Consider the following 144179-nt stretch of genomic DNA (forward strand, 5'->3'; position numbering starts at 1 on the left):
TGAGCCCTCTGTAGGCTGAAAACTTTTATTTCCATTAAAAGACTTGGCATCCTTTTGTTCCTAAGACATTGCCCTGTCGTTATTTGTATAGATATCCTTCATATTGAGATCTGATGTATCTAATGTGGTTGTTTAAAGTGCTCCTTTAATTTTTGTGAGCAGTGTAGTTATCCATTTTACACGCTTAGAAAAGCGCAACGTTTTGTTTTGTTTCACCGCCCTAGGTCGAGTTACACTACGCGAGTAACTGTATTTAAATAGGGAGAACGTGGAGGTGTTTGGTAGCTTCTCTGCTTGGCCCATATTGAATGAACTGGGCTAAGCTAAGTGCTATCAAAGTGTCGCCGGCGCCAGAGCGATTGAGTGCACGCACTGAGACGAGAGAGGTATGTATCAACTCGTCTTAGTTAAGGGAATAACATAGTTTAATATGAAAAAACGGTGGAGTATCCCTTTAAATGCAATACATTTGAATATGTATTTTCTCGTTATTTCATCTGACTCCATAAATGAAAAGGTTTTTAATGATATTTGTGCATCATTAAATGTGAGCGAATGTTTGACTATTCTTTTTAACTCTTTAATGAAAATAATGTCAAAGTCAGTTAGAATAATATTTATTATGTCAGGTAAATGTATCATGCCAATTTCATAATCAATTTAAAGATAATCGATACAAAACATCAAATGCTGTGGAATAGAGAGAAGATGCAAACCCAACATTAAGATAATATACATTATAATATACAAGGAGACCATTTGCCAGGAGACCCCCTTCCTTTGTGTGTCAGTTATCCCTAAACTCTTAAAAACCTTATTACCTTTTGTTTTACTTATTCGGAAATGAGACATTTGTACCAGTCGCACTGAGACATTTCAAATGATACCAAACCTGTATAATACTCGATGATAATTATTCACATTAAACTATACATTTTCTTGGGTGAATTCAGGTGATCTGAGCATGAGAGCATGGGTGAGGTTAGAGGGAATGAAATGTAGATTAGAATGACTCAGAGGTGAGACTTTCGTCTCGACAGTGCACGAGGGCTAGTTCAAATGTTAATTTCCAGAGAGGTCCTTTGTCCTCTCAGGGTCTGGTCGCTCTTCAACCAGACTGTCCGGCATTTTGTAATTTCTCAATTCTTACATGTTTGTTGTCAAGCAATCATATATGCTTTTGTAGAAGCCACAAGTCATTCTGATTTCATGACAAATCAACTTTAATGACAGAAGTCACTGTGAAAATCAGCAAAAAATGATGGATGACGTACGAGTGTTCATACACTCAAAATGCTTACAAGTCCTGGCCTATATCTTGATATTTGCAATAAACCTAAATTATTTTGCACAACAGTTTGTTCTTGTCCCTTTAATCTGATATTGGTCAAGTGGCATTACAAGAATTCTGATATTTTGTATAGCCTAATACCTCTTGAACATTTGTCCGTTTGTACAGTATCTCTGTCTGCCTATTTGTCTAGCGTGAAGAACAGATTACATGTATGTAATGCATTACATGTAATTAAATTAGCATGTAAATACATATATAGAGGTAGTATTGACCGAAACATTTTCAGCATTGACGAATTTTCTTTTAGCAGTGATGGAAAAATCTGAAAGCCGTCCGTCATTTGTAATGCATTGTAACTTGTAACTGTAATTCTCACCCTGTCCACTTGGTGGCGAGTGCGCTCTTGCTGACTATCAAGTTACTGGAATGGCTTTTCTGAGTTAGGGCTATGCGACATTGTTTACAAGCTGTTTTATTGACGTCTTTCTGTTGAAACACTGATTACATGACAGACATGATACGGATCTCGGTAAGTTGGATTGTGTCTTTCAACTTATTTTCTGATGCTCATTCATGTTTATTTCGTTCTGTAACGTAGTAAAGAGAAAGAGATGATCGCGTTCCTGCTTCGCTTGAACTGAGGCGCTACAGTGATCTCTCATGCCACATTAAAAAGCACCAAAACATATTTTGAGATAAAATGTAAAAAAAAAAAAATTGAAAGCTGAGACTTTGTTTCATATTAAAAGTAACAAAGCACAAAGCTTATTGCGATTTATTGGACAAACATTTACGATGAAACCTGAAAAGTGACCCACAGTCTCTGTTCAACTTTCTCTTCATACGTATTGTTCCGAATATAAGACGACCCCCCTCACCCCCTTTTTCCAAGACGTACCTTTTGGAAAAAAGGCTTTTTGAAGACCACATCTTGTCTTTGAAAGAAAAAATATTTCATATTGCATATTTTTCATATTTGAAATTTGTATATAAAGCATGGTAAATACTGGTAAAATGTACCAACAACAATCACATTCAGAAATAAACAATGTATGGCATAGCTACCCTAAAAATAACCTGAAGTGCTTATTTAGTAGATTTCACTATGACTGATGACTCACTTTTTTTATGTACAGTGACAGATGCTGGCATGTCAAAAAAAACACAAGTGTTTGATTCGCATTAAGTATATCTCATCCAGGGGATATTCATGTTTTTTGTTCCTTAGGCCGATCACATACCGCTGAAAACACTGCAGTTTCTCGCTGAAGTCTGAGAGCAAGCACTAATCCATTACACCGCATAAAAGCGGCTCTTCGAGGGTATTGACAGCCAAGTGTGTCAGTTAGTAGCCGAAATAAGAAATGATGGGCCTCGATGGCGGGTAAGTTCAGGTCTTTGGCGATATCCAGTGCCTTCAGCTGGATGATGGCTCTGGTTATGGGCAGCCCCTCATTTCTTTTTTCGGCTACATACTGACACACATGCTTGTCAGTTTCTTCGAAGCGGACGCTTTAAGGACCGCGGTAAGCTTTTCTTCGACTGTTAGCATTTTTAAGACGTTGTTTTTGGGCCCGCCATCTTCTAGCATTACAGAACACTCGTTTTACATGTATTTGGCACTCCCTATTGGTGTATTATTGATGTAAAAGTCTAGAATATAAGACAACCCCATCTTTTCAGATGTATTTCCATGAAAAAAAAAAAACGTCTTATATTCGTAACAATACGATAAATGAATAATCTAGCATATATGTCCTGTAAGTTCATGAATAAAAATGAAAATGTGAACAAAAACCAAGCCTAATAAATGGCCTATTATCATTAAAGTGACGGGTAATAATAGGTTATGAGATTTTTTTACGACCCTGTCCATCAAAATGACAAACAATGTGGAAGTCACTAACACTACCTCTGATATATATATATATATATATATATATATATATATTCTTCATTCACATTGAGATTTCATATTTAAAAGTGTGCACTATATGACACTGACTCACACCTTGCCCATTTCCATTATAAAATCAGCTCTTTGATCACTTCTCATTGAAAGTATTTAATAGCTCACTCTCCACCATCTCTATTGAATTTGGCAGGAGTGTTGTACGGTTCTCCCAACTCTTGAAGTGCCCAGAGGTAGGAGAAAAGGAGAAGGGTTCATTAACAGTCGTTCCCTTTCGTTGTCACTCCGAGTTACGTCGGATGACGACGAATGGGGTTTCGCTTAGAAATCCTATCATCTTCGAGTATTAAAACACGAGCCAATGGCAAAGAAATGCCATGGGTCTGCGGAATTTGCATAGCGTAACTCCGCCCCACCCTGGGGGTATATAAGGAAGTCGCTGGCAAGATGCAGATATGTTTTCGCTTCGGAGCCAAGTTGATCTACTTCACTCCACAGCCAAATCCTGAGTTCATCTCTTTATCTCTTCGAGACGAGCCTCTCTCCAGGTGTTGGTGTGACAGCGAGTTCCAGCGAGTGCACATTCCCTGCTGATCTGTGCAGTGATTTGCCAGAGTTTGTGTGTTCTCTCCCTGGTCGCTTCAACACTCTGCGGAGAAATCTCCTTTCACAAAAGAGCATTGCACGCGGCACGTCTTTTTAAAGATGCCTCGCCCGTGCACTTCTGGTTGCGGTCTATTTGTATCTGACTCTGATGGGCACAATCGCTGTCTTGTGTGTCTGGGTGTCGATCACGCCAAGGCAGCGTTTGTGGATGAGTCATGTTCCCACTGCGGGAACATGCCCATCGCACGGTTGAGATCGAGACTCAATGATCTTAATGTGAGAGTCCCCTCATCCGCACCCCGATCTACTGGTCCCGAGAGGGCTGGTACTTCGGCTGGCGGCCAGGGTGATCTGAGGGTTACAGTGTGGAACAAAGCGCCGACTATTCCACGCTCCACACTTCCCTCTGTTCCCGTGCAACCCGCGAGTGTCCGCGTGGAAACCGCTGTACAGTCCTCTGACTTGCCGCGAGTTTCATTCGGCGCTCCAGAGGAAGACTCAATGTCGATCGCTGCATCACAAGGTGGGCAGGAGTCCTCGGGAAGTGAGGATTCGGCTGTGCTGCCACCCTCGGGTGTCCCAGCATTGTCCGAGTCTGATCCCGAGATGACGGCCATGCTTTCCCGGGCAGCCGCGGCGATCGGTCTTGAGTGGTCCCCGCCACCTGGGCCGGTTCGTTCGCGGCTGGACGATTGGTTTTTGGGTGCGGCTGCTGATCCGCGTCGGCGGCCAACCCCAATGCCTTTTTTCCCGGATGTGCATGAGGAGGTCACGAGGTCCTGGAAGGCACCATTGTCTTCCCGTGATCGCTCGGCGACCGCCTCCGCCTTGCCTCCCCTTGATCAGGCGGCCGCCAAAGGGTACACTGGGGTTCCCCAGGTTGAACGCTCTGTTGCGATGCAGTTGTGTCCTCAGAGTGCTTCTTCCCGCGGGGACCCAAAGCACCCCTCCAAGGCCTGTAGGTTCTCTTCCACCCTTGTGGCGAAGGCCTACAGAGCTGCGGGGCTGGCGGCCTCCTCACTGCATGCCATGGCGACTCTGCAGGTCTACCAGGCCCAGATGTTGCGTGACATGCACGAGGGGAGGTCTGACCCAGCACTCTTTGATGAGTTGCGTGCCGCCACCGACCTTGCTCTCCGAGCGACGAAGGTGACCGCACGCTCGCTGGGTCAGGTGATGGCCACTTCGGTGGTCCAGGAGCGACACCTATGGCTAAACCTGGCTGATATGCGGGAGGCCGAGCGGACCCGGTTCCTCGACACCCCCATATCCCAGGCTGGCCTGTTCGGCGGTGCAGTCGAGGACTTCGCCCAGCAGTTCTCGACTGCCCAGAAGCAGACTGAGGCTCTAAAACACGTCCTGCCCCGGCGGCCCGCTGCTCCGGCAGCGCAGTCGTCGGCACAGGTGCCTCAGCCCGCTCGCCGCCGAGGGCGCCCTCCTACGGTTCCCCCCCCTCCCGATCGGCCCCAGCAGTCCGCTGCTTCCGGGTCGCGTCGGAGAGGAAGCCGTAGGAAGGCGCCACAGCCCTCTCCCGCCCCGTGCCCCGCTAAACGCCAGGCTAAGCGGCGCTCCTGAGACGGGCTGCTCAGAGATGGCGTTGAGTTCTGTTCAGGAGCCGGTTGCAGGGCCGCTCCTTCCCCCGGTGGAGGGCCGGGGGAGAATCCTTGGTTTTCCCATCCCCGCTGCTCGTCCCACGACGGGCAGCACCCTAAAATGGTTAAAGAAAGAACTCACTACCCCATCTCTGAGCACACGGAGTGTGCGGATGAGAGCACGCGCCACCCACGGCCCACGCTCCTCTCATCCCCCTCTGTCGCCAGACCCCTGCCAGAGCACGCCCCCGTGGGACGCTGGTCCTCCCCTGGCCTCCTCTGGCAGGACGCGGCTAATGACCGTGCCCCCGCACCGGGCCGCTATGCCACCCACGCCTGGGCCGGTCATTCCGCCTCGCTGCACCCCCGACGGAACATCTGTGGTTCGTATGACCCCGCTGGTGCACTTTCTGGAAGCCTGGTTAGAGCTTCCCAGATTGTCCCGCTGGGTCGCGAGAACCATCAGGCTCGGCTACGCGATTCAGTTCGCGCGATCTCCTCCCCGCTACAGCGGAGTCCGCTTTACTATGGTCGGTGGCAATGCCCCTGTCATGAGAGCGGAGGTCGCCACCCTACTGGCGAAGGGTGCGATCGAGATTGTCCCTCCAGCCGAAATGAGGTCCGGCTTCTACAGCCCTTACTTCATTGTTCCGAAGAAATCGGGTGGGTTACGACCGATCCTGGACCTGCGCGTCCTGAACCGCTCCCTCCACAGGCTGCCGTTCAAGATGCTCACGGCCAAACGCATTTTCGAGTGTGTGCGGCCACAGGATTGGTTTGCAGCGATCGACCTGAAGGACGCCTACTTCCATGTCTCCATTTTACCTCGACACAGACCGTTTCTACGGTTTGCTTTCGAGGGGCGGGCATACCAGTACGCGGTTCTCCCTTTCGGGCTAGCCCTGTCTCCTCGCGTCTTTACGAAGGTCGTCGAGGCAGCCCTTGTTCCCCTCCGGGAACACGGGGTTCGCATCCTGAACTATCTCGACGACTGGCTGATCCTAGCTCACTCTCAAGACCAGGTTTGCGAACACAGGGATCTTGTGCTCCGGCACCTAGCTCGTCTGGGCCTTCGGGTCAACTGGGAGAAGAGCAAACTCTGCCCAGTGCAGAGGATCTCTTTTCTCGGTATGGAAATCGACTCGGTCGCCATGTGCGCGCAGCTTACGAGCGAGCGCGCGCAGTCACTGCTGACTTGTCTTCGCCAGTTCGAGGGCAAGAGTGCGGTCCCACTGAAACTTTTTCAGAGGCTCCTGGGGCATATGGCATCCGCAGCCGCAGTAACGCCGCTCGGATTGCTTCATATGAGACCGCTTCAGCTTTGGCTTCGCGATCGAGTCCCGAGGTGGGCATGGCAACACGGCAAGCTCCGGGTCCCAGTGACTCCGGCCTGCCGTCAGACCTTCACCCCGTGGTCGAACCTCAGCTTTCTACGGGCCGGAGTGCCCCTGGAACGAGTTTCCCGGCATGTTGTTGTCACAACAGATGCCTCCACCACGGGCTGGGGCGCCATGTGCAATGGTCATGCTGCCGCGGGCTCCTGGACAGGACCCCAGCGCCTTTGGCATGTCAATTGCCTCGAGTTGCTGGCTGTACGTCTCGCCCTGCACCGTTTCCATGCGTTGCTCAGGGGTCAGCACGTACTAGTCCGATCAGACAATACCGCAACAGTAGCGTACATCAACCATCAAGGTGGTCTACGCTCCCGCCGTATGTCGCAACTCGCCCGCCACCTCCTTATATGGAGTCAGAAGCATCTGAGGTCGCTTCGAGCCATTTATATCCCGGGACACCTGAACCAGGCGGCCGACGAGCTGTCTCGAGTTCAGCCTCTCGCTGGAGAATGGCGACTCCATCCCCGGACGGTTCAGCTGATTTGGGATCAGTTCGGCGACGCACAGGTAGACCTGTTTGCCTCCCACGACTCGTCCCATTGCGACCTGTTTTATTCCCTGACCGAGGGCACGCTCGGCACGGATGCACTGGCGCACAGCTGGCCGAGGGGCCTACGCAAGTATGCGTTTCCCCCAGTGAGCCTTCTTGCGCGGACCCTGCGCAAGATCAGGGAGGACAAGGAGCAGGTTATATTGGTTGCCCCATACTGGCCCAGCCACACCTGGTTCTCAGAACTCATACTCCTTGCGACAGCACCTCCCTGGCCAATTCCTCTGAGGAAGGACCTCCTTTCTCAGGGACGGGGCACCTTATGGCACCCTCGTCCCGATCTATGGAACCTCCACGTGTGGCTCCTGGACGGGACAAGGTAGGTTTGAGTACCCTACCACCAGCGGTGGTGGCTACCATCACTTCCGCTAGAGCATCGTCCACGAGACATGTCTATGCGTTGAAGTGGAACCTCTTCGTCAACTGGTGTTCTTCTAAAAATCTAGAACCCACGAAATGCCCGATCAGTGTCGTGCTTTCCTTCCTGCAAGAAGGGTTGGAGCGAAGGCTGTCTCCCTCCACCCTGAAAGTGTATGTTGCCGCCATTGCCGCACATCACGACGCAGTTGATGGTAAGTCCTTGGGAAAGCACGACCTGATCGTCAGGTTCCTGAGGGGAGCCAGGAGACTAAATCCTCCTCGCCCTCCCCTCGTACCCTCTTGGGACCTCTCAGTGGTTTTAACTGCCCTGCAGAGTGCTCCCTTTGAGCCTCTGCAATCAGTGGAGCTTAAGTTCCTGTCAATGAAGACAGCGCTCCTGGTTGCATTGGCCTCCATCAAGAGGGTAGGGGACCTGCAGGCATTTTCGGTTGACGAAGCGTGCCTGGAATTCGGGCCGGCTAACTCTCACGTGATCCTGAGACCCCGGCTTGGATATGTGCCCAAGGTTCCTACCACACCCTTTCGAGACCAGGTAGTGAACCTGCAAGCGCTGCCCTTGGAGGAGGCAGACCCAGCCTTGGCACTGCTCTGTCCAGTACGCGCCCTTCGTGCTTACGTAGACAGAACGCAGTGTTTCAGGACCTCAGACCAGCTCTTTGTCTGTCATGGTGGGAAGCTGAAGGGAAAGGCTCTCTCCAAACAAAGGTTGTCTCACTGGATAGTGGACGCCATTGCTTTGGCATACCAGCAGCAAGGTCGGCCGTGCCCCCTTGGTGTGACGGCCCACTCCACTCGGAGTGTGGCATCCTCTTGGGCTCTAGCGCATGGCGCCTCGCTAACAGACATCTGCAGAGCTGCAGGCTGGGCGACACCTAACACATTTGCGAGATTCTACAATCTCCGGGTAGAGCCAGTTTCTTCTCATGTACTCGCTTCAACTAGCCGGTACTAGATTCTGCTCAGGTGTCTTCGCTTGCTCGCCATTCCTCTCCACGGACGGGATACGTGCGATATTCCTCAGGTGAGCCTCATAAGCCCTGAGTCTCCTCCAGCACTGACGACGTCAACGCCAGAGTTATGCCACGGGCAGCTTTCGCGCTTGGCTAGGTGCCTCCATGTGCATGGTTCCCTTCGGGCGACCCCCACATGTGTATTTCCACTGTAAGCCTCTTCGAGCATGTGTCTTTCCCTTGGCAAGCCACCTTGCCACCCCTGGGGTTGAAATATTCCACCTGCGGCTGGACACCCCAGTGTTACTCCGTATGCAGCCCTTCGGGGTCATATGTGTATTCCAAGTCCCCCCCTTCGGGTTGGGCATGATTGCATATTTCCACTGGATATGCTTCCCAGTGTACCTTGGTATTCCTGTGTTAAGTAGGACTCCTTCGTCCGTGCTAGTTTCACGACAGGGAGCTCAGACTTACGCAGGGCACTGGTAGACAGTCGAGAGGTGGCGTGATTATACGGGAACCCCATTCGTCGTCATCCGACGTAACTCGGAGTGACAACGAAAGGGAACGTCTCGGTTACGTATGTAACCCTCGTTCCCTGAGTAGGGAACGGAGACGTTACGTCTCCCTGCCACTTCCGCTGTACCGCTGGAACGCCTGAGTTCAGTCTCGGCTCCTCAGCGAAGACATATCTGCATCTTGCCAGCGACTTCCTTATATACCCCCAGGGTGGGGCGGAGTTACGCTATGCAAATTCCGCAGACCCATGGCATTTCTTTGCCATTGGCTCGTGTTTTAATACTCGAAGATGATAGGATTTCTAAGCGAAACCCCATTCGTCGTCATCCGACGTAACGTCTCCGTTCCCTACTCAGGGAACGAGGGTTACATACGTAACCGAGACGTTTTAATTGCTAATTGACTTTGCTGATTAATGAGAGTGGAGCAGGACTATGAAGAGCGGACACAAAGACAACTGCTGCAGTTCAGACACTAAGATGAACCGGTGTCTCAGAATAGATTCAGTGTAAAGAGCTGTACTGGTGATTGTTCTCCCACTAGATTTGGTTTAATAGCTCCTATGCTCTGATGAAGCAATAGAGATTGGAAAAGTACAAAGTCTACTGAGCTGCATTGGTGTCTGCTGTCTACATGAGCCACTTTCACACATCAAACATACTAAATTTCAATAATATGCACTTTTCTGGTAAATGTATCACATCGGCTATTCACATATGCAGTGGCTTTCTGTTCTTGAACAATAAAGTCACAAAGTTTCTCACAACTTGTGTGCTTTTTCTGGGCATGTCAGGTTTAACTGCGGCGCTGATGGAGACTCATGAATGTGCAGTCGTTTAATACAATTATACAGTTTAATCATATGGTCACCCGTAGGTTCTGAAGAGCATTGTTTAAGCCCAAAGTGGGCGGAGCCGGCCGTCACTTTCATGTCCGCGCGTCACTACTGGATTAGCTATATAGACCAAAACCACTTTTTGCACCATGCTGTAATATATATATTTTTTCTGCTGTAAAGTTGGCCATTTTAACATGGGGGTCTATGGGATTGACTCTCTTTTGGAGCCTATCTCTAGCGGCCAATTGATGAATTGCAGTTTAAGTCACTTCCGAGTCGGAAGAGAGAGGTTGCCGCTTGAGTTTAATATAAATCTTTAATTTCATCAAATACACACTCATGCTTTTGTCAGAGCTCCACAAGTCTGCCTTCCATTTCACGTGTCCAAACACACAGAGAACTGGCAGTATTCTTCCTTGAAGACATTGTACGTTGAACTTGATCGGCTTTATAGTTTACTTTATAGTAAACGTCCTTGGTTTAATCAGGCCTTTAGACTGCTTAGAAACTACATGGGATATTTTTTAATAATGCAGTTCTTTTCTTTAGCCTTATTAAACAACCAAACCTTAAAATATTTTACATTTGTTACACTGCCCCTTTTCAAAAGAACTCAATTCAGACTTCAGGCCATAAAAACAACCCATTTTAAAAAAGAAAGCATAAGTATATATCCTCTGATTCTGAATAATGCATGCATGAAAACTTAATGATAGTCCCAAATGCTACCGGTGAATACAATGCCTATGGGGAAGAAGGCGGACAGACAAGCAATTAAACATCCCTGGAAAAGTAGGGCATGCCGAAATTACACACAAGCCATGAGTGTGCCCTGCTGGGATCCCTAAAGGCAAAACAGGGAACCAAGAATTACTCAAAAGGTGGGAGGAACCAGGCACATTCGAAAATCCTGTCAAGGACAAGTACTGTGAGATAGATCTAGCTAGTGTGTTAACCAAACATTTGTACAGTTTAGAAAGCTTTATTAGTGTGTATAATTAGCAGACCTTAATTCATAATTGACCCTATTTAATAAACATTCCTGGCCTTGGTCCAAAACACACTATTCACCAGTATTTGACCGTAAAGCAAAATTATTTGTGAAAAGTGCATTTCATAATGTGTTGTAGTATGCATTCTCATAATTGCCACAAGGGGTGCTATAGTGGACATTAGCAAACAGATTTTCTCTTTTCTGTCTTCTTTTACAGTTTTCTCTTTCTCTTTCAGGCCAATGATGTGATGGTAGAGCACCTTGCTGAGTACTTTTAAGTTTTATTGTAAAGTTGTTAGAAAGTTAAAGTTGACTTGCAAATGGCTGTACATGAGTTATACCATATTCGGTTTAATGGCACAGACATATGAACACTATCACTACAAACGCTGGTATGAAATGCCCACTTTTCATGATTCAATCAGTTACAGAGTCCTTGTTAAAAAGAAGAAAACTTTAGCATACTTTTAAAAGAGTATTGAAAAAGTCTGAACTGAATGTAATGATTTTGGAACTATTTTAGACTATGATTAAACTGTATAATTGTATTAAACGACTGCACATTCATGAGTCTCCATCAGCGCCGCAGTTAAACCTGACATGCCCAAAAAAAGCACACAAGTTGTGAGAAACTTTGTGACTTTATTGTTCACGAACAGAAAGCCACTGCATATGTGAATAGCAGATGTGATACATTTACCAGAAAAGTGCATATTATTGAAATTTTGTAGGTTTAATGTGTGAAAGTGGCTCATGTAGACAGCAGACACAAATGCAGCTCAGTAGACTTAGTACTTTTCCAATCTCTATTGCTTCATCAGAGCATAAGAGCTATTAAACCAAATCTAGTGGGAGAACAATCACCAGTACAGCTCTTTACACTGAATCTATTCTGAGACACCGGTTCATCTTAGTGTCTGAACTGCAGCAGTTGTCTTTGTGTCCGCTCTTCATAGTCCTGCTCCACTCTCATTAATCAGCAAAGTCAATTAGCAATTAAAACGACTGTTAATGAACCCTTCTCATTTTCTCCTACCTCTGGGCACTTCAAGTTGGGAGAACCGTACAACACTCCTGCCAAATTCAATAGAGATGGTGGAGAGTGAGCTATTAAATACTTTCAATGAGATGTGATCAAAGAGCTGATTTTATAATGGAAATGGGCAAGGTGTGAGTCAGTAGCTGCGTTTCCATTACCCTTCAAATTGCACAAATTGAAATTGCGAATTGAAAATATGCTTAATCGAAACACGTAATTTTCGCAAAAACTCCCATTTATCGCAAAAAAGTTTTTACGCTCGCATGAGGTGGTTTTTCAGGCAATTCGAAAAAGAAATATTTCGCAAAACTGCAATGGAAACCAGAGTTCTTTATTAAATTCATATAAGACAAAATAATTACAGGAATAATGGATTCTAAACCTCAAATAAATGCCACAATCAAGACCTCGAAGCAGATATGAGGGAGAAACACCCAGAAACTCCTCATATGTGCCGCTCACAAGTATAATAAGGGTCGTTGTTTACCATTAATGCTTGGAAAACACACATACATCTCCTTCGATTAATAATAATGGCTAATGCAGTGGCTGGGATATAGTACATAAACCTACCAACGTCCGTTACCATGGTTTTTGGAATGACTTTACTTTTACTTAAGTTTTAGTCGCATAACATCGATTAATGGAAACGCCGTCATTTGGCAATCGTTTTTTGTCGACATTTAGAAAAAAATCACCTTCTGTTATATAGTGCACACTTTTAGATATTCGTTTTTTGCATTAGTTTGAAAGGCTTGTTTGAGCTGCGCTCTCTACTGTACAGGTGTGAATTTGAGACTTTCCCCAGCACTGTTTGTAAAAATGTTGTAATTTAGTACCTTTAAAGTATATTAACTTTAAATGGATCAAATGACACACTACGCTTAAAATTATAATCATGTACTTTACATGTGATTTAACATGTTATGAAACACACCAAAAGAAGTGTACTTCTTTAAAGCATGAGAAGAGATTATAAAAAAATATGATAAAAAAAATAATAATTTGACAGTATTACAAAGTACAATTTTTAAAGTGACTATGTTAAGAAACAGTCATGAAAGTGTACTCTCTATAAGTACACTTAAATGGCCTTTTATTTTATCATTATTATATTATTGAGTGCAGTTTAAAAAAACACACACACACACACACACACACACACACACACACACACACATATATATATATATATATATATATACACACAATACTTTTAAGGTTTAAGTACACTACAAGTGCACTCAATTCAATTAAGCACATTTCTTTTTCACAAGAGAAGTCTCCCACATTTTTTCCTCATTAATTGTAATATCTGTGTGTCATCTCATGTAGACTTAAATGTCTGTAGCATTTGTCAAGTTTTGGCTATATAAAATGAAACATCTCGTGCTACATCTAAAACAGCTAACTACAGTCTCGCCTAAAATGAGGTGACAGATGTCACAATCAGAAATCTGTTGGGACCCTGTTGGGAGGGGTTTGCATCAGCACAGTGCGAGCGCTTCCTGTTGAGATGAGTCATGTGTGTAAAAACCAAAAGTGGCATTCTGGAGCTTCGCTTTCAGTAAGTTTGTGGTGTTCTGTGATTTTGTTTTAACCTTGCTTACTTTAGTTAGTCGTGACGGGTGACCTGCCTTCCACCTTGTGGCCAAGCAACAGCTTTTGGGTGACAGGAGCACAGCAGGACACATACGCACAGACACACACACACACACACATTTGCTGTAACCTCTTGAGTGCCAATCCGTTTCTTAAGCCATAGGTTCCGCCATCATAGAAAGTCAGATTCATCTTCTTATGCAGATGAAAAAGACGTTTATCATGACATGCATGTTTGTAAGGCTCAGTCTGACTAGAAGATTGAATAAGTCCAACTGGATTTGTCACAGTGCTTAAGTATGCATGAAAACGAGAGAGACAGCATTACTCCTATTTCTTGACACTACAAATGACAAGCACCACTATGAAATATTTAACATACAGTTGTTATTATTATTATTATTATTCTATAGAGTAGTGAAAGCCAGATAATCTATCAGTGATAAAGATCAAATTACATCATTTAATTCCATTAGACTGATTTACACTGAGGTACTTTGATTACATTTTTGTTTGTCACTTAGTGTTCAAACAAACACAAATACTGATGTGTTGTTTTCCACTGTGCTTTTCAGCACATGCGTCACGAGTGCATTGCCACAGGTTGTGGTGAGACACGAATGCTTGATGCTTCAGCTGCCACCATAGCAACAGTAAAACATCACAATTTGCTAAACCTTAATTTAACAAGACCTGCTTCTCCCAGGCAAATCCATGCTCTTGTGTTTACTCTGCATGTTATTATTGTGTTCTGATGAAGGGTTTTGAATGGCTGTAGTGTGCATATTTTTTTACACTTCATATTTCTCCAACACAAAATATGTATTTTGAACCTTTTGAAAATGTACAAATTGTTTCATACAATACAATACAAATATGCATATATTTTATGATTTATTGTTGTTTAAAGTTTATTTCTACTGTGTATATAAACCATCTAACATGGCATATGAAGACCTATGTGTTAGTAAATCTGTGTTGTTGTTTTTTTATGAAAATTATGCTTATACGGAAAGCCAGCTTCAACCAGCCAAGCTAAACTAGCCAACCACCTCAGGCTGTTTATAGACAGGGTGTGTGATCCCATAATCCCACTGCTCTTTGTGGGGTTTTTGTCTCTTAAACTGATTTTTTCCCACTAGCCCAGAGATGGCTTGATCTACCTTATACTCAGAGAAAATCCTCTTAAATCTAAAACCTCATAAGGATTTGCAAATATCCTTAAGTGTCATTTGTAAAGGTTGAGCTGAATAGATGATCCAACAGACGATGCATGGAGCTGGGCATAGCCAATAGCAACAAAGTGACTTGGAGCTGGTCAGAGCCAATGGCGACGAAGGCGACTTGAAGCTGGGCTTATCCAGCGGCAACAAAGACGACTTGGAACTGGGCTTAACCAGTGATGACGAAGATGATTTAGAACTGATCTAATCCAGTGGTGTTGAAGACGACTTGGAACTGTGCTTAACTAGCATTGAGGAAGATGACTTGGAACTGGGCTTATCCAGCAGAGATGAAGAATTGGTACTGGACGGGACTAGTGGAGACAGTAGATCAGGAAGCATCATATCATAATCCAGCTCATCATATAATAATTCAACAGGGAGTGTGGGCAGGTTCCAATCAATTCCGACGAACTCCACCAATATGCCCTCGATGACAGACACTGATGCCGGCTCACACTCCTGGACACACTCTGCATTGGGCTCAGGCTGCAGGATGAAAGTAGCCTCTGGCAATCACTCTGGCTCATCTTTTATGGCGGGCTCAGGCTCTTCTGCTGCAGGTATGGCTGAAAGTTGACTGGGCTCTGGGTCCGGAGTGGGGCTGGATGGCAAAATGGTCGCACTGCACCAGCACTCACTTCAAATACTTGTTAGTTTCTTTGGGGACTCATGAGTTAATGAGTATACTCACCTGTCTCCCATTTAGTTCCTTTGTCAGTTTTCATCATTATGTTATGGGGTAATAATTCTCTTCTGGAGCGGGATCGACGATACCCTCGGTCAGATGCTCCTGGGGAGGATCACCGCCCTTTCGCTGAGTTTGAGGATTACACCTTGTGGGTATACGGATGCTCCCTCACTGTGATGAAGTCATCGAAAACGACGCCATCACCAACTCCCATGACCCAGCACATATTCCATCAGCAGCAGTCATCTCTCTGCCCGCACCAAATAGAATTCATCATCCTAGCCCGGAGAGTCCCGGACAACATGAGGGATCTTCCACTGTAGACCTGAGTTTGATGCTTGAGCCCGCAACAAATCTAGAGCCCGTGCCAATGCCCGCCACAGACCATGTGTGAGAGCTGCCTCCCACCACGGAGCCAGAACCAGCCAACGCATCTGTCCCAGAGCTAGAGCCGGATGCCACTTCCGTCCCGAGGCCACATCCTGCCACCAGGTCCTTTCTGGAGTCCACACCGTGGGGGTATTCCACTCTCGAGACAGTAGAGGAGCGCTTCCCACCCCTGAACTCGCTCCAAGTCACCTGTTTGACGATCCAGTCCCACTCTATTACCTTCTCTCCTTGTTGTCTCCATCATCTCCACTGGCTCCATCAAGTCACAGTCACTCACCTGCTCCATTGTCTCGAAGCTCTTCGGCTCTGCCATCACCACTGACTCCCGCCAGCTCTTTGGTGCCGCCTCGGGCCACTTCACCACCAGCTTAGTTTTGTGCAGTGGATCTCCTGGCTGGACCTCGGCCTGTCAGTCCCTCTGCTCTGCACTCCTTTAGCTGCACTGTTGTCGCCATTACTAAGGATCCACCAGGCTCCCTCCATGTCCACCTGCCATGTCACCCCGGGCTATTGTCGCTGTGGCTTTCCCTGAAATCTCTGCCTCGCCCAGCTCCGCCTCTGGCGATTGGCCCCAAGGCTCCATCAAATAGAATTATCAGGACTACGACTTGGCTCCTCCCTCCGTTAGCTCCGCCATGGCACCAGCTGGCTCCTTCCGTTCCTTATCCTTCGCCTGCTCCACATCTTCCTTGTCCTCCACCAAAGATAGTTCACTGAAAAATTAAAATTAGCCCATGATTTACTCACCCTCAAGCCATCCTAGGTGTATATGACATTCTGCTTTCAGATGAATACAATCGGAGTTCTATAAAAAAATGTCATGGCTCTTCAAAGCTATAATAGCAGTGAATGGCCGTTTCTATTTTGAAGTCCATAAAAGTGCAAAAGTGCAATATATCCATATTTAAAACTTTATAAAGTAAAATAACTAGCTTCTATCCAAACTACCGGATTCCACTTAAGTCTAAGCGCAAATTTTGTTCATGTGTTGTGGTTTCTTGTATGTCGTTTCTGTGTAGTATTCTCGTTACCCTTCTTATTTTCCTTGGTTACTCATGAGTTAATTATTATGTTCACCTGTCTCCCATTTAGTTTCCTTGTTATCAATGTGTATGTATCATCCCTGTTCTGTTCAGTCCTTTGTCAGTTCTCGTTCTTACGTTAAATGGTAAATTAATAATTCTCTGTGTATTCTCCAAGTGTTTATTAAAGTATATTTGTTTGTTAATTCCACATCAGGCATCTCCTTGAGTGCATGATACACGCGACAGTAAGGATAATTCAAGAAAATATCATTGCTCATATATTGCTCTTTCATAGCTCAGGAGACTTCAATGAAAAGTTCTCAATCAGTATTTAATCCTCAACTTCATCTGAAATGTTTCTCTTATATCTGCTTAAACAAAATTCCATTTAAAATTGATCTAAAGGTGATGATACACAAGGATGCTTTAGCTCGGTCATGGGCCCTGTGTCTCACCTGGTTGCCTGTTGATGCCAACATTTCCCAGCAACATTGCTCAAAAGTTGAGTGCAAGGGGAAAAATGTTTGTCTTGTAACATTTCATCAATAATTTGCTAATTTGCATCTAAAATGACTTTCCTTTTTAACTGACATGACCTATAAATAATAACCAATAGCCAGCTTTTTAATGGTCTCATAGATTCCTGTTTTTTCTTTTCTCTTTGATTGTTTAATAATTCAAAACTACATCTTGTAAAGATTTTTTTTTTTTAAATGCTGCTTCATGTTGAATTTAAGGACTATTAATAATTTTCTCCATTTAACATAATTGTAGGATAAATAGTTGATGGTAGTTTAAAGAATTAAAATAATCATGTTCTGTTTCTTAATAATATTTAATTCAAATGCTCAGTATTTAGTTATCTTTTTACACTCATTTCGCATCTATAGCCAATTGATTAAATCACTATATCCATGGCAGTTGTTTTTCGATCTGTATCTTGACATTCAGGGTGTGGCTCAGTCTTCTCAGCATGAGAGAATATGAGGTGGAGAAGAGTTTGAGCAGACAAGATGAACAGGGCTGCTAATTAGCCAAGCAGAAATAACCCAGCTGTCAGTCTAATGTGCGACTGCTGTGCTTCACTCATATGAGACTCCCACCCACTCAGAAGAGAGGAACTGTGAGCATATTGAGTCAGCGGAATGATTTCAAGTCAGTCAGATTCATCAAGTCATTGGACGTGGTTTTAAGCAGTTAAGTATTGTATTTTTGAAATGTAGTTTAAGAGGCTATTGGTGAGTTGCTATTACACAAATATTAATTACCCAGGTATCAGTTATGATAGAGGAAAATTCTATTGCAATTTTAAAGCTCAGAAGACTACGAATGGATAGGCCACACAAAAAGGAAAATTCTGTCATCAACTTGCAATCTCATTTGAATCCTTAATGATCTGTGGAAGACAAACGGAGATATTTAGCTAAATGTGTATGTTGTTCCTTTCCATATGAAGAAAGTGAACATAAACATTACTATCTGGGTTCGATATGTACAAAAAATGACCATGAAACTATCCTAATAGTAGTGCATAGGACTACTGTAGTATGCACTATTTTCCAAGATTTCTGAAGTCAGATGATGTGTAAGAAAGAACAGACCAAACTTAAGGCAGTGATGATGTAATAGTACATGATATCACCCTTTTATTTATGTATTTATTTCGTTTTAATTTATAGTATCCCCTGAGTTTTCAGTTGTTTCATTTATTAGCAGTTTTTCCTGAATTATTTTGGTGAGATTACTTCCCTTTATGAAAAAAACAAGTACACTTTAGCTAACTTTTAAAAATGACTTAAAAAGTACTTATTATGGAAGTAATATGCTTTAAAAGATTATAGCTGTTATATAGCTGAACTTTAGGTGTTTTTTTTAATAAATTTTGGTAAAAATGTACTGCATTTAAGGTAAATGAAAATACACTTTAATGATATTTCTGTTAAAACTTGGGTCAAAATGTCATGTATTGAAATACATTTGCAATTGCATTGTTAATGAAGTTGCAATTTAGTATATGTAAAATATATTAAGTTTAAATATTGAATAACGCACTATTTAAATCTATAATCATGTTATTTACATGTGCAATGTTAGTCAACACATCAAAATAAGTGTACTTCTTCAAAGAACGACAACTATTGTTAAAAAAAAATATTTGACATTATTACAAAGTTACTTATAAAAGTGTACTTATAGTTAAAGTGCGCTTACTTTAAGTGCCCTTAAGTGACCTTTTAATTCATTAATGGAATATTATTTGCAGTTTTATTAATATACTTTGAAGATTTGAAGTACACTACAAGTGCAAATCCATTACCCAGCAAGAACCAAAAGACACAAACAAGAGCAAAAAGACACAATTGAACACCTTGTATATCTTTATTATTTTCAACCTAAAGGATACACAATCAAAAATACTCAAGGCTTGCTACATCTCAACTAACAACAGCACAAGATTTCAAAAATCCCTTTTTTTTCTGACAACGAATATAAAAATGGAAAAAAGAGCAGACTTGTGACCAAACATAGCAGAAAATCAAGCTTTGGCAGGAATTCAGATGAGACATTTCACCATATCATCTCAGAATCCAAGGTTTCGCCCCTGGTTAAACGCAAGCATAGACACCAGCTAAAGCAAGTCGCAAAGCTCTAGACACCTCCATCCATTGAGAAACAGTGAGAATATTACAATGTATCATATGGAGATACACACCATGGTAATTGCTCTCATGAGTTATTTACACTGAGGTTCAAAGTAGGAACCATAACATTCTGTACATTTGCAATATGTATTTTTTGCCATTTTATTTTTGGCCTATATCAATGTTTCATTAATATGCAGTAATGGGTCGTACTCGTACATAAAAATGAGTCTAGCGAGTTGGTTTTGTGTTTTCATATTCTAATGTGAGAGCATGTATGTGTATTTTCTGCTGTTTCAGAAATAAAAGCACAAAACTCCCTGTTTTATCATGCCGTTCAAGATTTTTGTTACCTAACTACATACTGTAAGGGGCTTATGGATATTCTGCTTCCATAATGGGTCATTGACACTCACAGACATTGTGGGGAAAACCGCTTGACAAGATTCAGAGTCATGCCTTTGTACAAACAATATTTGAATATTAAATACAAAAATAAAATAAGAAATACAACAAAAATAAATATTAATAAATAATAATAAAAAAACAAGCATATGATTTAAACTAAGAAAAAATGAAACAATGGACATATGAGAAACAAATGGGTCTGTGGAAATATTAGGGAAATAGGGAATGGTGTTGATGCAGGTGGACGTGATGAAAACCCTTTAAAAAGCAGTGTGTGAGATCTCATTGGCTGTCTGTGTTGGGAGGCTTGGCATCATGTTGGGCACTGCCAGCAGGGAGCCATGGAGAGACCGAGCGGGAGGTGGTCTGCTTGGCCATGCTGTAGTGGCTGATGACGGTGTAGAAGCGCCCGCGGCTGTTGGCGTCCTGGGCCGTGTAGTAGGCCTCCAGAGAGGCAGGGATGCAGCGATTGTGCTTTTGAGAAAGTGTAAATGTGTAACGTTACAACTGTGAATTTAGACTCCTGCATTTGTTGAACAAGCAGTATTATCATTTTCAATTCCTCAACATGACAAATGTGCAACACACACATCACAAATATTCTGTCACTGCCATAGATTAATGTACTCATTGTTTAAGATGCCTTTTTTTAAGGTCTTGATTTAATTTTTTGGGTCTACTCATGGTTGAATGTTCAAAAAACACCGTTTCTCCCCATATTTTACATTGTTGCAGCAGCTCTTTTACAGGTCTGTCTGCAACGCTCTGTTTAGTTCTTGTCTCTATGAAGCCCCTCCTTCGAAAAGCACACTGTGCTCTGATTGGTTGGCTGGACCAGTGTGTTGTGATTGGTCAACCGCTTCAATTTTGTTTGGGAAATTTCACGCCCCTAACCATAACCACGAGTTTCAACACACTACCAATGCAACACAACCAGGCCCCGCCCCTTCATGTTGCATATGTCTTGGGCGGGAATTATTTAAATGAGTAATAGAGTGCAACATTTGGGTTCCGGAAGAAACAACTCCATTCATTTTCTTTATAGGGAAATGGATTTTTAACGATAAATTAAAACCTTTAAAGCCTTACTGTTATCTACGTGGTTGTTAATCGGTATTCACTTCTGCTGAAACCGTCAGCCAGCATTATTTCAACTTATAAAAAAAATAAAAAATAAAAAAAATCATGTTTAACAACAGAATTCGTGGTGAAGAAATGTATTACCCATGTATCACCGTTATGTTCTGTTTTCATGGACTTCTTGTTAGTTTTCATTTGCCACATGTTCCTTTGTTTAGATTCGCGCCACTCTTTAGTTTCTATGCTCACTGTTATTAGTTAGTTTGGTTCAGCTGTGTTCAACTCTTTTGTATATGTTCCTGTGTTCCCTTTGTGTTGGAACTTTAATTTACTGTGTCTTCGTCTGTCTGCCTGCACACACGTGTTACACCATGATGCTGTACAGAAAATTCCACCAATCAAATTGTCTAAATTACCAAAGCGCGCCAAAATAGCTATTTAGCTCCGCCCACTCCCATGAAGCACGTAATCGAGTTAGCCTTTCAAAATATTTAAGTGTGCGTGTGTACACTCACTTAAAGGATTATTAGGAACACCATACTAATACTGTGTTTGACCCATTTTCGCCTTCAGAACTTCCTTAATTCTACGTGGCATTGATTCAACAAGGTGCTGAAAGCATTCTTTAGAAATGTTGGCCCATATTGATAGGATAGCATCTTGCAGTTGATGGAGATTTGTGGGATGCACATCCAGGGCACGAAGCTCCCGTTCCACCACATCCCAAAGATGCTCTATTGGGTTGAGATCTGGTGACTGTGGGGGCCATTTTAGTACAGTGAACTCATTGTCATGTTCAAGAAACCAATTTGAAATGATTCGAGCTTTGTGACATGGTGCATTATCCTGCTGGAAGTAGCCATCAGAGGATGGGTACATGGTGGTCATAAAGGGATGGACATGGTCAGAAACAATGCTCAGGTAGGCCGTGGCATTTAAACGATGCTCAATTGGCATTAAGGGGCCTAAAGTGTGCCAAGAAAACATCCCCCACACCATTACACCACCACCAGCAGCCTGCACAGTGGTAACAAGGCATGATGGATCCATGTTCTCATTCTGTTTACGCCAAATTCTGACTCTACCATCTGAATGTCTCAACAGAAATCGAGACTCATCAGACCAGGCAACATTTTTCCAGTCTTCAACTGTCCAATTTTGGTGAGCTCGTGCAAATTGTAGCCTCTTTTTCCTATTTGTAGTGGAGATGAGTGGTACCCGGTGGGGTCTTCTGCTGTTGTAGCCCACCCGCCTCAAGGTTGTGCGTGTTGTGGCTTCACAAATGCTTTGCTGCATACCTCGGTTGTAACGAGTGGTTATTTCAGTCAAAGTTGCTCTTCTATCAGCTTGAATCAGTCGGCCCATTCTCCTCTGACCTCTAGCATCAACAAGGCATTTTCGTCCACAGGACTGCCGCATACTGGATGTTTTTCCCTTTTCACACCATTCTTTGTAAACCCTAGAAATGGTTGTGCGTGAAAATCCCAGTAACTGAGCAGATTGTGAAATACTCAGACCAGCCCGTCTGGCACCAACAACCATGCCACGCTCAAAATTGCTTAAAATCACCTTTCTTTCCCATTCTGACATTCAGTTTGGAGTTCAGGAGATTGTCTTGACCAGGACCACACCCCTAAATGCATTGAAGCAACTGTCATGTGATTGGTTGATTAGATAATTGCATTAATGAGAAATTGAACAGGTGTTCCTAATAACCCTTTAGGTGAGTGTATATTGCAATAAACTTAATATATTGTTTACACACACACACACATATACATATACATATACATATACATATACATATATATATATATAGTCAACATTTTTAATGAGTAGTCCTATATATTTCCACTCATTAAAGCTGTTAAAGCTAAGATTCACTTTGCATTTGGTTAGCTTTGTTTCATAGTGTAACACTTGGTATAACACTTAAAGACTTTTTTAAAATCCCTATGGGAGAAATGAATGGAAAAAAATACTTTTGGAACCAACGGGCAGAATTATTGTTGCACTCTATATTGTGACGTGTTTGTTCCTGAAAAACTCAAGACTACAATGGAGGCGTTTCAAGGAGTTCAGAAACACTGACACTGATATAGAGAATAACTCCCGCTGGAGGTACTTTGTGTTTTGTAACTTAGCAGAACTTTTTCATGATCAAACAGCAACATTACATGCTAAAGAAAGCTGAAAAATGTGAAAAAGGCATAACAGGATCCCTTTGAAGAAACATATTGTGGAATTTTTGTCCACAAACAACAACGTGGGCTTGAGTATCACTTTTAACAACTATTTGCAGCGACGTATGTGCGACATTTGAAATTAATATTCATCACTAAGTAACTGGATTTATTCGTAACATTTTGACAGTTATAAATTATATTAGAATGGACATACAAAATGTTTTCCAAAGGTTTTGAGATATTTGTTGCACAGAAGTGTTTTATTTAGCGCTGGCGTGTTGTGTTTAATGAAAGAACATGGGTTTCGTGTTTATCCTCTTACCTTATACACAAAGCCATCGGGGCAGGTGTGGTCATAGGTGAAGGCTTTATACACCACCAGGAACACTATGCAGGCCAGAAAAGCCAAGGCCAGTACGATAAGGATGGTCACCTGTGTGTGAAAAAGACACAATTTATCACAGTTCTTTACTGCGCTCCTCCAGCAGTTCTAGAAGTCTTTAAAGGATTAGTTCACTTTCAAAAAATTTTTTGCTGATAATTTACTCACCCCGATGTCATCCAAGATATCCATGTCTTTCTTTCTTCAGTCAAAAAGAAATTAAGGTTATTGAGGAAAACATTCCAGGATTTTTCTACACAGAATGGACTTCAATGGCAAACAACTATTCCAATGTTCAAAGAAGGTTCAAATGTCCGTCTCAATCCAGCTTCAAAGTCTCTACACGATCCCAGTCGAGAAATAAGGGTCTTATCTCGCAAAACGATCGGTCATGTTCTAAAAAAAAAAAAAAAAAATATATATATATATATATATACAATTCACAAATGCCTGTCTTGTACCATCTCTGAGATGCGCCACGTATTACGTTATCACGTTGGAAAGGTCACGAAAAAAAAAAAAAACAATAATAATAATAAATTAAAACAAAGATGTCAGACGATTTTGAAGTTGGAGGAGAAAATGAGATGAAATTTTTCGCCTTTCCCTACCTAGAGTACACAGACAAATAACTTAGATGATGTGACGCGTAACCTTTCCAACGTGATGGCGTAATACGTGGCACATCTCAGAGATGGTACATGACGAGCATTTGTGGTTAAAAAGTATATATATATATATATATATATATATATATATATATATATATATATATATATATATATATATATATATATATATAATTTTGTGAGATAAGACCCTTATTTCTTAACTGGGATCATGTAGAGACTTTGAAGCTGTATTGAGACGGACATTTGAACCTTCTTTGAACATTGGTATAGTTGGTTGCCATTGAAGTCAATTCTGTGTAGAAAAATCCTGGAATGTTTTCCTCAAAAACCTTAATTTCTTTTCGACTGAGGAAAGAAAGACATGGACATCTTGGATGACATCGGGGTGAGTAAATTATCAGCAAATATTTTTTGAAAGTAAACTAACCCTTTAAGGTCTAGCTGAATTGCAAAAAGGTCATCACACTTATACACTTCCAAATTGTGTATTTGTTTAAAAGTGATTTATTTCTAGAGTTTCAAGCTGGATGCATGATACAAATTTATGAAAGATATACATTTATGTTGTTCTCACATATTATAATAAATGGATTCAAGTGTGCACCTTACATGATCAGTGTATGAATGGCAACAATCAAACAAATGCAAAACAACACCCAATATCAAGCTCTTCAAGCTGTGTGTTTTCTCTAAACCTCTGCAAAGACAGAACTGGGGCTAAAAGGTCCGGTGGAGACAATAGTGTGATCAAATCTCTGCTGTCTTTTTTTCCCAGCAGCGCTAATTTTTTCACATCACTGTCATCTTCAAGTACATTTACCTCACAAGATGCAGTTCAATCTGTCACACTACATTTGTCTCAACAAAGCAGCTTATACAATAAATCTATGTGGCCCAAACAAAAAATCTGAGGCAATTCTCGACCAGACCAGATTAATTTGTCAGGGGTGATTAGTTCTGTAAAAAGGGAGGCCACTTTTAGCATTTTAGTTCTAGACACAGAAAATGAAAGATAAATGAGAGAAAGCCAGTTGACATCTGAATATTTCAGAGCTCTTGCAGATATTGAGAAACGTCTGCTGTCAAAGTGCTGCAAACCTTCCGCTGAGAGTCCGTTCACACGACACCGTTTTCAACTAAAAACTTTTAATGCATTTTGGCTGATTTGGGGTCAGTACCGTTATCGTCTCCGTGTAAATTACAAAAACTATGTCATGTGAACCATGCATATTACGTGTCTATAGGCGTATAGTTTTTTTTTACAAAGTGACATCGCCAACTACTGGCACCTAAAAATACAGCACTTTTAGTCGTTTTCGCGGAACCATGCGACCACGTTTTAACAATATTGTCGTCTGCACGTGAAAACATCATTGCTGTGTAAATGTACCCTAAATCAATCAAAAACTACAAACCTTGTATCAAAATTACCACAAGAGCAACTGATTTTACAGAATGCAGAGGTCATATAACTGAAATAGAAGTTTGTGAGTAAATATCAGATGATTGGAAATGTTTCTAGTTATTTTGGTTATGCTGCAAAAACCAGTGAACTGCCTACCTAGACAGCATCATTGTAAGTGTGCACCAGGTACAAAGATGGTTCAAATTAGGCAGTATTATGCAGCCTCCTAGATACCTTGTTTTAGCCAAAATCTAAGGCAGTGCATGTACACACACAAAACTGCTTGAAAAGCAAAACTGCCAAGAGTATTTGTCTTCTGACACTGGCCGATTTGTTCTTCACTATTTTTAAGCATATAAATAAATGAAAAACATGTGGGAAAAAAAATCTACCATTGCTACAAGACAAAATACATATTCGAGAATTTGGGAAATGGGATCCAAGCCAAAGATAATAGGTTAGTGTTTATAAGCAGGGTGATCCATCTGGATAAACATTGGAAGAAATGTATTTCGTTCAGTACATAAAACCATAGATAAAAATAGTTATAATCTAATTAAAATTGACTATTTTACCCAACAGAGTTCTGCAGGGACGATGTATTTTTGTAGGCTAAAATGCGGAAACGACTTGCCATTTTTGCACTTCTGGTTCCATTGTCCAGAAGTCAATATTTTAAGGGGTTTTAAGTTAAATATCTGAAATAAGGTCTGTCATAAACACAAGCTCAAGATATTTTCACGTTTTATTCTATGACATAAAATATGTAATACCCCCTTGTGATTGTTTTAACAGTAGTGAAAAATAAATATACCAAAATGTATTTCAAATACATTTATTTATGCTAAGTATACTACAAACACATTTGCATGTGCTTAATATAAATACCCTGCAACTGTACTGTTGGTATACTAAATTGATATACTTACAGTCTGCTACATTGTAACAACAAATTTTGTACTAAATGTATATCTTTAATTGGACCTCAGCACTATTTCTGAATAACTTAAGTATATTTGATTGTGCTGAAGTGGAATGATTACAAGTATACTTCAGATACACTTTAAATATCCTGCATTGAAAGACTGATATTATACAGAGATCATACTATCCATACTAATAGTGCTATTAAAACACATTTTAGGCTTAATATTAAGAAATATGCATTGTGCAATAAAGAAGCACTCCAAAGAAAGATAATTATAATATTTATATCAGTAAGTCATACAAATTTGTAGTATGAAATAAATGTATTTTAAATACATTTTGGTATAGTTTTTTTTTTTTTTTTTTTAACTAGGGAAAACATTTACTTATCTTGAAAAAGGTGACTAAATGAGACTCTGCAGCACTCTATATTTGTGTTTTGTCTCATTATTGTTAGCTTAGCAACATGCTAATGTCAAACCTTGCAAATCAACTGTGTGTGCACTTCACGCAAGCACTATTTGTCTGGCCTATTTAGAGCATATCAGGCTTGTTACTTAGGGTCCATTCCAGTTTTGGATATGTCAGCACACGGTTAAGCAGACCACCGGGGTTTGGAACATGGCCATTTTGTTGTCTTCCTTGTGGTTGGGCAGCTTTGTAGTAAAAAATGACATTACTAGAGATGCCTGATGGGAACAAATAGTGATGAGGAGGCAAAATGCAAAATATCAACTGGATTGATTTTAGTATTACATGACCATTATCTGTTTCTCTCTCTCTCTCTCCTCTCTCTCTCTCTCTCTCTCTCCAATTATCCATTCTCTCAGCACAGATTAAACAAGTGTACAGCCTGATGTCCTTGGCCAAAATTGGCCTCATTTGTTCCATGTTGCTAAGCGGTGGGACTAGCGCCAAAATGGCTGGGTGCCTTTCACGCTCTAGATTTGAACCACTTTAGTGTTTTAAATCACCCCCTGATGAGACATTTTCAGTTATGTTTTTTTGTGGGGAATCCTGCATGAAATTTGGCTATGGTTTGCAGGAGAATGTCTATTAATGCTTAATTGTCTTCAGATACATTCAAATACTTTTTTTCCCATTACCGTCCCCAACAAAAGAAAGATAGGGAGTCTCAAAAGATTCATTCTGGCAAATCAAATCCAGACTGAGGACAGAATCGGCATAAAATGAGGTCATTCCGCCTCAAATGTCAACGTGTTTGTGGCACACAAGACATGCCACCATCTGCTTGTTTTTTCATCACCCCCACAAAGTGTATTATTGTGCCCTGCTGATGAGCCTCAAGGTTGCAGAGCATTTTGTTGTTGTTTTTCTTGGTCAACAACAAACAGTGTTGTTGTTTTTTTTTGTTTTTTTGTTTTTTTGGAGGGGGGTAGATTAATTTATGTTCAGAAAACCATAATCCCCAGGGTGGATTTATTTATCTTCTCTGGAGTGCTAGGAGTATTAATGCTTTATGCGGATTCTGCATGTACTAGTGTCTATAGACCTCTATAAGACAAAAATAAATAAATAAATATATAAATAAATAATTTAAAAAGTTATATACTTTCCCCTATTTCAACTTGCCTCACTCCAAATGAACGTCTCATGCATACTGCACACAACTTAAAAGTACTTTCTCTGTCTTGAAAGCCCTAATCTGATTGGTTGACTACAATTTATGGTATGCACTAGGGTTTTAAATGAGTCTGCCTGAAAGCAAGGTTGTGTGCGTGCTTTAAAAATGTATTCCACTACAGATTACATGCTGTAAATTGAAATCTGTAAAGCATTTCATTATTTTGCTCAAGGTGAATAATCTAATTTAAATATTTTAATGCTTCTCCAAAACTGGCAATTGTTTGTTTAAGCATAAACAATAAAGAGAAAAAGGCCAGTGTTGCTTTTCAAGCAAGTTTACTGAATAACTAGCCATTTTTTGTACAAAACTATTTGTTTTATAAAAATCCTTTTAAGAACAGCTCAAGCAAAACTGCTTAGGTGCATTGTGGTAAAGAATGATGCGCTTCAATAATCTGAGCACTCAAACTTATTTATCAGTTAGATTGGGAATGATGGCTACTGTACATTTATACATGTTTAACGACAGCTACAGATAAACCCACACTCTTGACAATAAAAGTAAAGCTAATCAAACTGCAACATTGTAACAATTTAAGTCCCCATTTCAGTAAAAGGCTAATTGATCTACAGGTCTGCAAATGCACTTAGTAAACAGCAATCAGATGAACAGTGACATTTGTTTAACCAATGCCGTGAGTTTGGGGGTGGGTGGGACTATCTGTTTGACAATTAATAGCAAATGGCGAGTTTTGGGGAGAAACAAAATAATGCAATTTTGCTAGTGACTAATGATATAAATTACACACCACAATTGGTAAAAATACCGCGTTGCTATCCTATAGTACACATTGTTCTCCAATGAACTTCAGTGAATGATGTGATAGCACATTATATGTTAAGATTAGCAATGTGCAAGATAGCACATTATTACATGCCCAAAAAACTTGATATCATGCATATCCAAAAAACGTAAACTCATAAACTAAAACATAAATCAGGTTATGACTGTAGCCATGGTCATGGTAACCATCGTCAGTCCGTGGCGTCATTAGCAGAGTGTTCGGCGCCGACGTCACAATTACCTCACGGCGTTAGCTGGAGGCAAACATGATAAGGAGCTTAAAATATTATTATTATAATTAAATGTCATCTTGTTGTGTTGTTGGGTGCAAGAATCGACGGAGTACAGGCTCCAATTTGAAATTTTATCGAATAATGTTTTCTAAACTATTGGGATTATTTGTGAATCATCTATGATTGTATAGCTTACATTGTTGTGTTTAATTGTGACTAGACATTTTGAAGAACCTGGTAAGAAAGAATAATCAAATACATAGTAAAAAAAAATAATTTGCTGTATCTGGAATTTTTATTTCTAGAAAACATTTGCATCATTAAAATTGCACTGTAATGTCACTACATGGTCGTCTTCTGGCCTTGCCGCTGACTAGGCAGAGCTTCGGATCGTGTAGATGTCAGGCCACTTAACCGAGGTAGTGTAACGTTAATCCTGTCAGATCGTCCATCCATTGAGTGAGCATGTACGGGTCGGCCAATTTGGTTCTTTCCGTTAAAATTAACTTTTGCAAATAACAAATCGCGGTCCTGGACCTTCCAAGCAGGCCCAAGAAATGGCAACAAGACGCAGTGTCTCATTCCCCTTCTCATGCAAACCATAGTTACAGACGTAACTGTAAGACATTCCCTTTTGAAGTGGAACTGAACACTGCATTTTGGATTGACGCTATGGGGAACAAATACCCACTCCGCCATGCTGAAGGAATGCCTGCCTCACTAGGGGTAAATATGCACAATCATAGTGGGCATAGCTGACTCAACGGATTATTTAACCAGTCAGACCGTCAACCCAGGGCACGTTTATTCAAAAACTCACACAGGCCGCCTAGTGGTAGCACTCCCTAAGCTTCCATCAGCCAATAATAGAAGATGTCCTTGCTTCTATGCTCTTGCAGCAAGCGAAGTTACAACCTTCCTTCTTTGCGGGCCATTTTAGCCCCAAGAACAGAGCTCTAAGGAATAAATAAATGGCTTACCTTTGACAGCCTCTTGCTCGACACAGCCCTCAGAGAGTATTCGCCAAAGGGAGAATATTTTAAACTACAACCTTGGATGATACCACTACTTTCAAGGGGGAGATATTGAAACTTCTCCTCAGTGATCCAGTCTTCCTAGCTGAACCGCTTTCTATTGATCACCTCCCTCAGGTCTTGTCTCTTCCTCCTAACATCGTGCCTCCTCTGAGCTCTATTTCTTGAGGGAGGAGGAGCATGAGAGGCTACACTCTGCCCCTGGCCTACCTCCACAGGCCAGGACCCCCAGAGGCTTAAAGCGGAGACTTGGATCGGCACAGGACGTCCTACTTTAAATGCGGCCGACTGTGGCCTCACCTCTAAACTTTCTGACCACTGTCTCTACAGACGTGCCAAAACGTTCAGAGGGAGAGAATGGGGGATAATTATTATGTCCACCAGGTTCAACCACAAGTGCCTCTTCATTACCCCCATTGCTTCCATTTAACGACCAATGGCAGCGGCTGTTTGATTGGTGGCCTGCAGGGCTAAGCCCGTGGTACGGAGCAGTTCAGCGACTGCTTCAGGAGACAACCCCTGATCCAGATCTCTCATAAAAAATCCCCGGCATCCTGTCCAAATTTGCCCATTGGCCCCTGTCCATCATGGCCTCCTAATCACCCCATATTTACTGATTGGCTTCATCATTCTCGTCTCCTCTCCACCAGTAAGTTAGTGTGTTCTGCCACAATATGGCTGCCGTCGCATCATCCAGGTGGATGCAGCACATTGGTGGTGGTTGAGGAGATTCCCACCTTCCATACAGTATGTAAAGTGCTTTGAGTACCTAGAAAAGCGCTATATAAAATTATTATTATTATTAGATCTGCCTGGTAGGCCTGCAACACAGCCATAGTGTTTAAGGCCCCACAGGCCTGACCTGCTGCCATATACGCCATGCCATTCAAACACAAAGTGGTCTGTAGCGGCTTAGATGACAGGACAGGAGCCTTTAAAGAGGAAGACTTACCCTGTGAGAGATAGCTCACAAGCGCTTCTTCAACAGGTGGCATCCTCACACATCCCCGCTCGCTAAATCCTTCCATGATTTCTCCACTTCCGTGCGAGATGGGGAAGAAAGGGGAGGCTCATGGGGGAAGGACGATTATGGCCCGACAGGAAACGCTCATCAAGTCTACCATGAGCCGTTTCCTGTCTCCCACACCCCACGCTAGATCCAATCTGGTTGTGGTGTGGGGCATAACATCCGACAGCTCCCCATATGCAGGGTTGAGAGGGCTCAGTACACACGCTATCTTCACCCACTTCAACCACATCCGCCTCCTCCTGGCTGGATGGTGTCAGCAACATGCTATCTGTTGGATCAGATTATGCAAGAGACTGAGGAATGTGAAAGAGCAATTCCTTTTTCAGCAAACCTAACCTGTGATCCCAATGACTTCAGCATACAGTGGGGCCCTAGCCGCAAGATGCAGACGCTTGTCCTCAATTCTTTGAGAATAAGGCTAAACGTGAGCAGAGCATCCCGCACTCAAGCACAAAACGCACAGGTTGTGTGTGTCCTCAAGTGTCAAAAACCTGAGACAAGGAGGCACACACTTCCTGAATCGCTTGCTCAGTTTCTTCATAATTCCACGTTCACCACACGCTATTTACACAAACGGCTCTTGAAGACAAAAAAAAGTAAGCCAATGAAAAAAAATGGTGTGTTCACAGTTCAGACACTGGTTACACTGATGGTCAATCCAAGACGCAGTGTTGAGTTCGACTTCGAAAGGGAAGAGATTTTCTTCTTTCTTCTATCTAGACATCAAGGACACTACAAAGTAGTGCAGTTTGATTCTATTATTTTTGCATTGAGTCTGTCCTCTTTTATTCTCTTGTTTTTCTCCTCTATTGTCTTTCCATCATGCTCGGTCTATAATATTCACCGCCTCTCCACTGCCTTTTAATAAATGCTGCAGTCCTTCTCCCACCTGAATGTTCTGCAGTTCAGGTCACCATTTGCTAACCTCTGTGACTCCATGTTTAGTCCTATTCAGACGGTAATTGTTTCTCATGGGGACGTAAGGTATTTTCAACATTTACAGTTGATTTTTATTTCCGTTCAAATCCAGAATGTCAGTGTTTTTCTCCCACCACCAGTGTAAAAATACCCAGCCAGATTACCTACTGTTTTTTGACAAACAACAAGGTCGTGTGGTAATTTAATTGCCACCCGAATCCATATCTCCAAGTTGACAAGAAGAGATCTATTAAAGAAAAATCACTGTTCAAATCATTTTTGACCACTGTCGAGCACTGTACGCTAACTGTTGCACTTCACTTTGATTTGCATGCATTTTAAAGATACACTTTTTATTACTGAAATGTTGGAAAGTATTTACAAGAACAACATTTCATCACTGCTCCACCTCAGCGAGTGGGAGCTGTTATGAACAAAAAGGGGAAAGAAGAAAAGCGGAAAAGCAGGTATGCAATACAATTTTAAAATATAAAAAATATAAACCAAGCCGCTTTATGTTTACCTCTTGTAAATAAGAGTCTGCATTAACTAATTTCTGCTAATTTCCACATTTTTTTTTTTTTAGATAAAATGCAAGACAGAAAACCATTCCAAGTATAGCGCGTCTATTTTCCTATTTTTTAAACCGGAGATTTAAATAATCAAATAATAAATCGGATACTTTTATTAAATAAAATATGAATTTGTTCTATTATTCCAAGCATATTACATTTTATTTACAGCAGACAATGACTATGTAAACAGCGTATTCATAGGATCACAAAACTCGCTCCTTCACCAATCACCATCTGAATGCATGAGTTTTATCACTGAGGTGCCATTCACTTTTTTTTTAATGATTATTATACATGAGAAACAATTACTGTCCAAATGGGGCTTTTGAAAGAGTTTTTTGCTTGATAGAACTTTGCTGATGGTTTTGATTGTTCCTCCAAGATGCATTTGTATAATTACCATAATCATAGCACAATTTAATTTAGGCACTGTATCCTGATACGCAAGGCTAGGATTGTGTTTTAGTTTTTTCCCCCTCAGTTTATAATATGTCTGGCATTTAACTGAACCAGTGTTTCAAGGACATTCTAAATAACTTCATAAAGGACACATGTTTCTTGTGTAGCTGAAAAATACTTGGATACTTAATACTTACGTTATACTTTTTACATAAAGTTACACTTTTTTTTATTAATGAAACTCATTGTTCACCAGCATGTTACATTTCTCACTGATCTCAGTGCTGCTGCTGCTACTCAACTTTCATAAAGTCACCTTGAAAACAAAACTTAAATTCATTTTCTTAATGGAATATCACAGTACTAACAATAAATTATTTATCCGTGAGCATCATTATTTCCATTTAAATGAATGTGCCCTCGTAATCTTTATGAGTCAAAATCTGCTAAGGGGTAGTAATGGAACAACAGTTGTAACAACAGGAACTGCATTGTCATGGGTTTAATTAAAAGTTTTTTTCTATAAGAGACAATAAAAACAACTTTGATCAACGAATTTTGCTGAATGTAACATGTTTGACAATCCAAACATGTCAGTCTCTCGGTAACGTGATTTATTTATAAGGGCACCTATTATGCCCCTTTTCACAAGATGTAAAATAAGTCTCTGATGTCCCCAGAGTGTGTATGTGAAGTTTTAGCTCAAAATACCCAACAGATCATTTTTTTACAGCATGTTTAAATAGTCACTTTTTGGGGCTCAGAAAAAGTGTGTATCCCTTTAAATGCAAATGAGCTGCTGCTCTCGGCACAGAGGGCGGAGCCTCACGAGCTTGCACTCAGTGGAAAGACAATCTCATCTCACGGAAACAGAAACTCTCAATAGCGTGTTCATTTTGACCTGGCGACGGACAATAATGCCTACAGAGTCAGAGAATATATGCTGTATGGAGATAGACAGGTATAGTTTAGTTTAATTAGGGTTATAACGTATTTGTCATCTGCTTTTATCCACTACAAGCCTGCTGTAGTGGACCCCGTCCGAATAATGGGCAAAAATATACTGATGAGTTCAATGAAGATTATTGTACATCACACAAATGATGAAGCGTCAATTTTACTCCAGAAAAAGAATAAACACAGTATAAGAAGTGTGCATTAAAGTCTTATCCATAAACTCTCTCCCTTTCATTATCATCAACATACACAGCGAATTACACAAAACACTCGTTACAACTAACAGTAAACAAATACACACCTTTTCAGGGGGTGCTTAATAAACTGGTAAACTTTATATCCGTAAAACGACTCAGATGAACTGTAATAAAGTGCTCGCTCTCCCTTTCATTACTGCCGTGACCAGTATCGCTTCGGAGACTATAAGCTGGATCATGAACAGTTGGTACAGATCCATCCTCGAGAAACAACGAGAGTAAATGAAGACTGCTATGTTCATTCTTACATCCGACAACAAAACACCTCAGTCGCTTAGAAGACACTCTTGTCTACAGCTGCTCTGGCGTCGAAACAATGTTGAACTGTGTATAGTTCACTCAGGGCGGGTCTAAGCTAAAACTGCAGTATCAGTCAACAGTCTTGGGAGGGGCCTGTGCAAAAGTACGTCACATTGCCCAGAATCTGAGAACGGCTTGTTCTGAGACAGTGCTTATGATTTATGGGGATTTTTAAAAAAAAAGCACTGGGTGGATTTTGATCATTATAGGGTGGTTGTGTACACACACTACCAACACACATTTATGTTCAAACGCCATGTAAAAGTGAATTTTTCATAATAGGTGCCCTTTAAGCCAAGAAATTAACTTAATAATAAACTACGCAAAAAGCATTTAGAACGTCTCCAGCATGTTTTATAGTTACCCAAAAATTAAACATAGTTCATCTCTCATTGTCAAAAACTTGGCTGTCAGTTGGAATATTGGACAATTATTAAAAACTTAGACATCGATATAACACAATCATGGGTATCAATCAGTTCACTGAATACTTCTTCCACATCATTTGAATATCACGACATTGATGACTGTCAAAAAATAACGAGCATAATTTACAGTAATATACGAGAAGCAGCGGTCCAGTGAGTTCACGCATTTCCTTGAAACCCAATGTTTTATCATCGCTTTCTGAGAAGAGGGAGAAAATGGCGGTCTGAGCGGCCTCAACTGTCCTCAAACGTCTGTCAGAGACGATAACGTGCATAATACATAACGCGCGTCAGTATCAATTTATTCTTCACATGCTGAAATTGAATAGGAATGATCTGGGAACTGAGTGAAATACTTCACACTGCATGCTAAAGAGAATAAACGCCAATCCAATTGACAAATTTCGCCAGGTTAGTGAACATCGTTCAACGAGTTGATTTTTAATGGACATTTTTTTATGCATGAACTATGCATTATGATTATGACATTCCTGATTTTAATATTTTCAATCATTTTCTAATCTAGACTGAGTTTTTTTTCAGAATTTTGGCAATAGATGAACTGTTAAATGAGTGATCTTGAGATGAGTCCCTGTAGTCGTCCAATCTGACTCTCATATGCTGATGTAATATATATTATAAACTTGACAAGTGATTTATTTTTATAAAATGTAGTTGTCAGACCCTGCATCTCAATGTCCATACTATCCATCCTAAACAGAATGTGAGATTAAAATAAGTGTGTCCCAAAGCATAGTATGTTGAAAAGAGTATGCCAGAAGTACCCGGATGGCTGATTTTCGAAGTGTGGATAAGTGCTCACTCTAAAGGCTAATATTGCCCACAACCCAGTGTGCTTTGGAGGAGGAACTACAGACACGAGTAAAAAGCATGGCGGATATGCGCGACCGATGGTGAGAGGTTCAGATAAAGCTTTGAGTGACTAGTCAAAGTTTAACCTGATAAAAAAAAAAAAACATTTATTTAATGTTATCCGTGTTATATTCCATCTGCAATAACAATGTGGACTTTTATAAAGATCCGTTTGGCCATTAACTTTTAAATGCATCATTATGCATTAATATGAGGAGAGTCTCCGCATGAAAGACCCGCGACTGCAGTTCAGCGTGCTTCTGCACTTCACTCCGAGACGTTAGTAAATGAAATGAAATGTGGAGGATTTTAACTGTGACAAGATGATTGACAGGCCAGTTTACTGTGACAGGATGCGACAGAGAGCAACCGTCAAAGACGCAATTGAATGACGTGATAGTATGTCCCAAAGATAGTCTTACTTTTTGCTACACACTCAAAAGTATCTACTTTTTCTTCACAAAAGAAAGAGTACATACTTTTAGGGCGTAGTACAAGTAGGCGAATTGAGACGCAGCAATATTCACTACTAGTATAATTGATTATCTTGAACTTACTGTTTAAAATAATCTGTAAAAAAATGACTGCACAACAAATCAAATTTAAGTTATTAAGTAAAATTAAGTAAACTAAATCCACCCAGTCTTGGGCACTGCACACATTAGGCTACTTTTTTCTAAAGTCTCACTTACTACCAGGTACTTCTGTTCATCAAGATCCACCATCTCTCTACACAAGTTGCTTGTTTGTCCAGGTTCATAAATATGGAACCAACTCCAAATCATTTCCAGAATGAATGACTAATGGCTGACACCTCCTCTGATGCTGAATAAATGAATGTTTTGGATATTTTGAGCCGAACACTCCAATTATTTCTCATTTACTAGAATACAAGCAAATGGCTTTCACCACAAAAAACATCTGAAGTGGGAACAGTGGATATAACATAGCTCAGACACAAAAATATATGCATCTTATTTGACAACTATACATCCACTTACATTGTATATACACAATCAAACACAGATATGAACAACATGTAAAACAGATATAATACCTTAGTTAAGAATTTGTATATCTTTTATACAGTATGTTACTTTTAGTCAAGGGTATACGCAGTCTGCGCCCGAAGTGACGGCATCAGAGCAGAAATGGAGGGGATGAAATGGTTTGGTCTGAATACACTGCAAATGCCCTTTTTTCCATGAAATATGAAAAAATAATCCTGCAATGCATTTTGCTTCTGAACATGTTTGCTTCCTTAACTCTTTCCCCGCCATTGACATAATTTTCCGGCTTTCTGTGTTTTCACTGTTATGCAGTGGGGGGGCGCTATTACAAATCTTCTGAAAGAGTACTGAATGATCAAAACTGGCGAAGAAGCAGAAACAAGCGATATCATATGTAAGCAGATGCATATGTAAAATAACGCGATCATCAACATTAAAAGGCATTTAAATCCAAACTGCCTGAATGAAAGTTACTGAGTGAAATGTCGACCAGGACAAGCTACAGGACTGTGAAGCTTTAGAGGTGTTGATGGACTCGATCTACTCCATTTATGTTTTGATCATTGTTCTGAATCTTATCTGGATCAAATATTTGACAAAAACGTGATTTTCTCAGCTTTTTGCACAAAATGTTTTTTTTTTTGTTTTTTTTTAATGAAACTTACCCAGATTCAGGTGTTGATAAAAATATGACAAAATATTCTGGGGGCCATGAAACTTGTGAATATTATCAAAATTGATGGAACTGGCAGGCAAGTTTTTTCAAAAACGCTGGTGGGGAAGAGTGAATTACTTGTGTTCATTTATTTTTCTGTTTCACTGTTAAATTGCCATACCACAAAACTATATTAAAATGCTTTGAATCATTGATCTATAAAATCATGGTCAGTGTCCACCTGTCAGTATTAAAACTCCATAATTTCTTGCGTAGACCAAAGCCCTATTCGGACGGGACTAGTTAAACATGGAGAGGAGGGGTAAAGTAATAATTACCAGAGCTTCTCGTGATTTTAGTCCCGTCCGAATGTGCATCTCAGTTATCATTACGGACAATGCCAGTGAAGATTACAGTGACTTTTACCTTCTGGAAAAAGGTCTGGAAAAATTACCTCAGGTAATGCTAATCCTGTGCAAATAGACAAGCTGTAAATATGTACGTAAATATTCCATCATTTCCTGTTTAAAAGTAGTTTTCCGCGTTTTTTCCAAGTATGGAGACGCTTGAAAAGGCATTCAGTTGTGTTCTAGACGCTGGGACAATTCTGTGGCAAAACTCAAGTGTTTCCACATACCATTCAGATCAGAAAGAAGATCGAAAGCACTTGTTAGAGGCACGAAACATCTTTTAGCATTAGGTAAGTGGCAATTACCAACACAATCCAATCTGAAATGAATTAATTCATCGTTCGAATGGACATAACTGTTTTATATATAAAAATATAGGTTTTTGTGTTTGCGCACGTGATATCAGGAAGCAACGTAATACACATGACGACATGAGGGTGACGGCGATGCGCAAATCGAGTTACTCCTCCCACTTCTGCTAGTTTTACTGAGATATTTTATCCTGTGCGAATTGGCCATTAATATTACAGACGTCCTGTGGTAAAATTACATTACTCCATCAACCCTTGTAAAGTTAATCCTGTCCGAATAGGGCTTTAGAAGTTGTTTTGCCTTCTTATGTACTGTAGGTGTTCCACATTATCCTGCAATGTGAATTTGTCGTCATCCATTCCTGTCCGTTTTTGATTCCCACAACATAATTCCTTTGTCTTTTCAATGTTCAATTGTAGATGAGTATTGTCGAACCACTGAACAAGGTTTTCAATGTGCTCAAAATAACTGTCCAGCCCCAGTGTTTCCTATGTTCTTGGTCGAGTTTCCTGTAACGTTGGCTGAACTCGGAAACTAGGGATATTAGGATCCATATGCAGAGAGTTTATTAACAAGATAAAAATACAACTACAGACTAGGAAAAACAAACCAAAAAAAACAGGGGACAGAACTGAGTACACCGGCGATACAACCATCCCAGGACAAGACTCAAAAAATAACACAGGAAACACTGGGGTTTAAATACACAACAGGTAAATGGCAAACAAGACACACCTGTAAACTAATCAACAAGAAAACTACAAACTGACTATGAAAAGGAGACCAGACAGGAAGTAACTTACAAGTCCACAGGAATCATATAACAATAGCCCAGTTGTTCTGAACACTCTTTTAAAACAATGCCCTTTAGAGCATCTGGACCGGTTATTTGGTTTCAGATGGTATCAAGGTCAGTGTTTCATTATTCAAATCACCTGCAATATTATCAGATTGTGAATATTTTTAAAACTATGTGGGTCATCATCATACTGTTGAACCTGTGTCCGTCGTCTGCCATCATTGTGTTTATGGTCTCTAGCATTACCGGTTTTTAATTTCTTCTCAACTTCCTCTTTAACATCTTACATCAGGGGTCATCAACATTATTCAGGACAAGGACCCTTTAGGTGATAGAGACACAGAGCAGGAACCCCTGATTCAAAATGTGTCAAACAGAGACACATATTAAGCATATAGCCTTTGATATTAATAGAAACTAACCATATTATGATAGTGTGTCTCAATATACCAGTATTGACGATAATCGTGATATGGAAAGCATGAAATATCGACATTGTGTTCATTTAGAGTGAGACAATATACCGGTATTGGCGATAACCACAATGTTTAAAACTAATAGGACTCTTATGATAACATGACACGTAAATACTGATGGCTCATGCTACCGCTAACCCGCACGTCGAGGTCACTTCAATGATTTGGGATAAGCACGTAAAAGTCTTGACAGAAAGCTATGCATAAGGAAGTAGTGTAACGACGCCCAGTTCTAGGTATGCACTAATATTTTGTTGGTAGTACCAGTTTGCAATAATTATTAGTTAACACTAAGTTGTCAACACTTCTGAAAAACATTAATTTGTCGTTACACTACATCCTTATGCATCGCTTTCTGCCAGGACTTTTACGTGCTTTTCCCTAATCACTGTAGTGACGTCGACGTCCGGGTTAGTGGTAGCATTAGCCGTCAGGCAAGTGTTATTTCAATAAACTCCTGATGTACTTACAAACTTTCCAATGCCTCGTTTTATGAGTACAGAACCTATTTGTACTACTGTAGAAGTTTGGTTCCATTCTGGACATTATTAGTGGGGTAATTTACAAGATACATCATAGGATCTGTTAGCGCCTGCACTAAGCCATCCGGCTGATATCTCTAAATAAGCTCTAACTTTAATAATGTTCAACCAAGGGAAAAAAGGCTTCTGGGGGGGTGTTTGGCTCGAGGTCACGGTGCAAAGGACCCTAGGTTGATTTTACTCCGAACCATCCCTTTAAAGCATAATAAAACACCACATAGACATATACTGTAAACAACATTAAAAGCTTGATTTTCACCACAGGGTGGCTTTTTGTTTCTTTAACAAAATATTATTTGTGATCAAACATTAATTGGCAGACTTCGTTATCATGCCATTCAATAATTCATGATTACTGCAACAATTACAATCATTAAAAAACAGATCCCAGCCAATACTCTCAAAACAGTCTCTTATAGGTCTTCAGCTGAGTCTTTGGTCCATATACTGTACCTGAACTGCTGGTTTATAGCATCTGTCTATATTTTGTAAGGAGATGGATGACGTTGTAATCCGAAAATCTTAATGAAGAATGTAACCTTGGTACACAGGATTCTGGGATCCTGTAGATTTGGCTTCCTTGTTCCTGGCCTTGTCCTGCTGCCTCTGCAACTGCAACAATCGCCTACAAACACAGCCAAGCCACTTTCCACTCCATATGTGTGAGCAGCCCATCTGTCACAATTTCCTCAGGGGTTCTGAGATTCTCAGTTTCATCTACTCTTGCCACATAACAGCGGTTCCCACAAAGCAGTGATGCCAGTCAATAAATAAATCAATGCATCCCTGAGCTTGAGATGTCGGAGGACTCATTTTCCCCAGAGTAACTCTGTTATGAGATGTGAACCAAGGCTAACCACAGAGAGCATTAAAAAAGAAATCCAGATTTTAGTTTTATTAGATAAATAATACCTTAGATATCTGCTTTCAAAATTACCTCATCTCCAGCCTAGTACAGAGGGAAACAGCAGAGACATTTTGAGAAAAAAAATAAAAAAAATAACAGTTGTGGGATTAGTCATCTTAAGCTTCATCTGTTCCTAAGCGTTTGCTACAGACACACAGCGGTGAAACAGGGTGAGGAGAGGCTTGGGAAAATCACAGTGATGCATTAGATGTCAAGGGAACAGAAAAGACTAGGGTGTTTATTCAATATCTGTGAAGAGTCAATGCCAGTCTGTTTCCTCGGACGTAAATACGGCCTCGCTCGGTTCACTGCCTGAGGCAGCAACTTAAGGAATCATAGGCACGTAAAAAAATGTTGATGCGTGATGCCAAAGTTGTCCAGCAGTTAGACAGCATAAGATATTTTGTTTTGGAAATTTCAAGACAGAATTGCATGTCCTTTCCAGAGAAGGCAATCCCAGAATGTAGGGAAAAAAATTAAATCTAGGATGGTAAAGCAAGGCAAGTTTATTTATATAGCACATTTCATACACTATGATAATTCAAAGTGCTTTACACAGAAAGGAATGAAAATAATCACGAAATAAAAGCAAGGAAAATTAAAACAGTAATAAAAGGAATTAAAAGAGTAATGTCAGTTACAAATAAACACAATTTAATTCTGAGAAGCATCAATAAAACTGATCTGTGTAATTAAATATTGATTATTGTTAGCAATATTTTCGTGTGCAATTTTTGTTTTGCTTTATTACAGTATCACGCCAATAGCTTAGCGACATGCTAACAGGAAACTCTATTAGTATTGAGTTAAGGTTTCGGTTTATGTAGAATGTCTGTAATCCATGAGGTAACGTTGGTGTCATACAGACAATTCACACAGAACATGTTTTGGCATGCCATTGCGCTACTTTATAACATTATCCTTATAACATTATCCTATGTAAACATACTTTATGGATGGAAATGTGTTTTTGACCGTTGCGATGCATCTTGAATGAACGCCATGTTTTTAGGACGCCATGTGAAGTTAAAAGAAGTTTTGATGTAGCGCACCTCATCCCTTTCAAAACAGTGGACCAATCAGAGGCAAGGGGGTGTGTTTACCCATTAATTACTGATTATTTTAATAGTTGCAAAACATTCTCATGATTAATTCATTATTATATATTGATAATTTTCGAATAAAGGTCAGCACTATTTGACATTAAATGGAAAGTTCATATTATGTAATTAATTGATAATCGGCCATATTTTCCCATTTTAGAAAACAGCATCTGAAAAATCCACTATCGGTCGTCCTCTGGTGTTTCCTGCAGAAACTTAGCCTGGATGGCAAATGGTCTGGCATCAACTAATGAAAATCGGCACCAGGCATGCATTTGAAAATCTCACTGCACGCAATTGGATAACATATCTGGCCCGCCTATATCAGATAACCCGATGTGATTGGTGCAGCTCGGATACAAGGGCATATTTAATGAGCATCGTTACTCGACGCCAGAGTAACTCGCTGAGCAAATTCAATTTGTGCTCTCACGAGAACTCTGGATTTCCAGGGTAGCAGAAACTGTGTGTTTCAGCATTTTCTTTAAGATGCAATAAATCCTACGCATATTAAAACATAGGCTTTGGGCTGCTAATTTTTCAATCTGAATATGGCCTAATTACCATGAACATTCCATATTCATAATAAATGTTTTGAATCAGCCAAAACCAATCAACTATTAACACAGAAATGCTGTTTGGTAGTGTGGCTCTCAACACAAATAGAAATCCCTTTCCATTTCATAAAAATTGAGAAGGAGAAGTGACACGAATGAGAAAATTCTCCTCAGGGATAGGACAGACATGTCAAGTTCAGCTCCAATTACTGTCTTAATATGAGTCAATTAGGATAGGTGTGTTTGGAGATACCCGAACTGAACAAAAGAACAATCTAAAAGACAAAACTATTCATCGGAGAATCCTTCAAAGTGTTTAAGCCCAAAAGAAAAGAGAGCTGCTAAAAAACATGTAACCCAGAGCCTTCTGAACTCGTCTTTTATCGCCAAGATCTAAAGACATTTCACGTTTTAACAGCTCTAAGAAACAAGAAAATGCATCGTATGGGACAAATATCTCATAGTATTTGATCTTTCACAGTATCAACATTTGGCTACCTGCTCTCTTTTTTTATCAGAGTTATATTAAAGGGGTCATGAACTGGATTGTTTTATTATTTTATAATGTTGCCTGGGGTGCCCTTATAATGTTAGTATGATTTTTACATAAAAAATTGTCATAATTTATAAATAAAAGCCATTTTTCCAAGCCTGATTTCTGCCTCAGATTTGAAAGCTCCGTTTTAAGGGGCGTGTCTGCTGTGAGACTGCAGTGTAAACGCCCACTGCTGTGATTGGCTGACATGCTTGCAATGAAATAGCTAGTATTACATGAACTCTCTCGAAAACTTTTACTACGTTTTTACTATTACAGCTATCGAGATTAACAAATCGTGAAAAGTATCGTTTAAAGCATTATATTTAAATCTATTCCATCACATGAAAGGTTGCAGCATGATGAGCACTGAGCAGATGACAGACAGTCTGTTGATCGCGTGAATAAAGATCTTATCATTGCAACGCAATTTCTGCACTCTCACAAATGCTTACACCAAATCACAATGCAAACACGATGTGAATACACAGTAAGAGCTTCGTTGTGTAGTGTAACAGTGTCATTATTTCATCACGAGTTTGGTAAGTGTCCAGATAAGCTCTCGCGGCTCGCGCTGTGCTGTTTGATTGACAGCTTGGGCGAAAGGGATCGTTCTTTGATCGCTTTCTGTAGGCTATATAATTTAATAACAGTTTTAAAAAAGATTATTTTCATAATACTACGAGAAATGATGTGAAGTTGATCGTTTAGTCACTGATGCATAAACAGTATTGAACGATTTTAAGAGAAATATCTGAACTTGAATAATTACACCGAAATCACTGATCGCAGATCAGGCATTAGAATACACATGGTTACTTACATGTTGCTGGCAGATCCGTCGGGAAATTGTGATTGACTGATTTAATAAAGTTTAACCATGCTGGAATCCGAAGGAAGTTTATGCAGACTGTCTTCTTCCACAAACAGGCATTGCACAATATTTAGTAAACAGCATGTTTATTGCTTGGAAGTAGCTCGATCCGGTTTAGCAATTATCATGTCGTCCTATGTTATTTAGCATGTTTGGGCGAATCGGTGGGCGGGGCTAAACAGGCCGTGTTGAAGTAGGCGTTGATCTTCTTTTGTGGAGGCGGTGTTTTATCCTCTTTGACGTCATAGTTCCCCACTTTGAAAAACGAGTCGTTTGCTGAGCCTGATGTCTATAAAAGCTTTTATTGGACTAACAAGGTAGTTTTCAGTTCTGAAACTTACAGGATATTATTATAGTATGATGATCTCTTATATGTCAAAAGCTCAAGGAAAATTTGATTTCTCAGTTCATCACCCCTTTAAAAAATATCCTGGCTCTTCCAAGCTTTATAAATGGAGTGAATAGTAAGATTTTGAAGCCAAAAAAGTGCATCCATCCATCATAAAAGTAATCCATACGGCTCCAGGGGTTAATAAAGGCCTTCTGAAGTGAAGCCATGTGTTTCTGTAAGAAAAATATCCATATTTACAACTTCATAAACTATAATCACTGGCTTCCAGTAACGTCCGTGCACGAGTCTAGTTCCGACAGAAGAGTGACCTCAAAATCTCAGGTACCATTCACTCCCATTATAAAGCTGGGAAGAGCCAGGGATAAATATTTTTAATATAACTCTGATTGTGTTTGGCTGAAAGAAGAAAGCCATATACACCTACAGTGCTATGCATAAGTTTAGACACCCATGCTAAAGTTGACTAAAAAGAGGACTAAAAAATCATCTTTTGGAAATTGAACTTAATGCCTTAATTTAAAAAATTAGGAAAAAGCCAACCTTTAAGGACACCAATTTTCTTTGTGAATGAATAATGTATCGTAAATAAATAAATGTTCTTCCTTAAAATACAGGGTGCATAAGTTTGGACACCCCTATGTTAAATTCCCATAGAGGCAGGCAGATTTTTATTTTTAAGTATTTTTTTTTTTTTTTTTTTTTTTTTTTTTAGGATACTATGCATCCTGATAAAGTTCCCTTGGCCTTTGGAATTAAAATAGCCCCACATCATCACATAGCCTTCACCATACCTAGAGATTGGCATGGGGTACTTTCCATAAGATCATCTCTCAATGCAAATCAAACTAGCTATTAGGCTAACTGAAATAAAACCATGCCAATCTCTAGGTATGGTGAAGGCTATGTGATGATGTGGGGCTATTTTAATTCCAAAGGCCAAGGGAACTTTATCAGGATGCATAGTATCCTGGATCCATGAAGTAACTGGCCTTTAAAAATAAAAATCTGCCTGGCTCTATGGGAATTTAACATAGGGGTGTCCAAACTTATGCACCCTGTATTTTAAGGAAGAACATTTATTTATTTACGATACATTATTCATTCACAAAGAAAATTGGTGTCCTTAAAGGTTGGATTTTTCCAAATTTTTTAAATTAAGGCATTAAGTTCAGTTTCCAAAAGATGATTTTTTATTCCTCTTTTTAGTCAACTTTAGCATGGGTGTCTAAACTTATGCATAGCACTGTAACTAACCCTTTAAGATATAAATTAAGCATGTTTAATGCAATAATTGTTAACACATTTACCCAATATGATATTATTATCATGTATGCTTTCTGATTGGAAATCATGAGATTAAATGTGGGTTTTTTTTGACAGCCGTATTTCTTTTACAGCAAGATAAAAAAAAAAATGGTACACAAAACTGATGGTTTGGTGCGTATCTTGGTTTTGAAGTCACAGTTTGATATGTTTTTTATAGAGCAGAGGGGGAAACATGACATAAAATTGTTTCTTTTTTTTCTGTCTTTTTAATAACAATAAAAAGCAAATTAATTAGTACAAATATTTTGCCTTAATAATATCACAATTAATATGTTTCCACATTGTATAAATGGATCTTCACACACATAAAAAAAAAAAAAAATCTGGAAGCCTTTTTATTTTAGGGAAAATGTTATCATTTAGAAAAAGCTTTTATCCAAGTAAGGAGAGCAATAGAAGCAGTCAAACCAACAATAGATCAGCAATATGCAAGTGACCAGTCCCAGTTAGTAGCACAATCATAATATTTTGGGTGCCCTGTGTATCAAAAAGTTCAAAAAATGCTCTAGTCTAGACTTTTTATTTCTCTCAAATGAAAAGTTGTACCTGTTAGTAATCCTGCAGTATTCAACTAGCGATGTGCAAACCGCTTCTCAGATCCACCACAGAGCTAGAAGGCTTCTGTGGGGGGTAATCAACAATACAGCAGAATAACAAGCCTGCCTCTCCAGGGCCGTGTCTCTCACACCAGTGAGCCTGTGGGCATTCTGGCCATTAGCCCTGCTAACAGACCGAGAGAGAGAGAGAGAGCAGGGCAGGAGGGAGAACTGCTCCATGAAACTAATTGCTCCCCATGCACCCCATAGGTGCACAGGTAAGAGACTTCTGCTCAAGAGAGGCAACAGTGTCGTAGAATAACCTGAACTCATTTTGCTGTGTAGTCAGATACAGTGAAATGCGTGTTTTGCCACTTTGCAGGGAATTGTTTTTACCAGCATTGGCAAATTTTTCTGACATGTCCTGTAAAGTTGTATCAAAACGGGAAAAAAACAAAGCTCTCAAAATGTATGATGTCATATGGCTTGAAAGAATATGTCATACTGAAACACATTGAACCCTCTAGAAAAGTAGCTTACATGAATAGTGATTTAATGTTTCTATATTTCATAACAAAATCAAATGAAAAATACTTATCAAAATAAAAAAATGCTATTTTTGGACCTTGTTTTTTTTTTCTTCTTCTTCCCAGCATTCCAATTGGTATTATATTATTTTATTATTTTCAATGTTTTACCGTAATACAGTGATTTTATTTGCATCAGAATAAAGACATTGGATAAACATGATGTGTAAATACTTTGCAACTACTTTAAATTATGCTAATACTATATGTATATGAATGTTTTGAAAAAAATAACATCTTAAAAGAAAAATAATTTTGTTAAAATGTTTTATCACAAATTTCTTTGGATTTAAAAAAGTGAAATATGACATGTCCTTGACTGTTAAGAAAGACAGAATCACTGCACCGTTTTTTAGGTGCGTAGATCCGTAAAAATACCAATGCTTTCAAATAGAAAAAAAGATCCGCACTTGCTTTTCTTCCTTTATAAATTATTGAAAAATTATATTTTTTAAAAATGATTATGCAAGGTTTATAAGTAATAATGTCTGGTATTAAAATGCATCTTTTATCTGGGTATAGCCTGAAATCCATCAGGACACAACATATAGGAAATGTGTGACTCGAGAGAAAGATATTTGCATTGTGGATTAAACAAAATCCAGATTCATTTCTATTGGGCCGGGAACCTGGCCACCCTTAACCTCACCCCTGACACCAGTCACTTATGGGCCAAAGAAACACATTTTTCCTACAGCTCGTATGCACAATACACTGATGACTGTCAAAAATCAGAGGCCGGATACACAAAAATCTCTTTTTAAAGTTGCAGGAAGCGATTTCTGAGAAACGCTGTTGATGTTTGAAATCACCAAAACAAACACGTTCCTATCCAAAAGGACCACACCCCTATCTTGATAGCTCTGCCCCCAATTTGCTCTCAAAAGAAAACCCATCAGCATGCCAATAAATATGGTCAATGAAATCAGGACAGAAAATCTAGGCGTATCAAATATTTGTGTGGTGTAGACATGACCTCATAGCATGATAAAAGAAAAGCCTTCAAACGTGATCTTCCACGGTGTTGAGATATTAGGCCGAGCGTGTAAACGTGCTAGCTGTCTACGTCAATAAGCGGGTGATATTTCTATCTACAAAGCTAGACAAAAGAGATGAGTGTGATTCTCTAGCAGCGGTGGAAGGTGAGATTAATCAGGGTTCAAACAAAAAGCCATCTGGTGTCATAAATCATATCTGTCGCTGTGAACAGAGAACAGGACGTCCCGCTGCAGATCAAATACACTGTCGCATTTAACGTGACAAATGACTCTAGGCTATTGCCTAAGCTTTTCATTCACCTCTAATGACGTCTCTGACTTCACAGAATACGACAACTGCAGCTGAGATACAAGACTGTGATGTAATACTGACCAGTTTTATGACAGTGAATTACGGGCAAAGTAAAAAAAGCTTGCAATTTTGTTAGGAAAGTACAGTACACTGCAAAATGATTTTTCGAAGTTGTAAATAGAGATTATTGGAGTATGTTTAATTCAGCTTTTCTCCTTCAAAAACTCTCTTTTACTTGAATGTGTCACTTGATGTTTCTTTAATCAATACAGATTTTGATCAACAAGAAGTCTAAAATGGATAGTTGACCTAGAAATGAAAATTCGGTCATCACTTCCTCACCCTCATGTTGTTCCAAACCTGCATGACGTTCTTTCTTCTGCATAACACACAATAAAACATTTGAAGAATCTTTCAGTTGCTTTCAGCAGCTTGAAACGTTTTGACCCGACTGTCTAATACGGACAAAACAGCTGAGAGATTTTTCAAATGTCTTCTTTTGTGTTTCTCAGAAGAAAGAGAATAGGAACGACATGAAGGTGAGTAAATGACGACAGAACCTCGACTACATGTAGCATTGTACATATTTCTGGTTGGTAGTGGAGAGAACATGTAAAACCTGGGGCTGAGTGTTTTCCAGCTTGTCTTTGGAGAATATAATCACCATCACTCAACACGATCAATCGCTCTGACAGTGACCGCCCCCCTACATTACCCGGGGTCACCGCTTGACAACATATGCTTTTGCCCAAGCAAACGATTTGTCAAATCCAATGAATGGCCATCATCTGTAGGGGGATGCTAGGAGCAATTCAGCATAGCATGGTCTCCTGACTTCAGGGTGGGAGACAATCGTCTCTGTTTCCTGGCACTCCCACATGATTGGGTACTTTATTTTGTCATCGAGCGAACGCCCAGTGACAATTTACTGCATGACTAGGGAGAATGTATTGGCAGCGTTATACAAAAATGGATTGTGTGCCCTCAAATGCATCTCTGTGCACGGCGGTCTCCTTTCTGTCAATGACAGTATGAGTTACGTTGCCCCAACAAAGGCATTTCAGCTTGAACGCTTGCAGACTTTCAAATAAAGATTTGTCCTTTAAAGGGACAGAATACATTTGCTCAATGCTCTTCAAGGGAAGCATTGATTTCAATAAATGTTCCAATAAACATCACCTTTTACACATGTGTGGTACATTAATATGGTAATCAACAGGCCTCACACTAACCAAACGTAATACAAAATACCATGGTATTACCGTTGACTTCTTTAAAAAATGTAAATATCATATGAATATGGCAATCAAATGGCCCCACACTAGGGGTGTGACAATATATCCTGTCACAATTTATCCCAATACAAAAATGCAACATTATATATTGTGGATAGTTCACCCAAAATAAAAATTAAGAAAAAAAAAAAATAATCAGTTTTCAGAGTTTTAGTGTCAGTACTACATTAAACTACTAATGTTGAATATAATGTATAATGCTGCAATCTGGGAATATGTGTGGGACCTGATAGTGCCAAATATCTTATGTACCAGTAAAATGTGGCCTACATTAGTTTAAATAAATCTAGTCAGTGAAAGAGTGCGAGCATATTCGTCTAAAATAATTTCAGCTTCAGAATCATGAATATTTTTATGCTGGTGTCACCATTGTCCCGTACACTGCATGTATACATTTAAGAAAAATGTGTTATTTATTTAAATAAAATAGCCTATTTATATATATTTATATGAAAATATTTCTTAATATTTATATATACAAAATAACTATACACAGTTAACACCAAATATTATGTAAAGACAAACCTTTATTTTAGATGCGATTTATCGCGATTAATCGTTTCATGGCTCTAATACGCACTTAGTGTTTTTTGTTTTAGTTTTTTTGCACGTCACCATGGTACATGGTAACATTTTGGTTATGTACCATAGCATTCTTTAAAGTATCTTGGAAACATGGAATACCATGTAAATAAATACGGTAATCAATTGGCCAAATTGGTCAAACAGTAACAAAATTACCACTGACTTTTGGACATATACCACAGTAATAGCATTGCATTGTTTGAAGTTTCTTGGAGTGCCATGCAAATATCATGAATATGAATATGCCAATCAACTGGCCTCACACTAACAAAAAGTACCAAAAAAGTGCCATTGTATTACATATTTTGGTTATGTGCCATGGCAGTACACTGGTATCCTTTAAAGTAATTTGGAAATACACTGAATGGTAGTCAACTGGCCTCACACAAGAACACAGCTGATGTTAAAACTGCAAAAAAGATGACATACAGCTTTGATTAAAATGTGTAGTCTGTCTACAGTTCACAGTGGAAACTGCACAATTTCAAATACGCCATCTCTATTTCTGGTCTCATAACTTAACTGTGCATTTAAGGTGCTTTTCTTTTCTCCCTCTGTCTGACTAGCTACCTCTGGTGTAGCAGTCCTTTTTTATTTCTTGTTCTCATTTTCTCTCCAGAGATGTTAAAATGGTAGACTAAACAAGAGCCGAAGGGCCTAGGCAGAGCAGTGTGGGTGTGAGTGGTCCTTCAAGCGAGCACGTCTCCTTCATTCTTATTCTGCTGCTTATTCTCTCCCAGAGATGCCGAGGCTGACGGGGCAGCATTTCAGCTCAATGTCCTCTCTCTCTCTCTCTCTCTCTCTCTCTCTCTCTCTCTCTCTCTCTCTCTCTCTCTCTCTCTCTCTCTCTCTCTCTCTCTCTCTCTCTCGCTCTCTCTCTCTCTCTCTCTCTCTCTCGCTCGCTCTCATCCCGTCCCTCATGTCTACTGTCGGCTTGACATCCATTCAGCTATGGGATGTGTGTCTGAACTGAGGATTGTGCAGCTACGTCTAAGGATTAGCTGGGTATCTATTTTGCACTGTGCATTAGAATTTGTGCGTCTTTGTGTGTGCAGACGCTCTCCATTAGGAGGCGTTATTCTTTTCCTGGCAGATTATTAATTGGTTTGCAGCACTGCCTGGAGGATCTGCAGGGGTGTATTCCTGGATTGACAAGTTATCTCTTGTGTACAGATGACAATGTTTTTAAAATGATTCCTTTTCACACGGATCCACAAAAACGATTAAAAGCGGTGTATTCTGCTGCCAGGCCAGTAGTTGGCGATGTGACTTTGTAAAGAAAAACTATGCGTCAATAGACAACGCGTAATATGCAAACGCATGACTACACCGTTTTACATTTACATTTATGCATTTGGCAGACGCTTTGATCCAAAGTGACTTACATTGCATTTCAAGGTACACATTTACATTCTAATCAGTTTTTGCTTTCCCTGGGAATCGATCCCATGACCTTGGCGTTGCAAGCGCCAGTGCTCTACTGTTTGAGCTACAGTTTTCACAAATTCACGTGTTTGTACTTTACACGGAGATGATAACAGTATCGTTTTTAAAACTTGCACTCTGAAACCCGTTTTCAAAAGTTTGCTTTTTCAGGCCCCCAGAAAGCCATTGTCATGTAAATGAATGGCTAAAACTCATAAAAAGTTCTCCGATTTAATTGAAAACGGTGTCGTGTAAATGGCCCCTCAAAATATGTGTGTGTGTCTGTTACATCAGTCCTTTACAAGCTTATTGAGTTCAATTCATCAGCAGACACAGATTTTTAACCTGATCTGAATGCAAAAACATTCAGTCTCTGAAACAACAATTCTGATTTTGCAATCAATGCTACACAGACAGGGAAAAATAATATTAAGTAGACAGATTTTTACTGGTTCATTTTTGTTTTTACTTATGCAAAAGTTTCCGCCCTGATTACTACCGTGTTTTGGGTGGTTGCCAATACATTGCAACATGCTAAAAACACACAGAACACCTTAGCAACCACATAGCAAGTCGGTTGTTAGGAGCCTAAGTGGTTGCTAGTGAGCTGCCTATTGCTCCAAGTCAAAAGAGCCCAAAAAAGTCTTTAAAAAGACTCCCTCTTTCAATGTATTGAATAGCATTGGTACAATGTATTCAATGTAATTGTATTTTCAGCAGTTTTATCGTCCAACATATTCAAATCAAAAAGTGTTAAATTAAATACATACAGTAGGACTAGGGATTACACTTAGTACTTAGCAAGCACTAGTAACAATTATCACAACCTATTTCCCAAGATTCAATCAAATCCTAATGGATAAAATAAAGTCCGCCCTGCACTATTTCCCACGGAATACTCTTTTTCACAATGTAACACAACTAACAGTGCAACAAATCCAACATAAGTAATGTTTTTGTTTTTTTTAACAACATATACATAGTAAAATACATAGTAATTATGTTGGGAAATCAAAGCCAAAATCACCCTTTTCCCCACACTTCATCTGCCAAACCTCCCACCCAAATGAACCAAGAACAAACAGAAATCACAAGACCAACTCCCTGCTTAATTAAGTTGTCTTAATAGTAAAAAAAAAGTTTAACATGATATGTTAATATGTTCCACTTGGCTGCATACGACACCAAGAGACCACAATTCTCTTTTGTTTTGAACATTTAATGAGGGGGAACATTCCTTCTTTACTTGCTAGTGGAGCGACGGCAGGGAATATGATAAAAATCCAACTGGGAGTCTACGCAGCAGAGATCCCCCTGCTGTTAGCTTTCTGTCCTCGCAATGACTCGTTCTAGACAACAACCTCCAGAAGAGTTTCCTACAACAAGCTCATACAAGAAAGCTCTGGGATTTTTCCTTCAGTACCTCAAAAAATAGCGAGCGAGGATCTCAGACAAGAACATCTTGATTGTGACTGTGGAAAAATTCTGTATATGTCAAAGTAAATGTTTTCATAGTGCATTGTGATTCCAAGACTGCTGACAGTTTAATTCAGTGTTGTTTTTTAACAAAGTCAGTCAGTCTTTGTACCAACGTTTGCTGTCGTCTTCATCTGCCTCTCCAACGACCTTCACTGCTACAATAAAACGTGCCTCCACACTCTCCAGTTCTGCATTAAGTTCACACTGCCGACAACTCTCTTTCACCCAACAGCCTCTTAAAGTGCTTCCAGGATTCATTCCAAACAGTTGAAGCAAAGAGTGTTGGAACAAAGACTGCCTTTTTTTTACAGCATTAAAGGGATAGTTCAATGTCATTAATTACGTAAGACCTTTGTTCATCTTTGGAAAACAAATTAAAATATTTTGAATGAAACCTGAGCAATTTCTATCCCTTCATTGACAGCTACGCAACTACCACTTTGACGCTTCAAAAAGAGATTAAGAGATCCTAAAACTAATCCATATGAATTGAGCGGTTTAGTCCAAATTTTCTGAAGAGACACGATCACTTTATGACAAACATATTGAATGTAGGGTTTTTATACACATATAACATTGATCAGCAAATATAAACAGAAGTTCAACCAAACCTGCTTGATGCGCGAGAACAAACCTCTTGCTGAAGCTCAAACCTGCTGCGTAACACGAGAATGAACCGTTGAATTCGTTCTCGCACGTCAAATGAACATGCTTGAGCTTCCGTTTCCCTGAGCTTTTCTGTTACTGATGTGTTCGCTGATGAATGATATGTGAATAAAAGCCTAAATTCAATCTGTTCAGCATATAAAGTGATCGTGTCTCTTCAGGAAATTTGGACTAAACTGCTCAATTCATATGGATTAGTTTTACGATCTTACAAACTTTTTGAAGCTTCAAAGTGGAAGTTGCGTAGCTGTCAATGGAGGGACAGAAATCACTCAGATTTTCTTAAAAAGATCTTCATTTGTGTTCTGAAGATGAACAAAAGTCTTACAGGTTTGAAACGACATGATGGTGAGTAATTAATGACAGAATTTTCATTTTTTGGGGTAACTATCCCTTTAATGACACTTGAAAGAATCAATCTTTAGAACATTAACCATGTTCTACTGAGGGAATATTCTGAACATGCTAACCCTGGATACAGCCACGCTGGGAATTTTGTTTTTTACTTAGACCAGCATGAATTCCAATGCTGGTTTTGTACTGGATTCACAGGTTCATCAGCATGGTCTTACTGGTGAATCTGGTTTTCAAATGAAACAAGTGTACAGCACCCAGAACACTTGCTGACCAGCCATGATGCTTTCTATTTTTCAGCAAATGAGTGAAAAAAGAAAAGAAAAAGCCACCTAAGCCAATTTTAACTGACAGAGAACTGACAGAGCATATAACTGTACACTGCTTGGTCAATGTTTTTTTGTCTATGCATTAATGAAAAAGAAGTTCAGCTGTACCTTCAGCCTTTCAGAAACTCCATCAGTCACACTGATAGTGAACTCCTCCACCTTCGGCACCTTCAGCTTGGCCTTGTTCTTCTGTTCCGTCTGATACTCAGTTCGTGTCTTCACCACCACCTGTGAAGAGAGGGTGTAACCATCAAAACCACTTAATGCAAACAGTAAATTCCCTTTTAGATCAAAGTTTGATAACTGTACCACGAAGCCAGTGCCTTCCAATCAATAATGCCCATAATCATGTTAGGCCTCCCTCATGATAAAACTACATGTTGGTTCTTAAATCGCTCCTAATCTCTGATCCTACAGACACTCTGAGATAGCAATGACTTCCAATAATGCAGTCGCAATTGGCCTTTCCAAAATCAAAGCCTATTCCCACAACAGCACTCAATCGTGAGTCAGACTGGGTAGATCACATTGACGAAAAAAGTAAAAAAAAAAATTTTTGCTTAAAATCCATTCAGACCATTCAAACTGAAACACAAAAAATAAACATAAATATTTTTTTATCTGATTTTAAACCACATATGTGACCCTGTATCACAAAACCAGTCACAAGTCGCACGGGTATATTTGTGGCAATAGCAAAAAATGCATTGTATGGGTCAAAATTATCGATTTTTCTTTTATGCCAAAATCATAAGGATATTAAGTAAAGATCATGTTCCTTGAAGATATTTTGTAAATTTCCTACTGTAAATATAAAATATTTATTTTTGTGAGTGAATGCGGCACAATCGCGAACATAAATGCACAACTTTAAAAGGCGATTTTCTCAATATTTCGATTTTTTTTTGCACCCTCAAATTCCAGATTTTCAAATAGTTGTATCTCGACCAAATACTGTCATATCCTAACAAACCATACATCAATGGAAAGCTTATTTATTCAGCTTTCAGATTATGTATAAATCTCAATTGCAAAAAATTGACCCATTTGACTGGTTTTGTGGTCCAGGGTCACATAGTGTTGGCATATGTGTCCTAACTTGGTTGGATTTCAAGTGTTCAAATTTCAAGCGGATTTGACTTGGATGTGCATATTTTTTAATTGCAGTTCAGTAAATTCCTCATTCTGTCTTACAATTTAAATTCCAACTAATGAATGGAGGCAACCCTGTCTGATGTGAGATGACAGATGGAGGAATAACACGTCTCAGCGCTGACCTCCGTTCCTGCCACCTTACTTTCTAGAAACCCTGAAGATGATGAAGTCTAATGTCCACTGGATGAAGCTCAACCACTTGTCATGAACTCTGCAATTACTGCTTATCTGTCTCCTTCCCAAACCCTCTGACATTTCATTTTCCCCCTGAATAACCATCTTGTCTGCTTCCATTTCTCTCTCCTTCTCCTGATCTATGTGAGGCATTCTGTTATCGCTAGGATTGTTATTCGGTTTCCACTCCCGGTTACTCCCCCAGAATGCAACCTCTGCCTCCAGGCAAGGTTGCGCATTGTCTTTTTAGCTGCTGATTCAAGCCATCGATAGTGTCAACACCAGGGACTACTGCGGATCCGAATGGATTGATCCTCTCCAACATGGGGTGCTGTACTGGTATGCTGATATGACAACCTTGAATGAAAAATGCTTTGAATAACGATGAGATGCTGATGGCATGCAGCTTGTGATTTATGCATGCAAATATCAGATGTTGAATTTGGTGGTCAGATTATAACGGAATGGTTTCGAGATTCTGGATAACAAGAAGACATCCTGACCAAATGTTTCCATACATAAGTTCCCTTGGGAAACAATTTTAAAAGCTGAAAAAATTAAGAAAAGAAAGAAAACAAGCATCTGCAGTGGTCCCACAACTAAATGCGCGGTTTACCTTATACTCGAAACATCCTAAATTAAATACCGGAAAATTAAATCCATATTTTTTGTTCCTCGTTTATGGTGCCCAATAACTGAGAAAAACTCACTATTGTATTCATTTAATGAATCTACACACCTCATTACAGTAAATAAATGTAATTCTTCATAGAGTGTGTTCTTAACTTGGCTCATGTAAAATAAATAATGCTAAGACAGCTTTCAAATAATTTGCAGTCATTACTGCCTGATTGCTATCTGCAGACCTCTAGAGAAAGATAATGATTTCCCGCAGGGCTGATGCTTGTCCTGCTTTAAGACTTTAATGTCAGCATGAAAAATGAATGATTTTTACATTGTACAAGTTTATGTGACATAATTGCATCAAGTGCATACAATACAGCAACTTCTCTGCTTACAATGCTTATAATATATATATATATATATATATATATATATATATATATATATATATATATATATATATATATATATATATATATATATATATTATGGCTAAGGGCCATTATTCTGTTAAAATACCCCTTCTCATTCCTCTTATTTATTGGAAAATTTCATAATTGCAATCTCATTTTTTTTAATTTTAACATATGAACTATATTGAAATATGATCATTGTCCTACAACGATAAGCATTGTCCTACCCCTATAAGCTCACGTGTTTGGATATAAACATTAAACCAAGATCTTTCAGCAGCCTTTAGAAATATGGTGGTCTACAAAAAAATATTAAAACCAATATTTGTTTGTTTTTTCATCTAGTAATTAATTTCAGTGCCTAACATTCACAACTGTACCTAAAAATTAAGCTGCAAAATAATATAACTAATATATTTACAAGAGAAAAATTAATTTTGCATGACATTTTTGTCCACCGTAATGATCTAATATACATAAATACACAATTTTCTGCCTGTTTACTAATGCATAGTCTCTCTGAAAGCCACTAGCTTCCACAAGGAGAAACGGAAAGGCTCACCAGGTGGCATAGACATGTTAGTAATCCAACACATCCTCTTCACCTCTAAGCCGGCATTAAACAGAGCCTCCATATGACAGCCGAGATAAAAGATAAAATGGCTTTTTCTCTTTGTCACGCGGGCCAATAAAACACCCAAAGGGGTTGGGGGTTGGCATGGGGTGCGATCCTTAAAATATAACAGTCTGTGCTTTTGTGACTGGCTTGTGCACAGGTTTTGGGCAGAGTGACAGGACCCTTCATTTAGCAGGTGCAAAGAATGAACGCGCCATCCTCAGCAGAATCCCAAATGAGGGCCGAAGAACCACTCACAGAAAGTGTCACATCTCGAGCCCTGATGCACACCGGTTGGCAACACAACCAGAAAAGCAGAGGATCGTACCGGCATGTTTGGAGAAAACAGTGAAAGCTTTTAATATTGATTAAAACACACACACACACACACAATCGTGATTTTAAATTATAAAACTGTGTTGTACATACTCAAAAGATAAAATTAAACAACAGCGTAATAAAAAAATCAGCACATTGGGTTAATATTAATACATCATTATTTGTTCTTGGCACTAACTCCAGTTTGGAAGTCTAAATGACATTTTGCATTAGGTGAAGGATATATTTTTATGACCTGATGAAAGGCAAGGTCTGATGACCTATAATATATAATACCTAAAAAAAGAAAGAAAATGTCCTTACCTTGTCTGGAGCTTGGTATTGAAGATTAGTAACATCCAAGGGCGTGATGAGGGGGACGTTTTGAAAGCCGTCCTCAACACTAACAGCTTTCGCTCCTTTGTCTTGTAGATTACTCCCCAGTTTAACCATCTTTAAAGGATTATTGCACTTTTCACCAGCCTATAAACGCAGAGGATTTTGAAAACACTTGTGAAATACCAATTTGGAATAGCACAGCCTTGGCTCCAAATCATATATCGACCACCTTTAATAATAAAACAAAAAAATCTATACACCTCTGGCACATCAATAAACCGCGCAGAGCTTCAGCACACGTTATATATCAAAGCGTTTGGTAAACACCTCACGCATGTCTGTCTGACGGCAGCCCGCTCGCCAATGCTTTAAAACACACAAACCTCGCGCTTGTAAAGAGAAGTAAAGGGTTGTGCATTGATCTTTGAGATTAAAAGGGAAAACACAGCACAGTTTAACTATATTGTCTGAAATCCAGGTGCCGAAACATCAGCCACAGCGCAAATAAAGCCTCCGCGCCCCTTTTATGGCTGGTTTACCAGTCACAACAATTTATCTCGCACCCAAACACACACGCGCTCGATGAAAAGATGTTTTATAAACGCGTACTCACCGAAAGCGGTCGACTTTCACGCTTTTTACGGGCTCAAAGACAGTTCAAATACGGGTCGTTGATGAGGGCAGGTGGAGCGTCGAGATGGAGATGCTGTGAGTGTGTGTATGTGTGTGTGAGTGAGTGTGTGTGTGGCGCTGATGCGAGAGATGCAGATACTGACGGCCTCGCGCAGCATCCAAACCCTCGCTTACACTCAAGCCACTAGGGGGGATCTAAATAAGAAACCCTACATTTGTCTTGCCCGACCCTTAGAAACCCTGAAGCTCAATGCCTACACACATTTGCTGACTTGTTTGCCATCTAGTGAAAAACTGAGAGAAGTGCATGAAGCATTTTCATTTAGGGTTCAAGCAGGCTAATAAATTTTGTTTGTCAAAAAGCAGTAAGGCCGAGGACACAAACGGTCTTTATAACTAGATGTACCGCATGGCGGTACAAAATATGACCGCCGCTCAGGCCTGCACTGGCTTTCCACAAAAATAAATGACGTGGAGCAATTTGGCTGTATTGCGTGTTTATGTATATAAGTTGTATATTTTAAAAGACTGTCTGGAGTATTCCTGTGGATCATGGATAATTTAGAGTTTTGTAATTATTTGCCATTACTATTTAAGTTTTATATCAAAAGTCATTAGTTTAGACACTTAACATCCATGCTGTGAAAACGTCACATCCATAACAGTGGTTTTCCCTACATAATGTATTACAAAAATGAGTTTCAAAAACACACTTATTGTGTTCAAGCCATAGACTGTAAAAAATAGGTTCAAGCAAGTCTTTTTCATGCTACATCGGCAGTTTGTTTAATAATTCACAGAGTTTGTAGGACACTTGTAAAGTGTGTGTATTTCATGTTATGTCCATAACGCTGATGATATGTATTCATAGTGTGTGTCTGTGTGTGTGTGTGTGTGTGTGTGCGTGTATGTATGCGTGCGTACATGTGTGTGCGCGTGTGTTTGTTTGTGTGTGTGTGTCTGTGCATGTGGATTTGTATGTGTGTGTGTCTGTGCGTGTGGATGTCAGTGTGTGTGCATGCTTGCGTTTGTTTGTATTCCTGCATGTGTGTGTGTGACAGTATCATCCTAAACCACTAACCCTTCGCTCAACACCACCATCTACAGGCCGATGAGTGTACAGTCACTAAATGTGCACATAAATTAATTTATTTTATACCCCCCCATGTATGAAATTCTACAAAACTTAGCATACCCCCAGATGATGTCAAGTTAATCATACACATGAAATATGGTGCAGTTCTGAACATCTCAACTGAAGATAGGGGCGATTAAAGCAGAATAATATTGCATTTAAATTTTTTATGGGAGGGGCGCAAATCACAAATGAGTGATTATGGGCTAGGTTGATGTGGGCCCTTAAGATCAACATACCATAAAAAATTCTTCATCCTCGGTGCCACGGTTCAGGTAGTTATTTAGGAAAAACTGCATTTTTTGGGTTTGGGGGGGGCCCAGCGCGGGGGGGGGGGGGGGGGAATGGCCCCCGGGGACCAAACGAAATTTTTCCGTAAAAGACTAGTGGGGCTACATGCCCACCAAATTTCATGTTCCCCGGTGTTTCGGTGTCCCTGGTATCGTTGACGAAAAATTCAGATGACGAAAAAAAAAAAAAAAAAATACTTTGACAATCGATTATGGGCTAGGTTGATGTGGGCCCTTAAGACCAACATACCATAAAAATTTCTTCATCCTCGGTGCCACGGTTCAGGTAGTTATTTAGGAAAAACTGCATTTTTTGGGTTTGGGGGGGCCCAGCGCGGGGGGGGAGTGGCCCCCGGGGACCAAACGAAATTTTTCCGTAAAATCTATAGTGGGGCTACATGCCCACCAAATTTCATGTTCCCCGGTGTTTCGGTGTCCCTGGTATCGTTGACAAAAAATTCACGGGGGGCCCAGCGCGGGGGGGGGGGGGGGTTTGGTGGGAGTGGCCCCCGGGGACCAAACAAAATTTTTCCGTAAAAGTCTAGTAGACCAACATACCATAAAAATGTCTTCATCCTCGGTGCCACGGTTCAGGTAGTTATTTAGGAAAAACTGCATTTTTTGGGTTTGGGGGGGCCCAGCGCGGGGGGGGAGTGGCCCCCGGGGACCAAACGAAATTTTTCCTTAGAAGTCTAGTGGGGCTACATGCCCACCAAATTTCATGTTCCCCGGTGCTTCGGTGTCCCTGGTATCGTTGACGAAAAATTTACGGGGGCCCCAGCGCGGGGGGGGGGGGGAAGTGGCCCCCGGGGACCAAACGAAATTTTTCCGTAAAAGTCTATTAGACCAACATACCATAAAAATTTCTTCATCCTCGGTGCCACGGTTCAGGTAGTTATTTAGGAAAAACTGCATTTTTTTGGGTTTGGGGGGGCCCAGCTCGGGGGGGGAGTGGCCCCCGGGGACCAAACGAAATTTTTCCTTAGAAGTCTAGTGGGGCTACATGCCCACCAAATTTCATGTTCCCCGGTGCTTCGGTGTCCCTGGTATCGTTGACGAAAAATTTACGGGGGCCCCAGCGCGGGGGGGGGAAGTGGCCCCCGGGGACCAAACGAAATTTTTCCGTAAAAGTCTATTAGACCAACATACCATAAAAATTTCTTCATCCTCGGTGCCACGGTTCAGGCAGTTATTTAGGAAAAACTGCATTTTTTGGGTTTGGGGGGGCCCAGCTCGGGGGGGGAGTGGCCCCCGGGGACCAAACGAAATTTTTCCTTAGTAGTCTAGTGGGGCTACATGCCCACCAAATTTCATGTTCCCCGGTGCTTCGGTGTCCCTGGTATCGTTGACGAAAAATTTACGGGGGCCCCAGCGCGGGGGGGGGAAGTGGCCCCCGGGGACCAAACGAAATTTTTCCGTAAAAGTCTATTAGACCAACATACCATAAAAATGTCTTCATCCTCGGTGCCACGGTTCAGGTAGTTATTTAGGAAAAACTGCATTTTTTTGGGTTTGGGGGGGCCCAGCTCGGGGGGGGAGTGGCCCCCGGGGACCAAACGAAATTTTTCCTTAGAAGTCTAGTGGGGCTACATGCCCACCAAATTTCGTGTTCCCCGATGCTTCTGTGTCCCTGGTATCGTTGACGAAAAATTCAGTAAGGTGACGGAAAAAAAAAAAAAAAAAACTTTGACAATCCCTATATGACCGCTTTCGCTAGCTACGCTAGCGGCGGTCATAATAATAACTAAATAGGCTAAAACTTAGTTAGTTCACTCAAAAATGAAATTCTGTAAATTTCTCACCCTCATGTCGTTCCAAACCCATAAGCATTTGTTCATCTTCAGAACACAAGTGAAGATATTTCTGATGAAATCTGAGATGTCTGTCCCTCCGTTGACAGCTACACGACTACCACTTTGATGCTTCAAAAAGTTCAAAGAGATCGTAAAATGAATCTAAATTGAGAGGTTTAGTCCAAATTTCCTGAAGAGACTCGATCGCTTTATAAGATAAACAGGCTGAACTTATAAACATTGATCAGCGAACATAAACAGAAGATAACAAACCTCTTTTACCTGAAGCTCAAACCTGCTGCGTAACACCAGAATAAACCTCATTAGTTCTCGCACGTCAAGCAAACATGATTGAGCTTGTTTACCACAACTGAAGTGTGTTCAAAGTGTGTTCAAAGCCTAAATTAAATCTTGTAAAGCGAACGAGCCTCTTCAGAACATTTGGAATAAACCGCTCAATTCATATGGATTAGTTTTACGATCTCTTTATGAACTTTTTCATAAAGTAGCTGTCAGCGGAGGGACAGAAATCTCTCAGATTTCATCAAAAAGATCTTCATTTGTGTTCTGAAGATGAACAAAAGTCTTACGGGTTTGGAAGGACATGAGGGTGTGTAATTAATAACAGAATTTTTATTTTTGGGTGAACTAACACTTTTTTTAAAAAAAAAATTGCCAAACTACTGAGTTGCTTGGTGGGATTATGAATGAGACTATTAATTGACAGATCTTGTTCATTAATTGTTAACTAAATTAAAATTATTATTTTTACCATTTATTTTTTATTTAATTTTAATATTTTTATATTTATTATGATATTTATTATGATAAAAGACACAAATACTCATTAAACATTTACATGTATTACTAACAATAATATATTGTCATAATAAATTCAAAGTAATTTAGTTTATTTGCCTACTGTAAATGTAGGTCATTTACTGTTGCCAAGCAAAACTGGCACATTAATACAGAATTGAACTGATGTGATGCTGGGGTTTAATCATCCAATCAGATTTTAGAGACAGCACTGTGTTTTGTACCAATAAGAAAAATACCCTTAAGAAAAATATAGGGGGGTTTGTGTTTGTATTGAACATTGACGGAACAAAAAATTTGTGTGAAAATAAATCATAAAAGTGGTTCATTTTGTTTAAAACATCTTATAAATATAATAATATGAGGTGACAAGGTGGTCCTTTTACCCCACAGACACATGGGGTAAACCAGCATGGGGCACAATGACACACATTACTGATACAAATACTTTAGCTAAAATAACAGTTTTTAATAAGTTAATACTTGTTCAAAACAACCACTTTAGCAAAGTTTGTACTATTTCCTGTTTATTTAACGATTAATCGCGGTTAATCGCATCCAAAATAAAAGTTTGTTTTTACATAATATATGTGTGTGTACGGTGTATAATTATTTTCTATATATAAATACACACACATGCATGTATATATTTAAGAAATATTTGCATGTATATACTGTGTATATATATTTATATTATATATATAAATATTTTATATATAAATAACACATTTTTCTTAAATATATATGCATGTGTGTGTATTTATATATAGAAAATAATTATACTCCATACACACTCATATATTATGTAAACACAAACTTTTATTTTGGATGCGATTAATCGCGATTAATCGTTTGACAGCCCTAATAAAAATATATTTAAAAAATACAGAAAATTATTTTAAAAAGTAAAGATTCTGAAAGCATTGAAGGAGATCCCACAATAATTTAATATAGATTCACAGCAATAAATTATATTTTATTTGTATGATACTATTAATATTGCATTTTTAAAAATGATGGTTTCATTATAAATATGGTGATTATCTCTAAGGTGGATACCCAACTTAATATAATAACATTTACCATGTCATGTCAAAAATGGAAAAGTCCATTAATTATTGTGTCTTTCCCCCCGACTGCAGGGGCGCTTTTTACCCCAAATACCATACTTTTACATACTCTTCTGTTATTAAAAAACTTTACCTTAAACTATATTCAATAATTTTAGCGATTCTCATTTGCTACTTAAATCTACAACATTAAAAAAAAACATCAAACATTAGATAAAATGAGCGCATAATCAGCTTTGCTGCTGTCTGCGATCACGTCAAGGATCAGACAAATTTCCACGTGCATCTTGAAAAGCGGATGTTTTGGAAAGTTACGGAAAGTTTTTGTGCCATCTAGTGGTTTAGAGGAAAATAAAATCAAAGGAGCCTTTTTTCCCCGTTGTCCCCTATGTGCTGTGAAAGCTCACCAATTTAAACTTGAGTTATAAGCATTACAGTATAAACAGTAAAGTGAATAAAGAATTTTCTTGTATATTATTTGTGTCTCATTTGTTTCATGATTAGCGCTTATTAAAATCTGAGCACTTCTCGGCTTTGAAGGCCAAAAGGAGCCACTGCCTTTTTAAGATTATGTTGTCGGATTGTTTTCTGCAGGCAGTGCTGAGATTACGACTAAAATTGTAGTTAGTAACGTAATCCATTACATTACACATTTTAGGTAATATAATCGGACTACTTTTAGATTACTTTTGACCTAACTCGTTTATCACATTGATTTTAATAATCTTGTATATTGATATAAAAATACAAAGAGAAAGAAAATATAATTCATTCTTTATCAACAACATGAAGTGCATTAAACATTAAGTCAGAGTTTTCCAGAGCTTAATTAATTAAATCATAAAAATGTTCAATTAAAATAAATAATTTTAATATAAAAACAATCAAAATGGAACCCTTACTAATTTTTTTTTATTTTATTTTTTTTACTGCTAGTCATGTGACCATTACCCGACTCCAGAGAACTGTGAACATGCAAATGTATTGTTAGATTATTGACTTAATTATTCATTAACTTATTATCTTAACATCTCAGAGCGTATACTTCAAGTAAATATATTAGGTCAAAAAGTTTAGGATTGACAAAAAAAAGTTTGCAAATCACTGCATTTCATTAAAACAAGAAATTATGTGAATTTGTGCATTTGAAAGACAAAAGACTTCCAAAGACATAGTTCCATCATGCACATGGTAAAATGACTAAATTATTCAATTATTGAGTGATAATTAATAATGTGTTCGTCAGTAGTTGATGGGAGGTGCTATGTTGAATTGTTGGGGGGGGAACTCTTCTTAAAAGTGATTTAAATTGATTTAAAAAAGTGATTTAAAAGTTTTCAGAGATCGGCTCACGACAAGCGGCTGGTCTGTGTGTGCAATTCCAATAAACAGTAGACATTTTTAGAAAGGAAAAATTAAAAAGATGGGGAAAAAAATGAGAGAGAATCAATATAGTATTGCCATTGTGTGAATAATATCATGTGATCAATCAAAAAGTATAGTCTGATAATGAGTATTTTAGAATGTAATATAATCTAATTACAAGTACTTAATTTTTGGAATCTGATTATATAATCCAGATTAAATGTAATATTTACTACTCAGCACAGTCTGCATGTATTTGTAGCCTCCTTAATTTAATTAAATACCATGTCAATTTCATCTGTAGCCACGAGGGGGCATTAAATAATTTACTATACCTGCCCTTGAACTAATAGTGATACTTTCGGTCATGGCGTGGCACTGAAATGACTCATATTTAGAAATGCTTGAAGGTGGATGGGGTGCAACACACCAACATTCATACATGTTCCTTTGTTATATATTACAGATGAATGAACCACAGTCCACTTGTAAGTATAGAATTTTAATGAAATAAAAGACCACTCATGTGTAGAGTTTCATGACAAAGTTACCTAACACACTTAGGTTTAAAAAAAAATCACTTTGTAACAATTTAAAATGAAAAGTTGTACATCAAAGAACATTTTAAATCACGTTTAAAGTCCCCCATAATGAAATCTCTTAAAACTCATCTTTGATCACCAAAAATGACATATTTAAAAGGTTTTTCCTGTAAAAAAAAAAAAAATCTTCATGCCTTAAAATATCTTGAATGTTACTCTACTACACCCTTGCCTCATTTAGTATACGCATTCGATGAATATGCAAATGAGCCCCGCCTCCACTCACTCACACAGATCGACTCGGCCAATTTACTGAGGTAAACTCTGCACAATGATATTGCTCTTTACAACGTCGGACACATAACGGTGATTAATATGATTAGTCTTTTACTTTACTATGTTATCAAACAGCTAATAACGTGTTGCTAATGTTACACAAACCATGTCCCCGTTCGCATCTCAGAGTAAGACAGCTGCCTTCTAACAATCATCAGAAATGCTTTGAACAACACAATGTCAGTGGAGAAAAGCATATAGTTCATCATAACATCTTAATAAACAGCATACACCCGCTGTATTGCTAAATCTACCTGATTTTTTTATATTATAAATTATATTATTTATATTATAAATTATATTATAAATTATATTATTATATCCGGTATATTGTTCTATACCGGTTATAATCTGGCTTCTCTTGAGACTCCACTACGGCCCTGTCCCAAATGGCGCACTTCGTGTGGACTTTCGGTCTCGTGGACTTAAACTGCGCGTGCTCGCCGAGTCTACGAGTCTGTAGGCCGTCCCATTCAGCATTGTGACGCTCTGAAGTGTGCTCAGCAGCGCCCCCTTTGTACCCTTGAAGCAGTCTTCCGCAAAGCCCGCATTGATGCAGGCTCGATTACTGTGGACTTCGACCGAAAACAGGAAATAAATACAGGTATGTGCGCTGGCCGAATTAACTTCATTTTTATTCATATCTTTCACATCTACTGCAGTCAGATTCACCGTGTTCACTCTGAAGGAATCACTCACATTGGCTGTGCACTTGTCATGACACATCAAGGATGTTAAGAGGCTAAAAGCAGGTTTAAAACTTGCCCCATTGAAGTCAACAGGGTGCAAATTTTAAAAAGAGGATAACACGGTGTAGGCAACACCGATTTTTGTCGTTGTTCTCTGTACTGACAGCACTCCAAATTTACAAAAAAATGAGCTCAATGTTAAAATTGACCGGAGTTCTCCTTTAACTACCCAGGAATCCTTGCGAAAGGCCAATCAGACAACGGATGGGAGGAGATTTCGCTCACGGATAATTGTTGACATGGCTGAGAAGAAAATATTACGGTTTTTATGACCTAGATGTACATTTTACCAGTTGTTACCTACAGTTTATGCAAACGTTTTGGTCATCGACCAGTGGTTGATGTCTCAAATATAATAATAGTGCATTGAATAATACGATCGCATTATGATTCATTAAATAAACAGAACCGAATGTCAGGGCTTTACTGAGTCATATGTAAACATAGAATGAATATTGAAACCTGTAAATTCATCTGAAACGCATGCACATTTTCATTATGTGTTAAAATTGTAATCTTAGTTCAAATGGAACATTATGTATTATTATGCACAACTGTATACATCATTTAAATAAGCATGATGTATCTATTGTCTAATGCCCAGGTGGCATGCACAATATCAAAGTATAGAACTGTAAAATTAGGCTGTGTAGTGGACATGGAGATAAGACGTCGGAGCGCAAAAATGTGATTTCTCCTGTCCAACAACAACCAGGCCGTTATTTCTGGCGTGATGATCGAGTCTGTCCCAAAAAATACCTCTCAATGCGCCCTCGTGGACTCGCGCCAAGGGCCCTACAGGTCTGCACTACATGACGTCACCAAAGTTTGGACTAGAGGAAGTCCACAAGTCCAGAGTGTGCCATTTGGGACAGGGCCTATGAGTTCGTAGTTAATGATATGCTAAAGCCCACCAGTAAATCAGTTGATCTGATTGGTTACAAGGTAGGCTAGTGTGTGACGCGAGTGTGACGTCTTTGGTTCACTGCAGTTTTTTATAAATTTGCACATGGTTAGTCATAAAGCATATTAAAAACACCACATAGACATATAAACAACATTAAAAACTTGATTTTCACCACAGGGGGACTTTAAATAATGTTTTGTCTTGCTACATTATAGGCTACATCGTGTTACTATTGTAGGCTACATTTATTTAGCTGTGTTGACTAACAGTCCACCACATGTAAAGTAGCCTATATCTGATTCTAAGTTTTCTGATATTACATTTAAATTAGTTAATATATTATATAATATAATATATTATTTAAATAAGTTAATATATTTTGCAACTTCATCTATACGAATGTGTAATTACAATATGTAATATACTACATGTACAAGTTTCAATATAAATGACATTAAAGTACATTCAACAGTAGTCAAGTCAAGTCATCCTCATTTATATAGCGCTTTTAACAATGCAGATTGTTTCAAAGCAGCTTTACAGAGACAAACGTATAATTTAGGGTAACAGAGATTGTTTTGGCTTTATATTGGTTCTTTAATAAAGTTATTTTCCAGCTAAAGTTAGTTTTGATTGATTCGCTTCCGTCGCAACAATCATTTGTTATTAAATTAGGGGCCGCTAAGACGACACCATTCCCTCTACACAGACTTTAAATGCGAACCTGTGAGAAACGCTGATGGCATTCACATGCGCATTAAGAATTGGTTCTATAGTTATGTGCGTTTGAATATATGTGCGCAGGTTTGTAATTCCCTGCAAACCAAGCCTAAACAAAGTACTGGTGTTTCCTTATAAATTTGGTACAGACTTTTATTTTATTTTGTCACTTCGGGGAAGGTACGCGAAACGAATTTCCCGAAAACGCTTTATCTGTAGAGTGGTAAAGGGATCCTCCATAGGGAGAGACTAGTTGGCACTTCAGCACTGCGTTGTCATCGGGTCCAGGCGAAGGTCCTTCATCAGATCTGGATACGGCCTGGATCCGGCAGGCTGCGGGAAAACCTCGGGATAAACAAAGACACTAAAATTAGCGTAGATGCCATTCTTCTCATGATGTAACGAGTACATCAGGATTTATGGGAAGTGTTCCCGGTTCCAGCTGACCTAATCTATGCAGCCTAATATTGAATTATAGAAGTCTATAATGTATTATGTGAATGCTAGGTCAAAGAGATGTGTCTTTAATCTAGCTTTGAACTGACAGAGTGTGTCTGCTTCCCGGACAATGGTAGGAAGACTGTTCCAAAGTTTTGGTGCTAAACAGGAAATGGATCTACCGCCAGCAGTTGATTTTGATATTCTAGGTATTATCAACTGGCCGAGATCTTTTGAGATCACAATAGACGTGAAGGACTATAATGCGTTAAGAGCTCGCTCAAGTACTGCAGAGCTAAACCGTTTAGTGCTTTGTAAGTAATCAGCAATATTTTAAAATTTGTGCGATGTTTAATAGGGAGCCAGTGCAGTTTTGACAGAACCGGGCTAATATGGTCATACTTCCTGGTTCTGGTAAGAACTCGAGCTGCTGCGTTTTGAACTAGCTGTAGGTTGTTTATTAAGCGTGCAGGGCAACCACCCAGTAGAGCATTACAATAATCTAGCCTTGAGGTCATGAACGCATGAACTAATTGTTCCGCATTTGTCAATGAGAGCATATGACGTAATTTAGATATATTTTTAAGATGGAAGAATGCGGTTTTACAGATACTAGACACGTGACTTTCAAATGAAAGATTGGTATCAAAGAGCACACCCAGGTTCCTAACCGACGACGAAGACTTAACAGAGCAGCCATCAAGTGTTAGACAGTATTCTAGGTTATTACGTGAGGAAGTTTTTTGTCCAATAATTAGAATCTCTGTTTTTTCAGAATTAAGTAGTAGGAAATTACGAGTCATCCAATTTTTTATATCAGCTATGCATTCTGTTAATTTAGTGAATTGGTAGGTTTCGTTAGGTTTTTAATAAATATAGAGCTGAGTATCATCAGCATAACAGTGAAAGCTAATGCCATGTTTCCTAATGATATCTCCTAATGGTAGCATGTACAGAGTGAACAGCAACGGTCCTAGTACTGAGCCTTGTGGTACGCCATACTGAACTTGTGATCGATAAGACATCTCATCATTTACTGCTACAAACTGATAACGGTCAGATAAGTATGATTTAAACCATGCTAGTGGACAGTACACTTTAACATTTCAGTGACAAACAGAAATGATTACGGAATTACACAAAGATGAACTTGAAAAAAGCACTCTTAAGTTCAACTAATTTAATTTATTATAAATGTAAACTACAATACATTGTAATTTAGTTGCAAATACCATGCAATTAAGTGTCCAAAAATATTTAAAAATGATTATTCCATTATTCCTGTAAAAAGCACTCTTTTTAAAGTAAGCTAAAGTGTACTTCTTTTTCACAAGGGACTCCAAAGAAAAAAGCCTTATTCATAGTGAAACTCTTGCAGAAGGGTATGGCGTTGATGCACATGTTCAACGGATCATCAACCTGTTTATCATCCAAATGACTCCAGATGAGTTCTGTGATTGAAACCTCTCGGTTCCTGTCCCACAGTCTCACGGGGAGCAGATCATCCGACTGTGACCCGACTACACTCAGTGCTTAACCTCTGTTCCAGAGACGAGGGTGATCTCATCTCACTCTTTCTATTATTCCACTGATCCTGTCGCTGGATAGATATCAGGGAACAAGTGAGGCATGTTCAGTGTTTCATTAGAGCAGATCAGAATATTCATTACCTCAGCGAGACAGCACAACCTGCGTGAAACCTAGACAAAGAAACTTCACTGAAACTGATGAAAACGTCACCGGTAAAATGACAAAGCGCTGAGAGACTCGATCTCCTGTGGAGTATTGAGGAGAAATAAGCTGAGAATTAAAATAATGGTTAATAAAAACTGATTTTGTCAACAGAAACGTGTGCTATCAATAGTTGAATTATCAATAATTAATAATAATATCAATAAGAAAATATCAGTAATTTTTCCTCCTGCTTGACATTTGCTTTTGATTTGTCTTTATTTGGACCATGTTAAATCATGTATTTGGCTCATTTAGAAGACACTGTGTGTTTAGAGAATATTGTAGAATTGACATTAATGAAGACATAAGACACGCAAAATGGCAAATCTACATGAGTGTCAAATATGTTTTATGTAAATATGAAAATGGACTCAAGAAAATGACTAAGACAAAGAGACTAAGGACAAATACAAAGCTTCTAAGTTCTAGAGACAAAGAGCTGTGCTTGTGACCGCAGAGACAGCAGAGGGAGCCACTGAGAACCTGATGAGAACAACACAATCTAATAATAGAACAAAAGACAGTTTACTGATGCTCCTAGAACTACACCCACATTTCTAAAGCAAAATACATTTATACGATTTTGTTTAATTATTTTAATATGTTCCTTGAATGTTAATAACAAAAATGCACAAAAAAACATATAGGTTATATATATATACAGGTGCTGGTCATAAAATTAGAATATCATCAAAAAGTTGGTTTATTTCAAGAATTCAACTTAACAGGTGAAACTAATATATTATATAGACTCATTACATGCAAAGTGAGATATTTCAAGCCTTTATTTGTTATAATTTTGATGATTATGGTTTACAGCTTATGAAACCCACGGAATCAAAATCCCAGAAAATTAGAATATTACATGAAATCACACAGTAATTACACAGTGATACCATGGTTATTGAACCAGGTTTTGGTTATTTTGGCAGTGTGGGCAGGTGCAAATCCTGCTGGAAAATGAAGTCAGCATCTCCATAAAGCTTGTCTGCTGAAGGAAGCATGAAGTGCTCTGGAAATGTCCTGGTAGACGGCTGCGTTGAGTGGACAGCACAGTGGACCAACACCAGCCGATGACATGGCTCCCCAAACCAACACAGACTGTGGAAACTTCACACTGGACTTCAAGCATCTTGGATTGTGTGCCTCTCCATTCTTCCTCCAGACTCTGGGACCTTGGTTTCCAAATGAGATGCAAAATTTGCTCTCATCAGAAAAGAGGACTTTGGTCCACTGTGCTTTATTAAATCCAGAGTCAACGCAGCCGTCTACCAGGACATTTTCAGAGCACTTCATGCTTCCTTCATTTTCCAGCAGGATTTGCACCGGCCCACACTGCCAAAACAACCAAAACCTGGTTCAATGACCATGGTATCACTGTGTAATTACTGTGTGATTTCATGTAATATTCTAATTTTCTGAGATTTTGATTCTGTGTGTTTCATAAGCTGTAAGCCATAATCATCAAAATTATAACAAATAAAGGCTTGAAATATCTCACTTTGCATGTAATGAGTCTATATAATACATTAGTTTCACCTGTTAAGTTGAATTCTTGAAATAAATCAACTTTTTGATGATATTCTAATTTTATGACCAGCACCTGTATATATATATATGCCTGAAATGATCTGTTTTTAAGGGGCAGCTCCTTTAAAGGGTTAATTCACCCCAAAATGAAAATGATCCCATAATTTACTCGCCCTCAAACCATCCTAGATGTACAAGACTTTCTTCATTCAGCCGAACACAATCAGTTATATTAAAACATATCCTGGTTCTTCCAAGCTTTGTAATGGGAGTGAATAGTAAAAAAAATTGAAGCCCAAAATATCGCATCATAACAGTAATCATACGACTCCAGGGGTTAATAAAGGCCTTCTGAAGCGAAGCAATGCATTTTCATGAGAAAAATACTCATATTTATAACTTTATAAACCAAAACCACTAACATCCGGTAACGGCCGTACACAAGTCTAGTTCCGGTGGAAGAGTGACCCCTGACCCGACGCATGACATATTGATGAACGCGGAAGCGCAGAGGATAGAGCAAAACAAAACACCGGTCATGAATTAGAAGTCTAAAAGGAGAATTTGTAAAGAGAAATGTGGGAGGAGCTTGAGTTTGTTGTTTGAACTGTGAGAGTTTAAACGCTACTCCTACATCGCGTCAGGGGTCAGAGGTCACTCTTCCGCCGGAACTAGACTCGTGTACGGCCGTTACCGGGAGCCAGTGATTATGGTTTATAAAGTTATAAATATGAGTATTTTTCTTACACAAGCGCATGGCTTCACAGCAGAAGGCCTTTATCAGTCCCTCCAGAAAAACACGATTATGCGATTGCATAATTCAATGCATAATCAGCCAAAGTCCGCATATTTATGCGGGGGCCGCATTTTTTCAAATACGCCGCACAAATTGCCGATTTCCGCACGCAAAATATGCGGGGCTTGCATGATTTCATAATCCCCGCATTTTCGTTGCAAAAAAGTCACATATATCTTAGCAGAAATATGAAAAATGTTGCGTTTCCTTCACACAAGAGCAGCCATTTTCCCCTGTTGCCATGGGAACGTTATAAAGTGACGTTATTACAATTGTAAGTATATTAGTAGTATGTAAATTTACGTTACAGGAAGAGATTGCAGTTTGTGCATTGGAAGCACTTATTTCCTCTGTAAAACAGGAAGCACACATTTTATTTTTTTATATCTTATTTATTCATTTTTACAGAAGTTGTAGCATATTCCTTTTGTAAAGCTACAGAACTTGTTTGACTCATCAATGTTTTGTAAGTTTTTCGCCATGTGTTTATTAAGGTCTGAAATAAAACAAGATGATAACTTAAATATGCCCAGCACTTTCTGTGATGTAGTATGCTTGCTTAGCATAGGAAGGAATAAGAAATGACTCTTTACATTAAGGTAGTAGCCTAGTGAGAACAGGGTGTTGGGGGAATCATTTGTTTTCTCTCTTTTTCATCAAACTGCAATTTTTGCAAGTTCCCACAATTTTTGAAAGTTTCCTCGCATAAATATCCCGCATATTCCATCACATTTTTTTTTGCCCGCAACAATCACAAAAAAACTCTGCATAACATACTGCAAAAGTATGATTACTTTTATGATGGATGGATGCACTTTTTTGGGGCTAACCGTTCACTCCCATTATAAAACTGGAAAGAGCCAGGACATGTTTTAATAGAAGTCCAGTCGTGTTTTTCGCTGAAAGAAGAAAGTCATATAGACCAAGGACAACTTGAGGGCGAGTCAATTACGAGATAATGTTAGTTTTGGGTGAACTAACACTTAGCAAACAGCCACTGTCATGATTGGCTGACGCATAGGAAACCGTATCAACGTCCACTCGCCATTTCACGCAAGTGTTTTGAAAATATCATCCATATAAAAGCATCATTTTCAGACAAAGCATTATGAGATCCTTCACTTTGGGTTTGTGATGCAGATATCTAGAGGAGGAGACTCGAGTATTTCAGGGAAGAAATGCAAAAAAGTCCACGTCTTGTCACAGTTAAGTTTTATTCATTCAACATTTCACATTACAAATATTTAAAAATTATGCATATTGTTATAAATAGTTGGCTGCAAACAATTAAATAACATTAGATTTTTCTTTTTGTTTCACTAGCACTTACAGACCAACTCCTAGAATATGGACATTTCGTATAACATAACTTAATTAGAAAGAAAAATACAAAAATAGGAACTTATAAAGTGAAATGACAATAAAAATTAAGGTGATATCTTAAGTAAAAAAAAATGCTATTAATAAATACAACAACCTTCCCATACACAGTTAAAAACTATTGAAATTTTGCCATTAAGTAACATCGTTAACAGACAGATATTTAAATATTTATTTTCCTTCAGAAAATGTGAACCATATATTGTGGAGCACAATATAGCAATTAGTAAAAACTAGACACTTTAACATATTAAAAGCTTCACCTCAAAAATATAACAAAAATCTGATCAAAATTATAAAAATTAATTATACATTCCAATTAAAAATATACCAATAAACAGCTAAATACATTGTTGACCTAATAATTACAATGCAATCAATCACAGTAGCTTGAAATAAACAAAATAAGCAAATGAGCACAAAACCTTTAATGTTTTAAAAATAACTTCAATTATTTATATTAGTACAAATAGTTTGATTTCTTTTCTTTTTTACAAACACCAGCATGAAAAGGATTACAATAACAGTAGAAAATGACTGTGAAAAACATATTAACATCTTCTTTAAATGTCGGCAATTAAAAATGGCATTAAAGAATTACATTGCAAAGAGTCTTTATCTGGAAAAAGTTCAAAAAAAGTATTGCACATAACAACTCCAAGTTAACTTGCAACATTTACCACATTCAAGTCTTAAGTTCCCCTTCCTCCAAACGGGTTTTGATTTACTTCAAACAGACAGAGGGGATGAAGTTTTCTCAAGTCTTTTCACCAGCGTACTATAGAAGATGCTTTCGTCCTGCACTGCGAATTCATCGTTTTAGAGTTCTGTGTGTGTGTGTGTGTGTGTGTGTCCTATCGGGACTGGATTATATCATGGGAAGAAGGGTGCAGGGGTGTGGGGTGGCCTTAAACGAAAGCTTTAGGAACATCTGGTGCACAACCACAACAATTAATTTCAATAGCTACGTTTTTTTTTTTTTTCTTCTTCTTCTCGTCATGCATGCTAAGGATTACAATAGGAACTAGTTGGCAGTTCAAGAATATATATATATATATATTTTCAACTGTTAAAATACCTAGACATCAAACATCCATTCGTGTGATACGAGGAACCAGATTAGCATTCTCCTTATATTATTATTATTATAGTTTATATTCCAGCTATGGAGACAAGGTCATCTTTTAGCCATTTTTGCGCAATATATGAACATGAACGACAACGTGTTGTTCTTCACCATGCTGCTGTCAGCTCATTTCCCAAATCTACTGTAGGGCTGCCGTTAAAATCTAGTGTACAAGAGCCGAGACCTTAAGCAATGCACTTCTGAACTCTCCTCTGCAGATTTGTCGCGTCAACACAAGTGCGTGCTTTAGTTGTAAAGATTCCTCAGCACTGAAATGTATAAAAAGCATAATTGAAAATAATATATATTAAATTTTAACTCTTAAAATGAAAATTTCCATATATGCACATCTCTCAGTAACAAAAGTACAAAAGCTACCTTTCACAATGTGAAAAATTGAGGTATTGCAAAAAGGAGTTTTTTTTTTCCATTTGTGAAAAATGTGCCTAAAATGACTGTTGAAAAAAAAGTATTTAGAAAAGTAGTGCATAATAAATGTTTATATGTGCATGACAAAATAATTTAGCTAGAAAACACTGTACCAAAAAATCAGCAGGCCATGTATAAAATAATCATCTTTTTCTCTTTTTTTTTCTTTTTGCCATCTTATTAACGGCAAATTCTTCAAAAAGTGTTTGAACTTCGAAAATGTTGACGGCGCTGAACGGGTCTGTCGGGACGCGAGCATCCGTTTATCACTAGTGTGTCACTAACTCCCTGACTCTTGCGCTTTACGGTTTCCGATCGATTATTTGAATTTTTTCACGCGTCTCCTTGGTTGGACCTTTGGGAAAGCGGGGTGGGGTGGTTCTCACTAGTGTTACTAGGACTTTAACTGCATGCTGATCGATGTCAAGGCCAATCTTTGGTTTGCTGGAGCCCATCTGGGACGATGACTGGGGTTTGGGGGCCGAAAAATCAAATCAAATCTGCAGGGGCGAAAGAAAGGAAACGTCCGTGGTGTTTGCTAGCTACTACACAGCCATCTTTGGTTCCCTAATGTCGGAAAAAGTAAAAGCTCTTGTGTTGGGGGATGGAGAGATGCATGGACTACCTTCAGTTATGCTTTACACTCAGGCTGAGCGGGTCGGGTCGGGCTTCCTCTCTTCTACGTAGCTACGTTCACTGCTCTTCTGCTTGTACGTACACCTCTTCTCGGGGCTTCTGGGGGCTGGGGAAAGGCTTACGAGACACATATTGCGAGTTAAAGAATGAAAACCAAAGGCTTGCCGCTAAAAGCCTGAGAGAACGACGGCAACGAAATCAAGTTCCTTGCACTGGAACCAGCTTGCAGGCAGACTACTGCAACTTTAACAACATACATTCCCCACTAGGATTGCTGAATCTCCAATTCAAAACAGGAAGTGACAGAGCAGATTTTCTCAATGTGCCGTTTGCTGATGTCATTTCCTTTTCTGTGGTCCTGGGGGGGAAAGGGTGAGAGACGAGCTTTGATTTTTTTTTTTTTTTCTCTTTTCTCTATATATATATTCGACTTAAACTAGCAGCTAAGCTTGAGGTATTAGTTTTCTTGCATGTCACGATGGAGATCAAATCCAGACAGCTGTTGTGGAATCAGTTGTTGTCATCAGGAAACATTAAAGATTAGCATGGTCTTAAAGTACAAAGTATAAAATGAAAAAGAAAAAAAACAGAGCGTTGAGAGAATTCGCTTCTTCTGTTTTCATATCCCAAGCTTTGGTTAACAACTCAGATCTTAGACCACACATCTGCACTCTGGCTGGCGGAGAAACAAGTGCACTCTTCGACGCGCCGCTTCTTTTCGCACCTGCTCCTTTTGCCTTTTCCGTTAAATTAAAATAGGACGTAATACTTCCAAATCGCAATGTTAACAAAAAGCCAATTCTAAAAGTCATGCAGATACTTACTGACAAATTATACTAATACTCAATATATTCACATCTCTGTGCACTCGAAAAATGAAATATAATGGAGTTATAAAAAAATAGAGAGATGGATTAGACATTTTCTTTTTCTTCCTGAATCTTTTTTTTGGATACACATCCATTTTTTTTAAATATATTAAATGACAAATTAAAATCATATATTTTTTTGTTTGTCTTTTTTTTTTTTTTTAAGTTAAACTAAAAAGGAACCAGCAACAGAAAAGTGCATTTATTTCGATGATGATTCTGCGACTCCTCTCTCTCCCTCTCTCTCTCTCTCTCTCTTTCTCTCTCTCTCCCTCTCTCTACCAGCTTCAGTTCCAGCGGAAGGAGATGTGGCGAGGTCGGTCTCCTCCTTCCTTCACCAGGGGCTTGTGAAACTCGCGGCCGGCGCGCGAGTGGATGGCCGCCCAGCAGTATTCACAGTAATACTGGAGACAGGTCACGTTAGCGCAGAAGAACGGAGCGAACTTTCCTCCGCAGCGAGTCCCCTGACACTCATCACACAGCTGGTCATCCAAGACGTATGGCTTCACTTCCACCTGGACCGGGACACATCAGCAGACGGTTACACACACGTGCGCCATTCATATCTAACACTTGCAACTTATGTATTGTTTTGATTTTTTTTGCATTCTGACATTATTTTCATGATAATTATGGGCATTTTCCATTCAAGTCGTTTGTAATCCCCATTATTCTTAATATTAACTGTCACTACGGCAAAAATTGTTATATTGTTAAAAATAATTAAAGGACTTTTGTGTATTGCTTGTTTAATCTGTTCTGCAATTGATTATTCAATTGTTATTATTTTGTTTTGTGATAAAGGGTAAAAACTTAAATAAAAAATAGGCAGTACAATAACACAACGTATAAGTACCAACTGAAATTAAAACTAAGACCATTAAAAAACCTTTTTGATGCTTGAAATAAAACTTCATTTCAGCTAGTTTCTCGTTTTCATTTAGTTTAACTTAATGTACTTACATTTGTAAAACATAAATACAAATGAATAAGTCTATACAGACATAAAAATCATGTAAAAATGACAATAACAACCAAAAAAAAAGCATAATAGTATCTCAATGATACTAAAATACCACTGACCACAAAGGCAAAACTGATTAATTGTAATGAGAATAAGGGGAAACCACTGACATGAATTTTTTTTTTTTTTTTTAAATGCACCTGAAACCTTAAAAATTTACATTTAAATGCAAAATATATTTTCTCTTGTGTCTTGAAATATGACGTTTTATTCAGGTTTCATTGGATTTTATCATTGATAAGTATGTCCTGAAAATTTCAGTCTCAAAATCCCATCTTTCCTATTTCTAAGTCCTGCATTATAGAAATTAGGGCTGGGTTAACAACATAAATTTCATGATTTTAATCGATTTCGTTTCTTAAATCTCAAGAATCGATCTTTAATCTATGATGTTTTCAGTTGATGAATGAACAAAATTTATCATTGCGCATCCCCCATCCAATGAATCGCATTAATCTTTGTGTTTTATTAAAGCTACACTGTGTAACTTTTTTAGTTGATTCTTAGCAAAAAACACTTAGTTCTTTCAAAAATATATGTGCTCATTAATGTATATTTACTTCTTTCAAGTAATAAAGTATTCTCTTAAGTTTATAATCTGCCATTGAAAGTACATAAGGGTGAGGGGTTCGAATGCCGGTCGCCATGTTGCGCCTCCATCTTGAAACTACATTAGCCAAAGAGGGACATACCTGTAAATTCAAGCTTCGCCTTTTGCGTTTTTCACTCAGTGACACCGTGACGAATGCGAGGGGGAGATTACTCGCGAGCTCGCGAGTGCCGGCAGATTTGAAAGATAGTGTGGTGTGTGTGTGTGTGTGTGTGTGTGTGTGTGTGTGTGTGTGTGTGTGTGTGTGCGTGCGTACTCACATTTGAAAGAGAGAATTAAAACGTCAACGCAACAGGCAAATCAGCAAGACCATAGTCAATATTGGAGTAACTTTTCCCAGATGGAAAGAGCTCATGAGGAGAAGATTTTAAAACGGACGCCGAGGTTGCCTGCTTTCTTCTCGACAGGTAATTCAGCCTGATGTAATTCATTTGTGTAAATTCGAAGTTTTATAGTTGCTTGTCTAACCATAGCATGGTTGTGCATAACGCCAGATCGACCTCTGGTATAACTTCATCCTCGTGTCAATGGTGAAAAAGTATTGTTTACCTTGAAACATAAATCTGTGCTGCGACGGATCACAGGTAATGAATAGTTTTAAAGGCGCAATTTTTTAAGCTATATAAAAAAAAGGACACTGTAAATTTTAGTTATTTTTAATTGCTTTTACTTTGTACACATTGTAACGTTAGCCTAATCTGATTATGCTGGGATAGCCGATTCCAAGGGTGACGTTTACCTCCTGACATCTGTCCTGTAGTTTTATTCATTTTAGACGTATTGTTTATTATTGTCATGGACGAAGTCGATAACTGGAAGCCATGTTAATCTTGGAATAATACGGCCACCGTAGGAGTTAAAACGCCCTCGGAATTGAGAGGAACAGAAACTAATATTCACTGGGTAGTCATATACAATTTCACCGCTAGATGGGGGAGAAAAATCACACAGTGTAGCTTTAAGTCTGATATAAAACAAAGTCTCAACTTTCTGTCTATTTCATTACAAAACTCAAACAATAAATACCGTTTTGGCACTAATTAATGTCGCACGACAGATCGCTGTAACGTGAACCGATCATCTCTTCTGCTTTACTAGTTACAGTAGTGAAATAAACATGAATGAACATCAGAAGGGATGTTGAGGGATACAGAACAACTTACTGAAATGTATCATGTCTCATGTAATCGCTCAACGAGTTCAACCGCGGAAAGACGTCAATAAAACAGCTTGTAAACAATTTCACATAACGTCACGTTTACCTCAGAAAAACCATTCAGAGGAGCATTTTAATAAATATATGCACTTTATTGCATATTTATTGTATTTCTACTTTACCTATTCTTCAATATGTAATGTATTTTTTGAATAAATCTGTCATGTTTTTATGACAGAAACAAATGTGTCATAAAAAATGTATTATAATAACATTATTATTATTATTATTATTATTAAAAAAAAATTGCAAGTAGCCTACAAATCAGTAAATTGTAACCTTTAATATTATAGTGATGTACCAACTGGCGTTCCCTGTATAGTTTGCAGCATTAGTTGAGAGATATGTTTTGTCTTGAGGAATTTTGCCATGTACTGTACTTGATCGAAATGAAAGCTTGCGAATCAAAACCGAATCGAATCGGGAAATTTGCGTCAAAGCCCAGCCCTAAACAGAACGCATTTCAATTTCAACTAAAACCTGTTAATAAGCCAGAAATATATTGAAATGTCTTAATTAGGCTTAGAGTTTGAGTGTTTGTGAGGCTCGCTGGATCAATGCCAGGTCATGGAAGGGGAGTGTTGTGTGGAAGTCAGCACTGACCCGTTTATCAATTTCCCCATGCTGCAGTTGTACGAAACGAGCACTGATAGCAGCGATGTAGCTCTGCTGATTAGAGAAGGCCACCCGCCCCGCTCCCTTCGGGTACTTCAGCTCGGGGTCTGTGTCGATGCCTGCGTAACACACGCCACCATACAGCCTGTCCATGATCATCGCCAGCTCCACTGCCACAGACACAAACGTTCAAGATAAAACAAACATACTCAACTCCCCAGGAAGTTTAGCAGTTTTGGGGAAGCTACTTTACAAGTGTACATACTATTAACCAAGCAGTTAAGTGAGAGTTTAGCTACACTAAGCTAAAAACATATTATGGTTTACACAAAAATATGAAGTACCGCAACTGTTTTCAATATTGATAATAATTCAGAAATGTTTCTTGAGCATCAAATCATCATATCAGAATGATTTCTGAAGAATCATTCACACTGAAGACTGGAGTATTGATGCTAAAAATTCAGCTTTAATCACTTTTTTATGGATTAAAGGTTACATTTATAAACATTTATTTTAAATTTGAATAATATTACACAATAATACTTTATCATAATTTATATTTCAGCAATTCAATAATAAGTTTCCCTGTATACTGTTAATATAAAGCAAACGTGTCATTTGCTTACAGTGTTGATTAGTAAACTAAGCATTTCTACACCAGTGGTGAGTTTCCTGATAACTATTCATTTCCCAATAAGTACTTTAAAGAGATCTTGCAAACAAGGAAGATCCCACCCTCTGTGATAACCAATTTTTTGGGTCAATATTTACAGGAATAACTCGTCTTAAAAAAAGCACATATTTTCAAAGGTAAAAGGGAGCCACTAAAACAGTCACTGAATTCAATTCTAGGGGAGCTGGATTGGTTCATCCTGGCACAAATGAAATCAAAAATGATGTATTTAATGTCACACAGAAAGAAGCCGCCGCCGCCTCACACCTGCACGAAGTGGACGTGGCACTCCACCCACAAATATGGTCTTCCTCGGGTCTAGAGGCTGGGATCCATCCATCACAAAGTCACTGTCATTGAGATTCCACGGGCGAATCTGGACCTGTTACAAAACAATACATTGAAAAAATAATCTAGTTTTTACGAGTTCAAATCCACTGAGAAACAAATCTCAGGTTTTATGAGGACAAATGAGGGCAGTCTAACGCCTGGTTTAAAAGTGCATCCTTACAGGTTTGTCTTTAATGGTGGGGCTGGAAACACATAGGTAGAGTTTTCCGTCCTCCTCGATGCAGGCGTCAATAAGGGCTTGAACTGAGCTCTCATCTTGAAACAAGAGGAATGCGTAACCTTTGGGGAAACACATTTTAGAGTTAGAAAGCTGCAGGAAAGGCAGAACTACTACATTTGACATTAAAAGAATACATAAAAAAAGGATATGATACCAAAACAACTTGTCTTTTAACATTATCCGTAGCACAAAAATCTAAATTGTGACATCAATTACTCACCCTCATGTCGTTCCCAACCCATAAGTCATTCATTAATCTTTGAAACACACATTAAGATTTGAATGTGAGATATATCTGTCCTTGTATTGAAAGTCCATTACACCAAAACTTTACAAAGACATTGTAAAAACTAATCCATATGAATCAAGCGGTTTAATCCAAGTCTTCTGAAGAGACAGATTTATTCACATATAATTCATATATTCACTGTCCATCATATTAAGTGATTGTGTCTCTTCAAAACACGTCACCGCTCATATGAAATATGGATTGCATTTACAAGTGGAATGGACGATTAGTGCAGGGACAGAAACCTTGCAGGCTTCCTTAAAAATTATGGCTGGGTAAAAGAAAAAAAAAAAAAAAATTCTCATTTTGAAGAACCGATTTCGATTCTAAAATCCCAAGAATCGATCTTTCAGTCTATGTTTTCAGTTGATGAAATAAGCTTTGCATCACGCCTCCCAACCAACAAATCGCAATAAGCTTTGTGACTTCCGATATGAAACAAAATCTCAGATTTCAAATTCTGTACATTTTATTACAAAATTCAAACAATAAATACAGGTTTGGCGCTCTTTAAAGTTACAGATCGCTGTTGCACCGAAGCGGCACGTGAACCGATCATCTCTTCGGCTTTACGACTAGTTACGGCACGAAATAAACATGAATGAACATCAGAAGTATGTCGAAAGATGCAGAACAACTGGCCAAAACCCATATCATGTCTCATGTAATCGTTCAATCAGGGTCTCAAACGCAGAAAGACGTCAATAATACAGCTTGTTAACAATACACAATACTATTGCGAAACGACGGCGTTTCCATTAACCGATGTTATGCGACTAAAACTTCATTTTTTCCTCTCTTGATTGTGGCATTTATTTGAGGTTTAGAATCCATTATTCCGGTAGTTCTTTTGTCTTATATGAATTTAATAAAGAACTCGGTCTCGTATTCTGTCCAAACACACCGCGTCATCTACGTCAGGTGACTGTAAATGCGTAAAAACTGTTTCCATTGCAGTTTTGCGAAATATTTCTTTTTCGAATTGCCTGAAAAACCACCTCATGCGAGCGTAAAAACTTTTTTGCGATAAATGGGAGTTTTTGCGAAATTGACGTAACATCACATTTACCTCAGAAAAGCCATTCAACTTAGAGAGGATATATGCACTATATTGCATATTCATTGTACTTTTAATATTAAATGTGTTTGACTAAATCCTTCACAGCCACCATTTCAATGTTTTTAAATAATTTAAGAAACTATTATGTCGTTAAAAATGTTATTATTATAAAAAAAAATGTCCTTGTGTGTAATTTAAATGGAAGTAGCGTACAAATCAGTTAATTGTAACCTTTAATATTATAGTGATGTACCAACTGGCGTTCCCTGTATAGATTACAGCATTAGTTGAGAGATATTATTTTTACCTTGAGGAAATTTGCCATGTACTGTACCTTATAAGATCCAATGAATCAATATCGAATCATGAAGTTTGTGTCAATGCCCAGCCCTATTAAAAATATCTTTCCTTGTGTTTCAAACGAAAGTCTAACGGCATTAGGTTGAGTAACTGATGACAAGAGTTTTCCTTTTTGAGTGAACCGTCCCTTTAATAAGTGCCAAAGTGCTGTCATGTGATCAAGCCAGCAGAAACTAAAACGTTTCTCGAAAGCCTTTAAAAGGGTCCCTTCTCTCCCAGTGCGAAACCCTCAGCTCACCTTTCGGGGGGAAGTACGACTTGCTCTCTGCTTTGTGAGGCCAGTCCACAAACAGGTGCCCAAAGCGGCGAAAACTAGCGGTTATCTCATCTGGAAAAGATAATACACCAGATAAGAGCAAGCAGCTTTCGTGGAAAGAGTTCCAAAGCTAACAAAGAACCTTGAAATCTGTTTTTGTTTTCATAAGCATGAGAGTAGAGGTCACCCGAAACACGTGCAATACCTTCGTCGATGTCAGGAGGGAGGCCACCCACGAAGACTTTGCGAGAGTAGCGCTCGACCCGCTCTCCGTTCTGGTGAGGGAAGCAGTGTGGGGAACCCAGGCCAGGCAGGCTCTGATCCGCTCGCTCCTCGTCTGGGAAGCCGTCTTCCATCGGGAACAGGGACGAGTGTCCTGAAGAGAGAGAGAGCAGGAACTATTATCTGTGTTACAATATCTGTGCACCACACAGGAAAATTAATTCCACTGACGGATTATTCGGAGCCCAAGAAACACTAAGGCAGACAATTGCATCATCTTGGTCGTGCAATTTTGAAAAGCGTAGGGATTTCTGAGTTACGGCTCCAATCTAGATATCAGCCCAATGATAATGCAGGTCATTTTCTGCACAGAGAGTTGTGTTAAAGGAAGGATGTGTGTACACTAGCGTTCAAATGTTTGGAGTTGGTAAGATTTTTCATGGTTTCCAAGGATGCATTTTTTTTATAAAAAAAACAGTGATATTGTGAAACATTACTACAAGTTTAAGTTACTTCTCTATTTTCATATGAACCTTTTAATGAACTGTATTCCTGCAATGGCGAAGCTGAATTTTCAGCAACCATTACTCCAGTCTTCAGTGTCATGATTTTGTGCTCATATCATTCAATATTATTATTATTTTTGTTTTTTTCAGGATTCTTTGATGAATTGAAAGTCCAAAAGAACAGCACTTATTTGAAAAAGCAATATTTTATAACATTATAAATGTCTTTACAGACTTTATCTAATTTAATGAATCCTTGATACATGAAAGTATTCATTTCTTTTAAAAATTTTACTGACCCCAAATTTTGAACAAATTAAATCAAACCAGATTAACATTTCAAGTTAAATGTACTTTATACTATATCAGTTATGAACAAACTAGATTCCTGACTTGAAAACAAATGTATCTTTGAAACACATTTGTGCAAACGTAGGATGAAATGTTTGTTTGCCAAATTTATACAAAAATAATAAGCTGTGCATTACAGATTTAGGTAGTCTGCATTGTAGAAATGCATTTCTACAATTACGAGAATATCTGGTCAAAATCTGTTAATGTAAGTGTGAATGGCCAGCACATGTTCATGCACTAAAGCTTCAGGGTCATTCCGTGTCAAATCAACCAAATTTCAGAAACTTCAAGCTAAAATGATAGATTTTGATAAGATTTTTTTCTGAAGAAAGACAAACATAAATAGTAATCAAAGCCAAAATATTAAATGTCATGAATGTATATTCACTGAGTAATCCAATATTTTGTAGAGGGGGGGAGGGGTCAATTTTCACCTGAGATTTGGATCCGAATTTCAGGGCGGTAAGAATGACTTTATAAAGATGCCGGCATCATTATTTTATTTTTACACAGAGATTGGTCGGTCTATTAGTGAAATCTGTTGACTTTAACAATCTTTGTTGCATTATATGCCAACGGTGACCTTTCAAAAATGGGAAAAAGCACTTTTTTTGCCCCAAGTTTGCATGCAACTCAAAAAGTTTTTAAAGATATCTTAATATCCTTTTCGATTTAGGTTTATAACAAACATTTCTCTTAGTATCTTAATTTTAAATGCCCTATAAAGTGCAATCCCAGAGATATGGAGATCTTAATGCAGGTCTATGAGTAAATTGGCAAACCAAATGTGTGTCACTTTGCATACAGCTGATATTTTTTTCTTTTAAAGAGGAATTTCTAAACCACAAATAATGTTGAACCTAGAAATGCATCTTGTTTTTATTTCTATCAACACAATTGCATAGAATATACCTGTCTGAGTGCCATAAAAAAATGATCTATCTAAAATTCAGTATTTTTTATCCGGGGACCTCTGGTTGAGTGGACACAGAATGAGCCGTCAGTAACAGGCTGAGCGCTGGAGGATGTAGTATTAGTTCACTGGCTCAAGCCACTCCAGCAGATTTCCTCCTGACGTGACACAACTGCGGCCTGAGCTGCTTTACAAGACTTATGTAAGGGACTTAGTCACAACTGTGGCCTGGATGGGTGTGTGTGTGTGTTGGTTGTACAGAACACAGAAAAGCCAATCAAATTTACTCTTCACCAAAAATAAAAAATAAAAAAATCTTCTGAGTATTTCAGGAAAGAGGCACACAATCGATACACAAATGGAAATGAAGGTTGCAAGTGTTCATGCAAACAATTAACAACGCCCCAAAACATGTCATGCAGATGCTGGATTATTCCACCGATAATTATGATAGTTTGAAAGTCCTTTTCATTTTGCTCATTTGGATTTGTTAAAAGTTTTCTTTACCTCGTCGCCTCCCATAATTCCTTGCTGCATGTAAAATAAAATGATCACACGTGAAGTAACACATCCCCAATCAAAAAAGTGAACTTCCTGACTAAACCAGAAAAATGAACAGTGGAACTATGCTTTTTATACCAAACCTGACTGAATCAATTTCACGTTTTAAACTATTGTGTTGAAAAGTATGTGCCAGTTTAGATCAGTTAGCCGACTAATCTGGATGATTATGATCAAAATCTTGCAAAATGTACACAGTTTGTTGGCCAAGTGCTCAAACAGGACTCAAACTGAACTGTCTGTATCGTCTTGGCTCAGTGACTCAGAAGACTGGCTGCATGCATTTTTTTAAGGAAGCACTTGTGTGATTCAGTCTATCTCCTGCCGATAAACAAATGACTATTCACCAGAGACACAATTTAGTGAGTATTGGCACGTTTATTAGCATTTCTGATTTAAACTTCAGTAGGAAGTAATACTCAAGTGAAACGGTTCAAACAATCCACAAATGTTGATAGAAATCTCTGCATGGCATTTTATATTATTGTAAAATTATATTGTAGATACCGACATTTATTGCTACTTAATATATTATATTGGTGCATATAAATGTAATATTTAAATAATATAATACTTCAGTTTCATTAAGAGAAAAAAAGTGGAAAAAACATGTCTTGACTATTTGCATGTGTACTACATTTTATCAGCATTTTACTTTTTGCATTAAACAATTCAAATTTACTTAGGAACAACAGCTATGTAGCCTAGTTGAAATGATGGTATCTCATATTAAAATAAAGTTATCATGTTCATAAATCCAAAAAACAGGCTTGATTGAGATTTTTGCACAACCATACAAGATAATACACGCTTATATGATACTAATATCATTCATTTGCCTTAATTGAGGTGAAACTGGCAAACTATAAATATTTGCATTACCTCATGTCTCAAATGAAATCCTACAGTCCTATCAGTAAATCAAATGACCAGTGAACTAGTTAGAAAAAGTGCTCCAAACTAAACCTATTTTAGTGCTTCCTTGAAAGAAACATGCAGACTATTTTAACAATAGCATGTTGGGTCTGTCCAGCCCACCCTTCAGCTTGAGCCACAAGCACACTAAACCAGTATAATACATGTACATACCATTTATGGGCAAGGGGCTGTCTCCTCCGGGATGGGTGAATCCGAGGCGACCTTCGAGAGAGGAGGGTATAGATCAGCCGCATGTTTGAAATGACACACAGCACGTTTGTATTAATACACATGAGAGTAACAAGTCTCTAGTTTCACACTTGAATGTACGTTATTTGTCACTTGGTAAAGGTGGCTGTTCAGAAGCAAAAACAAGTTAAATGTCACCTAAACAAAGTTCCCCAACCACACAATTGGACTTTGTGTTATACCATAACTAATAATATTTTTCTTCAAAATTTAAATGCTTAAAATTTAGTTTGCACAACAAAACTGATTTACACATTGTCATAAAAACAACCGCCCAGTAATTAGACTGATGTAAGTCTCATTAATCTACAGCCCACAATCCACATTACAGATGTTATACAAAAGTAAAAACAAAAAGATTTCTTGGATTCAGAAGTTGAAATAGTTTCAGAAAATTCTGATGTCAGAATAAAACAACATATTTAGGTAGCAACGCTGTGTTGAAACAACACCAATGTCTAAAGTAACACCCCTAACCATAAAAATGACCACAAAAAAATATGATTCAAACAACTTTACAGTAATACAAGCTTTGACAAAAATAGGAAGGCTTATGAACCCACCCAAACCCTCAAATAAACACTCCGGCTTGACCCAGATTTGCACAAGTCAAGTGATTGGCCTATTTCAATGTCAAAGCAGCAAACCTCGCCGAAAGCAACAGGTTTGCAGGTGTGTATGCGGTTCAGCGAGTCTCACTTGTGAACTCATTAACGACGACTGATTCATACGCAAACTTACAAGCAGGTTTGAGGTTGGTGGTACTTACTCGCTGACATGGTTCACAAGACTCATCTGAACGTAAAGGTGCACATCCCTAAAAATGCCATTCTACTCACAGGAATAAGTGATGAAAACGGTCATCAGAAGGTGTGTGTATAGGCTTTCGGGTGTTACATTTCATCATCCTTTTTTGGTATGACCGTTCACTACAAGTCCGAACGTATTCCGGGTGTCTCTCCCGGATCGAGATCACTTTCATTCTCTTGCAGAAGAATGAGAGGAAACATCACGGTTTGCGTCTCTCAGTGGTGTTAACATGGCTCTGGCCGCCCCCTCCTCCTGTTGTTCACTGCGAGAGCAGTCTGGTGGACAGGGCCAGCACACCATTTTGTTGCTTTAGCAAGAACAGAGAGCTCTTTTACAAGCAAAGGACAATGCTGGAAGCCATTCAAAGCAACTTGTACACTGGACTACTTCTGTTCCCCGTCTCTTGTTTGTCATCTCTGCCACACTGGGCTGGTGTCTGCGGGGTCACTCTTCTGGGTCTGAGGGGGCAGTTACGCTCTTCTAGAGAGACGCTGACCCTGAGGCTTGTACTCAATTTGGTTATTAAATTACAATTTATGAGGGAGAGAGCAGTTTTGATTCAAGAAACCGTCCAACAGAGATTTCATTGTGTGTGTTTTTAAAAATCCACAGTTAGGGTGACCACCCGTCCCGCTTTGCGTTGTACCGCACAGCATTTTCACTCCTTGTCCCGCACGTCGCATATTGAGAAAATGTCCGTTGGTTTTTAATTATCATATTAAGAAAACGTGCATGTGTTCTTTTGACTTTTTAAGAAAGCATTTTATTTATTCTTTTTGCGGCGTAGTTTTTCACCTATGTAACAGCGCTTCGTTTTAAATCCTATCCAATGGTTGAAAAGAAAGGAGTAAACACGGTCACTAGTAGGTTGTGACGGCTGTCAATCAAAATGTGGAGCGGTGATTCGTTCCATGTGTTCCCTGTCAGAAAACAAATGGATAAATCGGTGCATTCAAATTTTAATTTAACAGAATTTATCAACTTGTTGTTTTAATTCACATCCTTTCTAAAAATATGAGTTTTTGGTTTAATATATTCTTAATATGCAAGACTGTCAATTAACTAATTTCATGTTGTTTTATATTTTATTTGTTCCTTATTTATTTTGTTGGATTTTAGTTGGACTTGGTCAGAACTGTTTCAAAAATAGTGATCTGCATGATGCCGCTGCCTTTGGGCTCAGTGATGTTGAATTTAAATGGCATGTAAAATAAAGACATGTGATGTTACATTGTGATGTGATGGTGTTTTCTGAAAGGGACTAAAGAACAAAGAACTTGTAAGGCACAATACAAATGTTTTTATTAAGTTTTATATAACAGTTTCAGGTTATGTTTTGGTGTTGGAAACATGTCCCACATTGCCCCACACAAACTTATAATCATCCCACATTTGGTTTGTTTGATGGTGGTCACCCTATCCACAGTGTGTTAACTGCATTTGTAGCATTAAGCATGGTCAAAAGTGTAAAAATACAAAATATGACATCAAATGATCCTGTTTAAAGTCATGAAATGGCATTTGGATCCAATTTTTACTTCAGTAACATGATTTGTTGTGATCTTCAATGAGAAAAATAAAATGGCAGAGGACTTTATGCATCAAGAATTGATGGAAAACACCAGAATAGACGCAGGCCTGAATTCAAGTTGATTGTGGAGGTCAATCCTAACACCATGAATCTGCAGTGCCACGGCAAACTAAATTATATTTGACCTGAGCTGCGAGCTTACAGTCTGAGCCGAATGTGATGAGACAAAAGAGACTGACTGAAATGGGAAGAAAACAACCGAACCAAGTTGTCCTTGAAGGCTGTAGGCAAAAACAAGCAAACAGCAAGAACAATCTGATTCACAAACAAATGATTTTTATGAGTCGATTTCTATGGTGAATCATTCGACAGCACCCACAAACTCATCATGTGTTAAATCAGCCTGATGAATTGTTCACTGAATGAACTCGCCGAACCCGTCAGAGCAGTTTCTGAATCAACATCTGACTCACTTACTGAACTCTCAGAGCTGCGAAACTTTAATTAGGAAAATTACAGACTGACTGCTCATATGACAATGTGCAGTTAAATATAAAGACTTAAAATAGTCTTTGTTTTTCATATTTTCATTTACAGAATAGCGTGCACATAGACAATCAGACCATGTTGATTAAGAAAGAAAATGGGGTCAAATTTGATTTCACGTCGATTACCTTATTGCAGGTGTTCTTATTACCATTTATGAAAATGCACATAAAAATAAACCAAAATGTAGGCTAACAGTTCCCTTCAAAGCACCGCCACAGATCACAAGTTTACAATTCACAAACTCTCCATGTCCTGAAAGCAGGCTGATGTGTTTATGAAGAACAGTGCAGCTTCAGCGTTACACACACACCACTGTTTGCAGGTCAACACAGAGCTTTATCTCTCTTTTTGCTCTGTTTGTGTGTATGTGCGTGTGTATGTGGGCGTGCAATGATTCAGCACTAATGGGCCGCTTTTTACAGCTGCTCACTCTCACACCAAAAAATGTAACACCACATCTGTTGTTAAAGAAATCTACATAAGTACGCAAGAAAACACAGGGTAGAAAATGCCACTGGAGAGAGCACAAAGGTAACAAGTCTCCAAAGGCAAAAAGGAAACGTTTTAATGCCCGTTCACTTTTTTTTTTTTCATTGTAATTCCATTCTGCTCAATTGGGAAATAACAAGCGGCTGTAGCCAGCAGTGACCATAAAAAAAGATTAGATCCACTGTGTGCTCCAGAACATGCTCTAATACACGCTTGGAATAACGTCATGGGCTCATTAACTGCTGTTTGAATGCATTTACAACTGATATCAAAGGTGAAGCCTCAAGAACTGCTTTGCGATCCGTTTTCTGCTGCCGTAAAAGAAGAATATGAAAGTGATGCAATAAATAAATGGAACACTGGTCACAGAACTGGAGCTCCGTCAAATCAACATATGATTTCCAACAAAAAGCTGAGAAAATAATGTTTTCGTCAAAGACTTTGCCAGAATCGGATTCAGAACGATAATGAATACAGGAGTAGATCGAGTCCTTCAAAACCCCTAAAGCTTGCACAGTTTTGACGTATTTCTCTGTGACGTTCGGCAGTTTTGATCTATATGCGGCTGAACGTTTGCGGATTGTGATGAAGACGAGCCCACCAGCTTGCCTTCGGGGAGAAACGTAAAGGGGTGTAGAAATGAAATTTATTTACAGTGTCAGAGAGGTTTGTCCACAGTGTAGAATATATATACAAGTGTACCAAAGAAGTACCAAAAGTACCAAAGAAACAACAGAAAACCAGAAAATACTCCAACAAAAAAACTATATACAGGCAAAAACAGGTATCCACAGTATACTAAAGGGATTGGTGTTTGCTCGAGGCACTACCTTAGTAATGTCTTAGTCCTGACTTGTTAGGCCATGGCTTAAATAGGCCAAACCCCACCCCTTTTTGGGAAAGGGTTCCAAATGTTCCATTTTCCAGAACATATAACATTTACTACAAATACTTCATCTATTTGATAATCAATAATAATCCATACAAACACATAATCCATTCACACATAATATACTTAACACATAATCCTTCCATTTAAACACACGAACACCTATTCACACTAGACGATGGTTTCTTCAGCTTCCGGTTTCGATGCGCCGGCGCGACCCGGCCTTGACGTCATAAGCGGCCGCCGCTCGATCGTTCGGTTTGGCCGGCGCAACTTTCCCGCTGGAAGACTGCAACTACAACTTTTTACTGAGTTAAAAGTTGAATGTTTGTTGAAAGTTATGTCATTTTGCAAGAGTCTTCAAAAGAAGTACTATGCGACCACAATGGGCAAACATTTGTTTAGTGCATGTTTGCATAGAAAAAGAAAAGCAGAAACGCAACTGTGTGAACGACCCCTCACTGGAGGACAAGCCAGTTACAGCTTCCATTTGATTACGGAGAGAGCAATGCAACTTAAACCACGTGAGCAGGACAAAGGTTTTTGGACATCAATACGGTACTTTGACACACAATCTCCTTTCGTGGACTCTTATCTTACCTTTCAGAGTGTCTTGCTCAGCCCTCATGATGTCAATCAGAGAGTTCTCCAGAGAATGCATGTTAAAGCCATCGAATGAACGGGGACGATCCTGTGAGGGGAGAAAAGGAGGATGGGTATCAAGAAAACACACACACAACTACGATGGCATTTCTCATATCCCTCAGCTCTGCGGGAGTATCCCTTTCATCTACAATAGAGTTCAAGCTGTTGAGCTTTTGTTCATCTCAAAGAACTATATCCTGTTGAAAGCAAGTCACAAAGAAAAAGGCTCAACAGAGGCTCTAGACCAAAGTATAAATCCAATTTGGTGCTCACTACTTACTTGACCCCTAGATCATGTGGCTAATGTCTGTGCGACAAGTCTAATGATTGACATGACTTATAAACACAAAGGTTGAAAAACTGGTTGAGAAAACACAGCGGCTTGATAAAAAAAAACACTAGCAAAGAAGATTCCACTTGACAGATCCTCTGGGTTTATACGGTTGGGTTACAATGACCGACAGACAATGTTAATAACTCAAACCATGCGCACAATCATATTTAAAAGGGAGAAAGCCATCTTTAACAAAGAGATGATATTTAAAAGGGAGAAAGCCATCTTTAACAGAGATAAAGCCTGAGATTAGCTATTTACATGACAAATGGCTCATACAGAACCTAAAAAAAAACACAGGTTCAGGAATATTCTTACCTAGATCAAAATAGCCTAATTGAACAGTTGCATCTGACATTGAACAAGGTAAATCAACGATGACTTCAAATGGATTAGGATAACCCTTTACCTCATGATTCAGTACAATAATGCGTTTTAAACTGGATCAGAGGTCTCAAAACCGAGACTTATATTAAACACACCTCAGACTCAAGATTGTTCTTTCTATTGTCCACCAAAAGCAAACAATAACAGAATCTAGGTCTTCCTGTTTTTTGTGTGTTTTTTGCACAATTCTGTGCAACTACGTCAACACAGACGCAAACACATGACCAAAGCATTAGAGTAACAAACCTCCGCACGTAAAGGGGTGACAGAGTTCCCTTCAAATGTCTGCGCCAATTAGGGATGCCAATTTACACAAATTCTCATTAATCAATTAATCGTTAGCCTTAACACTGCAGTGGCATATAGTTATCAGCTTGACAGGGTGTGCAAATGCTGCTTAAAACCACATGTTCCTCAGTAAATGAATGAGAAGGGTTGTAAGTCTAAATAAAGGGCTAGTGCGATTGTAAAATGAATCGATGTGATTGATCATTTAATTATTTAATAATCAAATATAATGACTAATACGTGTCACCAATGCCATCTCAGATGTGTGCTAGTCAGAATGTGTAACCCTTGTTGTGGACGTGCTTTTCCTGGAGCAACACGCTGAAACACTGCAACTAAACCCAATGAATTCACAACGATTTATTACAAAAGTGTTCTCATAATAATGATATGTAATATGACAGTCCCAATCTTAGTTATTATTAGTCGTGCATTGCTGTTTGAGCAGCGAATGCTGAAGCGCTGAATGTACACCGGTAAACTGAAGCCCTTTGCTAGCACGCTATTTAACTCAACGAAACGCATTCTATATCAGATTAATCAGACATATACAAAATAAACATAATATTAAAAATGGTTACAGCACAAAATGACACGAATGCACAAGTGAACTTGAACTAGTTACGTGCTCTTCCTGGAGCAACACGCTGAAAAGGCAAATAAAAAACCAAAGAATTCACAACGCTTTTTTACAATATTGTTCTCTCTATAAGTTTAATGTAATATGACGCTCCCAATCATAGTTAATGATGTCGTGCATTGCTGTTTGAGTGCATGCGCTGAAGCTGAGGATGATCACTGATTCGCTTTATACCTCGTTAATTCTTAACCAAATGCATCCTATAGGAAGTAAATCAGATAAATAGGCCTACACAAAATTAACACCATATTACAACATACATTTGCACAAAACAAAAGGCTGTGAATGCACACGCAAACTTATAGTCATGAAGGTGTAACTCTGGCCTTAATGTAAAATGGTCCCAAACATACGTTTTTCGTGTTTCGTGGTTGAGCAGCACACTTGTGCATGACCTTGCTTAATCGACGATTGAGAAGTTTTATTGATTCAATTATTATCGATAATTAATCGATTGTCAATTAATCGTTAGCATCCCTAGCGCCAATAATGGAATAAATCACTCAAAGATTCTGAAGATTCTGTCATCAATTACTCACAATCACATGGTTCAAAATCTGCATGACTCACTTTCTGCTGTTAAAAACTATTTTGTCCTTTCAATGAAAGTCAAACGTGGGTTCAAAAACAGACTTTTCCAAACCGGTTTCAAATGACATGAGGGTAAGTGACAGAATCCTCAGTTTTTGTGAACTATCCATTTGAACGAGAAGTTCGCCAGGGCAGGGCAGTGGAATGGGGGAAAAAAACAAGGTCTAGACGTGTTTTTAAAAAAAGTTGAACTAGGCTACTTTAATGGGAGCGCTGCATTTTTAGATCACTGTGTCACACACGAGACTCTGACACATCCTTCAATGTAAATATAGAAAAACAATAAAAAAGCATAGTGGAATGCAGAAACCTTTTCTGTGTGAACGGTCCCTTAAAGCTCCTATACACTAAATGACTTCACTTTAGCCCAGATTTCTGCCCCGATCTGCAGTCTGGACGTTTCGACAATAGTTGCCAAAAGTGTGACGGGCACGCCACAAACTTTCAAAAATTGTTTTGCTTCAGACAATGATTTTATTCAGTCGGAGGACAACATTATATTTTGATTTCAATTTTAAAATCACATTGTCATGCAAAGAGGTACATGTTTCTACGCTAGTTTGTCGTGTTCGTGACGACTTGAAGGTCTGGTAATGAGTAATCCTCAGTCGTTTAGTGTATGATGTCAAGTTTTTCCTCTATAACCATTAACAAAGTCGGCGAGTATTTGACACATACTGCTTTAAAACCAGTCCAGATTTTAAAAGTCAGTGTATTCCAGCCTTTAGATGTTATTCTCCACAAAGTCCACAACATGTTAATGTCCACAACGGAAGCTGCAGTTGCTGTGAACGCCAGCATTATATGTGGAATCATGTTTTGTATTCCCATTCTTGCATAGTGTGATTCAGGCCTAAAACTACCCATAGCCCATTCAGAACTAATCTTAATTATTTCTACACTATAAAAAAAAAAATCTATTAAATTTACTGTAAAAAAAACAAAAACGGTAGCAATATTTTAGGTTTTACAGACTTAAATTTACAGTAAAAAAAAAGTATTTCATAATCTGATATAATGTTAATTTACCAACATATTGAAGTACTAATATCGGTTCTGTACCATTGTAATACACTGACAACCGTGGTGAATTAGAGTCACATGATGAATCAAAGCTCATCACAAACAGCTTTTCCACAAGCCGAGAAAGTTAATGATAATATATAGAAACTGCAGTGTCATTCACACAAACACTAAACACCATCATGGTAACACGCATGAAATGCAATAAACATTCATTTAAGTGTAACATAAAACAGTAATGTACATAACAGATTGAAAAAAAACTAAGAAAAACTACGAAGAAAATTGTGGGAATGTCAATTTACGCTTTTTCACTGTAAATGATACAATGATTTGTTCTTTTTCACGTCCAAAACCTGTCAATTTAACGGTATTTTGCTGTAAAATATTAATACAGTAAGGTTTTCAAAACGGCTGTTGCTGGCTTTAACACCTTTATCAACGTTTTAAACACAAGAAACCTGCTCACTGCTACATATACGAAGCCACCGGGTTCAGCCGGCTATTTATATAAATAGCCAACGTGTTGTACCTGATCTCCAACATAACGCAGCTTCCATGATTAACGGCACAATCTGCTCGTGCTCAGTCAGATCTGGCAACCGCTGGGACCTTCAGAGCACCACTCATCCCCCTCAGCTTAGAGAGCCCGTGTGCTCACGCAGGGCACTTATGCCACTGACACGCTGATGCTGAACACGAGAGCGGGCCAAAGGCCGAATTCAGAATAACCGCACAGTGCATTCTGCTGAGAGCCCTTTGATGAAGAACCAACCCCACTGAAGCCACCATTGAAAAAAAACTGCATTCTATACACCATGTCTTATTAAAAAGGTGTTAATAAGCACGTCCCACTCCTTAACGCGAGAGCTATTTCGGGTTTAACTATAATTAGACTGTGCACAGGGCTTGCTGACTCAAAGGCCTTTACCCACCAGGGGCATGTTTTCAGGTCATCATGGATCAAGCGATATGGAAAAAGTCTGCTGTGAGCTTTTCAGAAAGGGACCTTGATGGAACGCCCTGATGTGAGTGATTAAGTGTGGCATGTTACGGGTGATTTTAGGAACGACATTAATCTGAAATGTCACGGCTAAACTAATGAAAAGGGGAGATGGGGAGAGTGAGCGGCAAAGGCTTGACATTGTTTTTTATGTTGCGGCAAAAGGTATTTCAAAGCCTTCCACATCAAATCACTCTAAAGCCTATTAATCCGGCCTTTCCGCACGGTTGGGAAGGCAGGGGGTATGGAAACTTTCCACAGGGGAGCGCAACTGACTCCGCTGATAAAGTAATTAAAGTGTAGAAAGAGCTCTCGGTCAGATAGATGGTCAAATAACCATGAGCGTCACGGTCATATCCCAATCGTAGACCTTTTCCCATTGGAGAACCTTATGACAAAATACAGTTGGCATTTTGGTTTTCAACCGACAACTGGAAAAAAAGAAAAATATTACTACATTACAGTAAATTACTACAGCAGCATTCCAAGAAATAAATAAATACAACTTCAGAACTCAGAGTTGAAGGCAAATATTAAACATTAAAGGGATAGTTCAGTCATTTACTCGCCCTCATGTTGTTCTAAACCCACAAGACATAAATTAAGATATTTTAATGAAACCTGAGGTTTATTTCCCTCCACCTTAATTCCAGGTAACCAAAACTTAGAAGATCCAAAAAGGTCATAAAACGTGTCGTATAACAAATCCATATGAATCAAGCAGCTTCATCCAAGTCTTGTGAAGCCATTCGATCACTTAATAAGATTAGCAGATTAAATTTAGGCTAAGCTTTTATTAACATCTAAACAATTATCGACATATAGGCTATAGCTATATATATATATATATATATATATATATATATATATATATATATTAAATCTGTTCATCATATAAAGCAAAGAAATCCCAGTTTGCTTTACCTGGAATTTCATTGAAGGGACAGAAATCTCTCTGGTTTGAGTTTTGAAAATTAAGAAAACATTATTGGTTTTGGATCAACATGACTGAGTAAATGATGACAAATGTAATTGTTAGTTGTCCTTTAAAGCATTTAGTCTAAAACCATAGGCCATCAACAGAAGCCTATTTATTTGTACAGGGCTCTAGACTGCGACTAAATGGTCTCATTTGTGACCTTTTTTCGCCAACCGAAACAGCGCTACACGAATTGAACCGTGCCACACGGACCATTTATCAGCTCGGCTCAAAAGACTAGATGAGCTAGAGCGAATGCGTTCACTTGCTGACCGGTCTCGATCACTAAACAGCGCTGTGAGATCCAGTGAGAAGCATTCGAGTTCTCCTAATCACACCACTAATGCCTCTACTCCACTAAAGCCAGATGAAACACCAAGAAGGCTTTTCAACTCACAAATCACCAACACTTTCCATGAATTTACTGCAGAAATGTGGGATAACCATAATGAATTGTATAATATCATAATTAGGCCTATAACATAGACATATTTAAGTAGCAATGGAATGTAATTACAGTTTTTTTGTATAAGATATATAAATTATATTCTAAATGTGTTTAAGCTGTCATGGCAGTGAGATGCTATGTGTGTTATCATTATCTACAATGCATGATACGATGGAAGACCAATTTTAATAAGAGTAGAATTCTAAAAGAATATTTAGATTTTACCCAATAAAATTGAGGCTATTAATTTTTAAGGTTTTTGTTAATTAAAATAAATTTACGTCCGCATCTCAAGCTCAAGATACTGCAACTGTCAAATGTGCATTTCCAACAAACAAACATGTAATACTAATATTGTATATAGTTGATGATTATTCATTATTTTTGGTGCTAGCAAATCAGGTGTTGGTGCCACCATCTGTAGAACTTGGAGTCACTGGTGCAACTGCTCTCAAATGTAAGTCTAGAGCCCTGTTGGACTGAGAAAACTAATAATAATACATATGCCATGTAACATATTGCTTGACTGATCAAATTAACTCTGTTTTAAGGTTACTCTTCCAATTTATTGCACTACTTTTTTTTTCAGTTCAATGCAAAAAAAAAAAAAAAAAACATCCCGCTGCTATTGATCATACAATGAAAGCACATACATTGACCAGGGAATATAGCACTCCACTCATATGGCGTCCATCTTGAGCAGGTTTACATAGAAAAACAATGGAAAAGCAAAAAACGAGTTCTGGTTGAACAGATTCTGAATGAGCTTTTTGGGTGAGCTAACCATTTAACCGAGTCTAAAACCAAAAAACACTTTCTTAGTATCACACCACAAAGACCACCAAGAATAGAGGCGGTTTCATGAACTGTGGAGTGAATGTCCGTTCTGAGGCAGCCTGAAGCCCACACAATCATAGGAGACTTTAAAGAAGATTATAGAGAGTTAAGATGATGGCTAGAACACACAAAGCAAAAGACCTGGCTGACCCACTGCATAGTGCCCTAACAAACACGCCATACTTATTACTGTAACAAAAATCTGCATCTAACGTTACAGAATTAAGCTAGAAAGGCAAAAACACGATAAAAAGTAGGCTATGTGAGAATGATTTGCATGGAGTGTAAAATGTAAAGTGTGTCATGTTAGGCAACCGCACAGTCAAATCCTTGACTAACCCTAGCCGAGCGACAGATGAGTATTTGCCGTGGGCACCTGCGCCCCATGACAATAGCCAATCAAAAGCTGGCCTTGCAAATAAAACAAACAGCTTTAAAATGTCTCCATGTCAGCTTGATCGCTAATTGAGCCTTGGGAATATAACAGCTCAATTGGATTTAAAAAAAGAGACACTTTCCAACAGCCATATTTGTTTTTCTGTTTTCTTTACAGTGTCTTCAATCATCTAACCTTGTCACAATATCCATCTTCACCATCATGCATTGCATGTCCCATTTCTCATTTTCTCTCAGAGCAACTGCTTAATTACACATCTCGGCAGCGCCTGTTCATGTGTGAGTCTGTCAGTGTGTGTGTGTGTGTGTGTGTGTGTGTGTGTGTGTGTCCTGACCCCCCTCCGGAGACAGCCTTTGCTTTCACACCAAACATCAGATATTCTTGGCTGAGAGTACACAGTGCCTGTGGAAACTTCCAGCGACATTATGCAGTGCTGGGAATCACATCACGTCCTCAACCAGCTGGAGCAAATAGCTGCGAATAAGAGCTGCCTGTTCTCAGCGGTGGAAGCCACAGGTTCCAAGTGCTATCGAATACCTTTAGTTTGTTGGTTTTACAAAGAACAGGACACATCTAGATCACCAAACTGCAGCCTGACCCGAGTCTCTACACCAGAGGATGAGCTCTGCGCACAAACACCTCGATAAGAGGATCTGGAAGGCACCTGTTCCCGGGAATCAAGCGAAAATGAGGATACACTGACACAAATGAGGAATGATGGCCCACAGAATTGACAGTAGCCATGTTTCCATCCAAATTTGCGAATTTAACTCATTTATCATTTAACACGAATTTAACATTTGTGAATAAAGCACCATCCAGTGAACCGAAGAGAACAAAATTGTCACTTCCTGAAAATTTGGTGCATATCTATTAGAAAAATGGAAGTTGCAGCAGTAGGAGAAGCCATTGTATATATTCATTTTCGTATAATAAATTACACGAAACACGATCATGTTATCTTGCATTCGAATGCCTGCTGTTTGGGAGCGCCGTCATGTAAGACAGTTCTGGCATGTGTTTCCATAGTTTATGAGCATGTTTTCTTATTGGACAAAAACTCAACTGAACGTATGCACTATAAAAAAATGCTGGGTTGTTTCAACCACATATGTTTGGGTCACATATGGACAAACCCAACCATTGGGTTTTAAAATTTAGAAAAATTAAATCAACCTTTGGATTTAAAATTTGTACAAATTAAACCAACCGTTGGGTTTTAAAAAATATATATAGCCTAAAAAAAAATAATAAACCAACTGTTGGATTTAAAAATGTAAAAAAAAAAGATTGGTTGTCCATATGTGACCCACACATGGGTTGAAACAACCCAGCAGTTTTTAGAGTGTGTTTTTTATGCACGTTTTTTTTTTTTTTTTATGTGCATATTGGCGTTTCCATCCAGAGGTTTTTATGCAATATCCCAAAAAGCACATAAAAATAGGTTGACGGAAACATAGCTACTGCTTACTATAACACTAAATATGAAATGAAACTCAAGAGGCAATGATGCGCTCAAGAAAGATCGAATTTACGAGTTGAATGCACATGAATGCCAGCACAAAGTAAATGGATTCATAAATTAAATAAAAACACTCTTGATGTGCATTCTTTAGAAATCAGTTTGTTAGAAAGTAGAGTTAAAAATCTTGCTGTATTTATTGTAGAAAAGGTACATAGCTCAGACCAAAGTGATTTGAACGCACAATGTCGTAATTACGGCTTCCCCTCTCATAAATAAGAACTTCCCAGGAGGACTTGAATGCACCACAAGATACAAGGACTAGCCGAGGTCACATGCTCAAATTGAACAAAATTCTGATATCTTCAATCATTTTCACAACTACAACATTTTAGGTTTTAACTGTCACGGTAAAAAAAAAAAAAAAAAAGTTTCATTCACGGATATAGTAACATCCTTACACACTAGTATTCTGTTTTAGGCCTGTATAATAGGCTAAATTAATAACCGCTCTGTAGTTGTTCACTAAAATAATGCAATGCACATTAATTAACAACATAAGATAATGTAAATAAATGATAAACAAAAAATAACAAGAAACATAATTGTTTTAACAAAATGCCATCATATGGAAAGTCTCACTTAAGAAATCTTTGGGAAAATCTGTTTACATTTTTTCACAGTAAATTACAAGATGACTTCATTTTTACTTCCTAAGTCTGTGCATTTAACATTATTCTACTGTAAAATGACTTAATGTCCCGTTAGATCCATTACAGTTTGTCACCGGATATAGTAAGGGAACTTCAAACAAACTAAAACAATAGTTTTGCTTATATTATTTGCATTGCAAATTTGTTCTATCTGTTATATTTTTTATTTTTTAATTATTTTTGTTCAATAGAGACAGAAAGCGACAAGACAGCAGAGAGGGGAACAGGCTCAGGACTCAATCCGCAGGGACTATGTCTTTTAGGGGAAGGATGACTATTAATTTACTTGATATAATAATTATGCTTTAAAAAAAAAAAGGAAAAAAAGAAAGATATGTATATTTTCAGACAATTGAGAACTGATAATTGATAATTGTACAATATTTGGAAAGAATGAATCATTCTAAATTGATTGGTGTGATTTTGTAGGGGAGTGAATCTGCACTGAAAATAATAAACAACTTACAAGCATAGTGGTCTGGTTTCTACAACTCAATTAAATCTGCCTTTAAACTTGAAAGAAATAAAGATTGATAATTCTTGATATCGACTGATATGAAAAATTGTACTGTGATTTTGATGGCCATATAAGCCAGCTCCATGCCAAAGTATTAGAGCTGCATGATTAATCGTTAAAAGACTGCGATCTCGATTCAAACACCCACACAATCTCATTCCTAAATGACAACGATTCGGCTCCGTCTATTAAAGCTTTGACAAAATCACACCGAAACATTCAGATCTGTGTTTGCGCTGCCGCTGATCCAGAGAGAACAGGTATAAAAGGTATAAAACAGCTTCACAAACAAGTCTTTTCAACCACACAGTATCCTTATTATTTCTGTGTTACAAATATTCATATCACAGAAGTACTAGAATAAAAGTTTATAGTTCACGTCAATGGAAGCGATCAAAATAGAGCAAATCCTCTTTTGAGAGTAACTTAGTGCTTCAAATAACGATTGTAGCGATTACATCGTTATGCCAGTAGGTGGCGACAAGTGACTCTCATTGAATCAAATTCAAGAGATTTGATCAAAAACGCTGATTCATCCAGTACTGAAACAAGTGAAGATTACGAGCGAGTCATTCATTGACTCAAATAAAATAATTAATTCTGATTAATTAAACATTTTAAACAGACTGTCACTGCAGCAATTAATGTTTTGTCAGAACCTCTAGTAAATTACATGTTATTTTGTTTAATTGTCTGTTGAGAACTGTGGGAGAATCTCTGTTTGAAACAAAAAAAATAATTATAGAAATCTAGGATCTTTTCACAATCATCACTCCACCCTTCACCACATGCACACACACGCACACACACACGCACACGCACACACACACACTAAATCAACAGGAGCAGTTCTAGTACAGCTTATAGACACTTCCGACTATGTCGTGCTGCAGCATAAATTAATTGAACTTTATATTTATGTATTGTATACCACCTTGACCCATCTTAAGATCTGTTAAGATAGCATCCATCTATCTAGCTCCAGTTAAGTATGACACATGGCCAAAAATATACTACCAGGAATAAAACAGGTCGGCCGACATTTTAAAATCTGTAGTGCTATGATTAACGTAATGGCTTATGCAAATGTAATCAAATGGGTCAAAAAGACAATGTGTACATTACAATTATTCGTTTTATAAGATAATAATCTAACCCAGACAGTGTCATGGTAGGCAACGCTTCATTTTTGAGCTGTTGTCAGCAACTAAAATCTCACAGAGCTGTTTGGAAAACAAAACAGGCAGAGCAAAGTTAGTCATCCAAGCCTCTGGCACATATCGCTTTGGGCCCAACTCAAGCAGAATTTGTCACAATGTGCCATGAGAGAGCAGAAACAGGCAAATTAGAGCTGTGCAAATGCACAAAACGATCCATGTGTTTGTGGGGTTCATACTGACAGACACCGCCGCTTTGAAGCCACCAGGCATCACTCATTTTCTATGTAAACTGCCGATTTCTGACAACTAGAGCAACAGAGACTGTTGGCAATGTGAGAGAGTTGAGCTGAGCTTGTGCAAATGAGCAGTTGCGACACGTTGCAAAGACTGAAAATGGGAGTGCAGAGACATACAACACCTTTCATATAGAGAGTAATGCTTGATATAAACATGTTATATACAAGTTATCTGCATTATATAGCTGTAATTAAGTATTATGGCACAGTTAAGGCCTGTTCACACCAAGAACGATAACTTTATTAGTGTCCACACCCAACGGATGATAACACTGTTTAATTTAAATGTGTGCAGTCTTGCCACTTTAAATGTTCGAGCTCGTGTGGATTCTGATTGGCTGTCAATGTTTTTGTTCATCAGCTGGAAAAAAAAAATCCTTCTGAAAGCGATTTGAACTATGTTGTTCCTCTTTGTCGTTAATATCGGTATAGCTGTGGTGTGGATTTCCCTGTTCTCGTAAAGGTGCGGTCACATTTAATGTTGCTTAACAAAATTTCACAGGCAAAATACAGCCAGAATCCACGTGAACGTGACGTTTCGCTCATGTTCAAGCTGGTCATGCAAATTTGCCGCTTTGACCAACAAACAGCTGCTCGGTTTGAAAGTGGCGTGATGCTATTGACAAATTTTCGCCTGTAAAATTTTGCTGAAATTTCGCTCATGTGACCGCAGCTTCACAAATGTACAACCGGCTTTGTATTGTTGCAATGTCAGTGGGTGTAAATGAACAATGTGTACTCATTCTTTACGTTCCCTGAACCAAGATATCTTAAGTTTGTCAGAAAAGGTATTTTGTCAGCTCTAGGGCTTTCCTGAAAACTACAGGTTGTACTTGCACATTCTAGTATCCAGCTCACAGATAGACAGATCGAGTTCAGTTCATCATGTTGGAGTTTCCCTACCTTTTTGATAGGGAAGCACTGAAATTTCGGCCGCCGAAAATGATCGGCCATTGATAACTAGTCAAAAAATAACGAGTCTATTGCATAGAACTGAATGAAGAATAATATATTGTAGTCAACATTTGAAGTGGATCAAAATCTTTCATCAAAGTTATACATGAATTCTTGTCTTAGGACAACTTTGATGACCTTTTTTGATCCACTTCAAATGTTGACTACTGTATTTATATTTAATATTATTTTAACATAGGGCTATTTTCTGTCCAATCTTTGTGTTACTTTACATAAAAATAACTTTTTGGCAAAAGGGAACGCCCGCAGCGCTTCCATTTTCTCTAGTCATGTAGCACCTTTTTTTTTTTTTTATAATGCTTTCTACGGCATATGCACATTTTATTAAAAGCCCATCTTGCGGGCTATGAATTCCCACTTTAAAACATTACAGTTCTCGTCCTTGGTATGAACGGGGCCTTTATCAGCCAGGCCAATATATCGGTTATTATCATTACCTATTTTTGAGGCATATCATCATCATGTCAATATTACACACACCTGGAAAGGGAAGATGTTCTCGCTCCTGCTGTCATCCATCCAGGACTTAGGGTTGAATCCGGGACTGGTGCGGGAGTACTTCTGCTGGGGCATGTGGTTGTTGGGGAAGGTCTTCTTCAGTGGAGAGATGGAGTTGAGCGGTGTCATGCCTCCATTCAGGCCTCTGCGATACTCGCGTCCCTGGGACCCCCCCCACCCGCCGTAACCCCCACCTGGGCTCCAGGAGGTGGAGGAGGGAGAGGGCGAGGGGCTCTGGTAGCTGCCCCACGGGGAGGGAGGCTTGCTCAGGCTGTTGGAGAGATGCGGCAGCTGGCCGAAGGGGGCGTTGCGGTGCGGGAACGGGGGCTGGTGAGGACTGGCCGGGGAACGCCGATGCTGCTGGTGCTGGCTGTGGGGGTGCTGGAAGTGGGGGTGGGGGGGGTGGTGCTGGGAGATTGGGCCAATCTGAGGGGAGAAGTTGCCTCCGAAGCCCGGGCTGACATGGTGGGAGAAATTCTGGAACAGCAGAGGGCCGTTGTTGGCGGAGGCCGCCGGGTTGAAGAAGCTGATGTCCTCATTGATGATGGTGGAAGGAGTGGGGGGGATAGCAGCTGACCAGTTGTTGAAACTGGTCAGGGAGGAGGAGGTGCTGGATTGGGCAGCCGTTCCCAGTCCCGAAGGCTCCTGATAGTCAAAGGGCGTCAACACGGGGGAATCCAAACGAAGCTTCTCCTTGCCGTTGGTCCCGTCGGATGACCCACTCTCCACTTTAATCTCTTCAGCGCGAGCCTTTTCCAGCTCGGAGATGATGCCACTCTCCTGGTGTCCGGGCGAGAGCTGTTGTTGTTTCTCTTGGGTCTCTTGCAGCTCCTGCTGCTGGACTTTGGGCTTTTCCGAGCCCAGGATTTCATCTTGCATGTTGCTGTGAGCGCCGGCTGCCGGGAATAGCCATGTCGAACCGGTGTTGGTGCCATTCCCAGCCGGGGTGCTGTTTATGAAAGCGGCAGGGCTGGCGGTCGCATTTTGGTGGTGGTGTGGGGGTTGCAGGTGAGGGTGGATTCGTACTGGGAAAGCAGACTTGTTGCCAGTGTTGTTCTGCACTAAGACTCCAAACCCGTAATCCCCCATTTATGTTCTCCAGTTCAACCTGGCTCCAACAGTTATTCTTGCTTCCTATGCCCTAAAAAAGAATGCATATCCATGGTTAAAATACTCCATGACGCAAGTTGCACAACATAATTCATGACACACTACACTAATAAAGGGTGTGTTTATTGGCAAAAATAAAGGGTGTGTCACTTCACACCCAGTACGTTTGGTCCGGCCCAAAAAAAAAACATTTAGTTCTGGTCCGCGTAGCGTTCACATTGGCATTTTTAACACCGAAGCTAAAGATACTGAGCCTAAAGGCATACGGATACGTTTACAACCTAATTGGCCGGCTTTTATGACATAGCCTATATTTCGAGACTGAACTTACCGCACATCGATGTTTTGTGTGCACTCGTTGTATGTGTGTAGCCTACATATGATGGTATTTTAACCAGCTGAGAACTCGTGAATAGCTTATAAAATGTGTAAAGTAGTCAAAATAGTGGGATGAATCCCTCCGTCACACCCAAACGAAGATCTGCTGCGAGGAGATGCGGTTCTGATGCCTGAACCGAACTGTGATGGGCAACATCATGAATATGACGAGAACAAAGCGGTTTTAGGGTCGCATCTTGTGGCATCACGTCCCTTATTGGTTCGTTCACATGTCTTTGGTTCATGTTGCATTCACATATCATTCGAATCGCACCAGAGTTCGTTTGGGAGACCCATCTTTTCAGGGGTCTCGGTCCACTTGTTTGGTGCGCACCTGGGTTCGGATGGCAGCGTTCACACTTATTCAAATGAATCGCACTATTGCATCAGGGTTCGTTTTAACCGAAACAAACATGCCAAGTGTGTGAACACACCCAAAGTCTCCAAAGGGGGTTTTCACAGTGATGCCATTGAAGAACCATATTTGGTTCCCAAAAGAACCTTTCAGAGAACAGTTATTAACCATTATTTTCTTAGTGTGAAGAACACTTCACATAATCTTAAGAACCTTTGTCCACTATAAAGAACCTTTTGTGGAATGGAAACGTTCCATGGATGTGTTAAAGGTCCTTTATTTATAATAGTGTGGAAACACTGAGGACACCCTTTGGTGAGAGACTATGTGGCACTCTGCCAGAAATACTGACAGTAAAGGTATATTTAATGAACATGTCATATCATTAATTCCCCGACGATGTTGACGGTGTATGCCATACTGGCTATAACACAAGTTATAAAGGTCTCTCGGGCTCTAATTATAGATTCGTGACGTCTCATCATCAGCTAACAGCTAACAGGCTACCGGCTTATTCAACAGGAACTGCTAAAAGGCTTCATATCAAGCGAAAGGCCGACTCGACCGTGTTTTTCTGACGCAAAAATAATACAGTCAGGTAGCTTACACGACAAATCACCTCATCTGTTATTGTAAATTAAATACCATCTCAGGGAAAAAAAGGTTCTTCCCTTTTTAACGAACGAACGCTCGATCAGAAAAATGATGACGTCTTCTGCTCGCGAGCTACAATACGCACAATACTGCACGATTTAACACATATAAAACCACAACACACATGTAATATTAGGGATTGATCATAAATACGTTGACAAAGACAATAAATAAATTCATTTTTCACCTTGGTGGCTGATCCGAGCGATGACTGAGGACTCGTTCCAGATATCACAACGCAAACTAACGCAGAAGCTCGAATAAACCGGTGGTCTGATATTATGAAGTGGGGATCTTTAATCCGTCAAGAGTGTCTATGTGTTTTCTCCCTTCCTCGTCTTGACGTGTCCTGCCTTCTCAATGACACAGCCCTGTCTCGCTTTAGCCAGCTGCTAACCTTTAAATCACTTGCGTAGACGATTTTACGTCATTGACTTCAATATACAAAGACTAGTTTAGTTACTGGTGAACTACAAAGCGTTCATGCGTCCTTTTCATTGTTGGATTTTTGTTTCTCTGTATTATTTTTGTTATTTTTTCTTTCCCACCAGCGCACTTCTATTCCCTTCGCTGTGCTGCCGCTGCTGTCCTTTTCCTCTCCAATCTACTGAAGCCAAATGACAAGGAGACCCAGTCCACACACACTTCCGGCTAAAGCCACGCCCCCATTGCGTCAGACCACGCCCACGGGAACCTCACAAGGCGTCTGCTCCGCCCACGCTGGTTGAGAACAAGGAATTTAATTGGTTAGAACGCAAGTTATTCCCGCCCACTTTTTTCCTCATTTGAATGCGATTCATAAATATGTGTCTTCCCTTTAAGGTCATAGCCTATGCCTTGAAATCTCCGCCCTATAAGGTCAATAAGCCTATTAGGATTATTTTGTGTATTTGTATATATTTGCATCACCATATGCAATATGTTTAAATGCAAGTATCCTCATGATTTCTCCTGGTGTCAGAATACTGTGGCTTGTGCAAATGTGTGTGTGTGCCCTTTCTTAAGACACTGGTAGGAATTGAATCAGCAGGGGTGAGCTTTTCTCTGCTGCGATGACACCTGCTTGCAGCCTTCTTCCCTGTTTTAAGCGACCCGGATCAATCTCATTACCCGTGTTCCAGCAAACGGATGGGTCAGAGAGCAGGGAGGAGAGAGAGGATCTGAATATGTCATCTGTGCCCTTAGACGGAGGTCTCATTAAGATCTGCTGCTGTTTTCACTCCATAATGGAGCTCCTCCACCATTATCATTTGGACCAACAATGCAAGAACAATGAGATCTTGGGTACGAGACAACACAGAGGGTGTGTGTGTGTGTGTACATGTTTTTTCTATCCCGGTGGGGACTTCAACCTGAATGCACACCGTCTCATTATGAGACTAAATTAAGGTCCCCATGAGGAAACAACCTTATAATCATACAGAGGGTTTTTTTGAAAATGTAAAAATGCAAAAAGTTTTGTGTGATGGGTAGGGTTAGGGGTTAGGGTTAGTGTAAGGGAAGAGAGTATACAGTTTTTACAGTATAAAAAGCATTACGTCTGTGGAAAGTCGCCACAAACATAGTAAACCAGATTTTTCTAAACTTAGACAGAATAATCAAGAGGTTGTATCACTAATCTGCAATAATGACTGACTACTACAACTACAACTACAAACAAAACAACAAATAGACATGAAATATTGATTGATTAACTGAAATTATTTTATTATGTTAGAAGGCGGCGACAGTGGAGGGATCGACAAGAAATATCATAAGGCCTATTTTAAAGTCCCCCGGTAATCAATAATTGTATCCCTTAAAACTCATCTTTGATCACCAAAATTACACATTTAAACTTTTTTTTCCTTGAAAAAAACTTGTCATGTCTTAAAATAGCTTGAATGTAACTCGACACCCTTGCCTCATTTAGTATACGCAGTTCTATGAATATGCAAATGAGCCCCGCCTCCACTCACTCACTCAGCGCAGAGATCCACTCGTTGACGATCACACGTTGATCTGATTGGTTACAAGGTTTGTGATGTCAGAAACGCCAGTGATTTCAAACGGCTTTGGTGTTTATGAGATCAAAGTACCGCGAGAGTGATTCAAAAGCATAAGAGCCGTCGCTCTCAAATTGCTCTCGTGGTACTTTGATGTCATTCACTGATCGGTCTGTGCAGCGCCGGTTCAAGTCGAACAAGCCTAGTGTTTTTTCTATGGAGCCACATTTGCCCCGCCCACACTAAAATCCAATTGGCCAAAATCATTCTGTTTTTAGTCGGCCAAAACCTGGAAACGAGTTAGCATTTTAGCATGTCCGGTTACATCGTCCTGAAGTCAATAGGGTTTTTTTTATTATTATTATTGTTTTTTGGTTAAATGCCTGAAATAAGGTCTGTGGTGAATACAAGGTGAAGATAATTTCACATTTTATTCAGACATAAAATACATCAGTAATGCCCCTTCTGATTTTTTTTTTTTTTTTTTTTTGTTTTCCTTGTCTTGAACAAAGCTGTTGTTGCTAATAAGTGGCTAAATGGGACTTTGAACGTTATCATGTCGAACATGTAAACTCATATATCTATACACTACTTTGCTTTTACAGCCTCACTGTGTTTAAAAAAAAAGTTTTTTTGTTGTTGTTGTTTTTAAAGAAATAGTTGTTGGAAGCTTAGTTGTGGTGAAGTCATTCAACCGTGGTGTAGCTCGTTAGTAAATCGTACATTTAGCTTTTTACTTCTGATGATTGAATGTAAGCTTCAAGATGATCATGATGAACAAAACACATAAGAATCATAAACTTTAGTCAGTCGCAGAGCTTATTTTCTGCAGTAATCCAAAAACCAATGGAAAATCCTATTGGGTTTTTGTCGAGGGAACCAGGGTGATGCAAACTTCCGGGTTGACCTACAAAAAAAATGTCATCATTGCAGTGCTCTATAACTATTTATAGTCTTAGCCTTAGCTAACAGTCCTCTGATATTATGAACGAAAGGCACAAAACTTCTGATTGTTTCTTCCAGAGATATTTCTATACTGTCACACTCAGGCTTGAAGCAGAATTAGGGTAAAGCTCAAACAGGTTTATTTACAGATATGGCAGGAACACAGTGCACAAACAGGTAAGTGACGATACTGTACTTGACATCGCTAGCAGATACTGTAAGATGGACTTGTATTGTTAACTTTGAGTCTTTGCCCTACAGAATCGTTGGAGAACACACACACACGCACACGAGAAACCACACTGAAATGAGGGATGACTGGAAGACGACTTGAATGACTGGCGATCGACTTGGTTGAGGTAAGCCGCAGTAGCTAGCAAGGTAGTCAGGAACATAAAGCAGGTAAAGGCTTTAGTATCAGGCTTTTAGTACTTCTGAGGCAGCGTAACGGTTTAATGATCTACAGCAAAATAGAGCGAGCTTTGGTGAAAACTAAGTGAATATTTAATAATTACTATAATAGTAATTTATTAGGGCTGGGCGATATATCGCATGACATTGTTAGTTCCTTGATTAGTAGTAAATCGCCATCACCTTCTTTCAGATGGAGCGGCATTTACAACACAGAGCCGTAGTTAACTGACAAGCTGAGCCATAATCGCATTAATTATCGCAGGCGATACGTCCTCGATAATTAATGCGATATGGCTCAGCTTGTCAGTTAACTACGGCTCTTTGTAGTGAATGCCGCTCCATCTGAAAGCAGGTGATGGCGATTTACTACTAATCAAGGAACCGGATTTACTGACGAGATGCGTCTAACAATGTCATGCGATATATCGCCCAGCCCTATAATTTATCGCTAGAAATGACCTCATAAGTGGAAAACGTTGGTCAAAACACGGACCATCAACCGCAACTTTCAGATGGCATCTTTAGTTTTTAGCTCAACTGTCACAGAATGGAAAGCGCAGGATTGTGGGATATCAAAGGCAGTGAAGGATACATCTATGCTGCCTTCAAAAATCGATCAGATTAAGGAATCTCAGAAGACGGGAAGTGAAGCTAACATTGGATTCGGACGTGCCTTGATGCTTTCATTGACCTTCGAATGACCTTTGAATGGTCTACGTTTTTAGACCGACTGAAGTGCCTTTGTACGCGCAGCTTTTTATGATGCTTTGACGTAATTTCCACTAAAACAGGAAACTGAGGCGGGACATATTGAATGGCCCCTCCCCCCTTTTAAACTAGCCAATAGCGTTTAGTTTACCTCACAGACTGCAAGTCGTACTTGACAGCACCATGGAAGCAAATCCGAGTACTGATGATACAATGGATTCAATAGTAGAGCTGGGAATACATTCTAGCCACTTCATTCTTAACCAATGTACAGCTTGAAAACGGAATAAAACTCGAGCGTTTGAGCAACTGAACATGTGTGTCCAACCCATATTGTTTCGTCACGTGTCAACGGTCGCTTTGGCCAGGTGGTATTTATAGCATAGGGGGCGGAGCTTTAAATTCTAGAGAGCATTTGATTGGATGAGAAGCTGGAGTCCGCGGTAAGGTCATACAAATCTGTGGTCCATTTTAGCGGAAGTGAGAGACTGTAACTTTTGAATGCTTATATCTACTAAATGTGAATTTTGTCATTGTTTTGTAATACACCAGCTTAAAAAACTAAAAATTTTATTTCAGGGGGCCTTTAAGCTTTTGGACACAGCCAATGACTGAGGGAGTGTGTGCACTCTATATAGCGCAGGTGATTAGGGCATCTAATTAAACTACTTCAAGGTGGAGTATGTAATATTGACAACTAGTGGTTGAAATGGGAACTGCAGTCCAAATTCAAAATATCGGAGCGAGTGGTTTCCCCCTCAGACTCGACGCTCACGCGGGTTTCCAGATTGAGGACACGCAACAGGAGCGAGCGCAACTGACAATTGAAGGCGACGAGCCTTACACTGTAAGTTGATGAGTTGATTTATCCTTGTTTTAATATGCCTCTGGACATAGAGCTTTCTAGAAGGATAGTCGGGTTGAATCTGCGATCTCTCACCTAGTTTATTGCTAGCTTCTGTGGCTACAATACGCTGTTTTCCGCCAACTGGCGACCCAGGGTGTCAAAATACGATTGGGTGAACACAGACTAAAACAAAAACAGACATTACGACCCGGATCACACATTTCAAAGTAGAATAACTGGCTGTGGCATTGTTTTTCAGAGAAACAAGTATGTGAACTTAGCATGTTTCTTAAATCTCTGCTAACATATGGTATTTTTGTGTTTTAATACAGTTTAAAAAATTACTTACAGCACCTTTAATCACTCATCTAACATTAATTCGAAAAGTTTAATAGTAACCCGAGTGAAATTGTTCATTTGCCAAATTGTTGCTGTATACCTAATCCCTAAATCTCCGATTTCCTCTCCATTACAGTGTCTGCCAACACAGTCTCAGATGTTCAGTAGTTCAGTGTGATGACACTTCTCTCTTAATGTGGAATGAAGATGCCAGCATGTTGGTAGACGGATTAAAAGGCAGAGACAAAACCAGTCAGACTGGCTTTAATGGAAACACACCTTTGCAGCACAGCTCAAATGACCTCCATGCAAAATTATGCAGACAGTCAAGCGAATTTACGTGTATAAAGGCAATTTGAATGAGGTTGGTGCATTTGAACAAGCAGATGTGCTCTTGCGTCTCGCTGTTAAGATTCAGCCTCTGCAAACGCGACCCTGGTTTGGTCTCCGGTTTCATTCGCCAAAGAGCCAGCTCGACTATGAATAAAACATTGAATCCATTAAAAAATTTATCACCCCTACCTAAGGCATAATTGGCACAATACGTTCTTCAGGAGAGGAGAATGAAGTTGTAACGAAGATGCATTGTATTGTGTAATACTGCTTATTTTGTGTGCCATGAAATATTTAGCTAGTGTACACATGCCTAAACAAAGCGTTGTAAGCTGAACACGCAACTGGGATCGTATTCTCAGTCGGAGCAGCAAGCGACTGGATCATCCTGGTTATGCAGTATATATCATCATGTATTAAAAATAAATATGTATAAAATATATATATTTATATACATATATACAATTATAAAATATGGATGAACTCACAAGATGGAACTATTATTTAGCTTTCTTTTATTACAATATCACAATTCTTAAAATAAAATAAAAATCCCTTATTCTGTACTGGACTGTATACTATACTAGGCTATATTATATGTTTAAAATGGGCAATTCAATTTATTAGGAATAATTCCTTTCTTCACTTTTTTTTTTAAGATTTTCTTCTTTTTTGGGGGAAAATCTGATAAATTTGTAATCAATTTGTAGTTTCTTTCCATGTTCGCAATATCACTTGCGAGTTCCTGAATGGCATCATCCTCTAGGAAGTGACTTATTTTTGTGGGAAAGTATTAGCCAGAGATTTGAAGACTTTGATGATGTTTTGTAGGGGTGTAACGGTGCACAGAAGTCACGGTTCTGGACGTACCTCAGTTTTGGGGTCAGGATTCGATACGAATTTCGGTACAAAAGGAAAAAGCAACAAATCCCCAATGCTAGGTTTCTTTTCATTTATTTTGAACAGACAGTAGTTGAAAGTACAGGTTGTTCCACCTCGAGGTATTTAGTCCCCCTGAGGTAGTTGGTACAGTACAGCCTCCTATAGAGTATTAAGCACTAAGCAGTAAAAAATGCACTCTTGCATCACATTTTTTGTAGGCTGATAAAAAACAAAAGGTAGACTATTTGGTTACAATCCGCTACAAAACTGAAAAAAATCTCTTGTGTTATAAAAGTACAAAATGCACAAATTCAAGAAATCACTGAAAGATGAGCGAGAAGGAGAACAGTTCATATTTCATCACTGGACAGTAGTGAGACTTCCATGACACAAATCGGCACAATACCAAATGATTTGGTCTCATTATAACAGCGGAAACAACTTACAATACTTTTATTATTTATGGTCATACAGATAAGAGTAAGACATCATTCGAAACAATATTGTATATATTGAATATAGTGTATACTGTACGCTCACAATAAAAACAAAACATTGTGCTTTTGTAAAATAAAGAAAACAAACAGGATGCCGCTTTCTGCAGTCCTGGTTTCCTTTCCGTGAATTAGTGTAGTGCGTCACAAAAATTGATCGAAACTCAGCGTATAGGCTACTAGAAAGCTCTTGTGTGCCATCTCGCCAATGACGATGAGTCGCTATTCTTGTTTTGGGATGGTGCATAGATCGTCTCTTCTTCTTCTGCTCTTTTTCCTGTACTGGCGGTTTGCAAACAGCGTTGCATTACCAAGCGCGCCCCCTTCTGGATTGGAGTGTGGATCGCCTGTAACTTACTGTATTCATCGTCTGAATGTATGCACTGAACTGTGACGTCCATACCATGACGGTTCGGGATGAATACATGTAGCGTTACACCCCTAATGTTTTGTCATATAAGTTTGTCTATCTCATTTTAACCTTTGTGTGGTGTTCATATTTTTGTTACTCAGCCAGTGTTCGTGGGTCTGGTGGACCTGCTGCATTTCTGGGTTTTTAATTCAACATAATCAAACAATTTATGTTAAAATACTCAACAGATGTTTACTTCATCCCAAGTACAAGCAATATAAACAACATATATGGTTAATATTTTCCCTTTATCTTTGTTAGATCACATTTAAGAATTGCAACCTTATGTGGGAACGGCAGGGGTAGTTCACACTCTCACACTTACACACAATCTCTCTCACATCCACGCACACACTCACGCACGCACGCACGCACACACACACACACACATACTCACGCACACTAATGCACACACACACACACACACACACACACACACACTCACACGGATATGTGGTTTGCGGGGACTCTCCATAGGCGTAATGGTTTTTCTAATGTACAAACTGTATAATCTGTCCCCCTACACTAACCCTACACCTAAACCTACCAATCACAGACATCTTTTGGCCTTTTTTGAATTTCAAAAAACACCATTTAGTATGTTTTTTAGCCGTTTGGTTTATGAGGACACAGATGTCCTCATAAACCATGTTTATGTTGTAATACCCATGTCATTACACACATTTGTGTCCTCATAAACCATATACAAGAACACACACACACACAATAGCAGCAGGCCCTGACAGGAGGAGAACAGAGTAAAGGTACCCAGGACCTACAATTTCCACACTTTTATTAGCTCCGGGTCCAGTGGACCCGAACATCCTGTGTGTAATGTAAATGTGTAGGGGGGGTGTACAGTGTGTGGTCATTGAAAATGTGTTCTGATATATATATTCTTCACAGAAAATGAGCCAAGGCCAATGAGTCTGAGGTTGAAAAAATAATTAATCGTATCATTTTTCTTTTGACAAAAAGTGAAAACAGGTCCTACAGACCCGAACACCATACAAGGGTTAAAATGTTGTTGTCAAGGTGTAGGCAAGGGAAGAGGAGCAGGAGATTCTACACGACAACAATGTACTAAAAGCGAATATAGAGCGCACACAGTCATTGGCTGTGTCCAAAAAAGAATCAGCGTAACCGCTTCACATATGTAAAGATAATAATACGACAAAGAGAAGAACCAAAATGCTTAAAGGGTACATAACATGCACAGTTTCACCTAATCTCATGTTAATCTTGAGTACCTATAGAGTTAACACAGTCTCACCCCAAAACGTCACGTACTGACGGGTCTTGACCATACGGCAACATATGACGAAAAGGGTACCCCTAAAACGTCCATATGTGACGATTCGGGTTATGGGTAGGTTTAGGTATGCGTTAGGGTACCGCTAGGAGGCGCTGCTGGTGCGCTTATGTCTTCGTCTCATATGGACGTTTTAGGGGTACCCTTTTCGTCGTATGTTGCCGTATGGTCAAGACCCGTCAGTACATGACGTTTTGGGGTGAGACCGGGCTGATAGAGTAGTAGTGCATCCTTAATATCTCAAAAAAGTGTTTAGTTTTATTAAATTTATAAAAGAAAAATACAGCTTTCCGATTCTCTCCGGAAAAAGCCGAGGTCCTGGAGGCGGAGCTATAGAGTCAAGCGGTAGTGCTTGATTTCCAGCAAAAGACAGAAATCTGATCCAGTTGTACTTACATGAATGGGGTCTTTTATCACTGGGACCACTCCACGTTTTAATAGCAAACGATTTGCAAATCCAGCGTCGACCTGAGCCTTGTTAATAAAACATTCGTCACTGAAATGGCCAGAACACACAACCGCACTTCCTACACTCCGTTGCTGCCCCGGAAAAACAAACGGCATCCACTGTTCCTGTAACACTGGGTTCTTTGGAAAGCTGGACACGGTAAGCTTTCCCTCACATCCAAAAACACACTTTTTTGGAGACATTCTTGAACAAATCCTATGCAGCGCTGGCTGCCGATGATTTCCTGTTGATGTGCGCGGACTCGTTCTCCTCTGGTCGACGTGCGCGCGGGCGCGCTTTTCCGAGAGAAATGCTCATATAAGGAGTTCCACTCTTATCTACGTCATTAAATCCACGATAAAAAAAAACCCAGCCGAAACTTGTACCAACCCGGAAGTAAGATTTTCAACACAGAAATTCTCTGTTATTCGTCCAAAATATTTTTTTAAAACTTTGCCCATGTTTAACATGAGAATCCATCTCTTTAACACTGTAAACAACTCTGAATACATGAAACACCATGGTACCCCCCCTTTAAATACATGGCTAAATGAGGGATCAAAACAGACTCAGGTGAACATAATCAATGAGTAACCATAGAAACCAACTAGCAACAGGATCAAATGGAACTGGAAATAAACACAGGAAGAAAACAAGGGAATCAAAGGAAAAACAACATAAGAGTCCACACAGAGATACCTGTTATATATCTGTTATTTTAAATAACCATACCTGTTTTATAAAAAGAAAATGTATTATGTAAATGTATGCATAAAAATGTGTAAATTAGTATACAAATGAACTGCCTTGTGTAAGTTACAATTATGCATTTATTCATCAGATAAACAAGTTATCATTGAGCCTGAGCTTGACCAGAGCATGTTTATGTCTGCTACAGAACTATACAGATTTTAACAGGAATGATCCGACTGTATTAAAACAGACAGGGAGCTTGAGCAAAAAAAAGAGCTTGTGCATATTGCTCGCCATCTATTTGTTCTTGCTGGGATCCCTGAGGGATAAAATCCTAATTAAGCTGAAGAGGCTGAAGCAGTCAGTAGCACATCAGTCCTGCTTGTGGGAAGGAATGCGGCTAGGTGGGCGTTCACGTCAGAAAAGCATTTGCCATTTCATTACTCCTCTGGGTCCTGAGAGGAATAAATTATAGACGAGAAGCTCAGCATATATGAGTGTGTGCATATGTACGAGAGGGAGACAAAAAGAAGTGTGCATTGACTGACAGATTGCATTCATGCATTGTCATGTGATTAGGATGTAAACTCACCTCAGACATCCCAGATATCATCCAAACCTGAATGACTTTATTTCTTCAGTGGAACACCAAAGAAGAAATTCGAAGGGTACATTTATATGACAACGATATACAAAAACCTTCACGCATACAGACGACAACATTGTCAAAGCGATCCCCGTTCACACGGATCCTTGAAAAGGACTAAAAACGCTTTCTGATAGAAGTTGGCGATGTCACTTTGTAAAGAAAAACTACGTGGCTGTAGACCAAACACATATTACGCATGAGCATGCCGTCACCGTTTGCACAAATTAACGTTTTTGTAGTTTGCACAGAGGCGATAACGCTATTGTTTTCAAAAACTTGCACTTTGAAACCTGTTTTTTTTTTTTTTTTTTTTTTTCAAGCCAAAACGCTGTTGTTGTGTAAAAATAACTGCTAAAACACATGAAGAGTTCTCAGTTTTTGGTAATATACGGTGTCGTGTGAACGGCCCTTAAAGCTGGTCACTGTTTTCAGTGCAGTTACAGTGAATGAGATTGAGGATTTTATGATTCAAAAAGGATCAAAAAGCACAATAAAAGAGTCACAAAAGTTCTCCACACGACTTGTGCGCTATTTTCCAAGTCTTCTGAAATCATACGACAGCTTTGTATGAGAAATGGGTCAAAATAGGTAACACTTAACAATAAGTCAGAGTTATTTTAGTACTTCAACTTGAACTAAACAAAAATAAGGCCTTGGCAACTACCTGAAATAAAATCAGTTTTTTATGCATTATTTTATTTTCAAGTAATACATTTAATGCTTTAGTTTTAGTTAACGATAATAACCCTGTCAAGAAGACTTGAAATATTGCACACAAGTCATGCAGACAACTTATGCTACTTTTATGGTGCTTTGGAGTCCTTTTCTATGCTTAAAAAGCCTCATTCTTCAATCATGTGGAAAACAGCGACCTGTAAAATCTTCAAAATGTTTACTTTTATGTTTCACAAAAGAATGATGTGACCAAATAATACTGGAAGAAATTTCATTTCCGAGTGATCTAATCCTTTAAAATGCACGTTCAACACCAACGTCATACAAACGTGCATGTGTCTGCATGTCAAAACACAATGGCAATTACAGGGGCTGGCCTCCGAACTGAGATAACTCATTCTCTCCCTCCCTCTAAAGCGCTCCCAACCCCGTGAAACGCTGACACGGCTGATCATCTGAGTGGCGGCTGTAAAACGCTGAGTCAGCTTGGCCTGCACCATCCTCCTCCACAGCAGAGATGCTCATCAATAATGAAGCGTTCGCTCAGCCGGAGCTCAGGTCGTGAAGCTCACCACACACTGCAGTAGCTTCAGTATCAGCCGGGTGTCAGCGAAGGTGAAATAACGCATGTGGGCTTCAACAGACGGCTGATGTGCGCTGTTGGGCATTTTGGGATTGGAATAATTAAAACTGTTATTCAGCCTCATAATATCAATAAACTCCTATCATGTAAGTTAGTGTTGCTCCAGATGTTCCCACCTCGACATTGTCGTATAAAAGCTGCAAAACAAGGTGGTTTCCCCAGGCTTAATACAGCCTAATTTCCTTTACAAGTTTGTTGCTGCCCTACTTAAACATGGGTGTTCCTGACTGTGTCTGCTTTGAATGCAGTAAATAGCATTAAATACCATTGAGACGGTGAGATGTTCATCTACAATACCTACCATACCCGATTGCAATTTAAAATAACTGTTAAATATATATTTTTTAATGTATTTTATTGTAATGGCGATCAAGTCTCTTTAGAAAATTTGGACTAAATCGCTCAATTCATTTGGATTAGTTTTACGATCTCTTTTTTTTAAGTGTCAAAGTGGTAGTTGCGTAGCTGTCAATGGAGGGACAGAAATCTCTCAGATTTCATCAAAAAGATCTTCATTTGTGTTCCGAAGGTGAAAGAAAGTCTTACAGGTTTGGAACGACATGAGGCTGAGAAATGAATGACAGAATTAACCATTTTTGGGTGAACTAACTAACCATTTAAAAATGAAGGTTTCAAGAGGGGGTTTTCACGGCGATGCCATGGTTCTTTGTTTCTAAAGTACCTTTCAGCGATCAGTTCTTAAAATAACCTTTTATTCTTAGTGTAAAGAACATTTGAAAACTCTAAAATACCTTTTTTCACTATAAAAATCTTTTGTGGACTGGAAACATTTCATGCACTATAAAAATAAAGGTTTTAACGTTGTTGTTGTTTTTTTGGAAGAACCATTTTTGGCTCCCTAAAGTACCTTTCAGCGATCAGTTCTTAAAATAACCTTTTATTCTTAGCGTGAAGAACATTGTAAAACTCTAAGGAACCTTTTTCCACTATAAAGAACCCTTTGTGGACTGGAAACGTTCCATCGGTGTTAAAGGTTCTTCATGAAACTATCGATGCCAAAAAGAAAAATATATTTCTTTGTTACAATGTAAATCTTTGTGCTATCACTTTTGATAAATGTAATTGATTTTGATAAATGTATTAATCCTATATAATGTATTTTTCATATCCCCATTCCAATTTATTGATCATCGAGTGTGACCTTTTCATTGTCATCAGGGCTTGGGTTACGAGATTGATTTTCCACCCGGCTCTGTTCATATAGGCCTCAGTTCACAGGGTTCACGATGAGGACATGATGGTTAGCTGGACTGGCTCAGATATGGGACACGGGTCATGAATCAGCTTTAGTAGTGCATTCAGTGCCATAATATATCCGAGAGACTAGCATGCTAGAAGAACTCAACAAGACTCGCATTTGGAGGCTTTGCCATGAAAATGGATTTTTGCAATGCTACCTTGTTGGCCATTCTTGTGTTTGTTGACAGAAAGAATGAAGAGCTTTTTCTCTCCTAAACTATTGCCCATTGCTTTTGCATTGCAATTATTTTATGTTCTGCCTTTTGCAGGGATCTAACCATAACTCACTAGTAGTTAATCATCTCAAAATATGCCCTTACAAGAAAGAACTGTGGCTGTTTAATAGTGATGGTCAGATTATCATATTCATGTACCATAGTATTTACATGGTGTTCAGAGGTATGTAAAATAATACAATGAAACCATGGTATTACCATTGCATATGTCCAAAACATAATACTACCATGGTGCTTTTTGGTACATATTTATTGATATGCTTTCTTTTCCGTTTCTAAGTGTAAATGTATTCAGTTTATTATAGAGGCACAATTATTTAAAAAGGTTTGGGAGAACAGGCATTAGTGCAACACTGAAAAAAAAAAAAAAATGACTACTAAAATATTCTGTGCTTTAATACATGTCCACACAGTAAAATAAGTGGTGTGTTCAATGCTATTCTCATTCCACCTTACACACCATTTTTCTCTCTATAAATTGTAGGCCTCGGCAACAGACAGATGGTGTGACGCCATATATCAGAGAAGCAATCTGCACTCCCATCAAACATTTACACATCTTCACCTCCCTTTGCAGAACACACACACACACACACACACACACGTTGGGGTTTCATGTTTTATGGGCACTTTCCATAGACATAATGGTTTTTATACTGTACAAACTGTGTATTCTCTCCCTTACACTAACCCAATCACACAAAACTTTCTGCATTTTTACATTTTCAAAAAATCCTAATGGGGACCAAAAACATCCCGACTAGGATTTCGGATATTGCCATCTTTATGGGGACATTTACTCACATTTATCCTAGTAAAGTGCACTAGTTATCCCAGTCCTCTGGATTTCAGTGGATTCTCCCTTCCCCCCAGCCTCAGCTCCTGAAAAAGCTCCCGGGAAGCTCAGTGGTGCAGTGTTTCAAGACTCCCCCATGTGGGATCTGTCCTGAATGGGTCATTCAGAGGCCGTCTAGCAATACGACAACACGTGGCCCAATCAAATTAATGGATATAGTCATGTGCCAATAGATAGATTGTATAGATCAGCCAATCTATATGATCTACAGTCGAATTTGTGCCTGTCAAGATATTTGTGACGCTAGAAACGACTGAGCTTCTCTTGGTGCCATTTCCTAAAAATTGTAATTGACTCCTTAATTAATTCGCTGTGATGATTGTTTAATAGACTGAATATTCTTACACTATAATTATTTATATTTAAGTATTTGAGAACAGTTTTTCCCTTCTTTATATTGTTCCTGTACCAAACAAAAATTGCAGTTTTTGCATTATAGTATTTTTTGAAATAAAGTATACACAAATACATTTGGGGGTTTTATATTTATTTGATTTAAACAATATTAATATAAAATTCACTAAAAATATCTGCAAATAAAACATGCTCTATTTCAGCATATTTGAACAATTTCTGAAGGATCATGTGACACTGAAGACTGGAGTAATGATGCTGAAAATTCAGCTTTGATCACAGGAATAAACTATGTTTTAAAATATATTCAAATAGAAAATGGTTCTTTTCAATTGTAATAATAGTTTACATTATAACTGTTTTTACTGTATTTTTGATTAAATAAATGCAGCCTAGAGACATAGAGGATAGACACATTTTATTTTTGGTAATTTTATTAGTTTTAGTAGTCTTTTTAATGTTTAAGTTTTTCATGTAATATTTATATCTTTTTTTATTTCAGCTTTATTTTAATGACAAAAATGATTTATAATAGTTTTTGTTTTTTTCTAAGAATAACAACACTGCCAATCAAGCCATTAGCTGGTGCAAATAATCTCAAAATGGTCAAATATCAGCCAATATATAAAGGTCCATCACTTTCTTTTCAAGATAGTAAAACCATATCTACACCCTGCCTACATTTTAAAGCATTAATTATCAGACTGCATAATTTCCAACCGCATACTAATGCAGTGACATTACAATGGCCATACATTGTAATCCATTCATTAGTATGCTTAAAATGTCGACTTTTCTGAATCGTTTTATTAATATGCGAATGCATTCCATTCAGAATAAGGGAACGACTATAGTGACAAATGCCCGTGTTGGTTAAGCATGCAGTCTCCAGTGGGAGTGAGGCGTGGGATGCAGCGAGGTCCGCGGTCCGTGTGTGTGTCGTTCGCCGTTCACACACACAGCCCAGAGCCGCAGCGTGAACACACAGCCTCATCCCCTGGGCCTTCTGCAGACACACACGACATCGATCTGAAATAAGGCCAGTCCGACTGCTTGTGGATCAGTGACTCGACAGAATCTAGATAATTATGCTATAGCTACACTGTAAATGATTTATGTTGTTTTCACAGTATTATACTGTTTTTCTCAAAAGTTTATTGCTGTATAATCTATGTGCAGTATGTTACTGTAGATTTTGTTGTTTTCACAGTATTATACTGTTTTTCTCAAAAGTTTATTGCTGTATAATCTATGTACAGTATGTTACTGTAGATTTTGTTGTTTTCACAGTATTATACTGTTTTTCCTAACAGTTTATTGCTGTATAATCTATGTACAGTATGTTACTATAGATTTTGTTGTTTTCACAGTATTATACTGTTTTTCCTAAGTTTCTTGCTGTATAATCTATGTACAGTATGTTACTATAGATTTTGTTGTTTTCACAGTATTATACTGTTTTTCCTAACAGTTTATTGCTGTATAACCTATGTACAGTATGTTACTATAGATTTTGTTGTTTTCACAGTATTATACTGTTTTTCCTAACAGTTTCTTGCTGTATAATCTATGTACAGTATGTTACTATAGATTTTGTTGTTTTCACAGTATTATACTGTTTTTCCTAACAGTTTATTGCTGTATTACCTATGTACAGTATGTTACTGTAGATTTGGTTGTTTTCACAGTATTATATTGTATTCTCAACAGTTCTGTACTGTTCACACAGCTGACAGTATGTTACTGTAGATTTTCAATGCATTCTGGGAAATCATAGTTACTGTAAATCTAAATACAGTAGTGCAAATTGACAGCGAAAAACACCACGCAAAGGTTTGCAGGTAAAATTGCTTGCCTACTAACGTTATTCTTACATAAAACATTTTCGGGACTGGGTGACCAAGCATTATATGTAACCGTTGCCCTGTTGTAAAAAAGTGCTGTCTCATACACATTGTATTTTTTTACCCTTTTCTTATTGCCATGTTTTGTATTGTATTTATTTCCACACTGCACTTTCATATTTAAACACAATCATCATGTCATTCATTTTCAGTACATAATGCGGTAATATACAGTACCATTAACAAAAGCCAGGGCCCAGATGCAATAAACCCCCTAAGCTATGAAAACACTAGTTACAATCAATTATCACTTTGGGTTTTCTTAACTTAACTTAGGATTGTTGCAACTGGTTACTTAAAGGCACCATGAAATCAAAATGGACAATTCTTTTTTTAATTTATTTTTTTATTCATGTGCCAATCAATTCCCCATAGACAAAATCAAGTCCCACCCTACATTTTCCTGTTTGAGAAGCTGTTTTACTCAAATATGCGACACAATATAGGGAAGAAAAGACCATACAGCTTCCGATTCATTTTGATTAGTTTTTTTTTTAACACCATCCTGCAGGAAGTGACATTGCTCCCATGGGATTCATAAAATCTCATTTTCCATTCTGTTAGATAAAATGACAGAAATTGCATGCAGTATATTAACTGCATTCATTTCCCATCATATGTCTTTAAATAGCTTAAAATATAAAATGCTAAAATATAAAATCCAATATATCATAACTATTAGCAATGGGATTTATTAAGTGTGTAATGTTTTGTGATATCAGTTGGTTTGTCTGACTCTAAATCATTCCATTTTGTTTGATAAAAAGACAGCAATCGGTGTGATAACTGTTAAAAATATATTAAATAAATTGCATGTTGACACCCTCATGTAAGCTAACTTTCAATCACATTGAGCAAAGGCTAACATTAGCTTTTATTTACATCCCATTCATTTTTTTTATGATAAGTGCTTGAGCATATTTCTGAAATTCTGGTGTTCATGTGCTTCTTTAAATTACAACAAACATATTAGGTTATGCATATTATAAGTTACTGCATACAAGATTGACCCAGGTGCATTCTGTTAACATAATCATTACGAATCACCAAACACCTGATTAAGGCAGGAAGTGCAGATCTGAATCATTTTCAGGAACATGAAATGTTATTTTAAGCATAATCTATCTTGTGACCTTTTATAAAACTATCCTCATTGACATGCACAGAGGAAAAATGGATGAGGAGAAACGTGAGCTTCAGGGATCCATTTCTATGACAAAAGGCTTGCGTTACCAAGGGTTACTGGCTTTTTCCAAAGTACGGCTCTTATCACGTCAAACGGATGCCCGGCAAATGCACCGTAATCAAATTCCTGACAGAGGGTAATTAGTTCAGCTCCTGTGCTCAAAGCAATGACAACCGGCACACGGCCAGTCCAGCTACAGTCAAAAAAGTCCTCCACATTGTTCTCATATGTTATGCTAACATGGCTAATGCTGCTCAATGCCACATCCACAAAAAAAAAAAAAAGTGTTGTGTTCTCTCTGTACTAGTGTCTCGAATTAGTGCTGATATCCAAATCCAGTTCACTTCATGAAAAAAGCTCTAAATATAGTTAAATAAATCTTCTGTTAAGTGTGTTATTTTCTCTAAAATATTTGGCTCAAAGACCTGCAGAAATCATTTATGCTCTTAGCAGATGCTTTTTGACCAAAGTGGCTTTGCACATATTGCATAAGTGGCAATTACCAGAACAGATAGCTAAAAATACACAATGAAGAAGAACACAATGGCAAACAGTACCAAAACTGTGCAAGAGCTAGATCAGGTCATGAAAAAGTTTCTAAAGAGTCGACTAATCACAGTGGCAATGTAATTGTGTGGGCAGTTAGCGGGAAAGAGGAGTGTTAGTTATGCTATATACTTCAGATTTTAAGAGGAGTATCTTCCCTGCTGAAAAACAAAACAGCTTAAACCAGCCTAAGGTTGTTTGCTGGTCTGCCAGCCATATGTTTTCCCAGCTTGACCAGCTGAAATGTTCCCAAAATCCCTCTAAAACCATCAAAGACCAGCTAGCCATCATTAAAATATTGTTTCCACTCATTAAGTATAATCAAGCCATTTCAAATGCATGCTGAAAAACCTGCTTAAACCAGCCTAAGATGGTTTCCTGGACGTGGCTCATCTCCCAGCATGGATAAGGCCACGGGAGTGGATTTGTGAATGGTAGTAAAGCAATGCAACTGACACTGGTAGGTCACGTGACATGGCGGAAGTAGTATGTACAGTAGAACAGAGTGAGCTTTGGTGATAACTAAGCGAATATTTAATTTATACAATATAATTTCTCGCTAGAGAAGTGGAAAGTGTTGACCATCAACCGCAACTTTCAGACGCCATCTTTATTTTTTGGCTCAACTGTCACAGAATGGAAAGCACAGGATCGTGGGATATCAAAGACAGCGAAAGATATATTAATGCTGCCTTCAAAAATCGATCAGATGAAGGGACATCAGGAGACAAGGAAGTGAAGCTAACATTGTATTTAGACGTGTCTTGATGCCTTCCTACCTTGGAATGCATCCTCCGAAGGGAGCATTTTTAGGTTTTTGGACACAGACATGGTTACGAAGTACATTTCCTGTAGCTCAAACATTAGAGCATTGGCGTTTGCAACGCCAAGGTCATGGGTTTCGATTCCCAGGGAAAGCAAGAACTGATAAGAATATATACCTTGAAATGCAATGTAAGTCTCTGGATAAAAGCGTCTGCCAAATGCATAAATGTAAATGTACATTTCAACTAACAACTTACTACTAGAGAGTATGTGATTTTGGATGCAGCCACTGTATAATGGTGCTAGCATAGAATGCTAAACCTAAGCCCAATGCTAGTACATTAGCGATGGAGTGTTTACTGGAATAGCATGTTTTTGTTTTTTTACTTACTACTGCTGTGGTGTTTTTCAGGTTGATAACGGTACATTATTCTATACTTGTGGAAAATTGCTCCGGCACTCTATTACAGTCAATATTTCTGAAATCACTGGTGTCTCAAACAAAAATGTGAATGTATGTTCTTTGAAAATGGACTGCTTGCACCACACCAGGAGAAAGTCATCACCCAAGATGCACCATGGGGGCCTGCCCTAAATAGCCATCCAACAGGAACAGTGTTAAGGCCCTATAGCCACTTCCTGCAAAAGTAATCATCCTTAAAGCCCTGTCCCCAATTCTGTCCTAGAAACCCTGAGAACTCTTCACATCTTAGAAATACAAAGCACCTCTTTCCTGAAGGCTATGTTTCAAAGTTGTAGATCCCAATAGACCCTGAACACTTCTCCTAATAAAAACGAACTATAAAATTCAGAAACTTATCACATTCAACACCACCCAAACCCAGTTTGAAAACAGCACTCAAAAGATTGCCGTCGTCCTCAACAACAGGCCAGTTTTGTCTCTGGCAACCATCCCTGCTGGGGTAATATGTCAAGATTGTAGGAACATTACCCTATCAGGAGGATAGCAGTTTTATTTATTTTTTTATAGGCAGGATCAGCTGACCATCAGTCGACAAAATATGACTACTTTTTTATCCCTCAAAAAGGTCAGTACCTTAGTTGTAGCAACACAACTAATGAATAAATAAGCCTCATTATGAAATTCTTGAAAAAAGGTTATTATCCTGGACAGGACACTCTTATACATCATTGACCCATTAGCAGTACTTCCTTTATTCTGATTCATCAATAATGCATTAGATGTGCTTAAGGTTACTACTAAAGCAATAATTACAATGACAACATGGTGGGAGGGGGTGTGTTTATGGCGATGACCTCCATATGATTCATCATCCAATGGCGTCACATTCAGAAACATTGTTCCACAGCTGGTTGCTCGCTCACAAGGTCAGATCACTGGGAGTGTGTTCGAGTGTCGTCCCCATTTGCTTGCCATGGCAACAGAAACGTGGCATGGCAGCAGCATACAGACTTCAGGGGGTAGCTGAGATGTAAGCAGAAAGACAAAACATCAATACACTTCTTATGTGACAGTCCATTTTAAACTAGAGCTAAGGTTAGAGCGGTTATATCTTCTAGGCTAGAGTTTAGTAGTAGTAGATGCCTTTTTTTTAATTTAATGCAAAATAAAATGAGGCGCGAGGAACAGAAGAACTGTCCATTTGATATGTTGAATACCAGGATATAGATCATTCACCCAACAAATATTGAATATTGAGTATTTCTCTATTGAAAAATGTGGGAAATGTATTTTTAATGTTTTGTCGGCTGCACGTCCCCTGTAGATCAAATGGCAAAGCTTGAAGCTAACAACATGGGTTCAGTTCCCCAAAATGTTTAGCTTGACAGTTTGAAACACCTACTTCAATACTTCAGATTCTTAATTGACTTTACACTTACACTTCAAACTAACAGAGTGCAGAAAGTATTTTTGATCAAATCAATATTTGTGTAACATGTAGATGTCTGTTTGATGTCATTGTGTTTTCATTCTGTTCCCTGTTCTGCTTTGCCTGAGTTCTGTTTCCTAGTTAGTTTCCTTGGTTATTAATTAGCGCTACACCTGTTTCTGTTTCCATTGATTCCTCTCCCTTATATTTAAGCCCTCAGTTTCCCTTGTTCCTTTGTCCGGTATTGTTTATATATGTGTTGTTCGTGGTTGTATAATCTTTAGTTTTCCTGTGCCCGTTGGATTTAATAATTAAAGACTATTTCCTGAAATCTCGATCCCTTGGCTCCAGTCACAGAGCCCATCACTCCACCTTGGCTCGCCGACCAGTCGGCTCCACCGTGCCTCCTCCGTCCCTCTGCTCCACCTGGGACCATCGCCCCTACGTCCTCAGCGGGCTCTCTCATCCCTCCGGCTCCACCTTGGTCAGACGTCGCTCTCCTACACCATGGACTTCCGGGTCTCCGACTGCGCCTCGACCCTCCACCCCTTCGGCTCCGTCGGGCTCCGCCTTGGTCCTCAGTCCCACCGGATCTGTCTTAGTCCTCCGGCAACCTTTAATGTTGTGAGGTTCCGTCATCTCTCCGTCTCCGCCTGGGGAGTTGCCAGTTATATTTAATTATTAAATCTCTATCGTCGATTTCATAAAAAAATATTTTATGTGAGCAGTAACTTTAAATGCATTACTGAAAAATAAAGAGTAGTCCTTTATCATTACAGGAAAGATACAATTGATCATTATGAAAATGTGTGAATTTCTGCAGAAATTAATTTGTTCTTATTTAAACTTCCATTTTAAATCACTTATATATTATAGGATTTATATATTTTTTATAAATGTGTGTGCAATATAAAGCATGTTTGTATATATTTGCAGGATATAGCATTGGGTACAATGTGGAATATCCTATTATTGATTAATGGATGAATCAAAATCATTTATTAGATACATTTTAATCCAAAGAGGCATTATAAACATATGCAGATCAGAATACCTCTAAACATCTCCGCTTTGGTGAGCATGTGTGTCTGTACTCTGTGAAGTGTGTGTCTTCAGAGAGCAGTATTCTGGATTGTGCTGTAGAGATGGCAGCGATGATGCAGATTTTCTGAGCAGATGGGGCATGTGATAGGTCACATCTGGCAGTGGGGGAGGATGAAGGAAAAGAGACAGAGCCTTTCTAGTGACCTGCGCTGATCCGGATGTGAGAAGGTGCAGTGCAGGCAGTTTTTTCTCTGGTAATACCACATCATCACTAGTTTGCATAATGTACATTAATGTACATCGATTTGGTGCAATATCGTGAGGAAAAAAATCACAATAAATAATTGTATTGCCACATACCTAATAATGAATGCCATTTGGTTTGGGGAAAAGTACAGAACCCTTCACATGGCATGTGGAGGAAAAATATATATTGTGGCCATGACTTAATATAATTTGTTCCCATGACTTAATAATTTGCTACCTTGTTTTAGGTCATACATCACGGTCATGAATTAAGTCGTAGGGACAAATGATTAATTCTTGGATACAATATCTATATTTTTTTCCACATGTCAATCAGGTTGAGTTTTCCTGATAATATTAAAACCATTCAAGTTGTTTTCAACATGTTCTCTCAGCTGTCTTGAAGCATTATCGTCATACAGTGTGAATTATTACATTGCTTATTCTCTAAAATGTTTGGAGCACATTCTCTGTACAATAATAACAGTATACTTTACAACACAGGATGTATAAAGAGTGCTGGATAAAGGGGAATATTTAAAAACATGACCATGAAACATGATTTTTACCCATAAAAGTACCATACTTTAATATGGTACTAATTTAAAATTATCGAAGTACCATGTTATTTGCATCTACCTTAAATGTAGCATACTTTTGCCATTTAGCTTGTTGCGTAAGTAGCCACATAGGTATTTTTTCTTTGGAGTAATTAATAACTTAGCAAGCTAAATTTGTGTGTAACTTGCTCAATATTGGTATAATTTTAATACCGGTGTATTATTTTAAATCAGATTTTAATACACATATGGATGTGATATGATAATGGTTTGAGATTGTACCCTGAAAAGCTCTTTTAATGTACGTATGTTCATATGGGTCATCTGCATTTGGCTAATAAGTATATTTCTGCAGTCTGGAAACACTGTTTAGTGGTGTATGCGCGTGCTGGTATCTGTGAGAGAATCCCGCTGCTCCATGTGATTCGGCGGCTCTCATGACTGGAGTACGAACAATGAGCTCCATACAGAGGCCTCACTCACTCGCCCCTGAGGTACGTTTCAACATCATGGTCGCATACAAGGGCGTTCATCAGGGTTCTGTTTCGGGCCCGTCTTGTTTTTCTCTCTCTTCGTTCTTTTCTCCTTAATAAGGCTGGGTTGTTGGCATAATATGCATCAATATAATTGGTTTTTTTTAATAAACATCAATTAGATTAGGTTTAAGAATGTTATCAATTTATAAGAGAAAGTGCATATCAGTACAGTGACTAACCACTCAATCTCATTGCTGTTATTTATACCTATATTTATAAGGATATTCCATTAATGGTTCTGGAGGGTTTCGACAGCTGATATTATCCTGGGGCATCCCTGGCTGTGTGAACATCATCTCATGGAAGTCTGGTGAAGTTTTAAAGTGGAGTAAGGGTTGCTTTCAAAACGGTCTTTGTCCAGTTCTACGCTGCAAATCTGTGGAGAAACAGTCTCAGTCCAATGATCATCATGTTATCATCGGTTCAATTTCTATTGACAGCCCAGCCAGAGAGAGCTCCATGGGAATCCTGTCTTGCTACCATCAATACCTGGATGTTTTCTGCCCCAAAATAGCCTCTCAATTATGCCCTCACTGACCATGGGATTGTGCCATTGACCTTCTGTCGGGTGCGCCATTGCCCAGAGGATATATCCGCTCTCCATCCCAGAACAGACGGCCATAGAGGAATATGCTGGCAAGGCCCTTGCACAAGTTTACATCCACCCGTCTACATCCCCTGACACTTCGATCTTCTTCTTCTTGGCCAAGAAGGACCAAAGAAACCTTGAATACCCTTAGAGCCATGTTTACAAACCCTGCTCCTGGAGGCACACCAACAGTGCACATTTTGGATGTCTCCCTTATCTGACTCATTTATGTCTGGTCTTGGAGTCTGGAACCTTGCCAGCCCTTGCTGTCTCTATCCTTCACCCGATTTCGCCCGAATTCACTATCTCGTTCTGTCCAGGATCCAAGAAAGTGAAAGCAGATGCCCTCTCTTGTATGTATTTCCCCAAATCCTCAACCCAGGGATCAGAACTCATAATCCCTCCTAACCTCATTGCCAGCCCGACAAACAGATCAGTCAAGCTACTACCACTGATCCAACTATGCCAGGATGTCCAGATGATTAACATTACATCCCAGCCACTCTCCGTTCTACTCTCCTCCAATCTGTTCATTCTTCAGTGAGCACTGGCCACCCTGGCAATCAACAGACTATATCACTCCTCCAAGCCAAGTACTGGTGGCCTTGTATGTCCCAGGAAGTACGTCACTTCGTCCAAGGATGTCCTGAGTGTGCCATAGCCAAGTTTCCACCCCACTTACCAGCAGGCAAACTCCTCCCGCTGCCCGTACCTAGACAACCATGGTCACGCCTGGGAGTGGATTTCATCATGGACCTACCTGACTCGGGAGGAAACACCTGTATTCTGGATGCTGTAGGCAGTTTCTTTAAAGCATGTTGCCTTGTCCCCCTGAAACAACTTCCTACTGTCTTGGAAACTGCAGAGCTCCAGTTCCAACACATGAAATTTTGGACTCCAGACATTCCGTTGTTCCAGTTTATTTCAACGAGTATTCCTAAGAAGATTATCATTCTCTTTTTTATCCTTGTTACCTCCACGTTCTACCCTGTATGTTACAAGACTGTCCTGCATTCCCTTGTGAAGTTTACCTTTTTAAAACTCTGTTTCGTCAGTGACACATCCAACCAATTTGTATTCATTGTCAAAATAATTCAAATTGCTCCAGACAGTAGACAGCATGCACTTTTCGGCAATATATGAGTTATTACAGTAATTTCATGCTTTCCGTCAGTAACTGACAGCAGGTTTCGGGGAGAGCGGGAAGGAAGGATTTGAACGGAGAGATATAGATCATGGCAGGTTAGAGAGTTTTGGATTGCATGAAATATGGCGAAGACGAGTACACAGCAGAAGAGGCAGTTGGAATGAAGTTTGATGAGACTTGGGAGGGGGCTGAGTGGGACTCTTTTACACATCTTAGCGTGTGGTGTGTATATGTGTATGTGTGTGCATGCATGGGTATATGCGTCCATGTGTGTGTGCATATGTATGCCTGCATGTGTATATGCCTATGTGTATATGTATATGCATTCATCTCTGTAAGTGTGTATAAATGAAAATGCTCCTTAGTGAAAACCAAGTGTCACAAAAATATTGTATATATGTATTATAGTTAATTTTCAAGTTTGAAATGTTATTTCGTTCATGATTTTTTAGATTTAAAAAAATAAATAAAAATCAGTGAATTTATTTGGTCTATTTACAAACTTTGCACACTCATTAATGGTCAATAACTGTAATTTATTGAAAGCCATTTGTTTTCTGAAAAAAATGACACTGTGCGCACTTAAAGGTAGCACATTGTGTTAGAATTTTACAGTCAAAATATTCTGATATTCATTTGTGTTGTTACCCATTGTTACACTGCTGTTCTGAGAAGAGACTTACCTGTATACTCACCCTGGTTACCTGCCTGCCTTTCATCTTTAATAAACTCCTGTGATTGGGTTCACTTTCATCTCCTGTGTCTTATAACAGGAATCGGAGATGCCAATAGAGAACATTTATTTAAGAGTGTACTTTCACAGTTCAGTGTGGGTGAGGTGAAGGGTGTGGACTACTCTGCTATAATAAATGTGTAATGTTGTGGTCCTGTAATAATATATACTTGTGTAATAAAGAAAATGTTGCGATAGTAATGTGGGAAAACTGAGGACAGAATTTAGCATATAGCCACTCTAATTTAGTGCTCTGTTTACCTTTGTTGGTCAAACTAGGAAACAGCTACACAAAACTTTATAAGTATCTTCATACATTAATTTATACAAGATTTGTAATCATGCATTTTAGATGTATGGCCCTTGCTACGCAATGTAATGCAAACCACACCATGGATCATGAATAATACCTAAAATCAAGCAGTTCGATAAGTAAATGTGAGTTACAACTTCTAAAAAATCTAAATGTTTTTTAGTTGCAACAATGTAATATACCATATACAGACACGTGCAGGAATACACACATGAACACCATACACTTGCAACAGGATCTGGGTTTTAGAGTGAACACAAGTGTATCCGTATAACTGATCAATACAGGTTTTGTAAGTCCAAGACACACCTTCTTAAGACGGACGACGCTACAGCATCAGCTCTCAGCACTTAAAGAAAAGCCCTTTGACTGATGTTGTTTACAGTCGCTTATGTTGTTTATTTTCCATTTCACAGTATCCGCCTTGCATTTTTATGGACACACACACACACACACACACACACACACACACACACACACACACACACACTTACAAAACAGAAGTAACTTAGAAGGCCAACACCTTTTCCCTGAAAAGGAAACACAGACAGATTTCCTCTAAGAGCATGTACTTTACAGTATAGGCCACAATAAACTCACGGCAAAGTTATTTTTATTCTTTGCGTAGGGGTAAAAAGATGTTTAAAATACTTGAGCAGTAAAATACCGTTAACGAACATCCTGATGCCGTTCACACTGCCGAGAGTGATGTTTAGTTGAACATGTAAATATGTGCTGCGCACTTCCCTCTCAATAACAAAAATAAACACACTACAAAAACGACAGCGGTGAGAAAACAGCAGTTAATATCAGTATCTGATATGAATATGGATATGTCTGCACCAGCTCTGCAATTCAGCACTCCAGTCAAATCAAGTCACGTCACAATTATTTATTTAGCACTTTCCAATAAAGCGAGCAGGTTTTCAGTATTATACGTGAAAAAACAGTGTCAGTGTCTCTTTCAATTAGAACTACAACTTCAGTTTCTACTTTAAAGTATAGCCCTCCAGTGTTTTCATGTTTTTACTCACGGATGTCTGACCTCAATGAGCTGGACAGAAGAAACGAACCAGAGAAGACTTTCAGGAGGCGGAGCTTCAGAGCCACACCTACTACATGATCACCACAGACCAATAAGAGTTCGAACGTCTAGCCGGAGCAAGCTTATCCAGAAAGTTCGCTTCAGCAAGCTGTTACGGACTCCCCAAACAAACTTCACTGTGGCCTCATTTTGTTTCAAAATTAAGTCACACCAGTTTGTTCTTCAGTTTTATTGGAAGTATATCAGGGCCTTTAGTATTTTTCCCTTTTTACTCATTGTTTCACTGGGTTTCAGTATTTTTAGCATATTAATAAATTGCAATCCTGTTTGTAAATGAAACTATTATTATTCCAACTTTAATTATCAATCTTAAAACTTTAGTGGTGAAGGGAGGGTGTGATCTAATGTTTTTTAAAGCTATAGCTTGCTATTTTGCACTCCGGAAATTGCCTACCCTACCTTTAAAGTGCCCCTAATATGCTTTTTTCGAATATTACCTTTCACTTTGACCCACCCTCAAGCACTGTAGTTGTAGCTGAGGCCTTGAAGAGTTTGGTTAGTGTTGTCAACAGACGCTGTTTACTGTGTTGTGAAAGCAAATGCACTTTGCATGCATTTCCAAAGGATGAGGACTAGCACTGGAATGAATACGGTAAAACCGACACCATTGTTTCTGTTGGTATCACGATGTATCAAGAGCTGAGGAAGATCTGGAGCTGATATTCAGTTATGGAAATTTTTCGAAGCAGAGTCAGCTCTCAGAAAGGAGGGAATCTTTTATTGAGCCGTTTCAGACACTGTGAGAAAAGAGCTGATGTGCAATGGATATTATGAGAAAATTGTGTTTTTTTTTTATCTTGGATGCATGTAAACCTATTGTAGGAGACCTTATTAAATAAAATGAGGAACCTTTAAAATAGCATAATAGGGGCTACGGACTAGCAGCCACACCCTAGTAACTGCATAACACTGCGCTAACACACATATTTACTTCAGAAAATGTAACTTAATCATATCATGCAGAGTAGTGTCTCACATTTTGATAACAACATTATATATTAGCCATAATACATGTTACGTAACCAAGGTGAATGTAATCTGTTTCACTGAATATCCATAAATTATGTCTTTCTGTCGTCAGTGTTTGAACTACAGTTGCTATTTACCTACAGACTGCTGTAATACAGACGACTGTTGATGTTTAAGGTAAAGAGGCTCAGCTAAACACACAGACTCGCAGCTGCACATGGTAAACCCATGTGACCATATACTCTCAGGCCATGTGAGTCTCTTTCAACCTCTGTCTGCATCATGTCACGCATAACGGATCAGTACTCACGTAGACGTGACATATTCAACAAGCTCTTATGGCAGTTATAGTGGCTAATAGCTAATGGCTAATTCAAACACTCTATGAAAAGTGGGGCCTTGTGTTGTGGTTTAGGGTTAAAGGAAAAGTCCATAAATAATGTCCTGGCTGAAAATTACCAATACATTTTTACATTACAGTGCGTGAATTTGTACCATTTCATCCATATCTGCTTACGCCTTCACTGACGGTTAGGTTTAGGGGTGGACCTTCATTGATGACTTTTTTTGGTAACTCTTTACTTAAAAGGTTAGTTCACCTAAAAATGAAAATTATCCCATAATTAACTCAACCTCAAGTCAACCTAGGTGTATATGACTTTATTCTTTCAGACAAACACAATCAGAATTATATTTAAAAAATAATCCTCCAAGCTTTATAATGGGAGTGAATGGTATCTTAGATTTTGAAGTCTAAGCTTAAGCTACTCCTTCATCCTACGTCATGCGTCGGGTCAGAGGTCACTCTTCAGCTCGTGTACGGACGTTATCGGAAACCAGTGATTATAGTTTATAAAGTTACAAATGGATATTTTTCTTACAAAAATACATGGCTTCGCTTCAGAAGGCCTTTATTAACCCCTGGAGCCGCATGGATTACTTTTATGATGGAAGGATGCACTTTTTTTGGGCTTCAAAATATCATCCTCCATTTACTGCCATTATAAAGCTGGGAGAAGCCATGATTTTTAATATAACTGATTGTGTTTGGCTGAAAGAAGAAAGTCTTATACACCTAGGATGACTTGAGGTAATTTTAATATAACTAACCCTTTAAAGCCTTTGTTTATTATAAAGGTATTTATAATTTACGACATAATGCATTATATATTTTCATAAATAATTATAATCAAAGTTAAAATGCATTATATTATTAGCAAATTCCTTGTTACTGTCACGCGTGAGTATTTGTTTGGACTTTCAGTTTGAGTTTTGATTGGTTCCTGCTCTCCTTTGTTCTTTTCCCGCCACTCCTTTGTATCCATGGTTACTGTCATTATCAGTTCAGTTTTGTCACTTGTTTAGTCATCATCGTCATCTGTCTCACCTGTGTTCTGTTAATCAGTGTAATCTCTGTTTGTATTTAAGCTCCATCTGTTCAGTCAGTCTTTTATGTGTGTGTGTGTGTGTGTGTGTGTGTGTGTGTGTGTGTGTGTGTGTGTGTGTGTGAACCCTCTGCCCGTCTTCTATGTACAAGTTTGCTTTATATTGTGAGTAAAAGTTTGCATTGGAACTTTTGACTCTTCTTCGTCTTCTGCCTGCACCACACCGTGACAGTTACATCTGAAATTGGTTATGTTTTTTAATGCATTATTCTTTCAAAAGGCGTGTTCAAGACTTATAACTGTAATATAACTTCATATAACTTTATATAAAGTTATAACTTCAAGTATTATAACTGTATTTACAGTTGATGAGATCAAATAATGGATTATAAGGTGCATTACAAAGCATAATTAATGCATTCAAATATTTTTATAATGACTTATATACCTTTTTTTTCTAGAAATCGTAAAATTCTTACAAAACATCACCTCATAAAAAGCTCAAATTTATTATGAGATCAGGTTGACTTGTTCCTTCTTTTCTGGAGTAAACACTCTCCACATCTTGTGTCTTCCTTTCCTGTGCCAGAGTTGCACAACGCCGACTACAGTCAGTTGCTAATATGCTTGTTCATCCATGCCAGGCAGAGGAAAGGATAACATGAGGGCAGCACTAGCCTGTTCTGTCACCACCGCTGACCTCTACAAGGGAACACCGTGTTCCCGGCTGCCCGCTTTATTAAATTGGAAAATTTGAGTGTTGTGGAAACGGTAGTGGTGGAGTTATGCAAGACTGCTCAAAAAAAAAAAAAAATATTGAGTTATTGTGAGTTTTTTTGGAAAGGGTTAAGGACAAATTTGGTAAGTTTGGCATTGGTGAGTTCCTAACCAGTTTGTTGGCTTATTAGGAACTGGGGTAACACTTTAGAATACTGTTCCTTCATTAATGAATAATTACACAGGAACAAACGAGTAACGCATTATTAACATTCTAGTAACTACTATTAACTAACAAGAAACTCTGATTAACAAATTAGTAAGTAATAGCGCTCAGATGAATGTAGTAGTTCACTATTAGCTAATCAATAACTACTATTTTTTTCATGTCTCCCAGAGAACTACTATATACAGGTTCATAATTAACATGAATAATGCATAATTTATAATAAAAGGTAATGGTAACCCACTAGTAATGACTCAAGTATTACTACATAATTTTAAAGGAACTACTAATTATTTGGATCAGTATTGTAAAGTGAAAAACATGATAACTATCTAATATTGACTGAAGTCATTGTAAGCTTTTGAGATTTTTGTAAGATTTTGAATAGTAATTCCTTCCAATGGATTTGGTAACACTTTAGTCATTACTAGTGTGTTCCCATGATCTTCACTTTAGAAAACTGATCCAAATAATGAGTATTTCCTTTAGAAGGATGTAGTAACACTTGATTAATTACTAATGAGTTACCATTACCTTATTATATATTATGCATTATTAATATTAATTATAAAACTGTATATAGTAGTTCTTATAGTCTTCAGTGAGGTATGAAAAATAGTAGTTACTGATTAGCTAATAGTGAACTACCACATTCAACTGAGCGCTATTACTTACTAATTCGTTAATCAGAGTTTCTTGTTAGTTAATAGTAGTTACTACAATGTTAATAGTGCGTTACTCATTTGTTCCTGTGTAGGTATTCATTAATGAAGGAACAGTGTTATAAAGTGTTACCGGAACTGGAAATCTGATCTTTCAAGTCAAAGACTGCATTCCAGTTGACAGGGTCCCTACGCAGTGTTCACTACTCCCTTCCCTTGCGTTTTTCGCATACAGACGACAACATTGTCAAAACGATCCCCGTTCACACAAATCTGTGAAAACGACTAAAAACGTTGTATTCTGCTGCCAGGCCAGTAGTTGGCGATGTGACTTTGTAAAGAAAAACTATAGACTGAACACGTAATACGCATGAAGTCACCGTTTTCACAAATTCACATTTTTGTAGTTTACGGGGGTGTAGTTTACGGTATCGCTTTCAAGAACTTGCACTTTAAAAAAAAAAAAAAAAAAGTTAAAGCAACACATAAAAAGCTTTACGTTTTTAAAACGTTTAAACGGTGTTGTGTAAACGGTTCCTAAGTGATAAATGTCTGTTACAATGATTAATATAACATAAAATAAATGTAATTTGGTCATATTATATGTGTGTGTTATCTTATTTAACCATAATCACGAGTTACGCTGTAACCGTCACATCTTGTGCCCTTTATACCCGAGAACAATCGCATACAAACCACACATGGGACTGATAAAACTCAATAAAAAACGTTGAAGCCTCAAATCATTTTTACTGCGTTTATTTTAATCAAACATTTGCTGTAGGCTTGCTGTTGTGATGTGCAATGACGAGTGAGTAAATGTTCTCTTATTCCCTGTGTCGTTTACAGTGCCCTTCGAACTGAACGTGTTCGCTCCCTTCAGATTTGAAGAGCGGAGCACTTATGGTCGAAAGGAACGCAGCTAAAGTGATACAAACCATAAATCTGTCATGACTCACACACACAAACCACTTTTACATTTTTATTTTGAAATAGTTCAATTAAAAAAATGGCACAAAACGGCAAACAATATTTTCACAAAATGCAAAAGAAACATGCAAAATCATGAAGAGAAATTTGTGACCATTCAATTTTCTCAATTCACCCGCCGTTTGACGTTGCGGCAAAAAGTCGATGTTGGACCCTGTCTGTGTGTATTCAAATAAATGTTTTGCATATAGTTGAATTTGAGGTTATGTATTCTAGCTTGCTTTCACAATCAGTGACTTCCACCAATATATAATAAATTAGAAGCCTATTTTATCTATCTTTAATTTGAATGGTTTCTGCTATGTTTACAGCACTGCAGATGACTATGCACAGTCACACACAATATCCATATAGAAATTGCTTATGCATAAACACATGTATGTGAAAGGCATGTGACTCTCTTACAAAACCTAGCAAGTTCCTTGCTGTCAACTACCATACAGAGCATTCTAACTGAAATGAAACCTCAAGAGTAATGTGTTTGAAACGCTCAACATAAGCATGCAAATAGTGATAAAGTGCACTGGAGACTTGATTCGCAGTTGATTTCAATAGTGTTTAGCATTAGTATGGCACACACATATGTTGGGTAAAAAGAAAAAAAAAATGTCATTGAATGAAATTCATCCACCTTCTTGAATAGATGCCGCAATGAATCATGGGAGTGCCTTTTCCATTAAGAATACATGCAATACTGCCTTAGAATATGGTCTAAAGAAGATTTTTGCACACATGATGCCTACGTAGGCAGCTCACTTGGTTTAGAAACAGCCTTTGTGTAGGATGTGCCATATATCTTGCTAATGAGCAATAAAATTAAACTAGCACCAATATTTGAAAAAAGCACAACACATACGAACAATTTCGTCAACTACCAAAACAATGTTAAGCTAAAATGAGCTGAATTTTATAATGAAGTTTATCCAGCACTCGTGATTTCATTCTATTGCATCACTAGCCCTTGGCTTCACGTGCACACTGCTTATCGACAAAACAACTTAAAATCCTCCTGATTTAATTCACTTTGCAGTTGGAATGTCTCACAATCAGTCGCACCCGGGTGTTGAACTGTGACGATGAACTTCAGCACGTCTGTCAAACCTGTTCGCACACAATCGTGGAATCCCACACCCATGAAGTCACTAACCAGGACCTGCTTAGAGATGTATTTCCCTTTATACAAACACATGGGGTTTGGCTGGTGAGATATGTCATCAGGATCAGGTTTCAGAGGTTTCGGGACAGTGATTGGATAAGAGCACCGCAGAGGAAGTCCAAGTCATTGTTTGATTCAAATTGCAAAGGTAAATGTATGAGCTTGCTTATAAACCCATCAGATTTAGAGGAAGCTGATACTTTATAACACATTTATGGGATCATTTCTCAGCTGAGTTAATGTTTGTTTTGGTATTTCAGATGGTCTAGATGCGTAAAGAGAACAGTCATTTAATATAAAAGATTGATATACTCTACTTTACAAGCTTGAATTCATCAAAATTGTGACAGTAGCACCAGTGCTCTGCAGGAAGTATTGGAAAAATCCACATAAGATTGCACTTATTTTTTTTTTTAGATTTAAATCTATGAGACATTTTTTGCAGTATGTTTTCTGTTCTCTTAATATTCTCTTAATATTAGGTATAGTGATCTAAATAAAAGCATTTGTCTCGTGTCTGTTTATATGAGAGAAGTGGGTCAGAGTGTGTGTGTGTGTGTGTGTGTGTGTGTGTGTGTGTGTGTGTGTGTGTGTGTGTGTGTGTGTGTGTGTGTGTGTGTGTGTGTGTGTGTGTGTGTGTGTGTGTGTGTGTGAGATGATTTATGAGGACACAAATTTGTATAATGACATGGATATTACACTGGTATTACAATGTAACCATGGTTTATGAGGACATTTCCTTAGTCCTCATAATTAAAATGGCTTAAAAAACTATGTTTTATTAAGAAAATGCATGTGAAACTTTTCTGAGATTGGTAGGTCTAGGGTTAGGTTTAGTGTAAGGGGATAGGATATACAGTTTGTACAGTATAAAAAAACATTATGTCTATGGAAAGTCCCTGTAAAACATGAAAACACAACGTGTGTGTGTGTGTGTGTGTGTGTGTGTGTGTGTGTGTGTGTGTGTGTGTGTGTGTGTGTGTGTGTGTGTGTGCACAGTCATGCTCACTGTAATCATACTTAGCTTCATCACATGATCAGTATGCGTGTGATTCTCAGGGCTGTGTTTTTCTCTCTGTCACATGGCCGTGGAATTAGGATCACACCCCATAGCCATACGTTTGTGTGAATGTAAAGCCCTGTCCTACTCAGGTTACTGCCCTCCTATTGTACAATAATTAGACAAAAATATGGGGAAATGTTATGTTTTTTACATTGCATGGAGTTCTGAAAGTACAAAAAGGGCATGTTCGTGTAATCAAGCCAATCCTCATAACACTAGCATATACAAACAACTGCTTATGTCAGTCCTGTCACAATTCATCCGGCATTGCTCAGCTAACAATTAATTAATTCTGAGATGAGAAACATCATCTAATTGTTTTACCCTACATTATGAATAGAAAACAAAGCTTGTTTATCTTCATCAATTTTAAATGATTAAACAATATGACACAAAGGAAAAAAATCAGTCACTTACTCACCCTCATGTCGTTTCGAACCTGTATAACTCTCTTTTTATAGTGGAACACAAAGCAGCCGTTTAGAGGAATGTCCAAGCTGCTCTTTTCCATACAATGCCCCCAAAATATGCAAATACCCAGCTAACAAAAATGTTTAATAATAATGTTTTATTAACGTTACCATTAAGTTATATATATAAAAAAACTTTTAAAGAATGTTGGGTTAACATTACTGGAAGAAGTTTGGGTAACATTTTATTTTAAGGTGACATAGTTAGACGTTACTACTGTCTCTGGCGTGTGTAGTAGACAGATGACGATCCAACACAAAGTTTAATAATAATTCACAGAATAATCCAAACAGGAAGCAGCAAACACACATTAAACGCAAATGTGATCGGACAAAGGGCAACCACATAAACTTATATACCAAAGATAATAAGGTGCACACAGCTAAACAAAATACCTCAATAATCAAGGCAAACCATGACTAAATACTAAATACCGGTGAGAACTAACAAAGGACATCAGAAACTAATGAATACACACTAAGAGTCTAACATAACTGACAGTACACACCCGCCGTGAAGGCGCACCGTAACAGAAAATGAGAAGAGGGAGGGACAGTGGGGGCTTTGGAGGTGGACGATGCGCCGGCGAAGGGATGGTGACATGTGGATGACGACGATCCCTGGGCGGGAGTGATAGGCCGATGGCACCGACCCAGAGCCCGGCAGTGACGACAGCCCATGGCGGAGTCGAGGGAGGGAGAAGCCAAGATGTTGATGGGACTGTCGATATCTGGGGGACGACTGACGGAGACGAGGCCGATGGATCCAAGTGTGCAGACGGAGAGCCGATGGTATTGAGCGACATCACTTGCACTGGAGACCTAGGCGAAGCCGCGGCGATTAGGCGACTGAGGCGGAGCCGGTGTGACGGAGAAAAGAGGGAAGGAGGAACCCGTGTAGCCGTAGGGGTGGAGAGATGGAGAGTAGCAGATGCTCACAAGTCCGTGGCGGAAGAAGAGTGACGACTGACCAAGGGGGAGCCGGTGGGACGAGGGAACACAGTGTTCTGGTGTAGCCGACAGGTCGATGGGTCGAGGTGGAGCGAAGGGATCAGATGCCGGAGGTGGAGCCGCAGGATCCTCTCACTCGAAGAGTTGATGATTGCTCGACCTGAGGCTTCATGTCACTACAAGGCGTTCCCGGGGAAGACGAAGCGCTGCAGGAATCCAGCAGAGGCGGAGCTGGAGGACTGGCTGAGCTTTGCGGTGAAGGTGACAGAGGTAAGCTTGACGTGATCAATAACGGTAATTCCAATTCCCAACAGGTAAAAAAAAAAAAAAAAACAGTTTCAGTGCGGTCTTGATAGTACCGGGTGGGATAGGGTGGGAGACAGTACCTTCCATGTCCAAATCCATCAACTCCTGACTGTGTCCTGGATCAGGGACAGACACCCTCCAGTCAAGCCCTGAGGTGTCTGAGGTCTACAGTGTGGGTGGTAGTTGATCCCCGATCCAGAACAGCAATTTGAGTGTCTCGTCGTCGGCAGAATAGTTCTGTATAACAAGAAATATCAATGTTCTGAGAATGCAATGTTCTCAAAAACTAATGCAAACGAGACCGGACAAACACTGAGTGAAGGTGAGGAACTTAAACACACATGGTGATGAACTAAATGACGAACAGCTGTGATGATTATGAGTGTCCATGGGAACCGATGAGTGGCGGGAAACTCAAACAAAGGAACACGTGTGACTAATGAAAACAAACTAAATGTCCATGAAAACGAAACTGAA

At 38.9% G+C, this 144179-nt stretch overlaps 2 protein-coding genes and 1 long non-coding RNA gene across 4 annotated transcripts; 1 reads left to right on the forward strand and 2 right to left on the reverse strand.

Annotated features, from left to right (window-relative positions):
* Positions 1 to 19364: 19364 nt before the first annotated feature.
* nsg2 (neuronal vesicle trafficking associated 2) lies at positions 19365 to 58874 on the reverse strand. The gene is made up of 5 exons (XM_079847786.1): positions 58754 to 58874; positions 58126 to 58284; positions 54610 to 54729; positions 23639 to 23749; positions 19365 to 20524 (listed from the first exon to the last, which is right to left on the reverse strand). The coding sequence occupies exons 2-5, from the start codon at positions 58252 to 58254 to the stop codon at positions 20333 to 20335; spliced, it is 552 nt and encodes a 183-aa protein (XP_079703912.1). The 5' UTR covers positions 58255 to 58284; positions 58754 to 58874; the 3' UTR covers positions 19365 to 20332.
* A 16509-nt stretch (positions 58875 to 75383) lies between these two features.
* On the reverse strand, positions 75384 to 108417 carry cpeb4b (cytoplasmic polyadenylation element binding protein 4b). Of its 2 annotated transcripts, XM_079847017.1 has the most exons (11): positions 107983 to 108417; positions 105281 to 106439; positions 92706 to 92796; positions 87760 to 87810; positions 86617 to 86640; positions 84320 to 84490; positions 84097 to 84186; positions 82090 to 82208; positions 81846 to 81960; positions 80891 to 81072; positions 75384 to 77952 (listed from the first exon to the last, which is right to left on the reverse strand). In XM_079847017.1, exons 2-11 carry the CDS (start codon positions 106385 to 106387, stop codon positions 77725 to 77727), a joined length of 2178 nt encoding a protein of 725 aa, XP_079703143.1. In that variant the 5' UTR covers positions 106388 to 106439; positions 107983 to 108417; the 3' UTR covers positions 75384 to 77724. The 2 variants fall into 2 exon arrangements, with proteins under 2 accessions (XP_079703143.1, XP_079703144.1); XM_079847018.1 differs by lacking the exon at positions 86617 to 86640.
* LOC307144592 lies at positions 96972 to 100488 on the forward strand. The gene is made up of 3 exons (XR_013818790.1): positions 96972 to 97041; positions 98838 to 98900; positions 99834 to 100488. It is a non-coding gene; the product is annotated as an uncharacterized lncRNA (long non-coding RNA).
* Positions 108418 to 144179: the final 35762 nt, after the last annotated feature.

The sequence above is a fragment of the Squalius cephalus genome (assembly GCF_949319135.1).
Source record: "Squalius cephalus genome assembly, chromosome: 17".
In the NCBI taxonomy this organism is placed as follows: Eukaryota; Metazoa; Chordata; class Actinopteri; order Cypriniformes; family Leuciscidae; genus Squalius; species Squalius cephalus.

Excerpts from the sequence above, each read along its gene's own strand:
- nsg2 (XM_079847786.1), bottom strand. The coding sequence starts at position 58,254 with ATGGTTAAACTGGGGAGTAATCTACAAGACAAAGGAGCGAAAGCTGTT. Across the intron at positions 23,750-54,609 it reads GAGTTTCTGAAAGGCTGAAG|GTGACCATCCTTATCGTACT; the intron begins GTACAGCTGAAC and ends TTTCACACACAG. Across the intron at positions 20,525-23,638 it reads CCGATGGCTTTGTGTATAAG|CACAATCGCTGCATCCCTGC; the intron begins GTAAGAGGATAA and ends CTTTCTCAAAAG.
- cpeb4b (XM_079847017.1), bottom strand. The coding sequence starts at position 106,387 with ATGGGGGATTACGGGTTTGGAGTCTTAGTGCAGAACAACACTGGCAAC. Across the intron at positions 92,797-105,280 it reads AGAACATCTTCCCTTTCCAG|GATCGTCCCCGTTCATTCGA; the intron begins GTGTGTGTAATA and ends CTCCCCTCACAG. Across the intron at positions 77,953-80,890 it reads ATGGGGAAATTGATAAACGG|GTGGAAGTGAAGCCATACGT; the intron begins GTCAGTGCTGAC and ends GTCCCGGTCCAG.